Source organism: Gossypium hirsutum, chromosome A04, assembly GCF_007990345.1.
Source record: "Gossypium hirsutum isolate 1008001.06 chromosome A04, Gossypium_hirsutum_v2.1, whole genome shotgun sequence".
Taxonomy (NCBI): Eukaryota; Viridiplantae; Streptophyta; class Magnoliopsida; order Malvales; family Malvaceae; genus Gossypium; species Gossypium hirsutum.
Window position 1 is genome coordinate 86288265 of NC_053427.1, and position 120559 is coordinate 86408823.

A 120559-nucleotide genomic window follows, 5' to 3' on the forward strand; every position below is an offset into this window, starting at 1 on the left:
ACAGCGATCGTACTTGAGCAAGAAGAGGAAGTGAAATTGGTTATTGACATAAGCAAAAAGCTTTCGGTTCGACCGGTGATCGGACTTCGAGCTAAGCTAAGAACCAAACATTCGGGTCATTTCGGGTCAACGTCGGGTGAGAAAGGGAAATTCGGGTTAACAACGAACCATATTTTACAGGTCGTTAAAGACTTACTTGATTCGGACATGCTTGATTGTTTACAATTATTACACTTCCACATCGGTTCTCAAATCCCTTCCACGGCTTTACTTCAAGATGGTGTCTCTGAAGCTGCACAAATTTATTCGGAATTAACCCGACTCGGCGCTGACATGAAGGTTATCGATATCGGAGGCGGTCTCGGGATCGATTACGACGGTTCAAAATCTGGTAATTCAGATCTTTCCGTATCTTATGGTCTTGAGGAATACGCTTCGACTGTTGTGAATGCGATTCGGGTTGTTTGTGATCGTAAATCGGTCAAACATCCGATTATTTGTAGCGAAAGTGGGAGAGCTATTGTTTCCCATCATTCGGTTTTGATATTCGAGGCCATGTCTACAACTGATACGGCACCATCGATGAACCAAATTAACCTTCCTTTTATCGAGCTGTCCGAGGATGCTCGTAGTGACTATTGGAACATGAGTGATGCAGTAATGAGACATGACAATGAGACATGTTTGTTTTATGCTGATCAATTGAAACAAAGATGTGTAGAACAATTTAAAGAAGGGAGTTTGGGGATCGAACAGTTAGCTGCTGTCGACGGGTTATTCGATTTGGTTACGAAAATTATTGTCGGAACTGAACCTGTCAGGACATACCTCGTAAACCTTTCGATTTTCACTTCGATCCCGGATTTTTGGAGTATTGATCAAATTTTCCCTATCGTCCCCATTCATCGTTTGGATCAAAAGCCGGAAGTGAAGGCTATTTTGTCGGATTTAACTTGCGATAGTGATGGGAAGATCGATAAGTTCATTGGAGGTGAAGCCAACCTGCCTTTACACAAGCCAGGTAATGGCCAGTACTATTTAGGGATGTTCTTGGGCGGGGCTTATCAAGAAGCTCTCGGCGGTGTCCACAACCTATTCGGCAGTCCGAGTGTTGTTACTGTCTTGCAAAGTGACGGTCCACATAGCTTCGCAATAACACATGCAATGCCCGGCCCATCATGCGCGGACGTCCTTCGAGTCATGCAACACGAACCCAAACTCATGTTCGAAAACATTAAGCACCGTGCCGAAGAATTTTGCGGCATTGATGCTGGTAGTTGTTTAGCTAGCGCGGTTGCTCGTTCTTTCCACAACATGCCTTATCTCGAACCAGGATCTTCGTGTTCGTTGACCGCCATGAATAACGGTGGCTTTTATTATTGTAACGAGGAAGATTATTATGCGGGTTCAGAAACTGGGGCTAATGAGGACGAGCACTGGTCCTATTGCTTCGCTTGAGGCAACAGTAGTTTCACTAATTGCTTTGTTGTATGTGTTTTTAATGTCTTGTCATTTTTAATTATGTATTCCCATTTTGCAGTGCGTTTATTGTCTTTGTTTTATCGTTTCTTTGATGAAGACTTATCTCAGTCTTAGCTTAAGATTTTAGATGGTTTTCTTTTACTAATTTAATTTTGGGTTAAAATTCACTCCGTTAATTTTTCATCAAAATTATTTAAAACCAGCTGAAAAAAAAGGTATTAGGTCAAAAATTCGCCTAAAAATTAGTACAAACCAATTGAATCAGTTTTACATCCATAGAACAGAAAGAAATTTTACAATAAACCTAAAGTTTTTAAATAAAAAAAAGTAGAATCTAAAACTTCCACGAATAATTATTGTGTCTTAGTTGGATTAGTATTAATATTATTATCAGCGCGCTGAAACGTATTATGCTCTTATTTAAGAGTTGGAGAAGAGTTATGAGTAATTTTAAGCATTATATCAAAAAAATTCTACTAATAATATATCAAATAATTTTTTATATTTATTTATTCTAAAATTTTAATTTCAACATGTTTTTATCTATATATACATGCATATTCATACATAAATAAATATAGTGGTGATGAAATGACCAGAAAAAATTAGGTCATGTTTTTGCTTTCACATGCAATCATAGGCCACATGTAGGAATCTTCAATCTCTATCTTTTTTCACTATTTTAATTTTAAACTTTAAGGTTTGGATTTCTTTTATTCTTTGGTTCACCATTTCAACATTTTTTTAATATTATTTAAGTTTTGGAATTTAGAATTTGTTTTTATTTGATTTAGAGCTAATTACATCATACATCCTCAAACTACAATCTTCATTCTAAATTGATCTCAAACTTTAAAACATTTTAATTTCAATCCCAAACTTTCGAGGTTATATCAATAAAGTCCTATTACTAAAATTGTTAATTTAGCCGTTAAATGATATGTCAAATCTTATGTAGTATAGATGTAGGATAGTTTAAAATGAAATTTTTAAATAGTGAATATTGTAAAAATATTAGTTTTGAGAGGTTTTCAAAACTTTTACAGAATCTCTCTCTCTCTCTCTCTCTCTCTCTCTCTCTCTCTCTCTCTCTCTCTCTTATTTAAGGTTAAATTAACAATTTTAATAATATGACCTGATTGATTTAACATCGATAGTTTAGGATGTAATTAGAATGTTTTGAAAATTGAGGACCAATTTAAAATGAATGTCATAATTTAGAGATGTCTAGTACAATTAACCCCTTGACTTACTATTTTAACTAATATTTTTAGGGTTTCAAGGGTTTTTTTACTTTTAATTCACCATTTCATCATTATCATTTCAAGGCGTGATTTAAAATTTTTTTATAATTGGAGGAGGAGAATGTGACTACTTAAAATCGAACTCAGTTTTTCATGTCTACAGCATAATGCTTTAATCACGAGCCAAAAAAACTTTTTAAATTGTCAAAATTCATTTATTTCATTGTCCTCAACTTCATCCTTCCAAGAAACAATACAATTGTTTCATTCTAAAAAATCAAATAAACAAACAAATCAATAATATTTATATATGTATATATATAAGGACATGAGTTCAATGTTGTTCAAATTTTAAGAGATAGAGCCAAAAATTGAAAAGACAGGGACCAAATTAATCAATTTTACATTTTTGCCAAAAACAATGACATGAATCTTATCCCCTAAAAAAACCCAATGCCAAAGTATTTTTTTAATACAAATCACAATTTTCTAAAATATTCTGAGTTTTTGGATAAAAAATAAAATATTTATTTTAGATATATATTGAAAAAGTCAATTTAGCAATTACTCTCTTTTTTTAGTTAAATTTGTCTTTCAATCTTTTTAAAAGAGTCGAATTTAATCATCAACTTTTCAAAAAAAGAGTAAATCTATTTTTTTTAATAGAATTACTGATTAAAACGATAATTTTTCAAATAAAGCAGCTCACGTGGCAATCCTTGAGTACTTCATTTTTTTTAAATTTCTATGAACTTTTATATATTTTTCTATTTTTGAATTTTCATAATTTTTAAATATTTTTTGACGTGGAGTATAGAAAAATAGTATTATGTCAATATGAAGTACATGTGGATTGTCATATAGGTTATGTGGATTGTCATGTAGGTTATCATACTAAAATCATGAAAAAACAATTAATGTTTAGTTGACATTTTTATTAAAAATAAGTGATTTGACTTTTTTTAAGAGATTAATGATCAAAATTAGTTCAAAAAAAGAATAGTGATCAAATTGACAAAAAATATAAACATTGAGAGCTAAATTTATTATTATGCCTTTAAAAGCATGGTTTAGTTTATAAAACGGTCGGTTTACCATTGTTTTTTTTTTTTTGAACTCATGCCATAAGTCTTATGTACACTAACTTCTTAAGTGAAAAAATATATTGATTTTTTTTTTGTAACACGTTATTACATTTGTACTCTTTTAATAGTTATATATGTACTATGATAAAATGGTAATTTCATGTAATAGAGAGTAAGATAGATTAAAACAAGTAATTGCCATAATCACTCTACACTTACAGATCAAAAAGAAAAAAAAATCACTCACCCTCGGCACTTGTCAAAAGAAATCCACAAGTAGACAGATTTGATATCTTTTTGGAGAGGAGCATAGCTAGGGGCTGATAGGACCCGACTCCCCTAAAATAGAAATTTTTATTTAAACTCTTTAAAAATTTTAAAATTTTAAATTAGTAAAGATAAAATTACATTTTGGCTCCCCTAAAATTGATAAAACTTTAATTTAATCCTTTAAAAATTATAAAAATACATACTATTAAAATGATAAAATTATATTTTTACTATTATAAAAATCATAATTTAATTATCATCCCTATTTTTTTTTTAACTTCACCCCTGATTTTAGGGGTTTAGAACGCCAATTGTGAGACACTTCTGAAAGCCTCACCTCGTAGTAGCTATTTAATGTAAATTTGTGTTGCATATATACACACACGCGCGAAAGATATGAATTATTATTTTTTATAAAAAATAATAGTTATATATTTTACCATTATAAAATAAATATTAATAATTAATAATTTAATACTATTATATTATTTATTTTTAATTATTATTAATAAAATATATATTTCATCTTTATTTTTAATCTCATTATTATAGTAATTATTTTCCATCGCTACTATTATTTTTAAATTTATCGAAACTAATCCCAACGCGTATTCAAACGGAGCTCTAATAACTAAATAAAAGGTGACAAATCTGATTTACACGTGTCAAATTTTCTTACTGTAGCTACGTGGTGACCCTCCTATGGCATGTAATCTTATCGTGCCCCAATCCCCAGTTTTAACTGTTTTAAAAATGCAATAGTACGTAGACAGCTATTTTTTTAATGAAAAAAATGAAATAAAATTCCTTAGAAAAACAAATTAAATAGAGTAGATAGATTATAATATATAGGTTTAATACTAAATTTGACCATTAAAGTTTACATATTTTATCAAAATGGTCCTAATTATATTTTTAAGTCTTTTGTTGCTATCAACCTTAATTTTTTTTTTCAAATTGTATTTTCTAACAGATTTAATGAATAAATTTAAGGTTTTAATATTTCATACGTTTGTTTATTGAGAAATTTTTCTACTGAGTTAAATTTTTTAGATAATTACATTTATTTTATTTAAATTAAGAGTTATTTTTTTAATGTATTGTTTATTTGTTTTATTGTTTTTCACATGCAATAACCTTATTGGGTTATCAAAGTAATAAATATTTTAAATCATCATCGTTAACTTTTTTAACGGTACTTTTATTAGAGCCGTTAGAAAAAATAGATTAAAAAAAAACAAAAATTGATGATCAAAAATAGCTCAAAAATACAATTAGTACCATTTTGATAAAACTTACAAACGCTAATGGCCAAATTTATCATTAAGCCAATATATATTATAGTACAAGTATTTTGAGGTGGTCGCGGCGCCTTGACATTGGACTGTCAGAAATATTGGACCACCGATTAACGCTTCATACAAATTCCATAAAATTGGGACCCCCGCCTTTGACGATGACACCACTGTTTCTTTGTAAACCCTGTCTGGGGGATATAATTGTGTTCTTTTGTAGGTTTGTTACTGATTTTTTTCATCACTTTTTTGTTATTAATTTTTTTACAAAAATATTAAATGTAAAATTAAGTTTAAATTGTCGATTAAGTCTTAATTCGATAGACATCAAAATTGTTGTTAGACAAAAAGACGTGGGTTCGAGGGCGTTAAAGCGTATTATTCTTTTAATAAGAAATATTATTATACACTCATTTTAGTAACCTAACTTTAATAATTTTTCATTTTGGTCATTCAATATTTTTACTAGAATTGTTTTTCAAAAAAAAAGTCTAGTACTTTTGTGATTAAAATGAAAATTTATTGAAGCTGGGTAATTAAAATGAGTGTATGATAACATTATCTAAACCTAGACTAGCAACATGCGGGAGTGGTGGGACGGGACTAGCAAGGGCCCCAACAACTTAAAATGAAAATTTTTAATTTTGACTCTTTAAATTTTATAAAATTGGTATTTGTCCCTAAAGAATGATAAAATTTTGATTTAATCCTTTAAAAATTATAAAGATATAATTCATTAAAATGATGAAATTACATTTTAACTTTCATAAAAATAAATAACTAAACTCCAATCCCCACAAAAAAACTATGGCTTCACCCCTGACGACAGTTGACGAGTGACCAAAAACTGTTTGCAATGGCAATGCTTTTATTGCAATCCTTTTTATGCCCAAAATGAAATTTTAAAAAAATTGAGTGACCGAATATGTAATTTACCCTTTGTCCCCAAAACTACACCATTGTAAGCTAAACGAGATTTATTGACATACTAAGATTCCATTTGAATCTTAATTAAAATGACATTGCTTTAATTAGTCTAGGCCTTGTACTTTTGGGACTTTTTAAGTTTAACCTCTCTTCTTCTAATTCTAACAATTTAGTCCTTTTAATTGTCTGATTCATAAATTAAAGTCCAATTGATAACAATTAGGGGTATTAACAACATTACTTGTTAAGCAAACCAAAATTTATTATAGATAAAAGAACCGAACTAAAAAATTTTCGATTAATTCAATCATTGTTTAATCAATAAAAATTAACATCTTAATTTTTTAATACATAATTTTATATACCCAATTAAAATACCAAAACAAATCAATATTTAAAGGAAAAACATAATAAATACGTGAATAATTTTTAAATACCAAATTTAAACACACTAAAGTTAAAAAATAAGAACTTTAATTAAATAACACATTTAAATTTAAAAGAAATAGCTTAACAATGCTATCAATTAGACTTTTATTTTAGATAGCTCACTAAGAGTATAGCGAATAAATTTTAAAATACAAAGAGTTTAGGGACTGAGGATATAATTAGACCGAAAATATTTGGTCGTTCCATTTAAGGGTGAAATGAAATATTGTGCTTGAGTTGTGACATAGGCAACTGTCATTCTATTAATGTTGAAGATGAAATATTTGTTGTGTTGATGGAGTTTGTCCTTCACCGCCTACAAAGGGTATTTGTTATTCCCCTCCCCCGAATTGAATGGCCTCATTCATTGAATGAATTAATGAATTTCCTTTTAAAAAAATGTCAAAAAAAAGTATTTATATTAAAAATTTGAATAAAAGAATATTCGCCTTTTATTCTTTGAAAAAAAATCATTTTGGTAAATTATAATCAAGACACCCACCAACTCTCCAAGAGCTATAACTTGCAATAAATCCCACCGTTGAGAAATTAGCCCATCACTGCTTGAAATATAAGTAAAACACAATATATTTTAATTTTTATTTTAATTAATTTTTTATTATTTTAATTTTAATTTTAATATAATTATAATAGCATTATAAATATCGAAATAAATCAATATGAATAACCGCCGTAAATTTTTAACCTGTAAATTAAAATAGCATAAATATAATTTATTTGGACCGATTTTTTTATTTTTTTTCTCAGCCATACGATTGGATGGGCTGGCATTGAGAAAGATAAAGGTCAAATTAGTAATATCCAGATTTTTGTACGACCTTGTAAAATTCTTACTATAAAGAAAAAGTGGAATAAAAATTTAACTAATATATTGAAAATAATAAAAATTGGAGGGTTAAAATGCAATTTTATCATTATACTAATTTGTGATTTCATAAAATTGAAGGGACTATATAAAGAATTTTCCAAATAAATCAGGCTAGGTGCATCCAAAGGAGAGCCAAAATCCAAGGGCAACATGAAAATCTTCAAAATTTGTCATTAAGTCCTTTAAATTTTAGTTAGTTGTTTACTTAGTTATTCAATTTTGAAAATTTTTCATTAAGACTTTTAAATTTTTAAAATTTTATTTAGGCTCTCCAAAATTTTAAAAATTCTAATTAAGCCCTAAAAGAGTTTTAGAAATTTAACTAAAACATCTAAAATTTTCGAAAATTCTCATTAACATTTTAAAAATAAAAAACTAACTAGACCCTTATTTAAAAAAAATCTCATTAAAGCCCCAATTTTTTAAAAAATAGACCCTCTAAAATTTTTAAAAATTTTAATTTAACCATTCAAATTTAATACCACGTTCCACCACTGACTAATAATAATTTATTCTAATTTGAAATGTTGATATAAGTTGTACTAACTTAATTTTACATTTTAAAAAATATACGAAATAAACATAGCCACGTGCACGCAAAGGAGAGCAAAAATCCAAGAAAAAGTTTTCAAACATAAATGATTTTGGATAAATTACAATAGAGGTCATTCAATTATGATTTTTTTTTGTCATATAACTATGAAAAATTACAAATAGTTGTCCAACTATTCAATTTTGTTTGCTCAAATAGTCCGATTTTTCCTCCACGACAATAAGAGACTAAAAGGTCGACTACTTCAGTTCATATTTCAAAAATAGATAATTTTGTATCTAATTGTATGAAAGCGGGCACGGATTTATGAAGAGGGGATGTTGTGCGAGTATCTACAGAACCTAAATTATCAACGGGCTTCCGAAGCACGTTAAAAATTTATCCTAGGGTCACTCCGCCGACTGGAACACTTAGAGGAGCTCCCGTGTCAATCACTTCCATTCCTCTCATTAGACCATTTGTAGCGCTCATAGCTGCAGCTCTAACTCGATTATTTCCTAATAATTGTTGTACCTCACAAGTTACATTAATTTGTTTATTGGTGGCATCTCAACCCTTAACTACTAGGGCGTTGTAAATATTAGGCATCTTGTTTGGGGAAAAGGCTACATCTAGTACTGGATCGATGATTTGAGAAATTTATTCACTAACTGATTAACGTAAAAATGGAAATATCCAAATGTTCAAGATAGTTAGATGACCAAAAAAAGATAAATTGAATAGTTGAACAACCATTTTACAACTTTTCATAGTTAAATGACTGCTAGTGTAGTTTACCCAAATATTTTTTCTTTAGACAAAACACCAAATAAACCTGGCCGGGTGCACCCAAAGGAGAGCCAAAATCACAATGGAACTTTCCTTCACTGATTAAAGCCTGTCCCATTTCATTTTTTTTATTTTTAATATTAAATAAAATTTAAATATTTAATAATTTTATGTAAAAGTAGGATAATTATTTAATAAATAAGGAAAAAATGTGACAACTGTTTTATTTTTGTATTTTTAATTTTTAAATTTTTAAGGAAAAAATGAATCCTTTTACTATATTTTTTGGGACACATATTACGTCTTTAAAATTGGAGTCTAAATTAAGTGGGAAGGGCCTAAAATGGAAAATTTCTGCTTTAAACCCCAACATTCTTAAAATCATAGGTGGATTTATGGTAAAATTATAGTTTAACCCCTTAAAAATGTTAAAATTTTAATTTAATCCTTTTAAAAACCTTAAAAATAATAGCTAATGTAAAGGTGAAATTATATTTTCACTCTAATGAAATTATAGAATTTAATCTTGACCCACTTAAATTTATTTTTTCACTCTCAGTTATTTAATTACTAAAACACCCTCTCATATACAATTTAAATTATATTTTTATGAGAATATTTTTGTCTTTTTAATATAATAAATTAATAAAAGTTTAATCATAATAAGATTTGAACATGCATGATAAAATATAATAATTTTATCATTATAATCAAATCATCAAGCAATTTTTATGTAAATTTTTAATAAATTTATTTATTTCATAATTATATTTCACCCACTTCGTGAGTGTGACATACTATTATGTGTATTTTTATTCCTAACAATTAGATTCAAATCTCTTTTGGAAAATTGAAAATTATAACTTAAATAAAAATAAAATTCAATTCAATTCGAATAATTTAAAATTTTTAACTTTAAACTGCAAATCAGATCAAACAAAAAATTTTAAAGGTAAATTACACTCGAAGCCATTAAATTATTAATAAATTTATATTTTGATTTTGGTTCGTAGATTTATAACTTTCAATACTGTTTTATAAAAAGAAAACTAAATTGTACAAGAGAAAGGGAAAAAGAACTTTTGATTGCTCCAGGCGATACGAATAGAGAAAACTATACAACAACAATTTTGACAACTCAATGACTTAAATGAAAATTTTTAAATAATTCAATCACCGTTTTATAAATTATTAAAGTTGAGTCATCAAAACACCCTAATTTAAATACCAACTCAACCGAAACTGTATCATGTTTAATGAATCTATCTAAAACCAAACTCAACATTACAATTTTAAATCAATTTCCGATGATTTGCAATTTTTTAACTATATTTCGTACAACCGGTGATTGGCCTCCGAGCTAAGCTAAGAACCAAATACTCGGGTCATTTCGGGTCAACATCGGGCGAGAAAGGGAAATTCGGGTTAACAACGGACCAAATGTTATAGGTCGTTAAAGACTTACATGGTTCAGACATGCTTGATTGCTTACAATTATTACACTTTCATATCGGTTCTCAAATCCCTTCCATATCTTTACTTTGGTGTCTCCGAAGCCGCACAAATTTATTCGGAATTAACCCGACTTGGCACCAACATGAAGGTTATCAATATCGGAAGCAGTCTCAAGATCGATTAAGAAGGTTCAAAATCCGGTAACTCGGATCTTTCCATATCGTATGATCTCGAGGAATACGCTTCTAGTGTTGTGAATGCGATTCGAGTTGTTTGTGATCATAAATCGATCAAACATCCGATTATTTGTAGTGAAAGTGGGTGAGCCATTGTTTCTCATCATTTGTTTTTGATATTCAAGGCAAAGTCTACAACCGATACAACACCATTGATGAGCCAAATTAACCTTCCTTTTATCGAGCTGTCCGAGGATGATCGTACTGATTATTGCAACATGAGTGATGCAACAACGAGACATGTTTGTTTTATGCTAAACAGTTGAAACAAAGCTGTGTCGAACAGTTTAAAGAAAGGAGTTTGGGGATCAAACACTTGGCTGCTGTCGATGGATTATTCGACTTGGTTCCAAAAATGATTGTCGGATCCGAACCTGCTAGGACATATTTGGTGAACATTTGGATTTTCACTTCGATCTCGGATTTTTGGAGCGTTGCTCAGATTTTTTCCTGTTGTCCCCACTCATCGATTGGATCAAATGCCCGAAGTGAAGGCTATTTTGTCAGATTTCACTTGCGATAGTGATGGGAAAATCGATAAGTTCATTGGAGGTGAAACCAGCTTGCCTTTACACAAGCCGGGTAATGGCTAGTACTATTTAGGGAGGTGCTTGGGCGGGGCTTACGAGGACACTCTTGCTGGTGTCCACAACCTATTCGGCGGGCTAAGTGTTGTTGTAGTATTGCAAAGCAACAATCCACATAGCTTCGCAATAACACGTGCAATGCTCGGCCCATCATGCGCGTACGTCCTCTGAGTCATGCAACATGAACCCAAACTCATGTTCGAAACCCTCAAGCACCGTGATGTAGAATTTTGCAACATTGATGACGATACTTCTTTAGCTAACACCGACACTCTTTTTTCCACAACATGCCTAACCGAATTAATTAATTAAACTAATGTCAAAACCAATCAACCCGTCCCATCAAACTAAACCGAAAAATTAAATGGATCAATTTTTTCGATTAAAACCAAAAATCACACTCTCAATTAGAATAGTTTGGACAAATTCGAGAGACAAAATCGAAGCGGAGAATCCATTGGTAGGAGTAAAAGTTGAAAATTGAAAATTGAAATACCCTTCTTATTGAGTTTTGCCATTTTGATTCAATGGGCCTCTAAAGTAAGCCCAAAAGTAGTCTAATATTGAGATTTTGCTTTGGGCCTATTTGCAAAACATAATAATCTTTTATGGACTACGCTGTCCAAAGAAAATTTTCTTTTCTCAGTAATTGGCCCAAATTAGAAACGTGGCTGAATATTAATGGTAATATGTAAAAACCTTAAGATACACTGCATCATAGGCGATTCTATCCCCCATATTACGTGATCTTTTCATCTTCTCCACTCTTCTATTTTTGCTTCACCGATCAAATTTACCTCTTAAAGAAGTCGCTGATTCTCTCAGGTTTTTTTTTTTAAATCAATTAATTAATTTTCTTCCAATTATGCTTTTTTTATCTGTTTGAATGGTTTTTTTATTTAGATCTATTCAATTTTGCCCTATTTTTTTACGATCTTAAACCCTAAATTCGGACCCCTTTTTTTCCCTTTTCGTTTACGGACGGAATTTACTGATTAGCAACTGAAATAAGAAGAGGAAAAGTTTGAATCATTGTTAAAAAATTAGTTCGTTTCCATTCAGAGTTTCTTTCTTTCTTTTTTTTTTTTTTAAATGATGCACTTTTGATTCTAAAATAGAAGGAATTGTGGAAATTGTGCAAATTAGTAACTTTTTTTTTTACATTTTTTTAATTTTAGTGAATTAAGTTATATGTATATTAATTTGAATGATCGTATCTTTTTCTTGTAGGGAACTTGAACAATAAGTTACTTGGTTTGACCGTTTTACAAACAATACAAGATGGTGAGTTTTACATTCTCTTTCCCCCATTATTTGGATTATCTAGTTTTAATGAATGCTTATGGGCTGATTTCAATTGTTATTAAACTCAGCCTGTAACTTTGAAGTTTGCGTTACAATGGATATGAGATGACAGTACGTGGTAGTCATTTTTAATTCTCTATGTCGCTCAATTTCACAGTTTTTTGATGGGTACGGTTATCATGGGACATCGTTTGAGCAGAGTTACCGGTGTTACCCGGCATCTTTCATCGAGAAGGTTTGAAAATTTGGATTGTTATTTTTGTATGTTTCAATATCTCGATTTGTTACGAATGTGGTCAATGATTATGGCATGTGGTTGTGATCATTTATTCTTTTTTTGTTGTTTTACTGCAGCCGCAAATCGAAAGTGGTGATAAAAGTACGTTTTTAAGACCTATGGTTTATGGCAATATGTTCCCTTTTTATTTATGTGCAAGTTCCTAATATGTACTTCCTTTTCATTGTTGTTTCAGTTATAATGCCTCCGTCGGCCCTTGATCGCTTAGGTTTGTTGTTTTAGTCGTGGCATTAAATTTGTGTAATTTGTTGTTTCAGATTGTATTTTTCCCTTTGAGCAAATTAATCCCTATATCTTAAATCAAAGAACAAACTAGTCCTTTTTGTTAAAATTTTCATCCATTTCTACTTTAAAAATTGGTGTGGTTGACCAAATAACCAGACAGTTACACATGACACGTCATGTGTTCCTCGTTTTGATGTAGAGAGACCAGTTTTTGACAGTAGAAATGGATGATATTTTTAACAGGACTAGTTTGCTCATTTTTTTTAGTTGAGGGGCAAAATGCAATCCGACTCTTACTATAAGGGCCTCTATGGTTCTTTATCAATTAGTGTTGGTTCTTCCTAAGTCATATGGAATGCTAATGTGTTAATAAAATTATGCAGCATCTCTGCATATTGATTATCCAATGTTATTTGAGCTTCGGAATGATGCTGCCGAGCGTGTCTCTCATTGTGGAGTACTGGAGTTTATTGCAGAAGAAGGCATGATCTATATGCCATATTGGGTAGGCAATGCATCTTTCTGTGTATTTATGCTTCGAGTTAGGAGTATTTGCATATTGCTTTTGGTCTGCCTAGATCTAAGAAATCTACTTATCTGATTTGCACCGTTTTGTTTTTTAATGGTTTTCGTGTAGATGATGGAGAATTTGGTCCTACAAGAGGGAGATATCGTGAGGGTGAAAAATGTAACTCTTCCAAAGGGAACCTATGTTAAATTACAACCTCACACGAAGGACTTTTTGGATATCTCAAACCCAAAAGCTATGTGAGTGGGTTATTTTTTGAAAAACATTCACGCTTGATTCTTTGATGTTTGATGTTCAGCTAAGAAGTCAGTTTTCAAACTCGAGACATATGTTATCATCGATTCATATACCGTTCATAGATGTTGGCAATGTTTTGTGACTCAGCTTCTTGTGAGCCAAACAAATTTCTGTGTTCAGTGATGTAGATTCTTGAATCTTTTCCCCGGTTCATCCTTATAGATGATTTAGGAACATGGGTCCTTGAATCTGTTTCCGTTGATTTAAGTGTCTCACTTTTCATTTATTGTGCAGCTTGGAGACAACACTGAGGAATTATTCCTGTTTAACCACCGGGGATAGTATTATGGTGGCATATAATAATAAAAAGTATTACATAGATATCATTGAGACGAAGCCATCCAATGCAATAAGTATCATCGAGACAGACTGTGAGGTGGATTTTGCTCCTCCGCTGGATTACAAGGAGCCGGAACAGCCTGCTGCACCAACTTCTTCGAGCAGAGCGTCGTCTCAAGGTGAAATGAAGGCTAACAAATTGTGCTTAACCTTCATTAACCATGCTGTTTATCGTAGAGCCAATTTTTCTCCTGTTTTCTTATGCTCGTAATGTTCTTTGTTCGTTCAGTTGAAGAAGCTCCTGTTGAGACTGAACCAAAGTTCAGCGCCTTTACTGGTACAGGAAGACGCTTGGATGGGAAGCCTCTGAAGCTGCAGTCTCCAGCAGCTTCTTCGTCTGTGTCAAAAGACAAAGGACCTGCTATTTCTAATGGGAATAATACCCGACCTTATTCGGGATCTATTTCACAAGCTACTGCAGGCCAGGCTCAAGGGAAACTCGTTTTTGGATCACATGTCAACCGTTCTAAGGATACAAAACAGGTACTCATCATTTCCGCATGATCTTTCTTTTGGCAATTTGCTTTACCGTTACCCATCCTATCTTTACTGTTATTCATCTAATTTTGCAGGAATCGGGAAAAGAGACTAAATCGGAGCAGCCTGAAAAGAAGGAAGAGCCGAAGTTCCAGCCATTTACAGGGAAGAAATACTCTTTAAAGGGTTGATTATATTCATCCACAGTTCATTTACCGTGCGTTGTTTCGATACAGGAAAACACCGTAACCATACTTCGGACATTGTATTATCGAAAAACTAAACTGTAGGTTCCCGTGTCAAAACGAAGTGATTCCGTTGTGAATTTTAAAATATTTCAAAGAACAGAAAGAGAGGATTCTACACGCTATTATTTTGCATTTTCATTTGATAACTTTAGAACTTTTTATCTTCTATTATTTGATGATATAGGCTGTTGATTTCTGGAGCTCCATTATCTCACTTCTGTAGTGCATACAGTATACTCCTCCGAAGTGTTTTATACCCATGAACTAAATATGTATCGAAACAGATCGGGGGTAACACAGTTCAAACAACCCCACCCATTGTGGCATATGATATGGTACCACATGATTCGTGGCGAATTGCACTGGATATGTACACTACTAGAGCTGTTGGTCAGGTCGGCATGATATTGATATTGATATGCTTCAATTATGAGCTTAAATTGCAAATGGTTGATCCAAATTTCTGAGTTGGTTTTTTTTTTTTTGAAATTTTTTAAAATGTTTATATTATATTTAATTTAATATTTTTTATTTATTAAAATTTTGTAGATAGTCATTTAAAATTTTTTAATATTTTACATCAGGGTAAACCATCAAAATAGGTACTTTTATTTTATTTAGGTTACATTTTAGTCACTTACATGTAAAATGTTACGTTTTGGTTATTTGCGTTATCGTTTTATTACATTTTGATCATTGAGTTGTTAACTGATGTTAGTCGTGTAATGACAAATTGATGTGGCCGGTTATTTCATCATATTAAACTAAAATTTTATTTCAAATTGCACAGCTAGTCCTTGTACTTTTATTTTTTTAACCATTGTTTTTCTTTATTTTTCTTCTCTTCTTCTACCCTTCTCTCTTCTCATATTCTTCAATGCATAAGCATAATCTTTGCCCTACCAAATAAATCAAGTATTTCTTTCACATGATTTCTACATTAAATTTTACTCAAATCGAATATCAATCATTCTTAATCATATCTCAATTTGAATATAATATAATTTTTAAAAATAAAACTAAATTTAACTAATCAATATAAAAAAAACCATATCCTTAATCAAATCTAAACATAAATTGAATTCTTTACACTCAAAAGTAATTTTTTTACTTTTCCAAATTTTGACAGAATCGTGTAGATTATTCATTTCCTTTTCTTTTATTTTTTAACTAACAAAATTAAGTAAACAATAAAATTGATCTAAACCTTTTTGGATATTCCTAAGAAAGCTTGATTGGAAATCGAGCATGGAACCAAACTGGTTTCGGTAAAGTTGAGCGTAAGTTTTGTATGGTGGTCATTTTAGTCATTGAGAATGTTGAGCTCGTTTGACAAATTCGTGAAACAACATAGTCTCGAGAGGTCGTGAATGTTGTAGGTAAGGTAGATATAGTGGTCATGGGGGTTGGTTAGGAAGTTGAGGGAATGAGCTCAAGAAACTTTGTTGAGGGTGGACCGCCATAAGTCACGACTGACGAGGTCTTCAAGTGAGGTAAGCTTGTGGACTAGGTCATTGAGAGATCCGAAATGGTCCGTCAAAACGACAGTGGATGATGAGAGTTTATAACTGTAGGGTGAGAATGTGCAAGGTAAGTTTTATTTTGGTTCCTGCTTTTACCTTTTCTTGTTTCAGAAACATAAAAAAGTTATGTTAAACGAAAAGGAAAACATAGAAACGTTACGTCAAAAGAAATATAAAGAACAAAGGAAAACAGAGGGAGAAGCAAAAGAGAATAGAAAATAAAAAAAATTAAAAGAACATAAAAGAAAAAAATTTAAATTGCTCAAAACAAAAAAAGGGACCAATTGTATAATTTAACCTGATATTTTCGTTTGAAATGATTATTTAATGTGTCATGTCATGTAATAGCCCGATTTAGGCTTAGTCGGAACAGTGGTTTCGGGACCACAAATCCGACGAAAAAAAAAATGTAATGGCTTGAATTTTCAGAGGTGTCGGAACGGTGATTCGAGATCACTAAATTCGACAAATGGGTAGAAAATATTATTAATTTAGTAAGTATAAGTTAAATATGAAGTTAGGAAAATTTTTGAAATAGTGAATAGTGCACTAGAAATAAATATTAAAATAATTAGAATCGAAATGAGGTATCAAGACCTCGGGGATTTTAAACTGAGCCATAAATATTTTTATAAATATTTATGGAGTGTTAAAAAGTTAGTATTAAAGTTTTGTTAAGAAATTTTAAAGTTCCGATAATTAATTGAACTAAAAGGACTAAATTGTAACAAATGCAAAAATTTGGGAAATGATTAAATAGCTTAAATGATAAAAGGAATAGGGCTTAAAAGGCAAATAGACCCAAGGTCTATTTGGGCTGGACGGCAGAGGCATGAAATCAGCAAGAAAGTAAGGAGAATTAAGGGCAAAATTGGAAAATTGCAAAATTTGCTTAATAAAGTTAGGACCCAAGTGGAATTATCTAGATTTCTCTTCATTTTTCTGAATTCTCATAAGCTAAAACACCATGGAAGGGCTTCTTCAAGCTGGTTCTTCATATTTTTATTACAAGTAAGTTCAATTCTTGACTATCTCTTGAAATTTTTGTATTTTTATGACTTTTACAACTAGGCCCACTTGTTAAATCCATTAGTTTTTGATTTTATGAAAGAAGTTAAAAGTTGATATGAATATGTGCTGGAAGTATATGATGATTTAGCATGAAATTAGAGCTTTAAATTGTTCATATGCTGATTTTATTGAAAGAATTGAATAGAAAGTGAATGTTTGGGACCTAATAGTAAAAGAGTTTGAAGATAGAGTTATATGTGGAAATTCTGAATTTCAATAGTTGTGTAACAACTTATAATGTCTAGTAAAGTACTAATTGAGAAAATTAGATTAATTGAGGGGTTAATTGAGAAAGGACCGAATTGTATAAACTGTGAAATTTGGGGCAAAATGGAAATCAACATTTTGCACTAAAGCAGTTTTGGACAGCAGCAGTAGTGTAACTTTGAAAAATCACCAAAAATTGTATAGATTGAATTAGAGGATGAATAAAATATGAAACTAAAGCTTATTGAGTCTAGTTTCTTATAAAGAAATGATGTGAGCAATGGAATTGTAAATCATGAGATATAATAGATTTTGTGAGACAAGGTCAGAATGAATTCGGGTTCCCCTGTTCTGACTTTGGAAAATCATTAAAAATTGTACAAAAATGATTATGAGTTATAGTTTATATGGTTAGAATCCTTAATGAGTCTATTTTTAGAAGAAACAAGCTAAAACATCATCCGAATTCTGTACAATGAGATAATTAATTTTTAGTGAAGAGTGGTCGGAACTGTCAGACAGCGAAACAGGGGAAACTTTAAAGAATAAACTGTACTATTTGGCTGAACCAAAAATTATGAAAATTTTATGGTATGAAGATATGTGAGTCTAGTTTCAGGGAAAATTAACGGATCTTAATTTGGAGCTCTGTAGCTCCGGATAAAAATAATTTAGTGACTCTGACTCGGATAAACAGCTTTGAATATACATGTTAGTGAATATTGAAATTATGGTTAATGTTGTTTAAGTGTGTTATACACATTAAGGATGTGGAATGGAGAGGAGGAGGAGGAAAATTGGGAAATATATGAATGATTCGTGTATAAATGGTCATATGTTTGATTATAACTCATAAACGATGAAATATGAATGATGCTTATTTTTGTGCATTATTGATCATGGTTTAAGCTCATGTGTGAAAATAAAGTTTCATAGTATGTGTGTATGGTATATTCAGTATATGATTTGGCATGAAATAATACCATGAATGGTTTATGAATTAACACATGTTGGTAAGCCTGATATATGAATAAATGATCAAATTGAGTGGAACGCCGGATTTGAGTACTTCTGATCAAGTGACAAAGTGATAAGTGGTAGCTTTAGCTACACTTATCTGATCAAGTGACAAGTGGAAAGTGATAAGTAATAGCTTCGGCTATACTTATCTGATCAAGTGACAAAGTGATAAGTGATAGCTTCGGCTACACTTATCTGATCAAGTGACAAGTGAAAAGTGATAAGTGATAGCTTCGGCTATACTTATCTGATCAAGAGACAAAGTGATAAGTGATAGCTTTAGCTACACTTATCTGATCAAGGGACAAAGTGATAAGTGGCTACACTTATCTGATCAAGAAACAAAGTGATAAGTGGCTACACTTATCTGATCAAGAAACAAAGTGATAGGTGGCTACACTTATCTGATCAGGGACAAGTGATAATTGATCATACGTAAGACCATAGTTATACTATGGCAAAGTGAAAGTGAAGTACTCAATTTTCCGTGACCGTTCCCTAATTTGATTAAGGATGGTAAGTGACAAATGGGCCCAAAAGAATTAAAATAAATGGATAAGTGGTAGTGTATTTATATCAGGACGATGTTGTTATTCAAACTAAAGTGATATTTTCATTGCTAAATTGAGAATTTCATAAATGTGTTATTGAATGGTATAATCAATAAACATTGAGTTAAATGGTAAATACGTATTAGTTTTGAATTTGGTGTCATTGAATTGTACGTGAATTAAATGGAAATTGCTAGTGATATGATTTAAATTATGAGCATGAGAAATTGCGAATTGAATGAAATGGAAATGAAGCATTAAATTGCATGAGTATGTATCGGGTCTCGCAGGCCCTAATTATTATGATTATAATATTTTGAGGATATATTGTGAAAAGTTATAGAAACATGTTAATTATTTTGAAAGTTTTAATTTTGATGAAATTTTATAACTCGGTTAAATACGTTTATAAGTGTATGTGTTTTGGTAATGCCTCGTACCCTATTCCGGTGTTGGATACGGGTAAGGGGTGTTACATGTCAGCTTACTGTTTTACCTTTAATGACAATTAACGGTTTAGTGACCAAAATATAACAAAACGATAACGTAAGTGATTAAAACATAACATTTCAAACATAAGTGATCAAAATATAACCAAAGACAAACAAAAGTAACTATTTTAATAGTTTTCCCTTTACATTATAGGTTTAGTCTTTGTGGTATAAATTATATAATATATGAATAACAGTGAGTGTACTTGAAAGATTGCTCCATTATAGAAACTTGATTAAATTAGTCTTTCTACTATTAAATAGATCAATTTAGTCTTTGCACCATGAAAAACAATCAGATATGGTCAAAGAGAAAAAGTTAACATTTACTAATATTTTTAAAGTTTTTATGGTTTTATAAATAGAATCTTTTATATGGAATTAAACAACAACAGCAAAAAACAATTTTTAAAGATATTTTTATATCGTAAATGTTGATTTTATTATAATTTGAACTTATTTATTTCTTTTTAATAGTATAGGTAGTATAGGTGCTAAATTTATCTATTTAATAATAGAGAGACTAATTCAATCCGGTACTATAACTTAACATATTTTATTATAAACATAGAAGACGGGTTGGATTAGGTTGGGCCTTAAATGTTTAAGCTCAATCTTGGCTCGTATTTGAAATGGGTCTAATTTTTTGCCCTAATCCATTTTTCGGGCATTACATTTTTTTCTCGAATTTTCTCAAATTTCAAGCTAATTTTTAAACTTGTGCGGATAACCCGACTCATGATTTCAAGGACAGCCGAGGGATTGTGCGGTGGAGAAGCTTCAGGGCCTTTTCCTTGCATTCAGCACCAGGAGTAACCATGCTAGGCTTCGAGAGGATGACCTCGACATCACATTATTCTCAGCAAGGTAGAAGAAAACCTCGGGCCGTACCTTCTAGGCTACTTTGAAAGTCCTATCCATTCCAAGGTCACCATCAAGCAAGATTTCTAGTTCCACAATCGGCACCAACCCACTGTCCTGTAAAAGATTTATATTATGATTGCATGTGTTTATCACAATTACAAACATAATGAATGTTGTTGTGATTCTAGCATATAGTAATTAGGTTCGCTTTCGATATATGTATTTTCGTTTGTCCACTTTAGTCACTAAATTTGGATTTTGTCAAAATTTAATAACGTGACCAATGTTACTAGAACCAAATCAAGGAAAAATAAATTTTTTAATAGAAATTTACAATTTTTGTATCTTTTTCAAGAGGAACTAATTTACTCGTTTTCAAGATTGATAGTAACCCAAAAATTATTCATACCAATTTATTATTCGGCTTATTTAAACTATAAATTTTAACATCCTGAACTTGAAAATTTAATTAATTAATTTAAATTAATTTATATAAATAAATACTTCAACTCAATTAATTCGAAATTTATATTTGGGAATTCGGACATTCTTTAGCTTTGTTGTTTAGGCTTTTGGATAGAACACGACACAAGATACTTTACTTACATGCAAAATTCATATTTATGGATAATTAGGTGCTAATCATCTGTCCTTTTCACTAGATTTTCATTTTAGTTAATAGGGTTAACTACGCACAATGTCACTAAATTATTAATAAGTTTACGTTTTAGTTACTCAACTTAAAAAAGTTACAAAATAGTCATCAAACTATTCAAAAGTTTTTATTTAAGTCACTAGGCTGTTAAGTTTTTTTTTTTAAAGTCCGACAAGCGAGCTCTAAATGATGATACGATGGATCAGTACCCATCAACGAATATAACAACATACCTCAGATCTAAGTCAATCTGACAGTCAAAGTCGAATATTGAAGAAGAAAACTGTTTGGATTTTGGTCTGCAGATTCATGACATTCAAAACTGTTTCATAAAAAAAGATTAACTATAAAAGAGAAGGAGAAGAAGAGCACCGTACAACAACGATTTAACAACCCAATAACTTAAATAAAAAATTTAAAATAATTAAATGATCATTTTATAACTTTTTAAAATTGAACAACTAAAACATAAATTTATTAATAATTTAATGACACTGAAAATAATTTACCCTAATATTAATCTTTTTGACCTTTTGTTAGCTACATAAATCAATCAACCAAAAACATAAAAAGTTACAAGGCAGCTCATTTCCAATCCAGCCAAATCAAGCAATAGTCCAAATTTATGTCATAATTTCGTAGGGACAAAATGAGTGGAAAACGATTGTTCTGACCTGTGACCTTTATATATGAAAAAAATAAAAATTAAATGGAAATATCAAATGATGTGGCACACACATGTTAAAATGTGACAGATTACCTTTACACGTGGCCCACTATTGTTACTATAACTGTTAATGGGTTAAATATCCGAGAGGTCCTTATATTATAGAACCGAATTAAATTAATTTTTTTTATTATTAAATAGATTAATTTAATTTTTATAGTACTAAAAATAATTAAATAAGTTCAATTTATAATATGGTTTAATATTTATTATATAAAAAATACGTTGAAATTTATTTTTTTCAATTGCAGTGCAATTCCATCAAAAGATTTTACTTACATAATCATAAAAATTTTAAAAATATTAACTTTTTTTTAAGCAGTAAATGATTTTTTGTTAGAGATATAATGATAAATTTAGCCCTCAATGTTTATATTTTTTTTGGTCAATTTGGCCCTTAGTCTTTTCAAAAAAAAGTCAAATCGCCTTTTTTAACGGAAATACTGACTGAAACATTAATTTTTTAATTTTGTTGGTGTGGCTACTCACATAATAGTCCATATGCACATTATGCTAATAACACCAGTTGTTTTATATGTCACGTCAATAAATAATTCAAAATTATAAAAAAAATCAAAATCAAAATTAAAAAAATATAAAAAGGTCATAAAAAAAATTAGCATAGAGTACATGAGAATTGTCATGCAAGCTGCTATGTTTGAAATTTTAACATTTTAGTTAGCATTCTCGCTCAAAAAATCATTTCGACCCTTTTCCAAAAGGTTAGTGGTCAAACTTGATTCTTTTTAAAAGGCTGTGGTCCAAATTTAGCTAAAAAAAGGAATAATGGTAAGGGCTAAATTTGACATTATACCTTTTTTTAATAGTAAATGTTAATCCTATTCCAATTTGACCATATTTGATTTTCTTTTTAATAGTATAGAAATTAAATTGATCTATTTAACGGTAGATGAATTAATAGTATAAAAAAGGGACCTTTGAATATAAGGTTTTTTATTTTGAATTTATTGAAACTTAATATAACTAAAAAAATTATAAAAGGGAATAGCAATATTCCATTCCCAATCACCAATTCATTGCTTGAATAATAATTTTGCATATGAAAAGGGTGATTTTACCTTTAAAAGAAAAGAGTAGTTGAGACAAAAGAGATTGCTCAAGGCTTTGTTTTAAATTTCGACTTTTGAGAAATTTGCTGTTTTAGGAGCTGGAAATTGTCATATATTTTCAACATATAGTTGTTGGTTAGTTCAAACAAACCCATCTTTAGGTCACTGTTAATTTTGGACCCATGGTTACGTTTTTTTTTTCCCTATTAGTAAGCAATATATTGGTGTCATTTAAGTTCATTTTACAGTTTAATTTCAAGATTCGTAGGTCATAATTACTTCTTTTAATAATATCATTTCCCATTCAAATAGATATATGATTTTGCGTATCCAAGAATTATACAACCGTAAGTGGAGAGTGCTCATAAAGCAAGTACCTAGAGAGGTAAACTCTGCTACTGATACTTTAGCTGATTTGATGAAAGAGGTTTGATAGAAGTTTTTGGTTATCCAATCTTGATCTTACTGTTAGCTCGTAATTAATGCTATTTATATATTGTTACAAAAAAAATGTCGTTTTCAAAATTTGAACTTATATTTCCCTTAAAAATGTAACATGCCTTAGTAAGCATTTTTGTGTTCATTATTATGTAGAAAATTGGATAAAGGGAGGTATATGGGACATTTGATAGACATATAATAATGAAATTACTTAAATACATAATATATTCTATTTTAATGATTTTGGGAGTTACGAGTAGTTAAGTATCGGGATAGATATTAAATGCGTACACGAATTTTTATTTAATATGTAATTTAATATGTGAACTTTGATTTAGTGCAATTATATACATAAAACTTAAATTATGATTCATATATAAAATTTTAATTTTGATTCAATTGTACTCAATTAAAGAAATAAACACATAATTTTATTTTCATATTCGATTGATATAATTATTTGTGTAAGTAAAATATAAATGTAAAATTGTGTCGATTCAATAATATTGTTAGGAATTTGTGAAATTTAAATTAAATTAAAATTTTATGTATAAAATTATATAAAATCGAGATTCATGTATAGCATTCCACATTTAATTAAAATTAATATATTATTTTAATATTTATCTATTTAAGTATAGTATATAAGAGAATTTCTGTAGGATTATTCATTATATTATGATGAAAAAAAAGTTCATGAACACATAATCAAATGGTAGATCTCATGCAATCAACTTAAAATATAAGAAATGCATTCAGTTGATGGGTCAACGATGATGTTGAATTTTCTTTTGGTGGACGCGGTTGCAGTGGAACAATCACTTCCACATGCAAGCTTGCTGGATATTGAATGCACTAGGGCAGGTATGTTAGTTAACACATCCATCAACTTCAGTGCACCCTCACTCGATGGTGGCCCCACCGGCACTCTTTTCTGCTGACATAGAATTGACTTACGCTCCTCATCGTCCTCGCGTCACCAACCCGTTTTTCCTACGTGGCAGTGGCACCGAGTCACCCACGTGTTAGTTTAAAACATTAATTTTTTTTATTAAAAATATCAATATTTAATTATATAAACTTTTTATAAATATATTTTTATATATTCTTTCTACTAATATCAAGGAATTATAATCATATAATATTTATCTAATTAACATCATTAATATAAAATTGATAATTTCGGATTTTTTCTAATATAATATCTAAAATTTTCTTAAATAGGAGGATAATGCGTCGTAGTATTGTAACGCCCCAATTTTCGAGAATTCTGTGAATGTTGGCATAAGTTTAATTATGTTAGTGGGCCTCTAGAAGGCCCAAGCTTAAGATAGAACCCGACAATTTTAGTTAATTTTTGTTCTATAAGAAAAATGGGGTGAAATTATGAAATAAGACCTGTGTAAAAATGTTTGAGAATGCTATATGCTAAATTGAAGTGGCCAAACAAATAGGAGTGCAAAATAGGAGGATTTGCATGACAAACCTCCCATTTTACATGAAGTGGCCGACCATCATGTTGTTGAAGACAATATGTACACTTGATATCCATAATTTATGATACAAGTTGATAAAAATTGATAATGGTTTAGGTAAATGTTCCATGATGGGCATTTCATGTCTTTTGTATTAAAGAATTAAATGGATGAAATATGAAATTTTATTAAAAGAAAAAGGGGTGAAAAGAACAAAGTTTTGTCCATCTTTATTCATCATAGCCGAAAGTTAGAGAAGAGAAAGGAGAAGAGAAAGCTCTTGAATGTTCGGTCACTTGGGGAAGAAAATTGAAGGTAAGTTTATGGTAGTTTGCTTCTATCTTGATGTTCATGAGTTCTTATTGATTCTACCTTAACTCTTGAAGCATATTTTGGTTTTTAGTTGTGATGTGAGCATTTAGTCATGAATTAAAATGAAGGAAATGGTTGTTCTTTCATGTTCTTTTGATGAAAAATGGAAGATAGGTGAAGTTGAGCCAAACAAATGAGCATGCATGTGCCTTAGATGCTAAGGGGAAAAATCGGCTAATATGTTGTGTTTTAAAATGATGAAATGGAGATTATACTTAAGTAAAATCATAGATATGTGATGATTGATTGGTGATATACATGTTTAAATAACATGCATGCAAGTTAGGTGTGTGAAAGAGTGATTTGGTAATAAATCTGCTTGGAACAGCAGCAGTAACGTGACTTTGGAAAATCACCATAAATTGTGGGAGATGAATTAGAAGCTGAATAAATTATGTAATTAAAGCTTAATGAGTCTAGTTTCAAATGAAATAAATGAGAACATATTTTGAATTCTGTACAATGAGAAATCTGATTCGTAATGAAGAGTGGTCAGATTAGTCAAACAGTGAAACGTGGGAAACTTTGAGAAAAATATGGTATTGATTGGCTAAACCAAAAATTCTGAAAATTTTATGGATAGAAAATATATGAGTCTATTTTCAGGGAAAATTAACGGCACTTGATTTGGAGTTTCGTAGCTCCATTTATAAATGATTTAATGACTATTGCTTAGGAAGACAGCTTGTAGTGAAAATATGATTATGTGGTAAACATTGACAAAAATTTGTTAATGAGTTGCTTATTAATTTCTTATAAGCTTACTATGATCTGTAGGTGTGGTTGGCTGAATATTGTAAGGGTTTAATACGTAGTTCGTATTTGAATAGTTAGATTAACGTGTTAGTAATCCAATTGTAGGCAGTTCGTGTGTGCATATCGTCGCAAACAGGTGTGTAACTAACACCCACTTTCTTAGTCTAGATCAGCAAAAGTCGAAAAGCTGAAATGCCGAAAACCGGTATTTTGTAGATTTGCGAGTGTGCGAATGCTCATGAGGTAAATCGATTAATGTTTTTGGTAAGCTGCAATGTTTGGACTGCAAAGTGCATGATTTCTATGCCCTCGATATTTTTGGGCTTAATGGGCCAAAATTGGAATGATGGGCCAACTGGCCTAATTTGGTAAGAACCCTCGGTACGTGATTCTGTTAGTACGTGAAAGGTAGGAATATGCATGAAAAACCCTAAAATAGATAAATTACTGAAATACCTTTAAAAGTAGAAATTTTACAGTTTTACCCCTAGGAGATAAATTACCGAAATACTCCTAGGGTTAAATTGACGTAAATGCATGTTTGACTATTTTTATTTACTGCATGCCATGTTGTTATTATCTGATGCATGGGACTGGAATATTGACGGAGGAAGTACTGAAAGTGACTTGTCCACGTACTGGAGGCTTTGCCTCAATTTACTGTTAACTGAGCAGTAAGGATGCAACTGTGGAGTGTTGGGCTGGGTGGGTTGAGCTATTCCCCACATGGAGTGTATGGCTGGTACGGGTGGAGTGTAGTGGTTGGTGGGTTGAGTAGTCTCCCCAAATGGGCTTGCATATGTTATTGATGTTGCATGTATTTTGAAATGGGCCTATGGGCCATATTGTTATCTGAATAAGGGGCTAAGGCCCAGTTTATTGTAATCTAAAAAGGGCTCTGGCCCAGTACCACTGTTACTTGAATGGGCTTAAGCTGACTTGGGCTTTGAATGGGTTTTCCTTACACACTGAGTTTCCAAACTCACCCCTTCTTTAACCTTGCAGGTGAGCCTTGATGTGGGTGACTTGGAGCCGGAGGGGATTCAGAGTGGCCATGGTGAATACTTTTGGGTTTGAAAAAAAGACTGGTTTTCTTAAGTTATTTTTAATTACTATTTAATTTTTGGGTTGTAATAAGGCCATTTTAACTTTATTTTCTTCTTTGATTTTCTGGGATTATATTATTTTAAACAACTTTAAATTGATGGATAATAATTCAAATGGGCTAGACTTAGGGCGTGATTTCAAAACGATATTTGTTTTTTTTTTAAATAACACGACGTCACGAATACTCGATTTACCAAAGATAACCACTCAAAGAAATTTCAACTTGTTATAACCAAGTGTGGTAATGGATGTGGACATGTCTAGGATTGGATCCAATCGGAGAGCTTGGTACTTAAGCAGCCTTCATCGCTCACCTCCTCTGTTATGGATACCTACTTGGTGCCCAGCTTCCATTCATTTGGTTAGTTTAACAAAAGTCGGCTTTTAAAACACTAAAAAGGGAACACGGGTTTTTGACTTCAATGTGGCACGTCGGATTCAGCCTTAACATCTGGGCCGGGTTTGGGGGTGCTACAAGTATACTTAAATTCACGTCTTCAATACTATAACAATATCGATATCAACCGAATTAAAACTCAATCGATATAACATCTCAATTAATCACGTTCTTTCCTCGTGGAAGGATGATAATATTTGACTTGTTCTATTGTTATATTTCTAATGTCTCGATTAATCACACTTTCCTTGTAATGACATGGGAATATTTGACTTATTCTACAAATTATAATATTAAAGGATAAATATCAAAATTATACATCAATTTTGATACAAATTGCAATGTTATACATTAATTTCAATTTGATGTATTTACATACATTATGATTTTCTCTTAAATAAAATTAAAATATTTCTTCATTAAGCGACTAATTATCTTTTTCAATGTTTCTTTCATTGAAAAACTTCTATCAAGTGTTTTTTTTTTAATATTTGTTATAGAAAATTTCATTAAAAATTTTAATGGATTATCAAACTAAGGATAAGTTGGATCTCATTTTTAATATCATTTTGTATGAATTCGTTGTTAAAATTTATTATAATTTAAATATGTTAAAATTATTGTATAAAAAACTTTTGTAATAATAACTCTAATTTGCACTCAATTGAATATTTAAACTTTTTAAAATACATAAAAAAGATTGTCAAACTTTTTCAAAAGAAGCAATTAAGCCCCTTCTTCTTTTTTTGCACTCAATTGGGTATTTAAACTGTTAAAATATATAAAAAAGACCTTTAGACTTTTTCAAAAATAGTAATTAAGGCCCTGCTTTTTTTTATTGCACTTAATTGTCAAAATGCATTAAAAATGTGATTTGACCGTAAACTTTAACAGTTACTGTTAAAGTTAATTGACCGTAATTTTTTTTAGTTAAAGTCATCCCATGTCATAACCACGACATGACATGTAGCAAAAAATTATAAAAATTATTAAATTTTAATAAAAATATAAATAATATAGAATGTTGTAAAATAATATAAATTTTATAAAATTTTATAAAAAATCATAAAAATCATAAAAAAATTTATAAAATACATCAAAGGTTAACTTTAAAGTTGACCGTTAAAACTAACAACCCCCGTTGTTGTTTTTTCAGTTAAAGCAGTTGCGCAACACAGTGTGACATGTAGCGAAAAATAATAAAAAATAAAAATCAATAAAAGTTATAGAAAAATTATAAAATGTTTCTTTTGGTACAATAATTTTTATAATTATTTTATGACATTTATATTTCTCTACTTTTTTATCATTTTTTACGACTTTATAAAATTTTATATTTTTTATATTTTTTTATCGTTTTTATAAAATTTTATAATATTTTTCTAATTTTTAATAAAATTAAATGTTTCTTATATTTTTATTAAAATTTAATAATTTTTATAATTTTTATAAATTTTATTGATTTTTATTTTTATCATTTTTTGTCACATGTCATATCGTGGTTGTGACACGTAATGGTTTAACTGAAAAAAATTAGAAGCTGTTAGCTTTAACTGTCAAAAGGTCTTTTTGATGCATTTTGGTAATTGAGTCCAAAAAGAGAGAGAAAGAGAGAGAGAGAACGAGCTTAATTTATTTTTTGAAAAAGTTTGAAGGCTTTTTTGGATATATTTTAGCAGTTTAAATACCCAATTGAGTAAAAAAAAGTAGTGGCTTAATTGATTTTTCTAAAAAAAATATTTTTTTTATACATTTTAAAAATTCAATTACGTAATTAAGTGGAAAAGAAAAACTTAATTATTTTTTTGAAAAAGTTACATGAATGCAAATCCTAATTGTTGAAATGGATATGGTCCATGAGAATAGGAATCACAATGGTGAATTGGCGTAAAGGTAGTTACATAATTGGTTGACTCGTGAGGTTTTGCAATGTTATTAAATACAGCCAATAGCCACGTCCTCCCCACGACGCTCCTCCACCATTGGACCTCGCCTCCTCAATCTTTGCATATACATACCATGTTGATTTTTCCTACTTTTTTAATATACCAAACATTATTATAAATCATTTATTACAAAAAAATATACCAAATTAATTTTAGTAATAATTTTGGCCTTCCAAGCATTGTCCTATCTTGCCATCATCTTCCAACCTCAAAAAAAAAATGTAATATTTTCATTCACTTTAAATAAAAATAAATGTTTAATTCACGATTTGATTTTTAAAATATATTCACTTTCTCACTTTAGTGTTGTTGATACGAGTTACCAACAAAAATATTACGATGGAGGAAGTGAGGTAAGGCGGAGAGCTGATGGAGTAAGGGATAGAAGGAAGGAGATGTTATTTGAGGAGAAGGATTTAGGGAGTGAGAGGAAGAGGGAAAAAAGTGATGGTTGTGATGGAAAGAAGAATAACTCCCATGCCCTCATGCACCCAAGATTATATAACGGGTTGCCCTCTGTCTAGTAGTGTTGTGTGGAGGTCTATACGACGTCTTGCATGGTTGTGCAAGTTGGCTAGATGTCAATGCTATTACTGGTTGCATGGTTGTCTCGTCTATGGCATGGGTTACCTTGCTTTAAGACCTGTATCATTAAGGTTGTACGAAATGGTTAAGCCTAAGTGGTCCCATGAGGGGCGAGTTGTGGAGGGTAAGTTGTTGGCCATCCGTAGGCTAATTCACCAAAGGGTCCACCAATGGGCAACCCATGGATCATTCGACGATTTGCCATGTGTCCTTCATTGGTAATGGTATAACAAGTACCTTTTTGATTAAATTTGGTATATAAAATATTTACTCAATAGTTTTTGTCCAATTTTTAACATTGTTTAAAAAAAGATATAATGCTAAATTTAACCTCTAATGTTGATCTATTTTGTCACCTTAGCTCCATTTTTTTTATCACTTTCACTTCAACCTTCAACATTTAGTCAAATTACTTAGTTTTGGACGGAAAAGTTAACTGAACTATTAAAATTTTAATAACATTGACATGGTAGTTTGTACGACAGTTTGCTTGTACTTCATTACCGACATGGACAATTTTTTAAAAACCTTTTATGAATATTTTAAAATTTGTTAAACTTTTAAATAGTTATTATTATATTTTAAATTTATAAAGTACACATGAATTATCACGACAATTCCATTAAATTTTCAAGATCCAACTAATTTTGTATTCAGAAACACATTAACTAATTTTCAAAGGTTGTAGCCAAAGTGATTAAAAAATAAGAATTAGAACCAAGTGACAAATGTGTAAACACTAGGGGATAGATTTATCATTATGACTAAAAAATAGTGGTTGTTTTAAGTAGTTTAGCCATTGAATGCACGCCACGTAGCGTTTTTAGAATATATATTATCATATATAAAGTTAAAAAAACAGAAAAAATATTTAAATCCATAATAAAATATAAATAAAAAAATTACAAAATATATAATTTTTAAAAAACATAATATAGAAAAACAAATAAAAATTAAAAAATTTCCTCAAAAAATACAAATTTAAAAATTTTAAACATAGAAATAAATATATAAAAAACTAGTATATGTTAAAAAATAAAAATAATTTTCTTTCATCAAATATATAAAATTTTAAATTATAAAAATAAAAAAATTAAAAACCATAAAAGTATATGAAAATTCCAAATGTATATAAATTTTTATAAAATTATCAAATATATAAGTTTTAAAAAAAATAAAAAAATCATAAATATATATAAAAAATGTTGAAATTTTTAACAAATACGTAAATCTTAAAAAATTATAAAAAAATATAAGCATAAATATAAAAATCTAAAAGCATTTATAACTTTTTTAAAACAACATATATTTGACAAAAGATCGACGTCAACAGCGTTTTGACGATTGATAAGGGAGTCGGGTGAACAGTTGAGTGATCGTGCGACCTGGATTGCGTTGGAGGGACGTGCAAACAATCGGCATGTAACGATGCTGGGCAGATGGGGTGTGCCGATGAGATTATTTTTAAAAATTTTTTTTAGACATTTCTAAATTTCCAAATGAGACTAGGGAGTGTAAATTTTTTTTGAAACAAATTAAATATATATTTTCGATTTTTTTTAAATTTGAGAAATTTTCGATATTTTGAAATGAAGTGAGAGTAAGTAAAAAGGAATTTTAACAAAAAAAAATCCAATTTAATAATAATATTCTTTATTCCTTTTTAAATAAAAATAATATATATATATTCAATAGCACCATGAATTTCTTAATTTATATATTTATACATATTTTTATATATTTATTGCTATTCTATATTTTTTAAGATTTATATATATTTAATTAAAATCCATAATATATTTTATTAGTTAAAACAACCACCAGTTTTTTTAAACAGTGTTAAAAAATTGAAAAAAGAACAACAGAAAAAAGAATGGTACTAAAATAGAAAAACGGATATACATTAAGGACCAAATAGTAAATTAAGCCAAAAAAAATTTTAAAATGAATTTAATTATTATTCAAACTAAAGTCAATAGAAATTCTATAGTTGTGGTTTTTTCCTATTTTTTTCTCCACACACACACACGCTGTTATTCCCGCTTATTTGGCGGCATAATTTCACTGCGTTTAAACTCTCCTTTCCCACCTTCCACGTCACTCCACCGTAAAAAAGAAAGAAATTCAAATTTAATAAAAGGTCAAAATCTACCATAGATCCCTGTACTATTTATAAATTTAAAATTTAATCTCTATACTTTTATTTTTAAGAATTTAATTCCTCTACTTTCGGAATTCAAAATTTAGACTCAATTATTAGTATTATTAAAATTTTTGTTCAATTTTTTGGTTTTATGTTTTGAACTAAAAAACAAAAATACTTACTTAGTAACAATTGGATCTGAAGTTTAAAAACTAAAAAGTAGAGATTAAATTTGTAAAAATAAAAATATAGGGACTAAAATATAAATGCATGAAAAGTAGAGAGACTTATATCATATTTTAACCTTAATAAAATTCAAACTTAAAAATTACAAAAGACAGATCCATGTCCGCTTCTCCCACCAGTCATTATTTGGAATCCTTCATTTCAATTTCAAGCTTTTTGTGTGTGAAGCCATGTGAGCTTATTGATACAATTCTCTTCTTCTTCTTCTTGTTAATTTTGTCACGCATTCTCTTTGACCGGGTCACCAACTACAAACTCTCTCTCTCACACACGCGCACTCCGAAATGGCGTCTTCTTCTCGAGCAAGAAGCAGGTCGCCGTTTTCGCATCGGAAACCTCCAAGTCCGTTTTCATCTACTTCTTCTACTTCTTCGTTTGTACGCAACAAACTAATACCTCGCACGTGCTCGTCGTCGGCGTCTTCCTACTTAAACTCGGCAGGTGGATACGATTCTCGATCCAGGACGACGAGTCGGTCAAAGTCTGATTCGGTGTACTATGACTCGCGCGGTTACAATGCTAGTACACCAGTGGCTCACGCGCCGGAGGAGATAATAGGCGAACCGTTGGAAACGTCGAGATCGGGGGATAGTATTTCGGTTACGATTCGGTTTCGGCCGTTGAAGTGAGTGTAGATCTGAGAGGACCTGATTCGATCTAAGTTGTGGATTTTTTCGATTTGATTGTTGTAGGAGTTTTAATTTTCAGGTACTGCAATTTATTTGGTTTGTTTGCTCATTTTTATTTTCTCTGGCTATAGTGAAAGGGAATTCCAGAGAGGGGACGAGATTTCGTGGTACGCTGACGGGGATAAGACTGTGAGAAATGAGTATAATCCAGCGACAGCTTACGCATTTGGTACTTGCCTATTGATTTGACTTTTAGGAATGAAATTCATTGCTAATTTTCTTTCTACATTTTATTGTCAATATCTGGTCTTCATGAGTATATATCTTTGAGAACGATAGCAAATAAATGAAGAAATTTGTACAATTTTGTTGGGGATTTGGATGGTGTTAGGTAATCAGAGTATAGTTAATAAAGATTTGCTAAAATTTTTGGTCGAAATAGTTTGGCACAAATTTGACGTTTAAGCCTGGCAATGAGTGCGGATATAATATGATTATTGGATTTACTTTTTGACAGATAGAGTATTCGGACCTCATGCAACTTCTCAAGAGGTTTATGAAATAGCTGCTAGACCTGTAGTGCAAGCTGCAATGGAAGGTGTAAACGGTATGGGAATTAAATTACCGGAACTTATATTAATTTCATTGAGTTGAGTGTTAATTGAATTTAAACTGAAAAGTTCTAAGATTATTTGATTCAAAGTCATTTATTGTCATGTTGCAAGAAAATGTAGGTCAGTTTCAATTCTGAAATTATATGCTGTATCTAATGGAAGCTAATATTAGCTTGTATGAATTATAGGAACTGTTTTCGCTTATGGTGTTACTAGTAGTGGGAAGACGCACACTATGCATGTAAGTCTAGCTGCTTCCTCAAAGTACTTCTTTTAACTTCCCACTAATTTTTTTTGGATTATCATAGGAATTCTTAAAATTATTGTTGCTTATATTTCTGTCAAGTCGACCTATTAGTTGATTATAGTATCAATTTTGGTTGTATAACTATACATATAGACTTAACTATAAACAAAATTTCTTGGATATGTTGCATTTGATTGAATTTTCTTGTTAGGGCGGTTGAGGAAAGAACTTGTGAAATAAATAACGGTGGAGTTTCCTCAACAAATAGAAGCAATTATTTAGTTACAATTAGCATAGATTTTCAGATTAAACGCTTCTAATTAGATGAGTTCTTTTCATTGCTTTGTGTTTATGGTTGATAATTACTCTTGAGAACCTTAATCCCTACTCCTAAATCTGATAAAATTTTCCACCCAGAAAGAAATCACATATGTAGCACAAGCAATGTTTAAGGAAAGTATTTATTAATTACGAAAAAAATATTTACTTGTATAGAAGTAGCAACAAAATCAAACCATATCTTCATTGTTAGTTTCAAATTTCATACTCTCCACAACTCTTATAGACCACACAAAAAGCAAAAGAGAAAGAATAGTATTTGCATTCAGTTCAATGTATTACGGTATTACCAGTCAACTTTTATCTGGTATGTTTTGTTGCATTAGAACTTTATATTCATTTGACCTTCTTTATTGGAAAATGTATTTTAGTAATATGCTGTTGGGAATTTTTATTTATATTAATATTTCAATCACATGATGCATCCTGAGAATGATCAACTATTTTCCTTCCGTTCCTTTGTATTAATCTGTTGTGTATCCTGTCATATAACAATATTACTACTTCCTGTCATCTTACATTGACTTTTCTCTTTGATAATATGCACAGGGAGATCAAAATGCTCCTGGTATCATTCCGTTGGCAATAAAGGATGTGTTCAGCATCATCCAAGATGTAAGTATTCCGGCATTGTTGATTAGGACTAATTACAGAACTATCAGATTAATGCAATTTTCCATTCCTTTTCATTACGTTTTGTTCCTTATGCTACACCTGTTCCTGTTTGACTTCTACCACTTGGCTCCCTTCTGATAAAACCTCCCCATTTTCTCCTCAAATTATACTTCGCTACTTATAGACCTTCTGGTAACATGTTATGCTTTGAACCATTTCAGTGGGGACAACATTCCTATATTGAAGTTAGCCTCAGCACTTGACTAATAACTGTTCTTTAATTGTCGTTTATAACCCGAGGATTTATTTATTTGTTTGTATTTTATGTTTCAATCCAATCTGAAGTTTTATTTGTGCTTCATCTTGCTTTTGTAGCATAGTTTACTTGCTTTCAATTATTTACTCTCACAATTTTATGTGGATAAAGTTTGAATGACTAACTGTGCTTATAATTCAGACTCCAGGGCGGGAATTCTTACTCCGCGTGTCATATCTTGAAATCTACAATGAGGTGTGTTACTGATTTATACTTATAAGTTTATGGTTAAGTTGATCACATGGCAATTGAAGTTAGAATTTCTTTCTTCAGGTTTCATATCTACTGCTACTGTTTATTTTATGGTGGTACTTTAATGAGAACAGTTTTCTTTAGCTGTTAATTCTATAAACTGTGTGGTTCTATTTCTGGCCTTCAGCTCCTTTCCTTTTAAGCTATAATTTCTTTTAATATGATTTTGTTTTATTCTGCTTCGGACATCAGGTGATAAATGACTTACTTGATCCAACTGGTCAGAATTTGCGTGTTAGAGAAGATGCCCAGGTCTTTTGTTCAACTTATTTCAAATTCTTGCATTGTTTTTATATGGTTTATGACCTTGGTCTCATTCTCTGAAAAAAAGTCATGTGCACATAAACACACCATTATTCACATCTAATATCAACCTAATGAATCTTTTTTTATAATATATATTTTTTACTTTTGGGTGGGTTTTGGTTGAGATTGTAAGAAACGTTTCAATATAGTTTCTGTTGGAATGGCTTGCAATCAATGTGCATCAGTTTCTTACTCTTGCTCATATTAGCATTATCTTTCCAGGGAACTTACGTGGAGGGTATAAAGGAAGAAGTGGTTTTGTCTCCTGGTCATGTTCTTTCTTTCATTGCTGCAGGGGAAGGTGCTTTCTGGGGTTCATTTGCTCCTTTCCTGCCTTTTTCTTCCTTTATTTTCTTACCCATGCTATATGAAATGAATGATCTATCAGTGAGATATTTTCTACTAAGTTTCCTTCTGTATGTTTTTGAGCAGAGCATCGTCATGTTGGCTCAAATAACTTCAATCTGTTTAGTAGCCGAAGTCACACTATATTCACCCTGGTATACATTCTTGATGTAGGAATTTTCTCATTTCATTGGGCAAATCTTAAATTTGGTTGATTCCCTGTGTAGTTTATGTTGGAGTTTTTAGATGTCTGATTTTTTGGTGTTTCTGAATCAGAATGGATAACTCTATTGTACACACCCCTTCTTTCCTGACAAATTTGCAGATGATCGAGAGTAGCGCTCATGGTGACGAATACGATGGAGTGGTCTTCTCTCAACTTGTATGATATAGTCCATCTGTCATTTTTCAGGAAAAATATTTCTCTAGAATTCATGGCTTGACTTGGTACTGTCGATGTTCCCTTATCCAGAATTTGATTGATTTAGCTGGATCTGAGAGTTCAAAAACTGAGACAACTGGGCTAAGAAGGAAGGAAGGATCTTACATAAACAAAAGTCTTCTGACTCTTGGAACTGTAGGTTCCTTCTATTAACATTTTCCATTGATGAACATTTATTACTTTCCCATGTTGAACACCTTCAGTCTATTATAAGGGTAAAACATACAAAGCCTTGAGCATGTTCCTTCAACTAATCTGCAGGATTATAGTTTCTATAAAGTCGGTTGATAACAAAAATTGAATCACAAAGTTCTCTATTTTCTCCATCTGTCTTCATTAATTACTGATGGCAATAACAATTCTGGAGCGGATGGAATTGATTTCTGACTATTAATTTTCTAGTCTTATAATTAGATCATCTGGTTTTCGTTTGAAGGTTATAGGAAAGCTAAGTGAAGGAAAAGCATCCCATGTTCCGTATAGAGACTCCAAGCTTACCCGCCTTTTGCAATCTTCACTAAGTGGTCATGGACATGTTTCTGTGAGTTGATCAGTATATGTTATTTGTAACAGGCCATTATGTGCTAATGATTATAGGTTAACTGGATTTTAGTTCCTCCCAACTCTAAATTTTAATTTCCTTTATCTTTCAATTATTTCTCTAATCTCAAGTCATTTTTTGTTTGCAATTACTAATCCTTATCAATATCTGACAAAAGTTATTTATCTATTTTGCAATTATTTTCTTCAAAATTACAGCTTATTTGCACAGTTACACCTGCATCTAGTAATATGGAGGAAACTCATAATACCCTTAAGTTTGCAAGCAGGGCAAAGCGGGTGGAAATCTATGCCTCACGTAATAAGGTCTCTATAGCCTCATCTTTATTTCTCTTGGGTAGTTATAATATTTAAGACTCAACCTTATGCTACTTTCAAATCTAAATTTCGTTACAGATTATTGACGAAAAATCATTAATTAAGAAGTATCAGAGGGAAATTTCAGTCCTCAAAGAAGAACTTGATCATCTAAGGCAGGGAATGCTTATTGGTGTTAATCACGAAGAACTTATGACCTTAAGGCAAAAGGTCTGGCATTTTCCTTTCAGTCATTTTTCTATCTGGGGGCATAACTATTTACAGTATTCTTCATGCCATTTATTGTTTGTGAGACAGTTGGAGGAAGGTCAGGTGAAAATGCAATCAAGATTAGAGGAAGAAGAGGAAGCCAAAGCTGCTTTAATGAGCAGAATCCAGAGGCTTACCAAGCTTATACTTGTTTCTTCCAAAAACTCCATATCTGGTTTGAGTGATGTATCGAGTCACCAAAGGATTCATTCTGTTGGTGCGGATGATGTGAGTTTTTATCATAAATATGTGAAACAAAAACCATGATTCTTTTATACTGATGGTATCATAAGTAAGACTACTCAAATAGTCTATTAACACATATATATGTCTGTATGTATAAGTATATTACACAGCAAGGACCAGTTGGCCTATTCTATTCAAATGATGAAAAGATGAAACAAAATATGTTTTATAACCTGGAAATTTTGTGAGTTACACACTAGCTATGCATCTGTATCTCTTTTATCATATACCTCTGTTACTTGTATTATCCACGTCCACTTTTCTTTGGTTGGACCGTATTATCTGGTCATGTGAACTTTTTGGTAGGCCTTAGTTTTCAGTCTAGTAACATGATTATGATGTTAATATTTTGCACATTTTCTTCATTAGAAACTGGATGGGCAAGGAGCTGATACGTTGGTCATAGATAGTGAGAATCAAAAAGATCCTTTAACTTCAATTGCAGTGCTTGCTTCTGATCCGTCTTATGAGTTAAAGCACAGAAGATCCTCCAGCGGAAGGAATGATGAGCTCTCACCAACTAGCAGTACTGCCACTGAGTCAACTCAAGCGGCTGAACTTATTAGTGGGACCAAACTGCTGGCAGTATGTTTCACTTGTTTCATTTATTTCTAACCTCTTTCTCTCTCTCACACTTGTTTTTAATGTTTTCCCTAAAGGTTTCCTTGTATTGTCCTTTATTAATGTTTTCTCTTTTAACTTTATAGTTGTATGGGCTTAGACCTCGTAATTAGGACTAAAATTTCAGTTCTCTCCATCTTTTGATTTCATTTGTTTGTTATTTTATCAGGATGTATGGTTGTATGTCTATGTGGTTCTCCTTCGGTGTAGCTTACCAAAATATGTGTCTTTAGATTTTTATTTGGTTAAGAATTTATTGGGAATATGATATGTGAATGTGTTATAAACAGTTCTTAGGCGTATTCCTATGTTTTTTTTTTATCTTTTATACTCTTTTAGGCGTTTATTCTCTGGTAGAGGAGCATCGTTTCAGGTGGGGGCAGAGCTTGTTTGACTCTTGTATTTTTATTCTGCTTTGTTTCCTTTCTCCAGCTTAGATATCTGCAATTGATGTTTGACATTCCCTTGCACTGACAAACACAGTTGTGTGAAGATGTTCTTACACATCATAATATAATACTATATCTCCCCATCATTGCTTCAGTGAATCACATGTTAGCATCACCTTCATATTTCTAGTTTTCCACGATTGCTGTTGATAATTCAATGATAAAAGCAAATACTTCTATGGTTGTAGGGAGGAATGATATCAGATCAAATGGACCTTCTTGCTGAGCAAGTTAAGGTGCTTGCTGGAGAAATTGCATTTAGCTCCAGTACCCTGAAACGCCTGCTGGACCAGTCTGCAAATGATCCTGATAGCTCGAAATCTCAGGTGCTCTTTCTCTGTCTTACCTTTAGCACATTTTAATTGAGGTATCAACAATGGATGCTCCTGTGGCTGGAAGAATTGGAGGGTTTGTTTGTATTTTAAGGGTAGCTTACTTTTCTATGTCCAAGAGGAAAGGTTGAACTATTTTACTACTAATACTTATTCTCTAGTCAATTTATAAATTTAACATTATCTGTACATCCATGAGGTTATAAGATATCTGATTAATGTAAAGGGGAGTGCCATGTGGGCTAACCTTTCCGTTCTTCCTTGTATGCCAGCATCCATATACTCAATATTAAATTTGCATATTTTCTTTTCGGGTCCTAATGGGCTAATGTGGATATTTTCTGAAAACAGATTCAGAATTTGGAAAGAGAGATTCAAGAAAAAAGGAAGCAGATGAGGGATTTAGAGCAACACATAATTGAGAGTGGGGAAGCTTCAATTTCTAATGCATCGTTTGTCGAAATGCAGCAGGTAGTGTCATCATACTGTTAATGATAATGTTTGTTATTCTACTTGTATTTTTTATTTTATGTTAATTTTTTGTTAGGGTTTTATCCCATGGCTTTCAATTAATTTATTCTAAAATGATTTCTTGTTGCAACAGACAGTTATGAAATTGATGACACAGTGTAATGAAAAGAGTTTTGAGCTTGAGGTGAGTGATTTGGTTCCATTTTCTGATTTATGGAGTTGGACAATTGATGGGCACTGTTTTGTCATTGATTAAGGCTTGTTCAACATGATTCTTTTTGTTCATTGTGTAATGAAGTTGATCCTTCTTCGTTATACAGATAAAATCAGCAGATAATCGTATCCTGCAAGAACAACTGCAAAACAAGGTGAAAGCCTGGTTGATGTCATTTTTCCTCTATTCATAAAATGGCTGATTATCTGTCTAATATAAAATCTAGTGTAGCATTTGGCACTTCCTTAGGTGTTCGCACCTGCTGATAGTTTCTCCTCCATTTATAAATACAGAACTATTTCACTTATGGCTTTGCTTGTTGCAGTGTTCTGAGAATGAAGAATTGCAAGCAAAGGTAACTCTCCTGGAGCAGCAGTTGGCATCTCTCTCTGGCAATAAACTATCATCTTCTGCACATGGAATATCAGAAGAACATGCTGATGAGTTACGAAAAAAGATTCAATCTCAGGTAATCTACTTATTGCTGGGAATGTCTAACTATGAATGACTTTAGCTTTCCGTTGTCCCAAATTTTGGTCTTCATTTGGTTTATTTACACATAGTAGTTTTTCTCCGTAACTAACTTCTAAGATAGCTGCAAAAACAAATAATTTTAATCATGTGTTAATATTTGCTTGTCCTTTTTGTTTTTACTCTTTTTCTGTTCTTGAATATTTCATCAAAATTGCCTTCTCAGGTTGAGGGGAAAAGGTTTGATTCTCATTAGCATAGCCCTTTCTCATCAATCTAAGTTTTGTTTATCTATGCAGGAGATCGAGAATGAAAAACTAAAACTGGAACAGGTGCAACTTTCAGAGGAGAACAGTGGGTTATGTGTCCAAAATCAAAAACTGGCTGAAGAAGCTTCATATGCGAAAGAATTGGCATCTGCAGCTGCTGTGGAGTTAAAGAATTTAGCTGGTGAGGTGACCAGGCTTTCAGTGCAGAATGCAAAATTGGAGAAGGAATTATTGGCTGCAAGAGGATCTGCTAATCAAACTATAAATGGTGTTAACCGGAAGTATAGTGACAGCACAAGACCTGGGAGGAAAGGGCGGCACTCTGGCCACTCTAATGACTTTTCTGGAGCGGCTGGTGATGACTTTGAATTGTGGAATCTTGATCTAGATGATCTAAAGATGGAATTGCAGGCTAGGAAACAACGGGAGGCAGCTCTTGAAGCTGCACTAGCCGAGAAAGAATTCATAGAAGATGAATACAGGAAAAAAGTTGAAGAAGCAAAGAAGAGAGAAGAAGCTCTAGAGAATGATTTGGCTAACATGTGGGTGCTTGTTGCTAAGTTGAAAAAAGAGGGAGTTGCTACCCCCGAGAGTAATACAGATGAGCAGCATGGTAATAGTATTGATAATGCCGACAATCCAAAGGCAAACAGCATTGACAATAACAGACAAGTGTCAGATGTGTTATCAAAACCAGCTATTGAAATGCCTAAGGAAACCCTGGTTTTTCGCCTCAAGGTTTGTTTCTATACAGTCAGATACAAGTATGTTTAATTTTTTATAAGTTTGTTCATATATTTTGTGTAACCTTAGAAGGTCTTTATACCCTGTCTCAACAAAAATGGTATTAGTTCTGATAGTTAATGGTTTTAGATAGACCACTGCAACTTAAAAAAGTTTTAAATATTTACAGGCACGAATGCAAGAGATGAAGGAAAAAGAACTCAACTCCGTTGGAAATGGAGATGCCCATTCCCATTTATGTAAAGTATGTTTCGAATCACCAAATGCAGCAATTCTTCTCCCTTGTCGGCATTTTTGTTGTAAGTCACTTTCAAACCCCATACTATTATTTACTTTTGCAGTTCGTGCTTATCAACAGTATATTTCGAAATGCTTATGTTGTGCTCTTTTTCTTTTTTTTTTTGCAGTATGTAAATCATGTTCGCTTGCTTGTTCCGAGTGTCCAATTTGTCGCACAATGATTGCGGATAGGCTTTTTGCATTCACTTCCTGACACAGCTATTGATACCCTCCTAGTCAAGGTCATGCTAATAGATTTTTTTTTATTCCACTTACCTTTAGAGATGAACCCAAGTCATGCTTAAAGTAAACGAACCTAAGTGGAGTCAGGTTGGACTTTTAAGAAAATTTTGCTTATTGAGGTCTAATTCAAAATAGTTCTCATCAAAAGTCGGGTTATTCATTTAAAATTAAAAGTTGACTTGATGTTTGGAGGTTTTGAATAGAATTATCAGTCATAAAAAATGAGCTTTAGGTAGAAAAAAAAAACCGTTTAAACTAGTGGCTAGAATTGAGCTCCAATAGCCAAGGCCCGAGCTTGCTCCTAATGTTTTATTTATTTATTTATATTATATAATTTATGTCATACGAAAATTAATTAAGTCACGCTTTTAATGTAAATATGAAAAAAATATCTTAAGTCAACAAATTGTTTATGTTTTAAAAATTTTAATAAAAAAAATATAAGTGAATCTAAACGGATTTAATCGAGTTTGGGTCAATGTTGTACATAAAATCCGACTTGAACCTGCCTTGATCTGGTTCATTGACTTTTAGTTAAAAAATATGTTATCATTTAAAAATTTTAATACATTTTTATATTTTCTGTGATTAGATTAAATAAGTGTATATCGATTAAATAGTGACAGACTAGTCTGCAATATAAAATTCTATTTGAGGTAGCTCCATTCGTTGGCTGATTTTGACATTTTTATGTTTTATTTGCAGGGCTTCGTGATCGTCTTTGATATTTTCAGTGTGTACACCGGGGTAATTCTTTCATTAATTTGTAACTGTTTAAAAGGTATGTCAATAGTTTGTTCTCTACCTCACTCTGGGCTGTAAAAAAAAAAAAAAGAGATTTATTAAAGATTAAAAAGGTTTCTAAAGAAGGGGTAAAAATCACTAAATGCAGAAATTCAGATACAAAGCTGTTGCATAGTTTTAAATTTGCAGCAAAGGGAGTGTGATTATTAAACTTGGAAATTGTTTTGTACATAAATGATTTACGCCTCGTATGAAGTGGGTTTTCATACTTTATAAAATGTTCTTTTTTTGTTTGTTCATAATTCAGATCTCCTTTTTCGTGATAGAAAACTAAAATTTAAAAGTGATGAATTGATGATTGAATTTCTATCCTTGACGGTGCATAATATGTTTGTATGTAAACCCTTGATATTTTGCTTCTTTTCCTTTTTATTTAGTTCATTTGTTGATGTTTGATTCTTCTATTGTTGCTAATGGAGGTCTTAGGCGTGTTAGGATGGTTTTAATGGCTCGGGTTTAGTTTGTACCCCTCTTTATGATGTTAGGTTTCTTTTATTAATGGTATGATTTTTTTCCAACTTGATATTTTTTTAATTTAGTGCTTAATTTTTTTGGATTTAATTTGATATTTGAAATTGGCAATGTTATATTAAGTCTTTCCTAGAAAAATATTTACATTAAACTGAATTGTGATACATGAATGATAAAAATTATGTAATAATTTTATAAAAAAAATTAATGTGAAAATTAAATGTAGTTTTAATTGAAATGATAAAATTGAAGGAAGTAAAATTTTGACATCGTGAGTTTAAATTATTTTTTAAAAGTAGTACGTAAAATGATAAAAATACTTTTAAAATTATATTTATTGCTATAAAATCTTTTTTAGTAATTTCACATTTGTGTTCGGCATGATTGAAAATACCATTATTTCGCCTTGCTTCCATTTTTGATGAACTTAACTCCATCATTCTTTCGAATTGTAATTGCTCATTTTCCTTTTCCTCAATAGGGCTTACTATTATATTGCCAAGCACTTGTTGCATGGGACTTGTCCAGAGGATTGAAGAAATTATTTTATGAATCTATTTTATCACATCATTTATGATTTTTTTTAATTATTTAATGATAATTTAATAATTTTTTACATGTTATTGTCATATAATTTTAATAAATTTTTACCTAAAACTTAGAACTTAGAACTTTGAACCCGAATTTAGGGAATTCAAGATTTAGGATTCAATGTTTGGGGTTCATGTTAAATGTTTGAGGTTTAGGTAAAAAATTACCAAAATTATATGTTAATTACATGAAAAAAATTACCATTGAATGAGACTAAAGATGATCTAGTAAGAAAGATCTATATAATAATTTCTGAAAGAATTAGTTCTTCAACCTCTCTTTAGAGCTACAAAATTACTTGTAATTTCCGTTTTCGTAATAAAAATTGATTGATTTTTAAAAAGAAACACCGTCAATTCACTAAAAACTTTAAATTATAGTAGGTACAAATACATATTAATCTTTGCTGAATATATATAACAAAAAAAAAACCCGATGGAACAACGGGAAAATCGCTGAAAAACAAAAGGAAAAACCGAAAAAGAAAAATCCAAAATCCAAAGACAAACGGATCGAACAAACATTCCATATGGACATATCTGAAACTCCAACTCAAATGTTAGAAAACGTTCACCGTAATTACCGTTTCATCCATAGCCAAAATTCAAAACATTTGTCTCTTTGAACTTCTCTGACTCCATCGACCTTATCTTTTCGACCAATAAAAAAAGAGGAAACTGAAGATGACCAAACTTTGGCTTACCCAAATTGCTTCATATATTTAATGAAGAAAAAAAAAGTCATTATTCTCAAATTTCTTCCCTTCACCAGCTCAAAAATCTGCATGAAATTAAATTCCCATAAATGATTCATTAATTAGTATAAATGAAATATTAATACTTGCAAGCACATTATTTGAATTATACTATGAATTTTGTTGAAGAGAGGTTAATTTTTTTGAAGAAATCTTATAAGTATCGCTCGTTCAAAATTAACATATCCTTTAATAGGTTAGTATTACCTTTGGGTCGAGTTGTTTCTCAATTCTAGGATAAACTTAAGTTTATTGGGTCGAGTTATTTCTCAATTCTAGGATAAACTTAAGTTTCTTAAAAAAACCTATTTATGAAAACCTATTTATGACTCGAGTTTATTGAAAGGGAGCAGGAAGATTTTGCATGGTGCACGATCACCTACCATGCCTCTCCTCTACAGACCTATATTGTATAGGTTGGGTACTCAGTAATCACATCTTAAACAGCTTCTTCAAGCATTTGAGCTCCCCGCAAAGTTATGATACAAAAATCTCAACTCAACTTTGGAACAATAATAAAATTTCTTAAAAAAATCAACATCTACTCCACAATCAAAATAGCTTCACCAAAAGTCCTAAACTCACAAACCACCAAAAGCATGCATCTCTTCAAAAAAAAAATCTCTAAAACAGAGTTAAATTAAAGCTTACCGTAAGAGAAGGCATTAGCAGGTGAAGAAGGGTGAAGAAAATCATCAAGCAGCCAACCAGGAATTGTTTCCATAAAATACTCCGACATATTATTGGTGGTTGAAACCGATGTATTGTCACTGTTACTGTAATTATCTTCAACCCCCAATGGTTTCTCAATGGAAGCAGGGCTTAAGATTTCATTGTTAGAAATTGAACACTGCAAATTTTTACTCTCATCATCAACCCCATTAGAGCAGTATGAAATCGGGTTTAAAGAAGAGAGCTTCACACCGGTGAGAAGAAACCTGTTATGTTTCTGTGTAAATTCATTGGCTCTATGAATTGAAAGGTCACATTTCATACAAAGTACTGCTCTGTCTTCTTTACAAAATATAAACCCACGTCTCTCCTGCAATGTAAAATCGATTTCCATTTTAATTGATTTCTTAAACCCAATAAATTTATGCGGAAGTGAGACATTTTGTTGCTGCAGAATTAAATTATATATTTTTGTGATAATAAAAATATAATTTCGTTATTTTAATAATTTATATTAAATTAAAAAAAAATTCATTTTAGGATCTAAATCTGCCCCTGTTATAAATACAATCAGTTTGGATCTAAGGTATCAACAAAAGTTTCAACACTTATAATAATTATATACTTATTTACAATTTGATTAATTTATTTTAAAAGGTTATATGCTCAACCCTACTAGTTAAATTGTCTAATTTCATTTTTAACCCCTCTTAAATCTTAAAATTTTAATTTAATTTTTTTAGCCCCTTCGTTAAATAAAAAAAACTCAAAAAATTTGGCCCTTCCTAAAAATTAAGTATTCAATTTAAGCTATCTTGACCGCGCATTTTTTTTTAAACTTTGGACTCTCAAAATATTTTAATTTTATCCCAACCTTTTGGCTTTGATTTTTTGAAAACTCAATTAGAACGTTCCGTTTTTAAGTGGCTAAATACTCAAATTGGGGGAGGGGTAAATCTTTCAAAATGATAAAATAATGGTCAAACATCTTCGAAAATGTTCAAATAAGAGATTTTCAAAAAGTGCTCAAATCATAATTTTAACTTTTTTTTCAAATAATATCAAATTCAATTGTCATAAGTTTTATTCTAAACATCTTAGTGTTAACCTAATTTTTGCTACAAATTGGACTAAAGTGTAGCACCCACAAGAGGTCAAGCATCTAAGAAGCAGGTCGATATGCCTTTATCTGGACAGTTTGTTTAGACGTAGTGTATGCGTGTACAGTGCAAGTATATTTCTACTATGTAGGTGTGTATTAACCCTCTAATTATATAGGAAAAGACATAGGTTACAAACCTGACAGATGTCGCAAAGTGGGGAACCATTGCAGGAATTAGGGTTTAGAAGAGGGAAACGACAGTGTTTAGTAGCAAGCTTATTAGCATGGTGAACACCAACATCACATGCTTCACAAAGAACAGCTTCATCTGGATAGCAGAAAAGGGTGGCTTCTTCTTTGCTGCAAACATCACAACAAATCTTCATATCTGCATAAAAAAACTAAAAATTTAAACCCTGTCCATATTTTTATATATGTAAAATGATATATTATTGTTTCAATGCCGTTCGATATAATTCATTCATGTATATATATATACACAACACATATATGCAATACAATGGGGCTGGTGAGTGAGTGAGCGAGCAAGTGGAAACTGATAAAAGGAATAAAAATACAGACAAAAAGGTACAATGGGAGTATGGGCAAGCTCTACATGCAATGCTATGAGATAAACTGACATATATAAATATATATATGACTTTGAAGAAACCTCTGGATTATTGGATAGAATATTAGATGCCTACTACTTTTTCTATTTTAAATATTATTCTATATCTACATTGGATTTCGATTAAATTTCGAGTAGAGCTAACAACGATAAAGTTAGAATTCTTTTTAGCGAGTCAAAATTAAGTTATATATATTTTTACGAGAGTCAAAATGTAATTTCATCATTGTATTGAATTATATCTTTATGGCTTTCAGAAAGATTAAATTGAAATTCTAGCATTTTGAATTTCAAATTTTATAAATTTTGAAAGGATTAAAGCAACAATTTTTTATTTTAGGAGGACAAAGCCCCTACCTACTATTCTCTTCGCCTTGGGAGTTAGATCAAACTCTTCTTAAATAGGAGTAAGCTCTTCCAGCATTGATTTCTTCGTTCACAAGAAGACTCGAACTCAAAATATTATTTAAAAAATATCAAACTTTTTACCACTTAATCTAACTAATGTTATTTTAAGTTAGGTCAGACCATTAAATAAGAAGTAAAGCTTTTCCCACGTTGTTTTCTTCGTTTACAAAACACAAACTCAAAATCTTACTTAAAAGATATCAAACTCTTTACCACTTGATCTAACATATGCTATTTCAAGTTAGATCGATCATTAAATAAAAGTAAAACTCTCCCAATATTATTTTCTTAGACTCGAACTTTTACTTAAAACATATAAACTTTTTACTGGTAGTTCCAAATCACATTATTAGTCCCCTTTCTCTTTGTTTCCTTTTTAGTTTTTTTTTTCCTAATAATATATAATTTATGGAGTTTCAACTTGGTTGCCTCTCACTGTCATTCTGATATTGATGTGATTTTGCATTTACAAAATAAAAATTTATTTTTAAAATTCTTTTATTAATATTTATTATTTTTATAATTAAATTTAAATAACAGATAAATAATTCAATCTTTCAACAGATTTATTCTTATCTCTTTCAAATTAAATATTTATATTCTCAGATCATATAATTCATATTGGGCTAATATTTGGTAAATTTACGTATTTTTTTTTATTATTTCACAAGCAGTATTAAAAAATTATTATATCTCTTTTTTAAAAATATTTTATTATGTCTTTATAAAAAACTTGTCAACCTTTTAATTCTGTTTGTAGAATCTAAAAATTCCACTCGCAATATACTAAATATTTTTTTATTATTGTTTATTATTAAAAATGTTTTGTTTTATGTGGAATATGATTATGAAAATATAATTGTTTAAATATATGAACTAAATTTAAATTTTCAGTTTGTGAATTTTCCTTGAAATAAACTGTTTATAAAAGGTTGGTACTGGATGAGATCTCTACAATAAAAAACATTATTAGTCGAAAGCTTTTCTTTATCTTATTATTAATTAATATATATTAATTAATATATTTATAATTGAATTTAAAATTGTATTTAGGGCACCAAGTTATCCTGTATTATTTTCCAATTACTTAATGATATTTCAGCAAATTTTTTCATGTCATTAATACATAATTTTAATATTTTTTTTAGAGTTCAAGGTTTAAAGTTTTGGATTCTAAATTCGAGGTTTAGGATCGAGGGTCAATGTTCGGGTTTAGATACATAATTGTATCAATGATATGAAAAGAATTATTGAAATGTCATTAAATAATTGAAAAAAGGGATATAAAATGACCTAACGCCCCTAATTTATACAATCATTTCTCTTGATTTAAAATATATGATCATATTTCCTAACTTAATATAAGCACACTTTATGAGTAATTTTAATATCTTGCCTAAGCAATTAAAATTTGTACCTCCCCCAATTAAAGTTATTCACGGATGTGTCTCGAAGACCTCACACTCTGCTCTAATCAAAAGGATACACCGCATCCTATCTCAAGAAAGCAGTTGATTCCTACGCTACATTCCTAAGGAGCAAAATCAATGTGTTGATTTTATAGTTAAATTGACTTTTGAAGAAAAGGAAGAGCTACAACTAATTGAAACCCGAAGCAATCTCAACACTCATCAAAGCTGATAAATAGAAAAATCTTTGTATTCCATTTTCCAATCTTGTAACTTAGTTTTGTAAATTTCACTTTTCACTAAAAAAAGAAATTGTACCTCCCCTCTTTCTTTCTTACACTTTTCACTAAAAAAAGAAATTGTACCTCCCCTCTTTCTTTCTTAGTTGCCTAAAAAATTGTCTATGAATTAAATAATTATATATATTGAATATACTTTTGATTGAAATATTTAGATGTTGAATTTTTTTAATAAAATATGACATTAAATAATTTTTTTTTTGCACTTTTTAAGAGGATATTGTTCTCAAAGCAATAATTCGCAATGAAGAAGGTTCAAACTACATAAAGGGATAAATATCAAATTTATACATAAATTCTGGTCTAATATGTAATTTAATATATTAGTTTTGATCTGGTGTAATTATATATATGCAACTTAAATTATGATTCATATGTATACATGAAACTTTAATCTTGATTCAGTTGTACACATTTAAAAAATGAATACTGTAACACTCCTTACCTGTATTCGTCGCCGAAATAGGGTACGAGGCATCACCGGAATTTACCAATTAATTTTCCATTATTACAAATTAAATACTATTTATTTACCGAAATATGTCATAATGTCCTTTAGATGGGCCTCTAAAGCCCAAAACATACTTCGGGACCAAACCAGAATTAAACCAAAACCATAGGATTTTTTTATAAGCTCAATATAACCCATTTATAAATATCTAACATTCCCTACAAATTTAAAACTGAGACGAATCCAACCAACCAATTCATTTTAACCAATTTGATACCAAATTATACTTCTATTATAATTATACCATTTAACATATTCATCACTCTTTACTTTAATGTATATTCATTAAACAAGTCTTAGCATTTATATAATCATCAAACCTTATACATGCCATATAAATCAAAAAGGAAATTTACAAAAGCTACCGGAGGTAATCTGGATAGTGTGATCCTCTATGTTGATCTGATCCTCTGTATACTTCCACGTCAATCTACAAGAGACATTGAATACACTCAAGTAAGCTTATAGAAGCTTAGTAAGTTCATAGGCATAAAACATAAATCTTACCAAATATTCAGACACTTATACAATATACAGAATTATTAAGTTCACCTGTCAACCACAATCATTGATGAGTTCCCTTGTATAAACTCACTACCACTTATTCATTTCCTTTAATTCTTTTGGGCCCATTTGTCACATACCATTCTTAATCAAATTAAGGAACGGTTACGGAAAATTGGGTACTTCACTTTCACTTTGCCATAGTATAACTATGGTCTTGCGTATGATCACTTATCACTTTTCGAAATCATAGTCCTGTCACGGTCTTACACGGATCACATTTATCACTTGTCACTTGTCACTGATCGGATAAGTGTAGCTAAAGCTACCACTTATCGCTTGTCACTTGTCACTAATCAGATATGTGTAGCTGAGGCTACCGCTTTTGACTTGTCACTGATTAGAAATACTCAAATCCGACATTCCGCTCAATTTGATCATTTATTCAGTTTTTGCATTGTCATTTTATTCTCAATTAATTAATAAATATATCTCATCATACATTATATAATTCATAAAATTAATATTTAATCATTAAATTTCAGTCATATGAACTTACCTGGGTCGATTTCAAAAATTTGTGAAAATTCAGGGACTAATCAGCTACTTTCTCTTTTCCTCGATTTGCTTCGGGTTCTCGATTTGCAGTAAAAATATGAAAAAACAGCTTAAGGAAACCCTTCCATGGTGTTTTTGCTGATGAGAATGCAGAAAAATAAAGAGAAATCTAGATAATTCCACTTTAGTCCTAGCTTTATTAACTAAATTTTGCAATATTCCAATTTTACCTTTAATTCTCCTTATTTTCTTGTTGATTTTATGCCCTTGCCGTCCAGCCCAAATAAACCTTGGGTCTATTTGCCTTTTGAACCCTCTTTCTTTTATCATTTAAGCTATTTAATCATTTCTCAAAATTTTACATTTATTACAATTTAGTTCTTTTTATTCAATTAACTATCGAAACTTTAAAATTTCTTGATGAAACTTTAATACTAACTTATTAACACTCCGTAAATATTTATAAAAATATTTATGGCTCGGTTTAAAATTTTCAAAGTCTCGATACCTTGTTTTCGATTCTAATTATTTTAATATTTATTTTTAGTCCACTATTCGCTATTTCAAAAATTTTCTTAACTTCATATCTAACTTATATTCACTAAATTAATAATATTTTCTACTCATTTTTCGGATTTAGTGATTTCGAATCACTGTTCCGACACTGCTGAAAATTTAGGCTATTACAAATACATACATTTATTTTTATATCGGATTAGTATAATTGTTTGTGTATGTAATATACCAATGTAATATGGTGTTAATTTGATAATATTGTTAGTGATTTGTGAAAATTGAATCAAATTCAAATTTTCATGTATAAAATCGCATAAAATCAAAGTTTGTGTATGACATTGCATATTAGATCAAAGTTCATGTATAGTTTTGACGTTTATCCCTAGATAAAATTGCATAGAATTTCTTTTCTTAATTTTATTAGCAATTGTATTATTGATATATTTTTATGGACTAACATATTATATACAATGATTTGATTTTAAATTTTATTATTTATTTAGAATTTTTTTCACAAATATTATTAATAAATTTAATAATAATTAATATTTTAAAATTTAAAATTATGTGATTATAAATAGTGTAATTACATTTCATCAATTAAACCTATTTGAAAAACTAAAATTATTTATAATAATAAATATAATTAATAACTTAATAATTACACTCTAATCTAATTATTACATACAACGACAAATAACACTTTTTCAGAGTTGGATATGGGTGATCTTGTAAGAATATTAAAAGACAACTAAAATTATGGAGATTAAGCAACTTGTCACCATAAAATAAAATAAAATAACAAAAAAAAAACCATGAGAGATGAAAGAATGACAAGGCAGAGAAAAAGAGAACTTGCACTTTTGAATTATTATTATTATTATTATTTCAATGCTTCTCACATGCTAAAATTAAATAATTTTTTTTTAAAAACAATAAACTACACCTAAGATCACTAAATTATTAGTAAATTTACATATTAATCATTCAATTTCAAAATGTTACAAAATCATCACTGAACTATTCGAAAGTTTTCATTTGAGTTATTGGGTTGTCAAAATTGTTGTTGTATAGCCATTTTCTGTTCACACCGCCTGCACCAATAGAAAGATTTCCTCTCCCTTCTCTTTTACAATTCAGTTTTTTTTTCCACGAAACGAAGTTGATATCATGAATCTGCAAACCAAAATCTAAACAATTTTCTTATTTGATCTCAGATGTTGATTGTCAGATTGACTTGGATTTAAGATATGTTATTTTACAAGTCGATGGGCATTGATCCATCGTACTGATTGTCGAATCGTCACTTGGAACTCACTAACCAATCTCTTTTAGAAAAAACTTAATAATCCAGTTATTTAAATAAAAACTTTCGAATAGTTCAATTACCAATTTTTAACTTTCTAAAGTTAAGTGACCAAAACGTAAATATATTAATAATTTAGTAACCTTTGGTGGAGTTTACCCTAAAAAAATAATATTGAAACCAAACATGTGAACAGCTTTATCTAGGACCTATACCATTGATATTGAAGAAATTTTATTTTATTTTAAAAATTTCATAAAATATAATTTTTATTTTATTTTTTTATATATATTCATAATAAATTTCATTTTGGAAACTCAATTATTGGACAGGTTAAGAGGTATACTAAATTATTGCCTTATGTTTATCAATTTGAAAAAAAAAATAATAACAATCACAAAAGAAAAGCTAAAATAACAAAATTTTATAGTGTTAATTTATTCAAACAATTAAAGAAGTTAATAATCAAATATTAAAAGGTGCTTTATATGAAAATTACCCATAAATGGACTTTTATTAGTAGGGGCATTCAAACGGCCGGTTCAGTTATTAATTGAATCGAACTAGCATTAACCAAATTAAACAAATTATATAATCTTTTAATCGTTAACCGAATCGAAATTTTTTCAAAAAAAATTAACCGAATCAAAATTTATGTGTCTTTGCCTTTTGGTTAAAATAAGTATAAAACATATAAAAAAATACATTGATGATGTTCATTTGTCTTGAAAGTTAACTGAATTAACCGAAATTTTAAGTCTTGAAACACTACATAATTATTAAGTTTAGTTAATTGATTAATTAATTGATTTCTAACCGAATTAATCGATAACCAAAATTTTCAAAAATTATTAATTAATCTCTAACAAAACTAAATTCAACTACTGTCTGATTAACCGAATTAAATCGATTCGATTGATTAACACAATTTTAACTAAAATTTGAACATCCTATTAAAAAGGTGAAAGTCACAAATCATTTACCGCTCAAAGAAAAGATTGATTGCATTGGGAGATTTTAGAGTAACTTCCTTAAAAGAGTTAATGGTGAGCTATAACCACATAAAAGATTAATTTCTTAAAATTTTTAGGCATAATATGTAGATTAGCTCTTCAATTTAGGAATTTTTCTCAAATTAGTACTTTTTATTTAGATCACATTGGTATCTAAAGTTGACAAATATTGTACAAATTGATAAATATGAATGATATAATTTCTTTTATTTTTTTGAAAATGTTGGTGGCAAGAATAAAAGAGCAACATGTGGATAACTGTTGAATTATTCTAAAAATTCAAAAAAAAACATAAAAATTCAAAAAAAGAAGAAAAAATATTATTAAAATTCAAAAAGTGAATAAACATAATTCAAAAAAATATACAAAAAATTATCTTGCGCACCTAACCCCAGTTGAAATCACTAATAAATTTAACATTATTATCACTCAAGTTGTTTGAGTCAATTGTAATTGTTGATACAACTTGGGATGTAAAGGTCATATAATTGCTAAGATGCTTTTCATCATCATCTGATCCATTTACCAACAAGTGTTAGGTGCAATGGTAAGGGACATTGCACTCTTAAGGAAACCATAGAAATGGCATTGTTAGGAAGGGCAACCACAAACTCTAAAAAGGTTAATCTTCATAGACCATAAGGTGAACATGTAGGATACCTTGATTATTCCAAAAAAATCATTTGATCCACCAGAGGGATCTTCATCACTCTAGGTAATGCATTCAATGTATTGGTACATCCAACTTGAATATGACTAAAACCTTAAGCACTCGTGACAATGTATTCATTTGTTTCTCATTGGTTGCATCTTCATTGATCACTACTCATTTCCTTTGGCCTTGTTAGAGTTGTGATTTACATCAAACTTTCTGTTTCTCCTAGTTAGCTTCTTGAATGCTCTATTGAAGTTTTGATTGAGAAAGACTAGCTGCTCTTGTAGATATTCAATAGTAGTTTCATCGTTAGTTGCAATTGGGATTTTAGCTTGCAATGTAATATTCTTTTCTGCTTTTCCCTTGCTTTTTCTTATCTCTTCAAGATTTATCTTGAAGGTTTGTAGTGAACCAATGAGCTCATCAATCCTCATTATATCAATGGTCTTTGCCTTTTTTATAACAGTCACCTTGATCAAAAAAATTTTAGGCAAAGATCTAACCAGCTTTATGACTAGTTTAAAATTTGATACTTTTATTAAGGGAAAATGCCTAGTTTGTTATGTCATGTAACTTTGCATAGAATTTAGATATCTTGCATCTTCAAAGTCTCAAACCTTGTTCATAGCATATAAAGCTTAATGTAACACCCCTCACCCGTATCCAACGTCGGGACAGGGTTTGAGGCGTTACCGGACTTAAACATTCACAACATGTAAAACCGGGCCACAAAATTTCACCAAAAATTAAAACATCTCAAACACATGCATATCATCCTTTATATAGGTCTTCGAAACCTATAACATACATTGGGGTGGTTCGAGACTAAACCAAGAACTTTGAAAATCTTTGGGCAACTTAACTAATTTTCTTGCTTCGGAGAGTCACACGTCCGTGTGGATTAGGCCGTATGGTCAATTTCAAGGCTATGTTCCAAGCCAATTGTCACCCTTAATTACCTACATACACTTATACATTTTCATAGCAATTGACATGGCATATTTTAGTAATTATATATTCACAATCAAGACACAAGCATAGCATTCTTACAACAACACATAACATATTACCATCCATGCATGGCAAACAAGCATATGCATATCACCAATATCAGACGTAACATGAATAGCTAGATTTATAAGTCAGAATCATTAGCTCACTAACGACCAATATATTTGGCCAAATTATAATAACACATGTTATAAAACTAGGTCCCTATACATACCACTCACTTGATAATTCTAGCATATTTGTTTATACTGTCAAGGTGTTGGCTTGAAAGTGTGATGTTGCCTCCGACGATCTCTAACCCCGAGTTAACCTGACAACACTAAAAGAAATGGAAATGAGGGGGTAAGTTTTATGCTTAGTAAGATCGCATGAAAATAATAAGCAATTTACTAACATGCTTTCCATAGTAAAACTATCCCAATTGTACATTTACACATGTTCTGGTTACGTTGTTTCTTGAGTCATAGTCATTAAATCATTTATATCTGGAGGTATATCCACTTAGCACCACGTTACACATATAACCGTGGTGCTAAGTGGATATGCCACGGTTACATATATTGATTCATTAACATGGTGCTAAGTGGATATACCACGGTTAAACATGTAAGTGGTGCTAAGTGGATATGCCACGGTTATACATGTTAATTAGAAAAGTGGCGTTAAGTGCGTATGCCACAATTACATGTTAGCCCAATAGTGTGGAGCTATGTCCTAAAACCACCGGATATTGTTACTTTCCGAAGTGTTCACCGGGAGAAACAAGTTTGCTAAATGAAATTTAACGTGAAAAAAAAATGTGGGATAATACTGGAATATGAATATTTGAGTTTTGGTGGAACAGGGTCAGAGCGATTTCTAAATCCTCTATTCTGACTTTAGAAATTCACTAAAAATTGTACAAAAATAATTAGGAGTCATATTTTATATGTATAGATTCCTTATTGAGTCTAATTTTAATAGAAACAAACGACATAGTCATCTAAATTCTGTACAGAAAGAAAAGTGATTCGTAGTGAACAGACATCAGAGCAGTCGAACACTGAAATAGGGGAAATTTTAACTAATAAACTGTACTAATTGGCCCAACCAAAAATTCTGGAAAAAAATTAGTAAATAGATATATGAGTCTAGTTTCAGGGAAAATTTACGGATTTAAAGTTCGAGTTTCGTAACTCGATATATGATTTTTTTAGCGACTGTGATGTAGATGAGCAGTTTATTACGAAAGGTGAAATAAAGTGTTTGAAATTGTTTAAGTGATAAAGTCTGTTAACGCCTCAAGCCCGACTCCGGCGGTGGTCTCGGGTAAGGGGGTGTTACACTTAGACTGCTTGATAGTATTGGTTTCTTTATGAGCAGTCTCAAGTGTGGTCAAAACTTCTTTAGTAGTAGTGGACTTTGAGTTATACTTGAACTTTTGGGGGTCTATTGTTGGATCTGGTGCCCTAAGTGTAGTATATTTATTTGTAAACTTGTAATTTTTTTGAACAAATTGGTTAACAAAATAATTCATGGATTACATTAACATACTTTGTATAATTGTCCTCATGTAGTTTTTGTATGCAAAGCAAAATAGAAACAAATATTGGCTCACTGGTTGTTTAATGTTTAAACTAATACTAAGTGGTATTATGTGGTCGGATTGTAATACGGAAAGACAACTTATATTAGTAGGTGAACCTAAACATGTCATTAGCCTAATAAAAAATAAGCAAACCGATTGAAAGACTAATATCAGTCTTGGGCATCAGAGCAGATGGCTCTTAGAATATAGAGACATAAATGTAACTGACAGTACATCGAACTGGACTTAAGAAGAATAGATCCTGAATCCGTTTATGAAATTATTCACTTGTGATGCTCAAAGTGCAGCATACCTTAATCCTGAGTGGGCAACAAGTTATGTATGCACGACTCGTATACTTTGATGTAAGTAAAAACCTAAGTTCAAATAGATATATAAGGAATCCATAGTTGATGCGTTGAGTATACAACTTCTACAGTATGTAACGTCATTCGCAACAGTGGAATTCATTGCCTGAGATATTGGTAAATGATATCCTTTCAATTGGCATTACATGGTTGTTGAAAAGTAAATATGATCACAGGTTGTTCATCTTTGTGATAAATGACTTGATTACTATTGGATAATAATTGATTTTTCATGAAGGAAAATGTAATGGTTACCATGAGACAAAATAAGATCATATTGCAAAAATGAATTTATTCCAAAGAGATTAACGATATCCTATGAGGTAACACACTTATGACTAGATTCGAGTCTTGCCTTGTATAAACCATCTGTTGGTTCTTTGTTTATATTTAATTTAGTCTATATCTTACTATATGTGGACTCTTATATATATATTTATTTATTTATTTTGGTGTAAGTTTGAATTTATTTTGATTATTAGTCTAATTTTGCTTTATAATGATTAATTTAGTTTTAATTATTCGAATGCACTCTTTGTAATTGTAATTATGGCTGCATATGTAACATTTAAAAGAAAAACATTGATATTAACTAAATATTAAGTTATGTTTAATATTTGATTATATCAACAATTCATAATATCACTAAACTATTTTTATATTTAATTATTTTTTAATTTTAATTAAAAAATTGAATATAAAGATTAAAAATAACAAAATAATAATGCTTCACTAATAAAAGGTAAAGTTGTGCTTTTATTTAAAATTTATTTAATAAATAAACTTTAAGGGTTAGTGGATTTTTCATCAACCATTAACGATAGGTGAGTATTTGAAAAATAACACGAGCAAAGTGGATTTTTTAACAAAATGTGAAAGGGCTAACAAAATTATGTCTCTTTTACTAAAAAAATGGGTTAATTAATTCTTATAAATAAATTTTTCCTGTTAAAAATTTCATCTATTTTTACTATTACAAACTGACATGGCTGACAAAATAACCAAATAGTTAAACATAGTGTGACACATGTAACTTATACTAAAGTCGATGACTTTTTTAACAGAAGGATTTGCTCTTGATCTACCGTGCAAGAATCAAATTATCCATTTTTTAAATAGAAATGGTAAAATGTAATCTAACTTTTAATCAGGGATGGATCTAGGAGGTGCGAGGGCCGGTCGCCCCTTTGGCCAAATTGTATGATAGACTTTGAAAGACTAAACTTAGAGGTCTAATATGGACTTTAAAGCCAAATTCTAGAATTAATTGATTTGGCCTATACCCATACATATTAAGTTAGTAACTTTCTTGTATTTTGATTTGTATGTCTTGCTAAAAAATTATCTTCCTCTATTAAGATGCTGACATTGCTGAGAGAAAAAGAAAGGAGTTTGATGCCGCGATTAAGAGCACAGAGAAAAAAATACAAATTATCTTCCTCTAAGCTTATTGCGCAAAAGTCCTGTCGGTAAATATTTTTGCATAAATTATATCCTTTATTTATTTGACTTATTATTATTATTTTTTTCTTTTTCCTAATATGTTGTTGTTTAATATATTATTACAGTCTTCAGGTTTTTTTATTAAATTAAGGTAAAAAAAAGTAAGAATACAATGAAAAATTATCTCAGTCTTCAGAATTCCTTGCAAAATATTGAGAGGACTATTGAGAAACAAAATTCTGAACAAGTTGCAAGAAATCGACTATAGCTCAAGGTGTCAATAGATGCTGTCAATTGGCTTGTATTTTAAGGTTGTGCCTTTAGCGGACACAATGAAGCACAAGATTTAAGAAATTAAGGTAACTTTCTTGAACTTATAAAACTCTTGGCTTCTTATAATGAAGATGTGGGGGCAACTTTCTTAAAAGATGATGGTGAAAGTAATATGTGTGGCGAATGGAACGGTTTGTAAGCATTATTTGCTAAAAAATGCTGATTTGAATACTATGTTCATTGCCTCGCTCACTGTCTTCAATTAACTTTAATAGTTGCATCCAAAGATGTTATTCCTATTTATCAATTTTTTTCATACTTTACAGGTATAATCAATTTGGTTGCTTCTTCAAGCAAGCGGCATGATCAATTAAGAGACATGAGGCATCTCATATCGTGGAGTTGATTGACAGTAAAGATGATGGAATATATGATGCAATGACATCCATTGAATTTGTTTTCATCTTGCATTTCATGATTGAGATGCTTGGGATCGTTGATGATCTTTGTCAAGCATTGCAGTATAAATCGCATGATATACTAAACGCGATGCAACTGGTGTTATCAACTAAAACGCTTCTTCAGAAATTCGGAGAACATAGGTGGGATCCTTTGTTTGAGAATTTGAAGTTATTTTGTAAAGATCAAATGATAGAAATCCCCATTTAAGTGCTCTGTACAAAGTTGGTTGAGGTCGGTCTTGCATCTAGAGATATAGCCTCACAATTGAGCATCATTATCGGTTTAATATATTCATTGCTAACAAAAATAAATTCTTGCTTTAATGATGAGGCAATGGAATTATTTGTTCTTAGTTTGGATCCAGACAATAATTACAAAACTTTTTGAGTGGAAGATATCTGCAAGCTTATGAATGATTTTTATTCAAATGATTTTACGGAGCAAGAAAAGCTACACATGAAGATTCAATTGGAGCATTTTCAACTTGATGCTCATCAAAGCACAGAGTTGCAGAAAGCTTCTATAGTTGCCGAGTTGTATTAAGTGCTAGCTAAGACAAATAAGTCAAGTACTTATCCTCTTCTTAATAGAATTATTCGTCTTGTGCTAACTCTTCCTGTGTTTATTGCAACAACCGAACGAGCATTTTTAGCTATGAAAATTATGAAGACAAGGTTTTGTAATAGAATGAAGGATGATTTTTTTTTCAGCTTACTTGGTGGCATACATCGAAAAAGAGATAGCTCGAGAATTTTCAATAGATTTTATCATTGATGAGTTTGATCTTATGAAAAAGCGGAAAATGCAATTTAGAATGCCTAGTATCGAGAAGTAGGATTTACCAAGTCTTTTAAATTTAATTTTTAGAATTATAATGATATTTATAAAATTTTTAGTATAGTATTAGTTATTCTTTTTTGCATATTGAGTAGAATTAAAACTTTTTACATTAAAAAAAAGTTGTTCGGATTTAGTAGTTCCGTCCCCCGTAAAGTAAAATCCTAGATCCATCCCTGGGCATGGGCATTATTGTCAATGCAGGAGAACGTGAGAACGTGAGTTCAAGTGCATTGAAACTCATTATCCTCTTATTTATAGATTGGGGAGTGATTATCAGTAGACTTCTAAGTATCGTATAAAACAAATAATATGATTAGAACTTATAATAAGATTATTAAAAAAATTGACTGTTTATTTAAAAAGTAACTTTAATATTAAAAAAACCTTAATTTAAAAAGGATATTAAAAATATAATATTTTTCTAATTTTCTATTATCAATTATTTCAAATATTCAATCTTACATTTTTTTACAATATATTTTATCACTGCCTCGAACACTTTTTTAGTTGTAATCAAAGTTCTTTTAAAATAATTAATTGATGTAACATGATTTTAAAACTTCTTAATTAAAGCTAATAAAGAAAACAATCATATTTCTACCATCACGAAACGACGTCGTAGAAGCTATAAAATAGGAAAGGGAGAAGCTCTCCGCTTAGAGACCAACGCAAAGTACAAACAGTACCAAAGTTACCAAATACTAACAATAAAATTCAAAGCTCAAAGAGAGAATCGAACACTCTCTTTCTATTTTTCGTGTACAAACTGGAAAAATACCAAAGAGAGCTTCCAAATTTGTTCTTAATTTTAGCTGATTTGGACCAGATCTGAGGTAACTTCTTAATTCTTTTATGAACTTTAATCATATCTTTCATGTATTTGCTCAATTGCCGATTCAAAATTCATGATTTGGTTTGGATTTGTTTCTTCTTTTTATTTTTATTTTGCAGGGAAATTGACGGTTGAAGAGAGAGTAAAAAAGAGAAGATGTTGACGAAATTTGAGACGAAGAGCAATCGAGTGAAAGGACTGAGTTTCCACACTAAGAGGCCTTGGATCTTAGCCAGTCTACACAGTGGTGTGATCCAGTTATGGGACTATCGAATGGGGACTTTGATTGATCGATTCGACGAACATGATGGCCCTGTTCGCGGTGTCCATTTTCACATGTCTCAACCTTTGTTTGTCTCTGGAGGTTCGTATTTCGTCTCTTTGCGCTCGGTTTTGATCCTTGCTTCATAAATCTGGTCGATTATTTTAGTGATCTATGTTTTCTTGTTACTTTATGGAATTTGAGAAATCCAAGGCATATGATAATGCTGGATCGACAGTTACTATAGAACATGTAGTTGGACTTGATTTAGAACTTCTAGACCTTATGTTGCTGAGTGATGAATGTCAATTGAACCATAGATGGAATTATAGGAGAAATTCATATATGATATAGATTTATTCGGTAGTTTTATATATTTATGCTTTTTTATTTTTTATTTGGCCCCAAAAATAAGCTGAAAAAGCTGTTATTAGTGAGTAGTGACAACAAGAAGCAAACATTGAATTAGCTCTGAAAAGGATTATAACTAGCACCCGATCTCCTGTTTAGTGTGTCTATCAGCTGCACTGCTGCAGCTTTGAACCATAATTAAGTGTCCTTCAACAATTTGCTTGATAGCAGAAGCCTGAGATGATATTTTGCCTGACCATACATGTTGATTCCTAGGTTACAAAATATAGTAGATATCACATAACCAGAGTACCAAACAAGGAAGTAAAGAAACAAGTAAATTAGTTATGAAAGGAATTCGAGACTGCAAAGATAACAATATAATTCTGGCTGACAGGCTATCTAGTGAATAACTTGCTGTTCAACCTTGCACCTTAGATGCTAAGCTTCTGTGTGAATAGATTTATTGCTGAGAAGGGATGCTATTGAGTTCATAATTTTGAAAATTTCCGGGCCTGGTCAACTTGGGCAAGGAGGGTCTGGATTTGAAAACTTTTTGGCTCAAAAAAGTGTTATTTTTTGGTGCTATGGTTTTCTTTTTCAGAGCATAGGGATCTTGTGTGATAGAAGTGATACTAAAAATTGATGTTTTTGCTTTCAGGGGATGACTACAAGATAAAGGTCTGGAACTACAAGTTGCATAGATGTGTTTTTACCCTTCTTGGACATCTTGACTATATTCGAACTGTGCAGTTTCATCATGAGAATCCTTGGATTGTGAGTGCCAGTGATGATCAGACTATCCGCATATGGAACTGGCAGTCACGAACTTGTATCTCCGTGTTAACTGGTCATAATCATTATGTTATGTGTGCGTCATTCCATCCCAAAGAAGACCTTGTCGTGTCGGCCTCCCTTGATCAGACCGTTCGAGTTTGGGATATTGGTTCCTTGAATAAGAAAACTGCCTCTCCAGCAGATGATATTTTACGTTTCAGTCAGATGAACTCAGAACTTTTTGGTGGCGTTGATGCAGTTGTTAAATATGTGTTGGAAGGTCATGACAGAGGAGTAAATTGGGCTGCATTTCATCCCACCTTACCTTTGATAGTCTCTGGAGCAGATGATCGCCAAGTGAAATTATGGCGTATGAATGGTAATTATAGGAAAACCACACCTGCTTCTACATTTATATTTCATTTTCTAGATGTGTTGATTAATGCTTTTTGTAAACTCACATTGGCCAATTAAAATCTTCATATAAGTTTTACCTTTTTCCATTTAAAATTTATATATGCAGCATAGCCCTTGCTTTTATAGCCAAGCTACCTCAATTTCTCCATTATATATTCTGCACCTGAGTATTTAGACCCCTAAATTTATTGTGGGATCAAGTAAATTGTTTATTTCTTTGCAGAGACAAAGGCTTGGGAAGTGGATACCTTTAGAGGACACATGAATAACGTATCATGTGTTATGTTCCATTCCAAACTAGACATCATTGTATCTAATTCCGAGGATAAAAGTATTCGTGTGTGGGATGTAACAAAGAGGACTGGACTTCAAACTTTCCGTCGAGAACATGACAGGTTCTGGATTCTTGCTGTTCATCCTGAGATGAATGTTTTGGCAGCTGGACATGACAGTGGCATGATTGTATTTAAGCTAGAGAGAGAGCGTCCTGCTTTTGCAGTGAGTGGGGAATCTCTGTTTTATGCCAAGGATCGGTTTTTAAGGTGTTATGACTTTTCGACTCAAAGGGAGGCACAAGTTATTCCAATTCGACGGCCTGGTTCCGCAAGTCTGAATCAAAGTGCAAGAACTCTTTCCTACAGTCCTACTGAAAATGCTGTTCTTATCTGCTCAGATGTGGATGGAGGATCTTATGAATTGTATGTGATACCAAAAGATAGCTTTGGCAGGGGAGAGATGCAGGAGGCAAAGAAAGGTCTTGGTAGTTCTGCTATATTTGTAGCTCGTAACCGGTTTGCTGTTCTTGACAAAGGCAACAATCAAGTCTTGATCAAGAATTTAAAGAATGAGGTGGTTAAAAAGAGTGGCCTTCCAGTGCCTACGGATGCAATATTTTATGCTGGAACAGGTAACTTGTTGTGTCGATCAGAGGATAGAGTAGTTATATTTGATCTCCAGCAGAGGCTTGTTCTTGGTGATCTTCAAACCCCTTTGGTGAAATATGTTGTTTGGTCTAATGACATGGAGAATGTTGCTTTACTTAGCAAGCATACGATTGTCATAACTAACAAGAAGCTTGTTCACCGGTGCACTCTTCATGAGACAATACGTGTAAAGAGTGGAGCCTGGGATGACAATGGTGTTTTTATCTACTCCACCCTCAACCACATAAAATACTGCCTTCCCAATGGAGATTGTGGAATAATTCGAACGCTTGAGGTTCCCATATACATAACAAAGGTTTCAGGAAATACTATATTTTGCTTGGATCGTGATGGGAAGAATAAGGCTATTGTCATTGATGCTACTGAATACATTTTCAAGCTCTCTCTGCTTCAGAAGAGATATGATCAGGTTATGAGTATGATAAGGAACTCTCAGCTTTGTGGTGAAGCCATGATTGCTTATCTGCAACAGAAAGGGTTTCCTGAGGTGGCTCTCCATTTTGTGAAAGATGAGAAAACACGCTTTAATTTGGCTCTCGAGAGTGGGAACATTCAAATTGCTGTTGCATCGGCTAAGGAGATCGATGACAAAGATCATTGGTATAGATTGGGTGTGGAGGCCCTTCGCCAAGGCAATGCAGGTATAGTGGAATATGCCTACCAGAGGACAAAGAACTTTGAGAGGCTGTCTTTTCTTTATCTCATAAATGGTAACCTAGATAAGCTGTCCAAGATGCTGAAAATTGCAGAAGTTAAGAATGATGTTATGGGTCAATTTCACAATGCTTTGTATCTTGGCGATATAAAGGAACGTGTTAAGATCTTGGAGAATGCTGGTCACTTGCCTCTTGCTTATGTTACAGCATCAGTCCATGGGCTACAGGATGTGGCTGATAGGTTAGCAGCTGAGTTGGGAGATGATGTCCTTCCTTTGCCAACAGGGAAGGAACCATCCTTATTGATGCCTCCAACCCCCGTTGTGTCTGGTGGTGATTGGCCTCTTTTGAGAGTTATGAAAGGCATATTCGAAGGTGGATTGGATAGTATTGGCAGGGGTGGTGTGGATGAAGAGGAGGAGGGTGCAGAAGGTGATTGGGGTGAGGATCTTGATGTGGTCGATGTTGATGGCTTGCAAAATGGGGATGTTGCTGCAATTTTGGAAGATGGGGAAGTGGCTGAAGAAAACGAAGAGGAGGGTGGATGGGACCTTGAAGACTTGGAACTCCCCCCTGAGGTTGAGACACCAAGGGTTTCTAACAATGCTCGTTCATCTGTTTTTGTGGCACCAACTCCCGGTATGCCTGTGAGTCAAATTTGGACTCAAAGATCATCTCTTGCTGCTGATCATGCAGCAGCAGGCAATTTTGATACAGCAATGCGTTTGCTGAGCAGGCAACTTGGAATAAGAAATTTTGCTCCTTTGAAATCCATGTTTCTTGATCTTCATTCTGGCAGCCATAGCTATCTTCGTGCACTTTCATCTGCTCCTGTGGTGTCATTGGCAATTGAGAGGGGGTGGAGTGAGTCTGGTAGTCCTAATGTGAGGTCTCCACCGGCCCTTGTGTTCAATTTTTCTCAGTTGGATGAAAAGCTGAAGGCTGGTTACAAGGCAACAACGGCTGGAAAATTCACCGAGGCTCTTCGGCTCTTTCTCAGCATTCTTCATACGATTCCATTTATTGTTGTGGAATCAAGGAGGGAAGTTGATGAAGTCAAGGAGTTAATTATTATCGCTAAGGAGTACGTTCTTGGTATGCAGATGGAGCTTAAGCGAAGAGAAATGAAAGACAATCCAGTCCGCCAACAGGAACTTGCTGCCTACTTCACCCACTGCAACCTTCAATTGCCTCACCTCAGACTTGCTCTGTTAAATGCAATGACCGTCTGCTACAAGGCAAAGAACCTGGCTACAGCAGCTAACTTTGCCAGACGTCTACTAGAAACAAACCCGACAAATGAGAATCAAGCTAAGACCGCGAGGCAAGTGCTACAAGCTGCTGAGAGGAATATGACCGATGCCTCTCAACTAAACTATGATTTCAGAAACCCATTCGTGACATGTGGGGCAACTTATGTGCCAATTTACAGAGGACAGAAGGATGTATCATGCCCATATTGCACCGCTCGCTTTGTACCTACCCAGGGTGGACAATTGTGTACGGTGTGTGATCTTGCAGTGGTCGGGGCAGATGCTTCAGGGTTGCTTTGTTCGCCTTCACAGGTACGATAAAAAGCTTCCAAATTTTAATATACTTTTGAACTGTATTCTGCTGATCCTTATGTCTGCAAAAACGTTCACGTTGATCGATTCATATCTTCTATTTCGTTTTCTTCTTTTTTGTCTTTATTCCCTTAATAGAGTTCCTTAGGATTTCATATGCAAGAACGTAACTGGAATTATAGAATTTTCAGTCTATTCTGGTATAATTGTTCAGCTGTTTCATATTTCATAGACAAGAATGGCATAGTTGTGGAGGCCTTGATAATGGATTATATGTGACATGTAGAACTTGAACACATAAGGTTTGATGTTGCGATTTAAGTGATATTCATTCTTCTGAGTTTTGATTGGTTGGCACCTCGATCTCATTGGAAAGGTCGGATTATGGTTTTAGTATGCTGAAATTTAGGATTTAACCCCTTGGTCCCCGTACTACTTTTGCAAATTTGGGAACTTTTATTTCAAGGAGTTACATTCTACTTTTCAGATTTAAAACTACAGCACAAGTCCAATTGTTTTGTTCTATTAAATTTAGGTTCATTACAATCATTTTTTTTACATAGTTATTAAGTGAGGATTTCTGTTATTTTAAATTGTCACACCAACAAAATTAAAAAAAAAGAAGATTTTAGAGGTGTTAACAATTATACTTGAATTTTGAAATCTACAAAGTCAGAATAAATTCTTGAAAATAATGTACAAAGAATATAGGGACTTGAAGTATATTTTAATCTAATTTAGTTTTTGTTTCTTTGTTTTTCATATTATTATTAACGTTATTAATTACTGTGGTTAAAGGGGTGATGTAGCTTTTTTGTATATGTTGTTCACTTATAAGTGTATGTTGGAGATGGATAAATCTAACATTTTTTAAAAAATCATATAATTTAAGGAATAATATTTTTATGTGATATCCAAATATGTATGGAGGACATTAATATTTTAGAAAAAGTAAGAGTATGCTTTTAGCCTTTTATGCTTTAGTTAGGTTACTTCGACATGAATCTTCTTTAGTGGAAACGTGGGAAAAGCTTTTCCAATTGCTTACTTTTACTGCCACTCTCTTTTAGGACACTATCTATATGAAATAATTTATAGAATGTGAATATTGATATATTAAGTAGTTTCTCAAAAGAAATTAAAAATTTATATAAATCCTAAACATGATTATCATGCATTTTTTAAAGAAAAAAAGTTTTTGTACAATAAATTTGATTTTCTTTGAGGTTTTTCATAATTCTTTTTATTAAAAAAAAAACCAGAAAAGGCAGATGTAACATTAGTAAGGACATTTTGTTAGGCCCAGTTTTAAGAATCCTTTGCCGACTTTGCCTTTTGCACGTGCATTGGAATCTCTCCCAAAGCGGACCAAATCCGATAGTAATGACCCAAATCCATGGGAAAAAAGGACCAAAGTTTCCCCTTCTCTTTATGTATTTTTATTAGTTACAAAACAAAATTAATAATAATTGCTAATGAAGCATTCCCACAGTTCGCAAAGGCTCGGGTTCAAATTTTATTTATGTAATTGTAATATATGGGTCTTGTTTTATTTTTGTGTGAGTTTTTTTCAATTTTTTTCGGATTTGATTTGATTTTTGGCGTGCATCCTTGATTTCTTTTAAAACAAGCATGTGTTAATTAATTTTTTTAATAACGCTAAATACAAGTTCACGTTTCGTCAACTGGACTGATGTAAGAATATGATTGACACAACGCTTAATTTTGAAGATTCAAATTTGAAGTTTAATAAATCAATTTTAAAATCTGACTCATCATTTGAGCACTTTTTAGTGAATTAACCCAACCAAAGAGGTCAGGAAGTTAATTGGGAGTCTCTTTGACACGTGGCTTACAATTATTGGTGGGAAAGACGTGGACCTATTTACAACTTCTAACTTGTGATCCTCAACCATTTCTTAAAGGAAACTCAAATCACTCGAAAACCAAACACCTACCATTAAGAGAGAGAAAGAGAGAGAGGAGAAAATGGAGAAGCAAAGCAAATCTTATGGTGTTGTTTTACCTACAATGGATGAAGATCATGAAGAATTTGTTTTCATTGATGAAGATTATGATGTTGATGATGATCTTTCCCATTGGGAATTCATTGATTCCTCTGTTACCGATTCTGATGATGCCGATGATGATGTCTCGTTTCATCGTGGTGAATTATTGAGAAGAAACGTAGAGTCGTTTATCCCTTTAACTTTCCCCTTTCCCCCTATAACGGAGGTGAAAAAGTCCATCCCGATTCCTGCTCCGATTCAAGATACTGATGATCGTGATCCATCACTTGATGGATCTGATGATCAAGATGATGATGTTGATGCATCATTTCATCGTGACGAATTATCGAGAAGAAGAAACTTAGCGTTCGGTATGCCTTTCCCTTTCCCCCATTTAACGGTGGTGAAAAGGCTTAACCTGATGCATGATCATGATAATGATGATCATGATCCATCACATGACGATGCATCGTTTCATCGTGATGAAGTATCGAGAAGAAACTTAGTGTACGGTATGCCTTTCCCTTTTCCTCCTCTAACGGAGGTGAAAAAGTTCATCCCGTTCCCTGCTCCAATTCAAGATAATGATGATCATGATCCATCACATGATGGATCTGATGATCAAGACGATGTTGATGATGATTATGGATGTGATTTGGATGATGAATTGGTTCCAAAGGCATTGAGTGGGAAATTTGGAAGGCAAAGGATGAGGAAATTAGGGAAAAGGGCATTCGCGAAGATGAACACTTCAAAGAAATCGCCGTATCTGTATGTGAAGCCTGGATGCGTTCATGGGAAGCATGGGCTTGGATTAAAGCACAGTTTCTAGGTAAATCAACAATATTTTAGATCTTTTAATTGGGTTAATCTTCATTTGAATTTTTTTAAAGTTGTAATTATTAGGGTTTTTAATTTAATTTGACATTGGCTTACTTAGATTTGGTTACTTGTTAATAATAACCTTATTATTATTAATTAGGCTTCTTCCATGTTCTATATATATATTTAATAGATCTGATTTGTAGCCTCTCTTTTATTTTGCTTCATATTTTGATTGCTTCAACGTTCATAATCTGATGGACTTTTTGAAGTTAAAACAATTCCTAAATATTATTTGTGAAGGAATTAATTTGAAAATATTCTTTTAAAATAATGTCAACTGATCTATTATAATTATATTGAAGTGAATTGTGATTTAGTATCCTATCAACAAAATCAAAATTTTAAATTAGTATTAGACAAATTTTAATTCAGTTAGTATTGATATTTTTTTAAAATAAAAAGTATAATTTATAGAGGATATTGATAATTTTAAGAATTGTATTAAAAAAAATTCTGTCTGACAATGTTCCTCTTATTTATTTTTTTTAGAATTTTAGTAAAAAATTCTAAAATGTCACATGTGGGATCTTGGGGAAATTTGGGGTTGTTTTATGTGTGTTTGAAAAGTTTTGACAATGAAAATGATATCCAAAGTTAAATCATTTTATCAATTCCTTTGATTTGTGCCTAATAAAACTATAAAAATGGACTAATTTAATTTTAGATAAACTATAAAAATAGTTATTTTTATTTGTTTAGATTATATTTTAGTCATTTATAGTGGTCACTTACGTTATTATTTTGTTACGAAAATTGTTACGAAGATTGTCACTCTACCGTTAAAGCTTCATTACTTCCCTAACGACGGTCTTACGTGGTAGTCCAAATGGGTTTTAAATGCTAACTTGGATGTCCTACGTCGTAGTTTAAATTAAATTTATTTAATTAAAAACATATTTTCATCCGAGCAATTGGACATGCAAATTGGCATTTAAGATTGTCATTAAGGAAGTAATGGAATTTAACGGTACTGACCACTTCGTAACAAAACAATAACGTAAGTGACTAAAACATAACATTTCAAACATAAGTGAATAAAATGAATATGAGACAAACAAAAGTGATTATTTTTATAGTTTACCGTTTAATTTTTATTTTTCAATTATTTTAAAAGTAAGTAATTAAATATGAGGGACTCAATCTTCAACATTTTTTTTTGGTGTGTAATTTATCTTACCATCACATTCAATCACTTGTTGCTCTGCCTTTAATATTTCTATAATGATGTTGCTCGATTTCTTGTTTAAGAGTAAGAATTTTCCAATTCTTGTTCATAAAAGACTTTATGTACAATCGAATTTGTGCGAACTAAAAATAATAATAAACTTCACATCTTAGACTATTAATACAATTATAAGGTTTTAACATAACAAATGACGCAACGAATTCCCAAAAATTTCACAATCTGTTTTCTTCGGAAATCTAAAGATTGAGATATCTATTTTAAGAGAAAATTAATCATTGTTATTGATGGTCGATATCTTAATTATGAAAAATTACAAAATGGTTTCTGAATCAGGGGTGAAACCAAAAATTTTTTTTAATGAAAGTCAAAATTAAATTGTATTTTTAAAGGATTAAATCAAATTTTTATATTTTTAAAGAGGCTAAAGTGTAATTTTATTTTTACTAATTTAAATTTTTAAAGGGTATAAATGAATAAAACTTCATTTTAGGGGGGCCGGGGGCCTTGTCAACCCTCTAGTTTCGCCCTTGCTCTGAACTATTGACTTTTTTTTTGTCACCTCCAGTTAAATTACCAATGGGAAGATAATTTGACAGTTTTTAAAATTGGCATAATAATAATTTTAATCCTCAATATTTATATAATGTTTCAATTTAGTCTTGATTTAAAAAAAATTCTTAACATTTACACATTGATATAATTTGGTCTTTTTTATAATTTTTTTAAACATTAAAAGATAATTTTAAAAGAATAAAAAAATACAAAAATTGTTATATTAAACTTTTTGATGTTTCCGTTACATCTCCGATCCTTCAAAAACAATGAATGATGTTAAAAGGTTTCATTCTAACACAAATAAATGAATATTATAACTTTTTGGTACATATACCATAATTCTTTTTAAATGTTTATTGGTACAAATATAATATAATTTTTGGTTAAATTTTGTTATTAGTCACTTTACTTTATGAAAGTTGTAGATTTAATTCATGCATTTTAATTTGATCATTTTTATATTATATACTTTTCAAATTTTAAAATTTCAGTTCTCACCAAATGATAATTGATAAATTCATTAAGTTATGCTATTTTTAAAATCTGAAGTGTCAAACATATTATCATATGTGTAATGTTATGTCAGCTTGTTATTTTCACAAATTACTCACTAAAAAAAATCCAATTAATGATTTGCATACAGATTGAAATTTCAAAATTCAGAAAATATAAGGACCTAGAATGATCCTATTAGAGAATATAAACCAAATCTACAAATGTACACATAAAACAGGACTAGTAATTGAATTTAGCTATTACTCTTTTAAGTCAGGATTAAAATTTACCAATTAAAAAAGTACAGGGACTAAATCTACAACTTAAAAAAAGTAAAAGGACTAAAATTAATCAAATTAAGGGACTAAATACACAACTTTCACAAAAGTATAGGGACTAATAGCAGAATTTTAGGATTTTATTTTATACGTTGTCTTTACGTTTTGAAGTAATTTAGGCAGTATAAGAACCTCCAAAATCTAATTTCGTATAAAATCATGACCGGTAGTCAGCCATTTGAGGCCTGTCCTTAAAAAAGACCAGAGAAGGGATCCATTTTTGGCGGGTCTATAAAAGCCGAACAAGTAAAAAATTAAAATTAAAAAAATAAAAATAATTCTTTGTTCTCCATTTCATTTTGATTCGAGAATTGAGATCCAATTCCAAATTCGAAAACGTAGTTTTTCAACGTCTTTGTTATTGGATTCTACTTTCTAAATTCACATCTACCGGTTGTTTTCTACGATCGACGTGACGCCGTTGATTTTCCGGTGAACGGTCTCTGATGAAGCAGCCACAGCAAGTTTAATACAATGGCGGAAGGTGAAATCACTAATAACAGCTCGAAGGAAGGAGTCAACGAAAACAAAAACAACAAGAGTTGTATCAATGGCACCGATAAAACCAGTGAAAAGAAAGCAAGTATGAAGGATCCGGAAACTTTTTGTTGCTTGCTTCAACCAGGGAATGCCGATTCCAGTCCCGATTATATCGGCATTCGTCGATTTCTTCTCGCTCGTAAAGCGGAGTCCAGTTCTTATCGCCGACTTGTAAGCTCTATTTTTATTTTTATTTTGTTTTTTTGTTTATGTGCACGTTTTAGTTATGGATCTGTGTTCTAGTTGTTTGAGAGCTTGATTTTGAGCTAGTTATGGAACGAGTTATGTGTTGAAATGAAACCTTTTAGCATCATTCATTGTTTTGAAGGATTGGAGATGTAATGGAAAAGGTTATGTGGCGTACCGGAATTACATGAGGAGGCCAAGAAAATGGGAAAAATTACAAACACCAAGCCGTCCTAGCACTCCTGGAAACAGGTACTGGAATTTATCCAAACAATTTTCCCCTTTCTTAATTTTCATTTATTTATTTGCTTTACAAATTGAAGCTATCGATTGCAGCCTCATTAGTTTGATTGAATGCACGGTAGCGGATGAATTTTGTAGTCGCTAAGGGGTTAAAGGATTATTTATGTAAAAACAATTAATTTTAAAATTGAGTAAATTAATAGCTTTGAAAAAAATTGAAACAATTTAATTCTAGCAATTTCGAAAGTGAACAAGGACAATTAAGCATAAGATTAATGTGTTTCATTAATTGTAAATAATTTTTGTTGATATAGTGACAGATTTAACTTTTGATGTTTACAACTTTATATATTTTGTCACTTCGACCTTAATTTTAATAAGTTCAACACATTCAATCACAACATTTACGTATTTAAACAAATATTGCCTAATAAATTTATTAAATTAAGATTAAATTGTAAACTTTGAAAGCTAAATTTATTATTATATCAATCAAATTCATGTCAATTGATGGAAAATATTAGGGTAAACTATAAAAATAGTCACTTTTATTTGTTTCAGGTTACATTTTAGTCACTTATGTTTGAAATGTTACGTTTTAGTCACTTATGTTATTATTTTTTATGAAGTGATCACTCTTCCGTTAAGTTCTGTTATCTCATTAACGGTAATCCTACGTGGCAGTCTCACTAGATTTTAAGTGCCAACTTGGATTTCCTAATGGGATGAGAATAGATTTTTTTATTAAATAAATTTAATTAATTAAAAATTTTAAACCCTAAATCTTAGTTAAAAAACCCATCTCCCCCTTTTTTTATTTTTCTTTTTCAATTGACTAAAAAAGTTATTATCATCAAAATTTTGTATGTACAAAAACAAAAGAGGATTCAATGGAGAGTCCAGGTATGTCTTCTTCACCGACAAATTTATGTTCTAAAACTTAAAATGAAGTGCTGTTGACAAATAAGAAGATGGTAATCGTTTTTGTTCCAAATCATTGTATTTTTCAATTCTTCACGTTTTTGAATAATTAGTTTCTCAATCAGATTTTTTCTGATTTGAATCGCTTTGTTTGTTCACATCCCTTTGTGGGTATTCCTTTTTTTTTATCTGAAATTCTTTTAGTTGTTAATATTCATATCAAGAATTTTAATTTAGGGTTTTCATTAAATAATAAAAAATCTAATCTTTTATTTTTCAGTATTGAATAAAAGAGATAGAGGAATGCAAAGAAACATACCTCCATCTTTATGAAGCAGTCAATTTGATTTCAACTATTTTGATCTTAATAATAATTTTTCCAGTCAAATAAAAAAATCATTGAAAAAAAGAAGAGACTGAAGAAAAATTAAAAAGAGGAGATGAACAGTTTTTTTAGTTAAGATTTAGGTTTAAAATTTTTAATTAATTAAATTTTTTAATTAAAAATCTATTTTCATCACGATTAAAAATTCAAGTTGACATCTAAAATCTAGTTGGACTACTACGTAGGATTACCGTTACAGAGATAACGGAACTTAACGGTAGAGTGATCACTTCGTAACAAAATAGTAACATAAGTGACTAAAACGTAACATTTCAAACATAAGTGACAAAAATGTAACCTGAGACAAACAAAAGTGACTATTTTTATAGATTACCCAAAATATTAACTTCGTGATAAATCGTCTTTAATTGCTCAATTTTAAAATTGATTGGGATTAAATTGTTTTGATTTTTTTAGAGGGATCAATTTGTTCAATTTCAAAATTGAGAGAGACTGCACAAGTCCGTTTACCAATGTTTTATGAACAATGATCTGCTAATTTTTGTGGTATTGTTTAAAAAATCTGACATCAAGGTAATTTACTGGTTGATGCAGTGGGCCTTGGAATTCAAGGTCAGGTTCATTCTCACATTTGTTTGACGCGGAAAGCTGGAACTCTAGCAAAGTACGTATTAGCTACAAACTTTTATTATGTAATTTTTGTTCTCCGTCAGTTATTGACTTGTGGTTATATTGTTCATTTGCATCAAGTGCCTTAAATCATCATGTTCTTGATGATGAAAATGAAAGAACAGAGGATCTTATTTCCTTGTCCATTCAAAAGGAACTTATTGCATGTCAAGATCTTGAAAACCATTTTTTAAGTAGGCCTTTAAAAGAATTGAGAAGAGTTGCATGCTTCTCCATGCTTGCAGGATCAACGAAGTGGCTCTGTTGCTTCTACTAATAGAAGCTCTAGCCTTAGTGACAGTGATCGCCCACGTCAACGAGGAGTTGAACCTGCATATTCTTTTGTAGGAATGCACTGCATATTTGATCAGTGCAAAGCAGCTGGTAACTTTTTATGGTTTTTGAATGCAATCTTGATTTCTTTCATCTTTGTCATACTATTTTAAGCAGTTCATTTCACCGTTTCTGAAACGAAGCAATATGATTGGTTTTATAAGCGGTTACAGTTTTGAAGTTTGGGCACATGAGTTCTGATCTACTCGCATATGGGGCATCGGATGGGACATTGGTAGTTTGCTCTGTCTCCGACCCACCTTCAGTTCTCAAGCAATTAAATGGACATTCAAAAGATGTCACAGGTTGGATTACCTGGTATTGTTTCAGTTGTCTTTCTTATATCTTAGACTAAAGTACTTGTAGCCATGCTATCTGCTATATACTTTCATTTACGGAGACCACGACCTTGTTCATTTATGATTGTTTGTTCCATTCCTGCTTCGTTATTTTTCTTTTTGGATTTTAGTGGAATTGGACTAAATTGAGAAGGTGCCTACTTCTACTTCATATTGTAAAGGATCTTTCACAGTTAAAACCTGAATCAGTGAGATACCGAGATTTGTGGTATCTTTGACACTGTTTGTGAAGGTCAGCACAGAAGAATAACTAGATTGTGAAATTGATGTGAAAGTGAGCAAAATATTTCTTGGTAAGAATATGAACTAAGAAATACATCATGTTGGAGCCCTTTTAGATCTTATTTTTCAGAAAAATAATGAGACAAAGTTGGTTCAGAACTGCAGGTCATTTTGTATTAGCTAGGAACCATTTTTCACATGGGAGAAAAAAATGGTCTAAGTGGTGTATCCTTGAATCACCCATAAACCGATACCCCGAGATGGCACCTAAAATGCTTATGTGAATGATCCACCTGACCAAATCATTATTGAATTAGATTTAGGCATGCATGTCCACTGATACAAAGTGGATGCTAATTACCTATTATACATATTGATAGTCTCATTAAATTTCTAGTATCTGTAATTAAGGTTGAATTTTATTTTTATAACTATGATTCATTGAATCAACCGTTTATTAACCATGTTTATGATTTGCCACTGCATTATCAGATTTCGATTTCTCATCAAACAATCAATATATTGCATCATCATCAAAGGACAAAACTGTGCGAGTATGGGAGCTATCAAAGGGCCTTTGCATTAGAATTATATATGGAGTCTCTCCACAACTGTGTATTCGATTTCATCCTGTAAGTAACCAGTGTTTATGATACATACCCTTCAAGTCAGGCAATCTTTTTAAGATTATTTATTCTTTTGTTTATTATCTGCAGGTAAATAACAACTTTCTTTCAGTTGGAAGTGCAAATAAAGAGATCACAGTAAGCACCCCTCCATGCCTTTAATCATCTCTGGTCAATCTTAATGGTCATAGTTCAGTTGACGTGATATGCTAAATCGGATTCTGGATAATCGAACGAAATGCGTGCTTTCTTTGTCTCGTAAAAAAAATTCTGTCTGTATAAATATCCGGTTGGCTAGTTCCATATGTTTAATCCTTCACCGACTCTTTATATAGGCGTGCATTTGTGAGTTTGAATTTTCGGAATCTAAAGCTGTGTTGCTCGATCTCTGCGTCAAAACTTGCTTGTATGATTTTGTTCACTTTTTTCTCTGCACCAGGTATTCAATTTCAGCACTGGCAGGATTATTACCAAATCGAACTTTGACAGCGAGGTTACCTCAATGGACCATGATCATACCGGTCAGCTAATTTTCTGTGGAGATGCACAGGTCTCTCTTATACCGTCCTCGCCATAATCATCATAATCAAAGATATCTGTTTGGTCTTTTAGAATGTTCCTTATGGGACGATAATTTCGCAGGGATGCATATACACCGCAAGTATGGAATCCCGCACAGGTGCATTATCCCGTTCTCATCGATATAAAAGTGGCAACAAACTGAAATGTCCAGTCGCGACCGTACAGTACCGAAGTTTCTCTTTGATGACAAAGGGTCCTGTGTTATTGTCGTGCACTCAAGATGGAAGCCTTTCGTTCTTTAGGTTCGTTCACAACATCGTATCTTCTACCTTCATTATTACAAGTAACTGATTAGTGGTAGGTTCGCATTTCAGTATCAATTTGGAATCACAAGGTTATCTAACCCTACGTTGTTCGCTCAAGTTAACTTCACGGATTCACACCATTCGAGCTTCCTTCTGCCCTCTGCTTTCCCTTGATAAGGGCGAATATATAGGTTTGTATTCCGTCCCGACACCGACCAAACAGAACTAGTGTACTTTCATATGCCTTTGCTGACATTGTGGTTTCTTTGCGCTGTGAAGTTGCTGGAAGCGAAGATACACACGTCAACTTCTACGACTTAACTCGGCCAAAGCATACATGTGTAAACAAGCTTCAGGTTCGACTCCCTCGCTTCCCGAACTACTCCAGTAGTCAAACTATGTAACTGGTTAAAATCATTTGTTGTATGCACAGGGTCATGGTTTTCCAGTTATAGGAGTAGCATGGAACCATGGGGAGAACTTATTGGCTTCATCAGACCTTTATGGCGTTGTTATAGTATGGAAAAGAGCCAAAACAAAATAGAGAGAGCCAAACACTATCATACAGAGATATAAGAAGGTAAATGACTTCAAAACCGATGAATCAGCTTAGAGACGGGACGATCAAATTAATCACTTGTTAAAAAAATAAAAATAAAAAAGATAAATTAAAATAGAATAAATATTATTGTTAAAAAAACCAAGAAAAAATTAAAATAGAATTAATACTTCAATGCAATTTTAATTTTTTAAAAATATTTTTTATTAAAAACCGTAAAATGTCAATTATATTACAATATTTTCTTTATTTCATTTATTTATTTTAAAAAAAAAAGCCTAGATGTTATGACTGTTACAAACCAGTCTAAAGATTCAGTCACCCTTTGAGTTGAACTCACACATTCACCAAAATTGTAGAATATTACTTTGTTATGAACTGTTTCCCTGTAATTTGTCTGTAGATTTTGATGTTGGCAATTTGCCATTACTCAATTTATACATCCATTTATTTTTCTCTTATATATAGTTTATACATTTAAATTTTATAATTTAGAATTAGAAAGTTAGATTGAAGTTCAATTATTGATAAACAAATAATATTTATTTTGTATTCTCAAAAAAATATTTATTGTATTAATTATAACATATAAATTATGAAAAAAGAAATTGTGATTGTTAATTTTTTTTTCCTTTTATGGATATATAAAAGCAGAAAAGGAAAAAGATCTAGACAATTCATTATACATTCATTTACTTAAGGTCAAATAACTAAAAAAAAAAAAAACAAAATACTAATATTACACATTTCACAAACGTAGCACACTTCAAAGTTCAAAAATAAAAGACATAGAATTCACAAATACAACATCACGGTAGAAAGTAAATAATTCACACAACTACAAACTTTCAGTGGTTAATGAGCATGATGACCAGGTAGTTTTTCCTTTATCTTCTCTATCACACTCTTCTTCTCGTGGTGCTGGCCAGGCGGGGGATCAGTCGTGGTGGTTGTGGTTGACGCGGTGGTTTTGACAGCCGAAGTTTTGGTCTGAGATTGATCCTCCTTCTTTCCACTTGTTAGCTTCTCCTTTACTTTCTCTTTCAGCCCTTTCTTCCTTCTACCGCCCATCCCATCATCCTCCGACTAAATCCAAATCCATAAATAAATAATTTTAAAAATTTATTCAAGACATTTTTTTTTAAAACTTCATTAACAAAGAAATTTTCTTTAAGTAACTTTAAAAATTATAAATATAACATAAAATTTTAAACATATAAATATGTAATTATTAATAGCAAAAACACTTCAAACCAACTTTTGATTTTGATAATAAAAAAAAATTTAAAATATGTTCTTCACAAATTTAATATTTAATTTCTATACTATTATTTTTAAAATTTTAATTACATCACTTTCTGTTAAATTTTATTTTTTAAAATTTTGTTTATTTGACTTTTAAAATAGGAAAAATACTTGCTAATAAACTTGAATTTGACAAAATAATTTTAATAATATTTTAAAAATTAAAATCTCTAGAAAATAAAGAGACTAAATTTCTAAAAATAAAAATATAAAAATTAAATTTCAAATGAAAATTACAAAAACTTATGCACATTTTAAGTAAAAAAACACAATCTTCCATCATAAAAGCACTTTAAAAACACCATTTGCAAAACATTTTTGGAGAAGCAAAAAAGCAATACTAAAACAAATACTGCATAGATGCCCATGGCGGGGGTTTTTTTTTTTTTAATTTTCATTACCGAGCTAGAGCTGGAGCTGGAGCTGGAGCTGCTGGAGCGTTGAATCTTTTCCTTGCCGGAAACCTCGTAATGCAGCGGCTGTGTTTGCTGCGGAGGCGGTGGCTGCAGCTGCTGTTGTGACTGATCAGTGGCGACGGCGGAACCGGTGCCATATCCCATTAAACCCGACAGTGACGTTGTCGTCGTGGGATGCTTGGTGGCAATACCGGTGACATAAATGGGGTTACCGTGTTCGTCAGTGAGTTGAACCGGGTTGCCGTGTTCGTCGGTGAGTTGAATAGGGTTGCCGTGTTCGTCTCTCAAATCAGCCATTTTTCGTATACGTAAAAAGGGGAGATGTGTTTTACAGTAAAGCAAACAATTATTCATGAGGTGTTTAATATAAAGGGAACGGGCTGGTGTTTTTTTTTTTTGCATGCAAACTTAGGTGTTTAATATTTTTACACGTGGCAAACGTCATGCAGGATATTGCCACGTTAGAGAAGGTGGAGGACACGTGTAGCTTAACTAGGCAAGTGATAAATGTAGGGGTGAAAATTCGAATATTCCACCATATCTGATTTGCTTTGTTTTCAGATTGAGATAACATTAAGATACAGATGTTGAAGAGGATTGAATCTTATGTATATTAACATTGTTATTAACGTAGAAATTTGTGGATTTGAATGTGTTAAAATGTATTAATTTTTTATTTAAGGTTGAAGTAGAATTTGAATAATTTTATGTATTATATTAATATTAAAAATATACAAATGTTAAAATTATTATTTATTATGAAATTAGAGCGAATATAGATAAATATTTAAAATATTTATTTGAATAATATATGAATCCATTTTATGATTTTAATTTTATATATAAATAAAAGGAATTTTAGTTGATTTAAATTTAAATTTTGTAGATTTGGATAACTTAAAATAATTGAAATGTTTGAAATTGGTCATTTAAGTCACTAGGTTTATAAAATCGGTGTTGTATGCTTTCTTTGTTTGCACTGCCTACACCAATTAAAACATCATGGAACAATTTTAAATGACATGAATCTGCAAATCAAAATTCAAAAACCTTTCTTCTCCGATATCCAACACCAACCATCAAGCCCGACTTAGATCTAAAGCATGTTATTTTACTTGTTGATGGATTTGATCCACCGCATTGATCGCAGAATCGTCGCTTAGAACTCACTAATCAGACACTGAAAAGAAAAAACATAACACTTGAGTGACTTAAATAAGAACTTTCAAATAATTCAGTGACATAAATGGAAACTTTCTATTAATTTAGTAATCATTTTGAATCTTTTACAGTTGAGTGACCAAAATGTATACTTTTTAATAATTTAGTGACCTTAAGGATAGTTTACCCTAATAGTTAATTCAAATTTAGATAATAATACTCAGAATAATTTGAGATAATAAATAAACTTGAATTTTTAGATAAATTAATAAATTTAAATAAAATTGTCAGTGAAAAATTGTGAAATAAATATAATTAAATGAAAAAATTATATATACTTTGACACTAAACAATAGAATCTTCGAAATTGCTTCTCCACCACCATTCCTTTTTCACATTCTTCAAGCTCATCCCCTTTCCTTCAATTATGCTACGGAACTGAGACCACTTGTGATGAACATATGTTCAAAAGTCCGACACAGAAAAGAAAACATTGACTAACCCAACGTGAACATCCATCAGAGTACTGAGATGGCTAAGAACCGGCAGTTTCCGTTTCGACATTTACACGGCGCAGACTGTTTTCTCTACTATAAGCAGATTTTGCTCCCTGAGAAATCCGAAATGGAAAGATCAACAACAATAGATGAAAGTTACATGTAACATATTCATGGCATCCATTGACATATGTCATTCAAAACAAAACTTGAAGCAAGATGAATTACGGTAAAAATACCATGGAATCCTATGTACTAGGAGTTAGATTACCTTTGACCCTTTACTCCAAAAATGAACAAGTTACCCCTGATTCTTTTTGCTAAATATCATCCAGACATTTGCGTAGCTGTATACTTTATTCTAACATAAAGGGAGCAAAATACAGTCTGGCTCTTAGTACAAGAATTTCCATGACAATTTTACCATGAATTACAGGGAAAGTCATTGTTACTGATATTGTTTACTTAGACCTCGGTGTGAGTACTAGATTCAAGTACGGTCTAATTTTCTAAGTTTTAACCTTGAAGGTAGTAGTGCAACAATAATGAAGAGTCGTAGCAACATAGATACTTACTTGAAAAATGGCTCCGAGTTTCTTCATTCCTTTCGCTCGCAAGACTAGAACTTCTTCCGAAACACTAGCGTCTCTAAGTACCTGGATAACAAAATAGGTTTTAATTATTTGCGTCAAAATACAACCTAGTTTAACTGATCTAATATCATTTAGGATCCCCAACATGAAACTGCTATGAAATCCATGAAAGTGCGATCGGGTTGGTGACAACTATCGGTACTTGGTTAACAATCCACACAGACCAACGTGCACACATGCCACAAGGGCACTGGTCTTGAAATGAACCGCATCGATAAATTTAAGGAAATGTGTAAACTCACTTCTAAACAGACATTAGATAAAGTTGACTCGATGTCGACCACGTTGATCTGCCAAAGGGATTGAAGCATGGCATCCTTCTTTTCTTCAAGGGCTTTCAGTATGTTCTCTTCTCTGTCTGCTCCTTGGTTCAGTCTCCTCAGCTCGTCTTGTATTTGAATTAAACTAACAGCACCTACAAGAAGATGCGTATACTCTACTCAAAGATTGCCACCGAATAACTTGGAAAAAAATTTTACCATAAAAGTTGTTAGCTGTCTTATACATAAAGAAATGTGATTGATGAGGTGAAAACTGCATGAAAGTAAGTTCCATTTATAACTGATGAATATCATGTGTTGGTTGAATGTTTTGGTGCAATATGCAATAATGCAGCAAGATCTAGTTTGCTACAGAAGAATTGGCTTAGTTGTTGTCCAGTCCTTTCATTAAGTCCATGGTTACGTTTTAACTTCGAAGTTCAACCAAAACAGAAAGGCCTTATTAAACTTCAACTGCAGAATATTGTACCTTTAGCAGCCTTTACTTGTGATTTTATACGGTGTCCTTTATCTCGCACCCATTCTGCTAAAAATGGTACTTGCATACAAGACCCGTCTTTACCAAGTTCCCTGGCGGCTTTCCTCGTGTAAATGTATCCAATGGTATGTAACATAGCCTCACCAAAAGCTGGCAAAAGTTATATTTAAGAGCAAACCGAAGGTAGCAGCTATCTAACATATTACTCAAGGTCTAAAAGTCCTTAATTGCTGATACTTAACAATAAAACCACTTTCATTCACATTTAGCTTAGATAGAAAGCTTACCAGCTTTTGAAAGATCTCGTGCTTCTGAATTCGCCCATTGAATGAATTCATTGGTTTGACCTTCAACAAATGGCTGCAAGCGATTTTTCAGTATTTCAATGAGTTTGTCTTCCCTTTGTTTCTGAAATGCCTGCATATTTTCCTCGAGTTTCTTCCTATGAGCTTCCTCATCTAATAAGGAATCACTTTCAACTTCAATGGCTGATAAAGTAGCCATTGCTAGCTGGCCAACATAATCTTCAAAGAAATCACTTCCAAAAAGCATCCCAAACACAGCCGTAGGATCCAACATGGTGTCCCTAAGAAAACAGTAATTGACCACTAAGCAGCCATTGCTAGTTTCATGGATGAATTGCCTTCAGCATCTAATAATATATTTCAGTCTTCCATTTTTATCCCTATAAAGCTTTTGGTGTTGTGCAAGGTTTTAGCTTAACCAGACTTAATGTTGGCTGCATTACAGACCATTTTAAGCTATGTTGAATAATATGCTTGAACCAAATAATTATTCCCATTCATTTTTTTCATTTCACATTCCACAACTTATGCTACCATGTAAAATTAACAATACTGCATATCACACTTATAACATATAACCAAAAAATGACTTGTCATTTTATGCATTTCAAAACAGTATGCGAGATAATGAACATCACACTTATAGCATATAAACTTACGGTATCACTCCAGTCTTCCCTCTCTTGTCATATGCTTCACGCTTTTCGGGATCAGTTAGAACCTGATAAGCCTCACCAAGGTCCTTAACGTATATCAAACAACGAGGAAAATAAGAGCCAAATACATAATTGAGAAATGCAGATGATGGAACAAATTTTCATTACTATAATGAAAGGATCAACTCGATGCAAATACCAATTTAAAGTAGTCTTGAGGGGAAGCTAGTCTTGGACCCTTAGTGGAAGGTATTGTCCTTGTGTTGGGGTTTTGTCTCCTGTACTTTGAGAAAGTCCAAAGTGGTTTACAAATTTTAGGGAATGCGTGAGTTGTTAGAGATACTAATTGCATACTCACAAGAGAGGTATCAGTATTGTGCGTAAGATTAATTATGCATCCTATACCTCGGTGGGTTCGAAGTACCATTGTTACAAAGATAAGGCCTATATGCCTTGGTAGTTTGAACACCCCCAGGCGCAATATGCATAATTAATATTATACACAATACCGACACCTCCTCCCTGCAAGTAGGTGGTATCTCCGCCAACCGAGGCTCTCCTTTAACTCCGTGAAGCCCTTTAGTCTCTGCTCAAAGTATGGGAGGCAAAACACCAACACGAGGATAATATTTTCCGTTGAGGGTCGAACCTCCCTTCAACAAGTAGTTAAAAACCAGTACTAAAGCTAAAGGGGTCTTCTTTTAGGACATTTTTCAAACAATTGATCAACTAAAAGCATAGTTAAAAGGTGGTAGCTTACGTGAAATTTGTCAGCAGCTTTCGGATCATCTAGATTTTTATCGGGGTGAACTCGCCTTGCCTGAAAAATACAATGCAGAAGAAACCTAAACTAATAATGCAGAACAAATTTCATCACCCAAATCTCTAATGCCTATTGCATAATTCAACATGGAAACAAAAAATTCATCCAAATTTTCTCACAAATCCCAGAAGAAGAAACATGGTTCAATCATGCATCAAGGCATTGCTTTCAAATGTTCATAAATCAAAATCATGAAAATCATACAAATGTAGAAAAGCTTACGTTGAGGTAATAAGCCTTCTTGATTTCAGGTATAGATGCATCAACACTGACACCCAATATATCATAATATGAAGTGTCTTTTTCCATTGATCTTCTCTTGCCACACTGCTTTTAACATTAGAAATTAATCAACAAAAAAGAAAAAGATAAATCAATGAAAAAAATTTCTCAATAAACAGAACAAGCTCATAGTACATGAATCTACAAGCGATGTGAATTAAGAAGAAATAAGAACATTGTTTTGCATTTTGGATTCAAATTTAATGTAAATAAGAATCAATGGTATAAGAATCAATAAATCAGATCTCCAAATTTAATGTAAATAAGCAAATTCCATGGAGAAAAAAAGGCATTATATATTCAAATTAATGAGAAAATAAAACAAAACAAAAACAAGAATTTGTGAATTTACATGTTATGAAAATGTGAGATTAAATGGTTAAGAAAATGATTGAAGATTTTTTTTTTTCAGTGTTGAGGATTTTAGTATTAAAATGAAAAATAGACAAGATGATTACGTGGCCATGAAATGGTCTGGGATCATAATACGTGTACAAATGGGTATTTTTAATTTTCTTTGTAGTCCTAACATAGTTTAAAAATGGGATAAAGCAATATATAGTCCCTTAATTTTACAAAAAAATTCAATTTAATCCTTAAATATTTTTGCACATTAATCATTGAAATTGACAATTTTTCATAGTTTCAATTCATGTGATGATGTAGCAATCTAAAATTGTGCCACATCATCATATTTTTTTAAAAATTTTATTTTTAAAATGATAATTAGATATAATATTAAAGTATCGCATCATCATATAGGTTAAAATTTTTAAAAAAATTGTCAAAGAACTAAATGTTGATTTACCGATATAATAATAATAATAATAAGGGATTAAAGCATTTTTATAACTCTTTGAAAAATGAAAACAATTTAAAGTTTATATTTGTTATGATTTAAAATTTTCAATATATTTTATAATATAAAATATAAATCAAATGATAGAAATTTTTTTATATAAATAGGTTTGGAAAATATAAATTATCACTTTAATATTTTTAATTATTTTTATTTTTATTTTATTTATTTAAAAATTATATTATTTTTTAAAAAATTTATATCTAAAATTTGACTTTATGAAATATTTTTAAAATGATAAAAATATAAAATTTTCATAATTTAAAATTAATATTATATTCTATATTTAATTTTAAGTATAATATTCAATACTTAATTTTTGAGTACTTAATTTTACAGTTTATCAAATAATATCTAAAATTAATTTAATTATAATATAATAAATACAAAAAAAACAGACTTTATATAGAATTTGTCCTTTTTTATAAGTTTAAATTGTTAGAAATTAAATTGTCTTAATTTTAAATCCAATGAGTTCGACTATTTTTTAAATTTATTTTTTATTTAAATTATTAAAAAATAAAAATAATTTCATTATTATATTTATTATATTATAAAAAGTATAAAATATAATTTTAAATAAATTAACTTAAAAAAAAGCTTAAATATAATAAAAACAGCTATCCCCATTAAAAAGCCCACTATAAGCAAGTGGGTTTAGCATTGTTATACAAACTGGGCCATCCACAAATTTCCTCAAATATCATTTTGGTAAATATTTTAATGTTAAAATATATCATAAATTTCTTTTTACCTTTCGTGAATTTGATAAATTCCAAAATTTAGGTCTAACTGTTAATATTATTAAAAATATTTTGTTAAATTTAGATTTTTTTATTATTATTTCAAAATGTCACATCAACAGATTTAACATTGTTAACAATTAGATCTGAATTTTCAAATCTAAAAAGTAGGACTAAATTTTTAAAAATAAAAATATAAAAATTAAATTCTAAATTTGCGAAGAGTATAAAAACCTGTAACGTATTTTAATTATATTTTAATAATTTCCTCTAATTTTTATTTAAAAAAATTAAAATTAATAAAATAGTTGAGTGTGGAGCATGATGATCAGCATATTCTTTTTTCAGTTTTATGTCTACATCAAAATTTATGACTTTACATTTGTATTGGATGCATGTTAGATGAAAGAATTCAAAATTGGTAGGGCTGATATATCAAATTGGGGCCTAACTATTTGAAAGAGAAGAGAATATTATCCATGTCAAGCAATTCCTTATCTTTATTTATGCTTGATTGAAATTCGATTTCCCACTAAATCCACTAACATGTTCTTATTCCCTAATGCTAATTATAGAAATTCCAAAACCATATTTTATTGAAACTACTATAGATTAAAAATCATTAGAGTATATCGCGCTGATTACGTGAAGATATTGTCTTTCTTTAGGTGGTGTTGAAGAGTCGATACACTTTTAATGTTTTGCCCTTCTACTACTTTGAAGAGAGCTCGAGGATGCTTTTTGAAGCCGTTGTAGAGTAAACAGGGGGTTGGCAGCGGCATTGACTTCCCGAAAATGAAAATTTATTTATATAATCCTTTCAAATTTTATGAACTTACATTTTTGGCTTTGCCCTTTGGATAAAGTTCAAACCCATGAGCTCTTAGAAACTATTCATAAGCAATTGTGGCAAAACTCTATTCGAGTTAGGAAACACAATTTTAAAAACGAGTTAGTTATTTAGTAGCACCTAAAAAAGGCGATGCTTTTATGTTATCAATATGATATGCTCTGACAAATAAATTTTTGTAAGAATTCGTAATTTTTTAAAAAAAACCAATAAATTATTCCGATTAAGTATCGAGTTTATTTTTTGGGTATAATTTGGGCATTCTCTATACCCATTTTACAATTCATAAAGACTCTTTTGAGGTTCATTGTTATCCTTTTCAACAATATTATCTTTAGAGTTCAAAACTGAATTTCTTCCGAAAATATAACACATCTTATTATTACACCCAATCCCGGATTTAATGATAGTATGTGGGATTTTAGTCAAATTGTGATTCACATTTTACACCAACCGTTCATGCTCAACTAATAAGACATCGTTATCAATTAAGACCTTTTTGTTTTTGTCTTTAAATTAAGATTAGGTCGACAGACAAAGCTTTAGAATATCACTCTCACTGCCTACCCAATTTCATCCCTCCATTACCAAAACTTTATATATATATACACACATATATATATACACATTACTTTTTAAGGTTAGCCAATATGTTTTTCATAATAATATTATTAAATCAAATATGGTTATTGATTTTTTCTTTTCATTTTAATGTATTATATATAAATATTATTATATACTATCTAAAAAGTATTTTTTAAAACAAAATTCATATATATAGGTAGAAATATCATGGAGACTTTTGTATTAAGAATCCGATTGCATTTTATCTTTTTTATTCAGAAAAAGGATAAAATGGTTCTCGTATGTTAGATCAAGAACAAATTGGTCTTTCTGTTAAAAATGTCATCCATTTTTTCTATTGAAAATTGATCCTATACTTCAGCATAAGGTATATATGGCACACTATGTGTAATTGTTTGGTTATTTTATCATCCATGACAATTTTTAATACTAAAAATGGATGAAATTTTCAACAGAAAAGACTTATTTACTCTTTAATTGAACGTATAAAAAATTAATTTTATGAAATGTGTCTTGCATTTTCGGACACTTTTAGGCTCGTATCACAGCCCGTATCGTGACATCTCCAATAGACGGCAACGCGACGAATTCCAACTTGAAGCAGTTACATAATTAAACTCCCAATAGGGTTACTTTATACCAGAAATATTTTAGTATGATTAGAACTTTAATCTTAGTATAAAAGAGGCCATTGTATCCTTGTTTTGTGAGGTCAATTAAGATGTAGTAGCAAGATAAGTTTTAGAGAGAGTTTCGTGATAGTTATGAAGAGAACTTTGTATCGGAGTTAAGACTTTGTATTCAGTGTTTGGGTTTTGTACATTTCAGTACATTTAAGTTTATTTTCTCTATATCGTACTCTTATTTGTTTACTCATTTAAAGAAAATCTGAAACCTCCTTTACATGTAATTTTTTATCCTCTTAACTTAAGATTTTCCACGTAATATTTGTGTCTTATCTTCTTTACTTTTCTTATTCATCGTCTATACGAATTAATCCCAACAGATTTACCTATTTGAGTAAAAGAGACGACAATTTGTGTAATACTTGAAACAAAACCAAAGATTACATACACCCTTTTTTCCATGGCTCATGTGAGCCCCACAAGAACATGGTTGGCCACATGCTCTTCAGAATCTTAACTTATAATATATGTATGTGTCTTTTATTATATATATATATATATATATCTATATATATCTTTTGGTACGTTCGGTTCATATTAATTTTTTCGTATTTAATGTTGTTTTTATTCTTTTCATAAACATGCAATTAAATACAAAAAGGAAAAAGGTAAAGGCAAGACAAAGCAATGGATCTCCTTTAATATGCAAGTACAAATTTTTAATAAAAAAACATTTAAAAAATCATCATTTTCTTTTAGGGTTTGAAAATAGAAGAGAAAAGGAACCAACCACCATACTAAATACACCGATTTTTTTTCTCTCTTTTAAAGTTTTAATTATTATTATTTTTTGGTACTTGTTATACTTTTTTTATTGGTCAAGCAATTAGTGGAATATAGCAGTGAAATGAAATAATAAAAAATCATCTTTTTTTCATCTCACTTGTTGAGAGACCATTGGTGGAAGAAATTAAGATAAATATTTAAGGGTGGGTTTGGATGGGCTTAGTGTAAAAATAGTGGTGGCGGTAAAATTAAATATTATAACGATACTGTAACGTAAGATAAAAAGTAAGCTAAACGCATTGTACCGCACCTAATCGTCCATCCAAACCCACTGTAAGTAAATGATTTAATCTCTTTTTAATTACCCAATTTTTATAATTTATAAAAAAATATTTTATTTTTAAATCTCTAAAAATACCTAAAAGTATAGTAGAGAAAAGATCAGAAATGATTGTATGAAACTGTGGTTCTACGTCATCCCTATCCCTTTCCAATAGGAGAATGATAAATCAAATTTTTCCTCTTAATATTCAGCTTTTTCTTCCTGAAAAAATTTAAATCTAACTAAAAATGTTGAATATCAGGAGAAAAAAAATCTAAGTTGGAAAGGAATAAGGATGACGTAGAATTACAATTTCATACCGTCCTTTCTCGAGAAAAGATACACGTTTTTCAAAATTAAAAAAAATTAATGAACAGAACCGAACTGTTTCATTTTGAATTAATAAGATTTCTTCTAGGAAAATAAAAAAATGGTTAGAAGGATGTATTTGATAAATTTTTAAATTTAGTTCATATATTTAAATATTAATAATTAAATTTTTTATTTTTTAATTTAAAATTTTTATTTCAATTATTTACTTTACGTGGCATATGATTGATGAGGAATAAACATGAGAGGTTGAATTTGACAAAAAATGTCAATAGTATTAATGATTGACTGCGATTTTAATCAAAATTAAAAAAAAAGACAGCAAATTTTAACTAGAGATTAGATTTATATAGATATACACTTAAACGCACTTGAACCCATGTCTTTCTGATTGTTACAATAGCAATGGTGCCAACTAAAAACTAGATTTACCAAAGCATACAAATTGAATTATAAAATATGTTTAATAAGTTACTCAAAATTAAATATTGAATATAATTATACTATTTGATAAATGTAAATTTTAAATTATGAAAAATATATATTTTACTTTTTCATCCATGCTTTTAAATATTTTTATTTATTTAAAATTACCTTAAATTCTAAATTTATATTTGAAATATTTGAAAATAAATTTATGTTTAAATTTGAATGTTGATGCTTTGTAATGAATCGAAAGTTACGTTATCGGAAATTGAGTCTTGAGTACTGTTTCCGTGAAATTTATTCATGAATATTTATTAGAAATATTTATGAATTATAGTTGAATGGTTATTTAGTGTTTAATTAAGTGAAGTAGCTTGAATTTGGTTTAAAGGATTAAATTGCATAAGGAATAAAAGTTTAATTATAGATTAAAGAAGTAAAAGGGACTAATCTAGCAATTAGACCCTAAGTGCCATGTGTGTGAATGTATGATATAACATGTGTAATAGTTGGTATATATGTGTAATAGCTATAAGATATTTTATGTTATAGCTATTACACATGTTAATTTTATATTTATTATAGGTTAATAATAATATAATATAGTATAATGAATAAAGAATAATGAGTAAAGAAACATAGAAAGAGTTACAGAGAGCAAACGTGAGAAAGAAAGAAAGAAATAGAAAAGGGAAATTTGAGGATTAATGCCCTAAAGCTTGATTGGTAAGTTGTTTTAGCTCATTTTCTTATGATTTTTATGTTTATGGATGCCTAATTCAAAGTTCTACATGTATGAGGTTAAAATGAAGAAAAATAGAAAATTTTTAGATATTGATTTAGTTGAATAAATTGAGGTTTTATGGGTTAAATTGATAGGAATTGAAGTTAGAAGAGAAAATTGAGTGATTTATTAAAAGAATTCTAAGTTAGATTTAAATAGGGATTAAGTTGAATAGAGCTCAAAATTTATGTTTTATAATGAATTTTATGAGTTAGAAATTGTTAATGAGTTGATTAAAAGAGAATATGAAGCTTAAGTTAAAGAAAAAAAGATTAGTAATGGAAAAAGGATGAAATTGGGATTTTTGTAAAAGTTTGATAGAAAGTGAAAATGTGTTTTATGAATTAGTATATTGATGATTTTTAATTGTATGATTGTTAGTAGCAAACGTAGCACCGGATACGTCATCAAAGAAGGGAAAAGAGAAAGTGAACGAAGATATCGATTAAATTCGATAAATAGTGGTTTGTATTTCTATAAACCGAGCTTAATCGTTATTGCTATATTTGATATTTATATTGTATGAAAATGTGAATGAGGTAAGTATTTTTACCATATTGAAATGAATGTGATTTTGAATACCCTATTAACAGTGTCGGGCTAGTCAGATATAGTTGACATGTCATAGGAATTGGAAGTATTGGGATATTCCGACATTGAGTCGATGAGACACTATGTGTCGACTACTGTTAAAGTTCCGGATTTGTTCCGATGAAGTACTTTGTGTACTATAATGTTAAAGTTCCGGATTTATTCCGATGAAGCACTATGTACTTATCCCGGAGTGTGGGTTGGATCCGTGTATCCGTCAATACCCGGGTTATGTTAATAAGGGTAAATAAAGTAAAGATTATTAAAGTACTGATTGATATTGAATAATAGCAATAATGTGTTTGAATTACCATGTTTTAAAGTTGATTAAGCTATTGTTTATAGAAATACCACTGAGAGTATTCTTAGCGTACGGTTTGTTTCTGTGCGCAGGCTAGGTACGAAAGTATAAGGACTCAGCATACAAGCCGATCCCCAAACTCAAATTGGTGAAGTTTCTATCTTTTTAGAAAATGGCATTGTACCTAGGATGTCTTTTGGTTATTTTGAAAGTATCTAAGTTGTTAAGTGATATTTTGGTATGTTTTGTAAATGTTACCAAAACCTTAAGTATGGTATGTTTTGATATGTTAGTGAAGAGTAATAAGAGGAATTGTTGGTAAATGTTGTAGAGAGAAGAAATGAAGATGTTATAAACTTAGTTATCAACATTTTATACTAAAACAGATTTGGACAGTAACAGTAGTCCAACTTTGAAAATATACCAAAAATAGTATAAAGTGAATTAGATGATGAATAAAATATGTAATTGAAGCTTAATGAATCTATTTTTATATGGAAGAAACAAAATAGGTAAAAGAGTTGTGTTTTATGAGATATTTACGTTTTGGTGAAACAGGGTTAGAACAATTTCTGGATTCCCTGTTCTGACTTTAGAAATTCACCATAAATTGTGTATTAAGAATTAGGACTCAAACTTTATTTGTATGGATTCCTTATTAAGTCTATTTTTAATTTAAACAAATGGCATAGTCATTGGATCTCTGTACAGGAAGAAATTTGATTCGTAGTGCACAAGGGTCAGAGTAGCCGAACCCTGAAACAGGGGAGACTTCTTCTAATAAACTGTACTAATTGGCCTGACCAAAAATTCTAGAAAAAAATTAGTAAGTAGATATATGAGTCTAGTTTCAGGGAAAATTTACAGGATTGGATTTCGCGTTTCGTAACTCGAGATATGATTTTTTTACCGACCGTGACGCAGATGGATAGTTTACTACGAAAACTGTTTAAGTGCTAAGATAAGTTTTGTAATGTCTCCTGCTTGACTCCGGCAACGGTCTCGGGTAGGGAGACGTTACATGCTTAGGGAAAGTTTTGTCCTAAAAAAATGTAATCTGAAAATTTGTACTCAAGAAAAAAGAGAAAAAAGAGTAGTTAAGTAGCAAAGGAAATAACATAGTCTTAAAAGAAAAGCAAATTAATAAAATAAATTCAACCTATTATTTATTATGATAAGTAATTTTTATCTATTTATTATTTTAATATATTTTTATTAAAAAATTTATTAAAAAAATTTTATTATAAAATATCAAATATATTCATTAAAAATATTAATTTAAAATTTTCTACTACTAATCAAATAGCACTTAATATTACCATACATTATGGTGGTCAATAAGTGATTAATATATCTCCTACCTTAATTAGTGATTTGAGGGTTCGATCCTCGCCTTGGGTATGGAGTAGTTTTAAAACTTGTTGTCAGCATTTACCCTTTTAATAAGCTTACAAAATATGAAAGATTAATTACTGAGTTCATTTCCGATAAATACATTAAAAAATAAAAAAATATATATAAATGATTAAAATAATAAATTATTTTACTTTAACTTTGTTAGAAAAATTGTCTTCTTTCTTAACTTGCTTTTTACTTTAAAATTTATCTTTCCATCAATTACCTTTGATAGCTTTAACTTTGTTTTGTCATATTTAATCAATATTTTAAAATTTTAATTATATTTTCCTTCATTTTATCACTTTTTTATTGAAACTTTTATCAGTTCCAATATGATGGGATGTCAACTCTTCCAACACTGTGATTTCACAAGAAAACATAATGAAAATAAATAATTAAAAAAAATTGCACTCAATATCATTAAATTATTAAATTATTTATGTTTTACTCACTCAACTTTAAAAAATTATTAAATGATTACTAAATTATTCGAAAATTTTCATTTAAGTCACTGGATTGTTAAAATCGTTATTGTATGACCTTTTATATTCACACCATCTGCACCAATTGAAAGCTCTTATTTTTCTTCTCTTCCACAATTTTTTTTCATAAAATAATTTTGAACGTCACGAATCTACGAATTAAAATTTAAATAACTTTCTTCTTCGATCTTTAACACTAACCGTTAAGTCAACTTGGATCTAAGGTATGTTCTTCTAGTCATTGATGGAAATTGATCCATCATACTAATCGTCGAATCGTCGCTTGGAACTTGTTTACTAGACTTTCTTTTATATAAAATAAAAAAAAAACTTAGCAACTCATTAACTTAAATAAAAAATCTTAAATAATTCAGTGACTTAAATAAAATTTTTTGAATAGTTTAATGACCATTTTGTAACTTTTTAAAGTTTATTGACCAAAACGTAGAGTTACTAATAGTTTAGTGACCTTAGGTATGGTTTACCCGAATAATTACTAGTGGTTATCGAAATCAGATTAAATATAGGTTGGTTGAACTAGGAATCAATTGCTACATTAATTTGGAACAAAAGAAAGAATCTATTAATATGTGAATCGATATAAACCGATATAAAAAATGAATTGAATTTAGGAGTTAAATTGGATTTTATAAAAAAATTTATTACTTTTTTAAAAAAAATCATAAATGCTTAACAATTTAATATAAATGAACAAAAAATTATTGACCTAACCAGTTTGATCACTACTCCAATTTCAAAAACACTTGTGCAAAAATGATACAAGAGTAAAAATTTGTATGAAACATAATTTAGGGTTGAACCACTAAATTTGTCCAATTTAGGGTTCTCCGTTATTTAAAAAAATACTTTTAGGTTAAAAATGTTTTTCCATCGTAAAAGTAACGAAGAACATTTAGCTTTTACCGTTAAAAGTGCGGTTAAAAAGATTTTTTCCACCCAAACTTGAAAAAACACTTTTGGATTAAAAGTGTTTTTCTATCGTAAAAGTAATGAAGAACATTTAGCTTTTGCCGTTAAAAGTGCGGTTAAAACGTTTTTTTTCCACCCAAACTCAAAAGCTAAGATTTAAGTGCTTTTGACTTTGGAGTTTTCGTCTTTAGAGGTGAGGATTATCAAAATATCTTTATATATATTAACTATTTAATAGTTATATAAAAGGTTTTTCATTATATTAAATTTTGTAAATCTTATTTATTATAAAATTTAATTTTTTTTAAATATTTTATATATCATTAATTTTACAAATAATTTATATTAATTACTTAAGAGTTATTTAAAATTTATATTTTAGGTATTATTATATTAAATTTACTACCATGTTTAAAAAGAATATTTTAACTTTTAATCGTAATTTTTAATAAATTTATTAATTTATTTTTAACATTTACTTAATAATTAAAATTCAAAATTTTAAATTCAAGTTCGGAAATTGAGCATTATATGTTCTTTCATATTATTCATCGGTCAAAAACAACTGTTATCAACAACCTTTGGAAACACCACAAAGCTGAAAAAAATCTACCATTAACCATACCATAGCTTTATGATTTTCACATATTTTATTTCATACTACTGCTTGTACAACTATATATATATATATATATATAAACTGAGATTAAAAATCCCATTAAAATTATGGCATTATAGAAAATTAATACTGAAACGTGTTATCAGCAGAGGCCATGATAGGTTGATTCAAGAAAGCCAAATGGAAAGGATTAAGGAAGGCAGTATCAGCTACAGCAGGCTGAGTGAAGTCAATGCTTGTTTTATCATCATCGTCGTCGTCATCGCCATGATCATCATTCAAGAAGCTGATGATTTCATTCAAGGACTGTAACCTATGAGTGAGTTCATTGAGTTGAGCTCTAAGCACCGAGTTCTCTGACTCAACATTCAAGAGGTGTTGTGTGGTGAAGTTTATGTTTGTGATGATCTCATGGTTTTGTTTCTGCAACTGAGTCAACTGAGTCATTAGATCATCTAAATGCTTTTGTTTCCTCATCCTTGATCTCCTTGCTGATTCCCTGTTCGATATCATTCGTTTCCTTTTCCTTTCGTCCATTAATGCTTCTTCTGAGCCTGAGTTGATTTGTGTTGCTGATGAACCCGAGGATGTAGCCATTATAGGAGTTTTGTTTATAATATATAATAGCAGGACCCAAATAAAATTAAAAAAAAAAAAACCTTAGTAGTAAAGATAAATAAGTTAAAAAAAGATGATTATTTCTTTATGAAACGTAATATAACCAGTAGAGGAAAACAACAGAGAAAGATTGAACAAGATGGGTCCTGCGTATGAATGTGGAATTTATCATAAACCCAGAAAAGAAGATTTCACTGAGAATTGGAAACATGAATCTCAAACATTAACACAAAAAGGTTGAGCATCAAGATATTTGATTTGTTTTATAAAAACAAAACAAAAGACCCTAATAAATCCAATATGGGTAATGGATTTTGAAGTTAAAGAAACTAAACCCAGAACTTGGATTGAATCAAATGAGAAGATAATATGAAGAGAATTGTGGTAAAAGAAAATGTGGGTAAAGGATTTATAAAGGAAGTGGAGAGGAAGTAGAGGATTTAATCAAGTGAATGGAGAGTGATTTTATAGTAAGGAAAAAGGACATTCAAGTTGATGAAAGATAATCAAAATTTTGTAAAAAAAAAAATAGCAGAAAAAAGAAAATGGAATATGGAGTGAGAGAGAGAGAGAAAAAGGTGATGGGAACATGTGGGGTGAGGGAGAGAGTGAAAGGAGCCCACAACTGGGCAGATACAGCTGGGAACCATCTTTGTTTACATCATTGGTGGGCATATAGCTTAAGTTAAATTTGTTTCTTTCTCCTGAATATTATATATTGATATATACATATATTCGTATCTGAATATGACAATTAGATTAATTTTAGTTTGTAATTTGGATTGGTTAATCGGACCGGATAAATAGAGAATCAATCAATATATTAATTCGAATAAAAGGGTTAGATCGATTAAATAAAAATTTGTTTGAAATTGTTAAAATTCAAAAACGGGAACAAACATCAGTAGTTGAACTAGTTTAATTTTTTATGAATATTATTTATTTATTTGATTATTGTTGGTCTAATAGTTGAACCGATTAAATTGGTTGAATATGGAAATTTATGGTCTAATCGGTTCAATCTATCAATTCAGTTATTAGAACATTGGATATGATATTTGTACTATGCCATCATCTAAAACTTTATATAATTTTTTAATTTTCAAGTGACGATGTGGCACGGTTTCAGAATGTCACGTTTCAGATACTAAAATGAATTAGATGTGAAATTCAAAGACAAAAAATGATATTATCCCTTATTTGAAACCAAAGTATCTATCACTGATGGGAATGATTAAACCCATCACAAGGACTCTTCCAAAATGATTTATTTAAGTATAATAAAAATGAAAGCTTATCTAATAAAATGCCAAAATTCTTGATTTTCTTTTTAACTTTAGTTTTAAAATATGCATAAAAATTTTATTTGTGAAAATGTAATGCTTAAGGACAATGTTGAACTTCATCCTGATTTTTTTTTGGGGGTTCAATGAATTTGGAACTTGATCTTGGTTTAGTACTTATTTTGTATTAAAATAATTGGTTAATATTTATATTTTTTGTCAAATTGATTCTTATTTTTCAGATAAATTTGATCCTTTACCTTAAAAAAGAAGAAGAATTATTTGACAATTAACCTTTTAAAAAATTAAATCTTTTTTTTACAAAAATATTATCTAAAATGTTAAATTTTTAAAAATGACCGTTCTTATGGCAATCCTTTATGAATTTTTCATTTTTACGATTTTTTAAAATTTTTTAAAATTTTTTATAAATTTTAAATTATTTGTTGATATGATATGTAAGCATGAAGTACACGTGGACTGTTACGTTAGTTGCCATGCTAATATCGTTAAAAAATTAAAGTTTTAGTTAACATTTCCGTAAAAAAATAAAATGGTGATTTGACTCTTTTTAAAAGGTTTATAATTAAATTTAGTTTAAAAATGAATAAAGTTGACAAAAAAAATGCAATCATTGAGATTTAGAAACTAAATTTATCATTATGCCAAAAAATTTAATGAATAGAACTCTTCTAATGAACCATTAATAATGAATTTGAAAAAAAAAAGTGATTTGTTAACGCAACTTTGTTACTATCAACGAAGATCGAGGGGTTTAGATGTTTTAGTATCTAAATTCGAGTTTTATTATGAACAGTCATCATATATGGGTATTCAATCTTACAATGCGTTGTTATTACATGTCAGTTTTAGCTTGATTAGTTGGTTTTAATTTAGATTATTCCAGTTCTTAATTTATCTATTTTTATAAGGTAAACTACATTAACTATACTTTTTTTTTATTATTCAACTATTCAATTTTATCTTTTTCTGGCCACCCAATTATTTTGAAATTTTGGGTGTTTCTGTTATTACGTTAGCCAACTCATGACCAAAAATTTGTAACTTTTTATAATGAAGTGACCAAAAAAAGAGAAAAAAAAACGTAATTAAATTACTACTGATGTCTTATTTTATATTAATTTAAATTTTATTTAAATATGTATATGTAATTATACTCTGTTTACATTTATAAACTCGGAGAAAAAAAATTAATGAGATATTTAATGAAATTTCCTAAAGAATCCGAATCAATGCATTTGGCCTACAAATTGATCTAGATGAAGACCATCTATCTATAAATCTAAATTTTGAAGCACTAAGTGCCAAGTTGATGAAGATTAAATATTTTTAAAATATATTTAAAAAAACTAAATTATTGATATAATGAATTTATCTAAATTGCAAACAATCATATTACCAAGGTTTTATTATACCTCTAGTCTCTGAATTTTTTAGATTTTTTAAATTTAATCCCCAAAGTACTACTTATTCTAGAGGCTTATATAACCCATTTTCGGAATGCCATGTCACGTTTTAATATTCGAATGTCTGATTAAAAAATTAAAATCTAATTGATAATACATTTATATTTAACAATATTATCAATTAGATTTTAATTTTTTAAATCGGATAAGTAAAGGAGCTAAATTCTTAGAACTAAAAGTAGAAGGATTAAATTGCAAAAGCCCAAAGAAAATAGGTACTGGGGATAGAGTTAGACCCCTTACTAAATACTCGCCTTTCCGAAATGCTTTCTTCACCGATGATATTTTGACACGACACACTTGGGTAAGAGTACGTTTGGTAATTATTTATTTTTAGTACTGGTATCGAATTTGTCTAAACTACCCTTTGGTTTAGCATAATATGTTCAGTATTTACAGGGCAAATCTGTCTTTTCAAACCTGTAGGCCCTGAGGTTCCCAAATCTTATAATTAGCTGCCAAAGCAGTACAGTTAGATATGAAAACATGTTACATTTAATCACTTGATCCCCCCCACCTCCACCCCCACCCTCTTTCATTGCTGAGACTTCGTCATGAAGGAAAATATTGGTCAAATTTGGCTATTAGACCTTGTACTATGTAAAAGTTATGGATTTATTCCTTATACTTTAATTTAGTCAATTTTAACCTTGTACTTTTCAAATTGAATTTTACTAAGCTTTGCATTATGTGTAAAGATGTGGATTTAGTCCATGTTCAATCTCTATGCTTTCTGAATTCCGAAATTCTAGTCTTAATGTAAGATGACATGTCATTACATATATGCAAAGGCGAATCTAGCGGGCCTGGCAAGGGTCCCGACCCCTTTAAAATATAAAGTTGTTATTTAGGCCCTTAAAAATTTTAAAAATTTAAATTAGTAAAGGTAAAATTGTACTTTATCCCCCTCTAAGTTTATAATAATTTGATTTAATTCTTTAAAAATTGTAAAGATATAGACTATAAAAAATTAAAATTTTATTCGACCCCTTAAAAAATTGCCCTGGCTTCGCCCCTGCATATATGATAATAAGTTTGCAACATGAGATTTTGGAAATAACGAAAGTTAACTTAGAACTTAATACTTTCATTTGGTCAGGATTGGAATTTTAACATTCAAAAAGTACAAAAATTAAAAACGACCAAATAAAAAACATAGGGGCTAAATTCAGCACTAACATATAATACAAGGACTAATAATAAAATTTAGCGGCCGGCCCAAATATGTAATCGAAAGCAACCCGTCTTTAATTTCATATAGAATAATCAATTCGCATCTAAAATTATCAAATTTATTCGAGATTTTTCGAGTCGGATTCAGATAATTTCAAGTCAAAATTAAACCTTACTTACCAAGTATAATTCAAAGAATATGTGTAAGATTTATTAAAGATGTTAAACTCCATAGTTTACAAGGTCTTGGAATTTAATATTGTACAAGGCAAAACAGTATATGTATTGATCTGTGGGGCTGAATTATCTCTCCAACGCCACCAACATCAAGTTTCCATATTACGGCTTCTGCAAATCATAATAAATCTATGCAAAAATGAAACATGAAGATCAAGCTTTTCAATATAAATATATATTTTGCGTGTTTCCTTTTAGCATTTGAAGCAGTAAAAACTTTGGTGACTTGCAGCTTTCTTCATCTCTGACTTGGCGATGAATGTTTGAAGCACCCTCTGTTTATTAAGGGCTTCCTCAAGTGCCTGCATATGGAAGAAAGCAAACAATGAATGCATGCATGCATGTGTGAATGAATGTATGTATGTATGTATGTATGTATGTATGTACCCTTTTAGCTTCAGATAGTTCTTTTTCCAGAATGCAGACTCTTCTTAAAGCTGCATTCAACATCTCTTCTTTTTCAGGAGGCATGACGGCCGGTTTCGCGCTAAGAACGACCACTTTTTCTTCAAGTTCGGCCATGCGTTTCTCCATGGTGATGAATTCTGCGCTAGTGATCGGTGCTGGCAACTGAGAGGCAGGGACTGTGATGTGTTTAGGATAGTAAACTTGACCACCGCTGTACACGGTTGCTTCACTTTGTTTCTTTGGCGCGGTACGGGACATTCGAACCATGGTTACGATTCCCATTACAAACGCCATGATTCCTCCGAAAATGCTGCTGCCAATTCTGTCACTTTCCTGTCTGCCATTCTTCACCTGGTAACAATCTGCAGTTGAAATATTATAATCTTTAAAGGTGGTATCCAACCGGATCCGGACTTTGAATCCTAACATTTGCAACCTTTCAAGGACTTAACCTTTAGAGATGGCTAACATTTCATTTTCCACTGGTTTAGGCCAAGAAGCATCCACACCCTTTTCAACTATAGGAATAAGTTCGTCATAGGTAAAGGAATCCTGGCATTTTTTCTTGATCGGAGTCTGCAATACGCAAAAAAACATGTTATCTCGGGAAAGAGTTGCAGATGCTAAATCTCGAACCCCCGTACTGACAACGGGATCACTTTACAGACTTACTTCAGGAACAGGAGACAATAATGGAGCCTCTGCACGGCATTCAGCATTGTCCATAGAAACTTCTGTGTCAAAGGAATTAAGCTTCATGGTCCAAAACATCAAAACAAAATGTTAGGCAATGAACTTGTAGAAACCAGATAGTAAGGCATGTGTTGCACATAGCCTTGGCTATAAGTGATCAACTTACCACTCGGCATGCTTTCTCATCGAACAGAGTTCTCCAAGTGCACTTGGCCTCACCATTTTCAACTCTCTGCTCATCGATGTGAAAGTTGTTAGTTTTCATTATTCCAAGAGCAATGTAAAATTATATATTATCCCAAAAATCAATCTATCATATCTTAGGTGAATACCTTTAATATCTCTGGATCATTCCATGGACCCTTATCAGAAACCATGCAACCTCCTTTGTCTGCACAATTGCAACTACCGCCAAAAAACTCAGGCAGTTCACTGTTAAAAAAACATGTTTAACCATGGAACCTTTTAAATACTAAGAGAAACTCTTATCCTCCACGAACTGAGGAAGAATCATATCCCTATATGACTATATCCATGTTTAGAGATATGCATTAGACGTAGGTATTGTACACGTATACTTTAAGAAAAAATGAAGTATTGGAATGACATTCCAATCGGTTGAGATGAGACTTACCTAGCATCAATAATTTCAAGCAACTTACTGTGGTATTTATTACCCAAAACCTGGTGAATATAACATAAAAAGTTGTTTAGCAACATTAAAGCATCAAAAGCAAATCTAGTTTCGAGTGAATTGGTGATTTATACTTACATGGATTTTCGCAGTGGTCTTTGGGTCAAGAAATGATTTAACTGTGCTCCATAACAGCTTAAATCCAGAACCAGCATTGATGATAAACATGCGGTTCAGAGTCTGCAATATGTATATGAAGCATTCAATTAGCTACATCTTGACTGAATCAAAAACATGTGTAAGTGTATGACTAATTCAATAACGAAAGTTTCATAAGGGAACTGGAGCAGGCTATCACGAGACAATAGATTTTTCCCTGGATTTTTCCTTGTCAACAAAACAATTCGAAGTGCCTAGATTTATTAGAACAGGTTAGGGAGTCAGGGTCAAATAGCAATTATTCGAAGCAGTTCTTCTTACACTATTTCGGAACCAAGGACTCGAATCGTATGGATATGTAAAATATAGGAGGATATAGACAACGAGTCTCAGTGCAGATTAAACATAGAGCTTACAGATTAACGACTTACCTCAGGATAATTGTCACCATCAATCTTCTGAAGACGTTGAAGGAGCTCCCTTGCAGACTTGTTGAAGCTTTTAAGCCCCTGAACGCTCATATATATAATGTAAATATTAAAAGTGCAATGAATCAAAAATTTGGAGAAATGAACAACAAGAATTCGCCTTCAACATACCACTCCTTCAACATCCAATATAGTTGTGTTCTGAGTAATGTGCCTTTTTGCTGCAATTGATGCAGCAGGGAACTTAACATTCAAGGTCTTTTCAAAGTCCTTTACATGGTACCTCAAATAGCGGTCTATTGTTGTTACTTGAGTTAGCTTGTTTACATCGACTTGACCAAGTCTTTCGATATAAACTGGTCGTCCACCTTTATCGACTCCATGATATCCTTGTGGATAGTATTTAATCACTTCATCATATTCCTTGAAATCGAAGTCCTAGGTAAACGAATCCGACACAAGAAATTTCAGACACAATCCACAAAGATGAAATACATAGTCAATACATACACACACACACACACACACACACACACACACATAAATATACCTCCCTGATTGTGTCAGCTCCAAAATCTTTCCGCCATTGAAGCATATCAGCCCACATTTGCTTTGCTTTATCTTGATCAAATTTCCTGGCCTTAAGAAATCTGTACTTATACCAAGTAGTGATGTTAATGACCCTAGGCCTTCATAGTTTTCATCCTAACCTAATGCATCAAAGCCCCGACAACGATGTCCAATTACGTTATCGTACATACGTAATGTAAGAAAAATGAAGAGACCGAACAACATAGCATTAAGAAGAAAGGATGAAAAAGATTGTGACCTTCGCATCATATGACGATCATCATGTTTAGTAGGTAATAGATCATCAACAAAAAGGGCTTGGCGAAATGCGGTCACCGATTGTAACTCTTTTGCATCAAGTTCATCCTCAATACAATCAGCAGACATAACTCTGCTATGTCTCCTTATCTTCTTAAGAGAATGTCTGAATTTGGTGGATGAACTTACTGCTTTTTTCTTAAGACCCCCAAGCCTTGTCTTCTTCTCATCCTCAGAACTCTCTACATCCGATTTTTCAACACCTGTAAAACTCGAAAAAATCCACACACAAAAAAACACCCCCAGTTTGTCATTTTTAATGTAATTGGTATGATTGATTCAAAAAAAAGAAAGGGTCTGCAAGACTGCAACATGTTTGTAAAATGACTCACCCATTCGAGCTTGTCGATCAACAAGTAAAGACGAAGTTTCAGCCATGATTATAACCTTGAAATGTCGTTCAACACCTGGTTAAAAATGGGTTAGCCTTAGATTTCCATGTTTGCATACGCAAAGATCAAACACATGACATCAATACACAATGTTCATCATCACCAACCCAACCCAAAACATATATATGTAATAAGTACAAGGAGATTGATGTTAAAAAACCAAATGTCTATGGAGGATAAGATTGATGTTAAAAAACCAAATGTCTATGGAGGATAAAAAAGATGAAAAGTTTGAAGCATAAAAGAAGATACAATGACAGAAAATTAAGTGAAAAAATAAAAATAAAAAATTGAAGAACAAAGGAAAAGAAGAGATGTTTACCAGCATGTGAGAGGACAAGGTTGAGGGGCTAATAGAGAAAGGAGACCCGAATAAATCTCTTGAATAGATGGCTATTGAAGACAATTTGTCTATAAATTCCAAATGGCCATTGATTGAACTTTTTTTTTTTTTACAGATTTAGTTCTTTCGAAAAAAAAAATTAATTTCGAGATTCTTTTTACGTTTACTAATCTTGACGAAGCTCTAAAAAAAACCCAAACATTTTTTTTGTTGAAAAAATTAAAACTTTTTTTTTATTTTTCTGTTAAAAATGGTGAATTAGAGTTTGGTGCGATTTGCATGGGACTCCATTGAAAAACCTTCTCCTTTTTTTTTTTCATTTTTTTTTGTCTCTTAACTAACTTTGTCAACTGAATCCAACCTTTTCCCGGAAGATTTTGCTGGCTGCTATTATTATTTTTGGTTAAAATATGAAATAAGTCCTTGTAGTTTTATTTTAATAATTTAAATACTTTTTCTATTTCAAAATTCATGTCCAACTGTTAACGATGTTAAAATCATTTTTTAAATTTCGGATTTTTTACCCTGTCATTTTTCTGTTACATAGCTACCGAATATTTTTTTTATTTCAGAATACCACACTAATAAATTGAACAAAAAAATAATAGCGTTAACAGTTAGATCTAAATTTGAAATCTAAAAAGTAAATAGACTAAATTTTAAATTTGTAAAGAGTACAGGGACTTGTGAAAAAATTTAACCTTGTTTTTTCTAATTTTTTTAACTTTTATTTTATTGTATGATTATTGTGTTTAATAAATTTTATATTTTTATAAATTTAATATATATTAATAAATTTTATCACATAAATTTTGAAAACTACAACCCACCTATATATAATAAGATTTAAATTAGAATAAAAAACCTCTTTGAATATGGTAGGTCGAAATTTTAAAAGATTTCATTTTATCGGTAAGTAACAATGTTAATTGAATTAAAACTTAATTAATTTATATTTAATATGATTAGGTCTAAATGAAGATATTACTAATAATATTTGAATATTTTTATTTTAAATATTGTTCAACAAAATTAAAATATTATTTGAAATTCAATTCAATTTTTAATTTTTAAAACAGGCTCCAATTGTATTTATAATTGAACGAATTTGAACAAAATTTCATCATTTGAATTGATTGGATTTATTAACTTTGTTATAATAACTATAGTTATATACAGCGTTTAAGGATATAATAGGGTGGTTCCCAGTGAATGAGGTGTAGAGAGCCATTAGAATGAAGGTAGTTTATACTATATAGTGTGCGAATGACCACTAGACTAATGATTTGAGAGAATTTTTGGTTGAGTTTTTACAATGTGTGGATTATATAGATCTCTCGTGCTTTTACTTTGATGTTGAGGGGTATTTATAGAGGAAGAATGGCTAGGCGTGGGTTATAGCCATTGTGTTCCTTACTCCATGGGAGTCATTACAGGATGATGGATGTCAGGTTAGAACACTTTTGGCGTCAGCCTGAAGGGGTTGGACGAGGCGCTTTCCAAGCTTAGATGTGATAGATTGAGAATGTCATCGGGAATTCTTTCCATTATATCTTATATGGGCATAAGCTTGATTGGTGTGATATAATGTTTAAGTGAGGTGTGTTGCTTTCCTAGCAAGGCCATGCGGTCGAGCTTTTCTATATGTATGAGGCTACACCTTACTAGGTTTCTATAGTTGGCAACGAGGTCTAGTGCAAGGGTAAAATTTTTAGAATGCTAGCATTTTAGAATTTGTAGATTCAAAATACTAGGATTTGGAACTCTTTTGTTTGGATAAATAATTTATTTAAAAATATTAGGTTAATGAAATTTTACAAATTAAAAAATAATTATAAAAAGAATAATTATATTAAAAATAAATAATATAAAAAATTTCAATATGGATATTGTTTTATTTTTTTTGAAAAAATATAAATAGTTTTAATAAAATAGAATTTAAAATATATATTATAATTAAATAAGTTTTTTGAAGTTTAAGTTTTTGAAAATCGAGAAATTTGAGTTATTAAAATTTCCTCCTGAAATCACCCAAAAATTTTGAAATTCTCCAACATATTTACCCAAATAAGTAATTTCATTTTTAAAATTTTAAAAACATTGATACAAATTCTTCACTCAAACACACTCTTACGGTAGACTATTCTTGCACTAGCAAGGCTTATTGAGCATTCTCTTAATAGATCTTTCCGCATAGGATTAATTTCATCTCCTTAAGACAAAGAGAGTTACATTAGTTGAGGTTTGGACTCATAATAATTTCTAGAAAATCTGTTTTAAATAATCTTAAGCATTCAACACATGCAAATTTATTATCGGTATGAAAATACTTAATTGGATTTTTAGGTAGTCCTAATGTCGTGGTCTAAAAAAAACTATGTAACAACAATTAATTGTATTACTAGATTCAAACATTAAAAAATAAAGGACGAAATTATGACATATTAAACTAGAGTTAAACTCTAATATTCAGACTGATTGAATTTTAGTTTAATTAGTTTAGGCATTGTTATCAATGCACGAGGATGTGGGTTCGAATGTGCAAATGTTCGCACACATAACTGAACACAAAGTTAGTAGATTCCCTCTCCTCGACTAGCATTAGCTTGTCAAAAATTCTTGCCGCCACATCAAATGAGACGGCAAAGGAGCATCGACCCCAAGAAAATTAAGAACTTCAACCATTTACTCTGAGAGTGCATCATTAGTCACCCTGAATTTTAATCCCTCAACTTTTATCTCAAAAATTTAGTCATTCTTCTATTTGAAGTCTAAATGGGGGTGAGCATTCGGTCGAATTGAGTCGAATCGAGTAAAAAATTTCGAGTTGGCGAGTCTTATTTTATCATCCTAACTCGATTTGAAATTTTTTCAAACCGAATTGAGTGAAATGAAATTAGAATCGAGTTGACTCGAGTGAAATTGTTCAAGTTAAATTAAAAAAATTAAACATGCCAAATTAAAATCTTGTTATAGTATAACTAATTCTTCGTTAGAGCATATAAATTTGGAACTATGTATATTTGAAAACTATTTCAAAGCAAAATAAAAAAAGAAGAAAATATTTTTAGTACGATAAACTTGAATCATTAATTAACTTATTTAGATCCCAAAATTATTATTTTAGAATTTTTTTAAATTTAAACTTTCTTTATATATTTTTTAGATTTTTTATTTTTTAAAAAAAATATAAAATTGAGAATTTTTATAAATATTTTGAATTTATGAAAATTATTTTGAATACTTTTTTGTAATTTTTATTGAGAGAGAAAAAAATTTATTCATTTTCAAAATTGACAGGGCGAAAGGAATAATGTGACACTTTGATCCTTATGATAATGTGACACTTTGATCACCTAAAGTTTTTATTAATAAAAATATATAATTTTTTAGATAATGACATGTCACAATACCATAGTGCCACATCACTGCATGGACAAAAAAAAATTAAGTTGAGCAAAGTTTCCAAATTCATAGACGCAACAATGCTTTATTCCAAAATAAAAGGACTAAGTTTAAAATTTATAAGAAGTACAAGGACTGAAATAAAAATTAGATTAACAAGCAACCAAACCCTAGGGTTTAGAACTTAAAAAGAAAGCTCTCACGTTTCCACCCCCACTTCTCGTCGCATCTGCAAAAACTGCGCCTCCTCCTTAACCAGCAGATACCATGGTATGTTCATCTCCCTGCACTATCAATCCTTTTATACCAAAAAAAAAAAAGGAAATCCCAAATCAATTTTGGTTTTTTAATTGTAAAGCAACATAGTTTTGGTTCTATTTTTGGATTTGCTTTTGCAGGCCCCAAAGAAAGACAAAGCTCCTCCTCCTTCCTCTAAGCCCGCAAAATCTGGAGGTGGCAAACAAAAGAAGAAGGTCATCTTTCTTTTTCTTTCTTTTTTTTTTTGAATTTTTCTGCTTTTTTGGAGTTAGATAAGAAATGGGTTTTTATTTATTTATTGGTTTTGTTTTTATTTTGTTGTGGTAAATAGAAGTGGAGCAAGGGAAAGCAAAAGGAGAAGGTGAACAACATGGTGCTATTTGATCAAGCTACCTATGACAAGCTTCTCTCTGAAGCTCCTAAATACAAGCTCATCACCCCCTCTATTCTTTCTGATCGTATGAGGGTACTTTTCTCTCTCTTTTTTCTCGTTACTAGTCCCCACTTTTTTTGTGTTTGCTTGTTTTTGATGGATGATATTTTGCATTGCTTTTTACAATCCGTATGTTATTAGGTTTTAGTTTGATTCATGTTTGTCTCTTGCTTGGATGTTGGAGATTTAGGCGATGTTACTCGGATTTAGGTGTGTGTTCGATGCTGAAATGTGACATGTTCAAATTTCTTTTCAAGTATTTTGAAATGTTCTCGGAGAAGAGTCGGAGCAGCATAGGATCTAAATTTCTTGGAATTTGATTAATTGTATGTAGTTGCTGTACAAAACATAGTAATTTCATTCAAAGTGGTGTTCTTGCTACACTTGTAAGAAAGAGTAGATGCAGCAAAGTTTTCATGGGGCCTCTACACTAAGTGTCAGATTGCATTTTATCCCATTTATTAAAAAAAAGGGCAAGTTAGTTCCTATACTTTAGATTAAAGAGAAACTGGCATGACTAACAAAATTACCAGACAATCACACGTGCCATGGATACTTCATGTTGATGAACAATGATCAGTTTTCTCCTTGACTAATGTACAGAGACTAATTTGTTCATTTTTTGAGTAGACGGGACAAAATGCAATCCAACTCTTAGTACACGGGCCTTTTGGTTTTCTTATCTGATACCTATATTAAAAATCTTGGAGAAATTTGAACATGCTCATAAGTCACATATCTGTGCCCTGGCACTCATAACAGAGTCCTAGTAAGATCGGTTGCTGTTCTTATGCATGTGTGAGCTCTATATGAGAACTATAATCTGCTATTAAATTTTGGTTTTTGCATGAACACTCACAGATCAATGGATCACTTGCAAGGAAGGCTATAAGGGAATTGATGGCAAGGGGGTCGATTAGATTGGTGTCTGCTCATTCTAGCCAGCAGATTTACACTAGGGCTACCAACACTTAGGATCATTTTTCCCCTTAATTTAGTTATTATTTAGAATTATATTTGCTGAGTTTATCATCATTGAATGCTTTCTTTTGTTATTTATTTAAGACTTCCCTGTAGTCACTTTTTTTCCCTCTACAATGTTTAAGCAACAGGTTCTTGATATTGTTATGGTTTAAAGGATGTACTTTTCAGATTTTGTTCCCAAGTGAGCCGTGGTTCCCAAATTTCTTGAAATTGAGGGTTGCTTGGTTATATGAACTCTGGGTTCTTGAGGTACTTATTATATAAATAATCCAATAACATAAACCAATAAACAATTTTGGAATTTAGTACTTTTATTTTTCGGATTTCAAAATTTAGGTCTAATTGTATTACATTGTTAAAATTTATTATTACATTTATTGTCGTGATATTTTAGAATGGACTTGAATTTAACAAAATAATTTTAATAGTGTTAATAGATGAATTTAATTTTTGAAATCTTAAAAATAGAGGGATTAATTTTTTATAAATTAAAGTACATGGATTAAATTTTAAATTTGTGGAGAATATAGGATGTTATGCTGCATTTCATAATTATATATATATTCATAATGATTTATTTGTACCTTCTAATTTTACAAAAAAAAATTGTTTTAGTATATCATTTAACTTTTTGTCTTTTTAATCTTTAAATTTATATTTTTTTGTCAAATTATTTTTAAAATAAATAAAAAAAATTAATGTTTTTTTAATTTACTAATGTTACATACACGTGGATGATATGTTAACACTTAACTATTTCTTTTAAAATTTTTAAAAATATTAAAAAATTATAAAAATATTTTTAAAAATTAAAAATTATAAAAAGAATACAAAATATATTTTTTAATATTTTTAAAATTTTAAAAAATTAATTAAAGGCTGACATGACATCCATACAACAATCACGTGTAAGTTGCATCAAAAGAGTTAACAATCGTTAATTTTTTTATCCATTTTAAGTTGATTTGATAAAAAAAATGTAAGTTCAATTACTAAAAGAGACAAAAAAATTAAATGAATTAATTTTTTTTTTGTAATGTTGAAGAGCTAAAAAGAAATTATTATGTATTATATATATATATATAGTGTTTTTAAAGTTTTAAATTCAAACATAATTATTTGCTCTGAAATAATTAAGTACTTAAATAGTTGAATTCAAAAGAAAAATTATAAAAAATAAATCAAGATTTATATGCTTATCAACAAATGTAATCTCACACCTCTTCGAAGTTGCATCAACATTCAATTTGAACCATCCAATTAAGGACATACTCCATTTAATGGATTCATCATGTGCGGATTCGAAAATTTTAAATTTTTAAGTTGATCGAATCTTAATTCAATTAACACAATTGCTATTATAACAATTAAAAAAAGCGTATTTATATGCAATTACGTGTATACTATCTTTTAAGTTAAGGGTTTTAAAGAATTATAAGTAGTACTAAAAATTGTTAAAAATATATAAGTTTCAAAAGTAAAATACAGAAAGAATTGGACAAAACTAGATCAATTCAAAAAGAATCGAGTTCATAAATCGCAATTATGAATAATAGGATTCAAACTTAAGTACTTATAGACCTAAAATTTTATTGGTGAATCGATTCAAACATTAAATAGAAAAATGATGATTATTAATACAAAATCAAAGGGTGATGGTATTGTGTCAACCCTTTAATTTCGTTGAGCTTTTTTCTTAAAGCGACATGGTAGATGTAACCTAATGCTTGGTCATCGGCACTGAAATAATGGGATTTGGTTGGAACATCAAAAAACATTGCAACAAACTCGTGTCTACAAATCTATGGTTTTTGGACACGACACACACAATGTTCAAACATCAACCTTGTAACTGTTGTGCCTTGGCGGCGACCAACCATAATTCAGACAAAATGGAGACGGTAATGGAAGATGAAGAATACACTTATAGAGATGTGTTCTTGCCGACATTGATCCCTAGAATTCCAGCACCGGCTTTAGAGAGAGGGACGGTGGAGAGAAGGAGAGGGAGAGATATAGTGATAGCCATTGATCATGGTCCTAATAGCAAACATGCCTTTGATTGGGCTCTTATTCATCTTGTTAGGCTTGCTGATACACTCTATCTCGTTCATGCTGTTTCCAGTTATCATTTTCTCACTTGCTTTTTTTCTTTTTCAAGGGTCGGATGCCGACATATCAGGTATTGTCGCGTGTTTCGTCTCCTGATCTTGGCGAGAGCCTTAATGTTTGATGAGGCGGCGAATTAGAGTTTAACCATGAGTAACCTGCACGGTTTGTCTTCTTAAGCACTTGAAGAGGCGTTCTTGTTCTATGAACCCAACTCAACGCCACGGGTGTAGCCAAAAGGGGTGAATAGGGGCCTTTTGGCTAAATAGGTAAATTACTTTGTAGACCCTCCCACAATTAAAATATTCAATTTAGATTTTTTTAAAATTTTGATTAAATGGAAAATTTATAATTTTAGCTCTTTGGAAAAATTGATAATCTAGTTTAAGCATTTTTAAAGTAAGATTTTTAGTTTTGACCCCTCAATTTTATAATCTTGACTCAATCTTCACTAAACAATTTTTTTAGTTCGTCTCTACTCACCGTCTCATCAAATTCTTAATAAGATCGGGAAGCAAAATCGTCACTGAAGGCAATATCGAACGTGTTGAGGACCTATTCCTATATATCCAACCCTTTAACACTTCTTTTCTTGGTTCTTTTTTGTTAATATTTCTCAAATTCCCTTTTATAATAGGTGTAAGAAGTGAGATTGTTTATGAAGCCAGTCAAGCACTTATGGAGAAGCTAAGTGTGGAGGCTTTTCAGATTGCGATGGTTAGTTCTTATTGGGTTTATTTTGAATTTCAACCCTATATTTTATGAAAATTAATAAATTAGTCCTTTTATTAACTTGATCCTCGTATTTTGTGAAAATTGAGAAGTTAGTATTGTTGAGTTTTGCTAATTTATATATATCTTTTCTCAACCATAAAATTTATTGATATAATAATAGAATATTACAGTCAACAGTAATCACATGTCATATAATGGTAAGGCATATTATACGCGAAAGAACATAGGTTTAAATCTTGAAAACAATATTATTGGAAAGGACAGGCACAAACTCCTAATATAGGCTGTAAAACAGACATGCATAATATCAAACTTCCTTGCTCAAAATTCAAACAGCCTATTCTTTCCTCACGGTTATGCACCACGTTGGCTGTTATCTTTCAGGATTTCCTTCTAAAGCTTTGTTTACTTCCCTAGTAAACATGGAGCATAGACATTTGCAACAGCATAACCAAAATCATCCCTAAACCAATGACCTTCAACGACTATAAAATTCCTCCTAACCCACAAAAATTTTCATTTGGAACACAGACTTAACTCATACCATTATTGCAACCCCTCCCCCCCCCCCCCCAAAATAATAATAATAATAATAATAATCTGCTTGTAGTACTTGAAAAAGCAAAACCAATGTCATCGTCTGACCATAAACTATGAATTACCAGGTTAGAGACTTCAGCCATTTTGGACTCCTGGTAGTCTCATGAACCAGCTTAATTGCCACTTGCTTCGATTTAGAATCCACTCCACGAATGTTTCAAGATAATATCATCATTTTGCATACACTTCAATCTCCCAACACAGCAACCAGAAACAACCCTAAGTCGATTGCTTTCCATCGATGCTAATTCATCTATAATCTCCTCATTCCCACCCACTGATTTTAAACCCAGTCTTTTTCCCAGCTAAAAAGTTTCCTCTGCCTCCTTTAAGATAGCTAGTCTTCGATTCAAAGAGATAGATTAGCAATTTTGTCGTCAGGGGTTCTTGCTTTGCACTTCAATAGTTGCTTCGCCTTCTTCCCTCTGGTGCTCTTTTTTACAGATTTTTGATTCAAAATATCTCTCATCACCACTCTGAACAGTAATAAATTCATTAATCTCTTGTAATTGACTTGTCATTAGCTAAAATCTTGCATTTTTAGAGTATCTCCACCAATTGAAACAAAATCACCTCATAGTCTGGCAATTTTTTTAGACATTGCATAAGACCATACATGTAAAGGCAATCCAAACACTGCTACCCAGGTTTCTCTACACCTCTTACATGACTGCTTGGTCCAAGGCTCAATCTCAGAGAACCAAGTCCTCAACCACGACCTTAATCTCACATCTCTTCGTCTTCAAAAGAAATTAAAAATTGATTCCCACCTATCTTCTTGACATCAATGTCAAACACACCTTCTATTCTAAAATTTTCTCTTGGAGATGGAGAATCAAAAAAGCACCTTGCTGTCCCTAAAGATGAACCCTCACCATTTTCACTTCCCTGCTTAAACCCTTTTCTAATATTGCCAAATCAATGGAGATTGTGTGCCTTGTGTAGGAATATTTAAACATACACTAAACTTTGATGCATTCATCTCTTGTCTATTGTTTCAATAGATTGACTTGTGATAGGCAAATTAGTTCCCTGTTTTATTAAGAAAGAAAATGGCAACAATTTTTATGAACACAAATTGATTCATAATGCAAAATATATAGGTTGGTTAGTTTCATTCTTGAACTAAAAGAAACATCGATTCTTTAGCATCTTTCTTTTCTTCAAACAGAGAAAGAATCAAACCGATTTCCTAAGTGCCTTTCTAGATATTCTTCAATGCCTCGGCTATTCATAAAACTGTGAGAAGCGGATGAATAATCATTTGCTGCAGGAAGAAATCGAAGAATTTCTTGGTAATTTTACAAGATCCATTCCTTCTTTTTTCTTCGATAGATAGTTAAAATTTCATCTAGATTCGAATCCTATTAAAAGGTCCACTAGAGATCAAAAATTGCTGAAAAAAGAACAATATATTTCTGTTGTCCCTTCCATACTATTGAAAAATAAAGAAATAGTTAATATATTCAAGGTAATTACATATTTACACTTTCTCATACACACATTAACAATTGTGGATTGAAATCGAAGGTAAGAACGATGGCTCGAATCGTGTCGGGGGATGCAGGCAAAGTGATTTGCAAGGAAGCAGAAAGGGTGAAGCCTGCAGCTGTTGTTATGGGAACCCGTGGTAGAAGCTTAATACAAAGGTTTGCTTTTTCCCTTATACCTTCAAGTATTCATGTTTGATGGTTATGAGAAATGATGATTAAAGAATCCTCCAAATAAATAAATAAAGATAAAAATGAATATACTCGTTTTATATATATACTTGTATTCATTGTTTATACTTAACATTAACACTTAATTAAAAGTTACATATTTAAAAGTCAATACTTGACATGGGTGGCGTTAGGAAGAGTTGGTAAGGCTCTCGGTCTCTCTAAAACGAGAAATCTCATGTTTTTCCCTTTAAAATTTCATAAATTTTAAATTAGTATATCGTAAAATTACACTTGATAAAATTTTGATTCAATCATTTTAACTCTCATAAAAATATATAATTTAATTTTTACAACTAAAATAAACTTTTGAGCTTCCCCCTATGCTTTTGATTTTGTTACTTTGCCATTCCACGAGAATATATGGAAAATTACCCTCTCTTTTCTTTGCTTTTCTCTCTTACGTGTTAGGTTGATTTAGAAGTGCTCATGGGTGGGGTCGGACTCAAGCATGATATTAATATATTTTATGCTTACCTAAACCCGGCTCAAAATCTAGGTTTAAAATTTTGTCCAAACTTACTCATATTTGTAAAAGACTAATACAAGCTCAATTTAGGCATACTCATTGTATTTTTAAATTTTTTTAAAAAAATATTTATATTATATTAATTTAATATTAATAATTTAATAATTTTTTATTTATTGAAATTTTTTATATAGTCATCTTAACACTATTTTAATATTTACATTAGAATAATATTATATATTTAGTATAAGTTTATTTTTTTTAATGTGTTCTAAATTACATAATGTATAAAAATAACATAATATAAAGTATTATAAACTTAAAACGGGTCAGGCCGAGCTCAGGCCTTGAATGTTCAAGCTCAAGCCCGACCCATATTTTAAACGGGACTTTTTTTCCCAAGTCCATTTTTTGGGCCTAATATTTTTCTCAAACCCTTCCAAATTTCGGGAGAACCTTCGAGCCTAAGCGGGTAACACGACTCATGAACAAGCCTAGGTCCACTCTTCATTTTTTCCCTAGCCTCCTTGGTTGATGGTATAATTGCAACCTTAGTTCCTTTTAAGTATTAATAATTCAATTTAATTTCCTCTTGATTCTTTATTAAATTAATGAAAAAAAAAGTATTTTTTTTACTTCTTTCAAAAGTAAAAAGTTGAATTTAAGCCATTTGATTACAATTGTTTTTGTTTTGGCCCTTTGATTTCTTTTTAATTTGATCTCGATCTTCCATCACACAGTTTCTAGTTTCACCCGTGGACACAAATATGAAAACAAGACGTTCATATACACAAATTTCTTTAAAAGAAAATCAAACATATCCGTATCAAACACATACTGAACTCAAGATTTTTCATAATCAAACATATCCGTATCAAACACATACTGAACTCAAGATTTTTCATACTTTTTTGCAGTGTTTTTCAAGGAAGTGTTAGTGATTATTGCGTCCACAATTGCAAATCTGCTCCTGTAATAATCGTACCCGGGAAAGGTACTGTTTTTGTTATTCGCCAAATTTTACGGTGCACTCCCCCCCCCAAAAAAAAAAAAGAGAAAGCACATACTAAAATTTCTACCAATTACCAATCTAATAAAGCATTAGAAACTTTGGTATTGATATACCGTATACCTGTTTATGGTTCAGGTTATTTATTTAGACTTGAAAGTCCGTCTGAAATTTGTGAGGGTTTAAACAAAAATATTAGGTCTAAAAAATGAATTTAGGCAAAAAATTAGATATGTTTAAAATATAGGCCGAGCTTGGGCTTTAAATGTTCAAACTTAAACTTAGATCGAATTATTTTAAATTCATAATACTTTATTTTATATTTTTTTATATACTACTACTCTAATGTAAATATTAAAATAATGTTAAAATGACTAAAAAATTTTAATAAATAAAAATTGTATAAAATTATTAAACATTAAATAATATAATATAAATATTGTTTAAAAATTTTAAAAAAAAAATGATATGGATAGACTTAAAATGAGTTTGGGTTAGTCTTTTGTAAATATGGACGAGTTTGGATAAAATTTTGGGTCGAACCGAGCTTAAGTAAGTATAAAATATGTTAATATCATGCTTAGACCCGACCCGAACCCGGCCTAACCTAGCCTATGAACCCCTCTAATATAGCATTAGAAATTTTAGTATGTAATTTCTTTTTCGTGAGCATATAGTAGAATCGCTCGTTATTCATGGAATCTCTAATTACATTTATTTTCTTTTTTACTTATAATCTATTGGAAATTTGGAATTTTTCACTAATTTCTTACCCTTTTTTTTTTCTTTTCATATAACTTGCTTTGAAGATGCTGGAGATGGCTCACTAACTTGGAATTGATTGTTTCAATCTTGATTAGCTGAAACCCTAATCTAGGTGAATGGTTCTTTTCTATTTTTTGAGAATGTTTACATGATTTGATTCCAAGTGAATTCAATGTATGTTGTGATTATGGTTAGTCATTTCAATTTTTATGGATTGGGTTAAGATAAATGTTGAAAATTTAAAATTTAATCAACATAAAAATATTTTTGATCGTTATTGAAATGATGTAGCTATTAACAATTGTCAACTCAATCGTTATTATGCTAACATGCTAGTTTGTGTGTAATTAATTGTTGACATCAACAATGCAAAACTTGTAACAGGATAGAGAATTATTATATCGTACGTTGTTTGTGGAGTAGTTGGCCTATGATGATGTTATTTGTTTTTAGAGAATAATGAAATAATAAAAAAAATGAAACTTGACATCATCCTAAATTTGCTTGTATAGAATTTTTATTCAATTAGCGATGAACAAAAATATTTCTCAAAAGAAAGTAGCCAAATTGTTGCTTGCATAGGTCCTTGATGAGTTTTACTATGGTAAGTCCTTTGTTTTTTGCATCATGATTCTTAACCAACTTCACTACTACACTATTATTATTGTCGACTGGTAATTTTCCCAATCCCATCTCCTAAGTGATTTTAAGTCTATTATTGATGACCCAACAATTTTCTTGATGAGTTCTTGTTCAGTTGATACTTTTGAGAAGAACGTGAGTTAAGTGTTTCTCTTTCGATTTAAGAGTTGAGATGAGATTATAGGTAAAAGAAAACATTGTAAAAAAAAATCACACACATACCTATGCTCCTATTATAGCCAATTAGTCACTTCCCATTCTCACCACATATCCACAACTAGTCATTCGATTCTTGAGCTCCATTAATATTGAGTTTCACTCACTCTTGTGGTGGCTTACACCAACCCACTTGCTTAATCTTCCATCAATTTTTTATTCATTAATTTTTTGTACACTAATTATCAATATTCAAATTCGTAAAACTCATTCATAAATATCATACTGGCGAATAATAATTAGAGAATCAAACCCCTAAACTCTTGTTTAAGCCATTTTTGAAAGATTCAAACATTCGGGATTATTTACATAATATGTATGTGTATATATATATGTGGCTATAGTTTGAGGGGACTTTGATCTTGTTCCAAATGATTAAAAAAACATCAAACCAAGTCAAGTTGTCAAGTTGTGTAATAAAAGAAAAAAAAATTCATTCACTTCTCCACGATTCCCATTGGTTGGTACCCAATACTCGTACGTTTTTTTGCTTATCCTCTCAAACCCAAAGCACTTTTTCTTCTGTTTCAAAGAAAAATCTCCCTCTTGCTCGAAATAGATTCGTGTTCATGTTTGGGTATTCTTTATTTCTTGTCGTGATTATGCACTCTAGTTGATTGCATGGACCAGATGCCAGTGGTTGGAGCTTTTGAGCTGTTTGAACCGTCACCGTTTTGTGGGCCAAGTGGGGACTTGAAAAAGATAAAAAAGAGCTTGGTACACTCAAACCAAAGCCACCATAATTCATTCTTCTACGTAGACGCCTATTATTCACACACACACACACACACACACCCACTCTCACTAAAGCCTATGAACTTTTAGGCTTAAAATATGCTCTCACTTCAGTTTAAGGATAATATTTTAGGCTTAAAAGCAGGTAGTGTTCGTTGGAAGTGGCATTGCAATAAGAACACAGAAAAAAAAGCACCATTCGTAGTTCGGTTTCTTTACGCCTACGAAGTTTATTTCATTGAGATAATCTACTTACTAACTTTCAATCTTATGTAACAACTGATTTAAGTTCTAATGCATTCTAATGTAGCAACCTCATTTTTGTACTATTTAGTTCTTTCACCTAAAAGTTTTTTTATAAACTTCAACTATAAACCAAGTAACACACTTGTTTACTCTATTAAAGCTCACAAAAACAGATTCATCAACGGATAAGTGTCAACGCTAATTCTCTAACATACTAGATCTATACAAGTCTCCTCAAATATATAAGGTTTCGAGACTTACATATTAGATAAATTACAATCAATTCCCCTCTTAAACCGCAACTAAAATAATATACACAATATATTAATAAAGTCTAAGATATTCAGAAGATATTTACATATCATTCTTCAATGCAATCACGATTCGATTTCCTTATTTTAAAGGATCCACTTGCTTGATCCAATCCAATTTAATTTTTAAGATATGTTGCTTTAAATGTATTGTTCTTCATATATGAACTATAATAGCAAGATTCACAACCCAAAACTTTTCTTACGAAATATTTGAACTTCAAATATGACAAATTATTTTGTTCGTCGCAATGTCAAACGCAATAACCACTACCCGTAATTGCCTCAACACAAATCATTATCAACTTCCTATGTATATATGATAGTAAAAAATCAATATACAACTTTTAAAACATAAAAGTAAGAATATGTAATTGTTTTAACTTTTTAATTACAAAAACTGGTATTATATTTTGAGAGACTTTTATCATGGTTCCTTCCATCTTGTTAGGGCAGGATCATAAATTGTAAGAGAAAAGGTGTTGCTCTAATGTTTGTTTTTAATTTTTGCAAGTATCCATACATTGGGTATGAGCATATGGTCCTCTAAGAATTCCTTTTCACTTTCTCATAAATTTTTATTGGTTCTTCACTATATCTAAAATCGAGCCACATCGAATTTTTATACAATGTAATATCTCTTAACTTTATTTTTTTATTTACAAAACTCGAAACAATTAACTTGCTTAATTAGATTTATTTTAATACTTGATTTTTTTTATTCATTATGGTATTTGAATTTAACAACTAGATTCAAGTTTAGCCCCCTAAACTTAAAAAATATAAAAATTTGATGATGTGGTACGTTGATATTATACCATATCATCACTTGAAAATTAAAAAAAAAATTTATATAATTTTCCAGGTGATGTCGTGTTACAATTGTTCTAATAAATCGAACTGATCAAACCACTAATTTCAATTCATCAAGTTTAATCAGCTCTTCTGCTAGACCCATAATAATTAAATAATTAATTAAAAATTCATAAAAAAATTTAAGAAATAAAAAATTATTAAACTAGTTCAACCTATTCAACTTATAACTTTCTATTTTTATCAATTTTAAGTAGTTTCTAATTCAATCTGTTTAATTATTTTGTCTGAACTAAGATACCAGCCAATTTTTAATCTAATCGATCTGAACAATTAATCCAATCAGATTTCAAAAACCTTGATCATGCCGTTAAATCTTAACTTAATCCAAATTCAAACTTTAAAATGAATTTAATTACTGCCAAAATAAATTTAATTACCAAATTCATTATAAACTCAAAAGTCAAATCATAGAAACAGTAGGAAAGATCAGATTGTGCTGGAAATTAATAATTGGGATTTTTTATTTCTGAAAAATCACTATCATATAATCAGTAATTTACTGGTTCGGACCAGTATATCTTTGTCCTTTGGTTCTCAAGGCAATGACCCAATAATCATTTTATGGTCCAAAATGAACAACATTTCCAATGTCTTTTTTCAGCATATGTCCACATCAATGATCAAATTTAACATCAAAATCATAATTTTATTTTTGAAAAAGAAATAAATTTATTTAATATTATTTTATAATTAAAATATAAATAAAATAAAATGCATAAATAAATAATAACAAGAATATAATTATTTTTTATTTTTAAATTTATTTAATAAATAGCTTTCAAGGGTTTTATGATATTTTCTTCCAACTTGAAAGATAGATAGATATTCCTAAAATCATAAGGGTAAGTGTATTCCTTTTACCTTTTTTTTATTCTTTCATGGAAACTCGAATTATTAATAATAAAAATTTATATTTTGATAAATAATTTTAATGATGTGATATTAGTAAATAATATTTTAATTTATTATATTTAGAAAAAAAATATCAACAAGAGAATCAATGGTAAAAGTATATATGGAGGTTCTTATAGTAAGAGTCAGATTGGAGTTTATTTTTTCTACTAAAAATAGAAAAATTAATCTATATGTGTTAGACCAAAGATAAAACCGATCTTTCTATTAAAAATTTTATCCATTTTGTAATGTTAAAGACTGGCCTCTATACGTCAGCATGAGGTATATGTGTCTGGTTATTTCATCAGCAAAAAATAGATGAATTTTTATTAGAAATAATCAATTTACTTATTAATCTAACATATAAAGACTAATTTTCTCTGAATAAATAGGATAAAATGTAATCTAAGACCTAATACAATAACCTTCAAAATACTTTTATCCAAAATCAATTTTCCTGTTACGAAATTCATTGAACAAAAGGCAATGTA

The 120559-nt window shown here is 30.7% G+C and overlaps 13 protein-coding genes, 1 long non-coding RNA gene and 1 pseudogene across 24 annotated transcripts in view; 10 read left to right on the top strand and 5 right to left on the bottom strand.

Moving 5' to 3' along the window:
* The window catches only part of LOC107949089 (arginine decarboxylase), a 2755-nt gene extending 1147 nt beyond the window's left edge, over positions 1 to 1608 (top strand). Inside the window, exon 1 of the mRNA XM_016883805.2 lies at positions 1 to 1608. This exon is cut by the window's left edge and continues 1147 nt beyond it. Within this exon, the coding sequence (XP_016739294.1) occupies positions 1 to 1458 (1458 nt within the window). The 3' untranslated portion in view covers positions 1459 to 1608.
* A 6720-nt stretch (positions 1609 to 8328) lies between these two features.
* Positions 8329 to 11532, top strand: LOC107948090 (arginine decarboxylase-like; annotated as a pseudogene).
* Positions 11533 to 11929: 397 nt separating this feature from the next.
* LOC107949091 (ubiquitin fusion degradation protein 1 homolog) lies at positions 11930 to 15060 on the top strand. 3 transcript variants are annotated; one of them, XM_041111650.1, is made up of 10 exons: positions 11930 to 12045; positions 12451 to 12504; positions 12683 to 12760; positions 12880 to 12904; positions 12999 to 13031; positions 13432 to 13553; positions 13686 to 13816; positions 14109 to 14332; positions 14443 to 14696; positions 14786 to 15060. In XM_041111650.1, the coding sequence occupies exons 2-10, from the start codon at positions 12502 to 12504 to the stop codon at positions 14879 to 14881; spliced, it is 966 nt and encodes a 321-aa protein (XP_040967584.1). In that variant the 5' UTR covers positions 11930 to 12045; positions 12451 to 12501; the 3' UTR covers positions 14882 to 15060. The 3 variants fall into 3 exon arrangements, with proteins under 3 accessions (XP_040967584.1, XP_040967586.1, XP_040967585.1); XM_041111652.1 differs by having other exon boundaries at positions 11943 to 12045; positions 12594 to 12760; XM_041111651.1 differs by lacking the exon at positions 11930 to 12045 and adding an exon at positions 12244 to 12266.
* A 2325-nt stretch (positions 15061 to 17385) lies between these two features.
* Positions 17386 to 21009, top strand: LOC107949393 (uncharacterized). Its single transcript, XR_001697732.2, has 2 exons — positions 17386 to 17472; positions 20556 to 21009. It is a non-coding gene; the product is annotated as an uncharacterized lncRNA (long non-coding RNA).
* Positions 21010 to 32695: 11686 nt separating this feature from the next.
* On the top strand, positions 32696 to 43203 carry LOC107949092 (kinesin-like protein KIN-7D, mitochondrial). The gene is made up of 25 exons (XM_016883806.2): positions 32696 to 33210; positions 33346 to 33443; positions 33732 to 33821; positions 34017 to 34069; positions 34964 to 35029; positions 35487 to 35540; positions 35790 to 35849; positions 36126 to 36204; positions 36336 to 36403; positions 36574 to 36630; positions 36721 to 36825; positions 37127 to 37231; positions 37450 to 37557; positions 37648 to 37779; positions 37867 to 38046; positions 38434 to 38649; positions 39323 to 39460; positions 39818 to 39937; positions 40071 to 40121; positions 40258 to 40305; positions 40477 to 40620; positions 40922 to 41629; positions 41805 to 41934; positions 42043 to 42156; positions 42863 to 43203. The coding sequence occupies exons 1-24, from the start codon at positions 32870 to 32872 to the stop codon at positions 42126 to 42128; spliced, it is 3237 nt and encodes a 1078-aa protein (XP_016739295.2). The 5' UTR covers positions 32696 to 32869; the 3' UTR covers positions 42129 to 42156; positions 42863 to 43203.
* A 1176-nt stretch (positions 43204 to 44379) lies between these two features.
* On the bottom strand, positions 44380 to 47129 carry LOC107949093 (B-box zinc finger protein 21). Its single transcript, XM_016883807.2, has 3 exons — positions 46749 to 47129; positions 45429 to 45819; positions 44380 to 44803 (listed from the first exon to the last, which is right to left on the bottom strand). The coding sequence occupies exons 1-3, from the start codon at positions 46935 to 46937 to the stop codon at positions 44796 to 44798; spliced, it is 588 nt and encodes a 195-aa protein (XP_016739296.1). The 5' UTR covers positions 46938 to 47129; the 3' UTR covers positions 44380 to 44795.
* A 13859-nt stretch (positions 47130 to 60988) lies between these two features.
* On the top strand, positions 60989 to 66454 carry LOC107949095 (coatomer subunit alpha-1). The gene is made up of 4 exons (XM_016883809.2): positions 60989 to 61158; positions 61277 to 61521; positions 62432 to 62926; positions 63188 to 66454. Exons 2-4 carry the CDS (start codon positions 61314 to 61316, stop codon positions 66136 to 66138), a joined length of 3654 nt encoding a protein of 1217 aa, XP_016739298.2. The 5' UTR covers positions 60989 to 61158; positions 61277 to 61313; the 3' UTR covers positions 66139 to 66454.
* A 771-nt stretch (positions 66455 to 67225) lies between these two features.
* LOC107949096 (uncharacterized) lies at positions 67226 to 69116 on the top strand. Its single transcript, XM_016883810.2, has one exon. It carries the CDS (start codon positions 68119 to 68121, stop codon positions 68968 to 68970), a length of 852 nt encoding a protein of 283 aa, XP_016739299.1. The 5' UTR covers positions 67226 to 68118; the 3' UTR covers positions 68971 to 69116.
* Positions 69117 to 71842: 2726 nt separating this feature from the next.
* LOC107949394 (WD repeat-containing protein 13) lies at positions 71843 to 78183 on the top strand. Of its 2 annotated transcripts, none has more exons than XM_041111654.1 (12): positions 71843 to 72308; positions 72466 to 72575; positions 74428 to 74497; positions 74748 to 74886; positions 75000 to 75140; positions 75909 to 76048; positions 76133 to 76180; positions 76482 to 76592; positions 76685 to 76866; positions 76939 to 77060; positions 77149 to 77225; positions 77303 to 78183. In XM_041111654.1, the coding sequence occupies exons 1-12, from the start codon at positions 72072 to 72074 to the stop codon at positions 77411 to 77413; spliced, it is 1488 nt and encodes a 495-aa protein (XP_040967588.1). In that variant the 5' UTR covers positions 71843 to 72071; the 3' UTR covers positions 77414 to 78183. The 2 variants fall into 2 exon arrangements, with proteins under 2 accessions (XP_040967588.1, XP_040967589.1); XM_041111655.1 differs by having other exon boundaries at positions 75009 to 75140.
* Positions 78098 to 79502, bottom strand: LOC107949097 (late embryogenesis abundant protein). Its single transcript, XM_016883811.2, has 2 exons — positions 79135 to 79502; positions 78098 to 78514 (listed from the first exon to the last, which is right to left on the bottom strand). Exons 1-2 carry the CDS (start codon positions 79444 to 79446, stop codon positions 78284 to 78286), a joined length of 543 nt encoding a protein of 180 aa, XP_016739300.1. The 5' UTR covers positions 79447 to 79502; the 3' UTR covers positions 78098 to 78283.
* A 561-nt stretch (positions 79503 to 80063) lies between these two features.
* LOC107949098 (chaperone protein dnaJ 10) lies at positions 80064 to 84738 on the bottom strand. Of its 6 annotated transcripts, none has more exons than XR_005925812.1 (9): positions 84226 to 84608; positions 83941 to 84000; positions 83184 to 83266; positions 82507 to 82805; positions 82211 to 82369; positions 81703 to 81875; positions 81383 to 81463; positions 80649 to 80920; positions 80064 to 80329 (listed from the first exon to the last, which is right to left on the bottom strand). XR_005925812.1 is itself a non-coding variant. In XM_041111656.1 (9 exons), exons 1-8 carry the CDS (start codon positions 84310 to 84312, stop codon positions 80846 to 80848), a joined length of 1017 nt encoding a protein of 338 aa, XP_040967590.1. In that variant the 5' UTR covers positions 84313 to 84608; the 3' UTR covers positions 80064 to 80329; positions 80813 to 80845. The 6 variants fall into 6 exon arrangements, 5 of the variants coding, with proteins under 5 accessions (XP_040967590.1, XP_016739302.2, XP_016739304.2 ...); XM_041111656.1 differs by having other exon boundaries at positions 80813 to 80920; XM_016883813.2 differs by lacking the exon at positions 80064 to 80329 and adding an exon at positions 84638 to 84738 and having other exon boundaries at positions 80554 to 80920; positions 84226 to 84330.
* A 10159-nt stretch (positions 84739 to 94897) lies between these two features.
* On the bottom strand, positions 94898 to 96076 carry LOC107949100 (bZIP transcription factor 11). The gene has a single exon (XM_016883817.2). It carries the CDS (start codon positions 95512 to 95514, stop codon positions 95041 to 95043), a length of 474 nt encoding a protein of 157 aa, XP_016739306.1. The 5' UTR covers positions 95515 to 96076; the 3' UTR covers positions 94898 to 95040.
* Positions 96077 to 99667: 3591 nt separating this feature from the next.
* On the bottom strand, positions 99668 to 103932 carry LOC107949102 (phosphatidylinositol/phosphatidylcholine transfer protein SFH1). 3 transcript variants are annotated; one of them, XM_016883819.2, is made up of 14 exons: positions 103640 to 103932; positions 103258 to 103332; positions 102867 to 103128; positions 102588 to 102687; positions 102209 to 102475; positions 102041 to 102118; positions 101589 to 101690; positions 101451 to 101500; positions 101149 to 101248; positions 100983 to 101048; positions 100796 to 100876; positions 100576 to 100699; positions 100103 to 100485; positions 99668 to 100017 (listed from the first exon to the last, which is right to left on the bottom strand). In XM_016883819.2, exons 2-14 carry the CDS (start codon positions 103301 to 103303, stop codon positions 99910 to 99912), a joined length of 1767 nt encoding a protein of 588 aa, XP_016739308.2. In that variant the 5' UTR covers positions 103304 to 103332; positions 103640 to 103932; the 3' UTR covers positions 99668 to 99909. The 3 variants fall into 3 exon arrangements, with proteins under 3 accessions (XP_016739308.2, XP_040967593.1, XP_040967592.1); XM_041111659.1 differs by having other exon boundaries at positions 103055 to 103128; positions 103640 to 103931; XM_041111658.1 differs by having other exon boundaries at positions 103258 to 103643.
* A 3260-nt stretch (positions 103933 to 107192) lies between these two features.
* LOC107949103 (40S ribosomal protein S25-4) lies at positions 107193 to 108907 on the top strand. Its single transcript, XM_016883820.2, has 4 exons — positions 107193 to 107335; positions 107464 to 107538; positions 107655 to 107789; positions 108618 to 108907. Exons 1-4 carry the CDS (start codon positions 107333 to 107335, stop codon positions 108729 to 108731), a joined length of 327 nt encoding a protein of 108 aa, XP_016739309.1. The 5' UTR covers positions 107193 to 107332; the 3' UTR covers positions 108732 to 108907.
* A 1581-nt stretch (positions 108908 to 110488) lies between these two features.
* On the top strand, positions 110489 to 116430 carry LOC107948091 (universal stress protein PHOS32). The gene is made up of 5 exons (XM_041111660.1): positions 110489 to 110864; positions 111487 to 111566; positions 113715 to 113833; positions 115292 to 115368; positions 116193 to 116430. Exons 1-5 carry the CDS (start codon positions 110489 to 110491, stop codon positions 116222 to 116224), a joined length of 684 nt encoding a protein of 227 aa, XP_040967594.1. The 3' UTR covers positions 116225 to 116430.
* The last annotated feature ends 4129 nt before the right edge of the window (positions 116431 to 120559 follow it).

Coding starts and splice junctions, on each gene's coding strand:
- LOC107948091 (XM_041111660.1), top strand. CDS start 110,489: ATGGGATTTGGTTGGAACATCAAAAAACATTGCAACAAACTCGTGTCT. Junction 110,865..111,486: donor TCTCGTTCATGCTGTTTCCA/GTTATCATTTTC, acceptor CTTTTATAATAG/GTGTAAGAAGTGAGATTGTT. Junction 111,567..113,714: donor AGGCTTTTCAGATTGCGATG/GTTAGTTCTTAT, acceptor TTGAAATCGAAG/GTAAGAACGATGGCTCGAAT.
- LOC107949097 (XM_016883811.2), bottom strand. CDS start 79,446: ATGGCTGATTTGAGAGACGAACACGGCAACCCTATTCAACTCACCGAC. Junction 78,515..79,134: donor CCAGCTCCAGCTCTAGCTCG/GTAATGAAAATT, acceptor ATTTGGATTTAG/TCGGAGGATGATGGGATGGG.
- LOC107949098 (XM_041111656.1), bottom strand. CDS start 84,312: ATGGAAAAAGACACTTCATATTATGATATATTGGGTGTCAGTGTTGAT. Junction 84,001..84,225: donor AGAAGGCTTATTACCTCAAC/GTAAGCTTTTCT, acceptor TGTATTTTTCAG/GCAAGGCGAGTTCACCCCGA. Junction 82,370..82,506: donor ACGAGATCTTTCAAAAGCTG/GTAAGCTTTCTA, acceptor AACTTTTGCCAG/CTTTTGGTGAGGCTATGTTA.
- LOC107949394 (XM_041111654.1), top strand. CDS start 72,072: ATGGCGGAAGGTGAAATCACTAATAACAGCTCGAAGGAAGGAGTCAAC. Junction 74,887..74,999: donor TGATCAGTGCAAAGCAGCTG/GTAACTTTTTAT, acceptor TGGTTTTATAAG/CGGTTACAGTTTTGAAGTTT. Junction 77,061..77,148: donor TGATAAGGGCGAATATATAG/GTTTGTATTCCG, acceptor TGCGCTGTGAAG/TTGCTGGAAGCGAAGATACA.
- LOC107949092 (XM_016883806.2), top strand. CDS start 32,870: ATGGCGTCTTCTTCTCGAGCAAGAAGCAGGTCGCCGTTTTCGCATCGG. Junction 39,461..39,817: donor CTGATAGCTCGAAATCTCAG/GTGCTCTTTCTC, acceptor TTCTGAAAACAG/ATTCAGAATTTGGAAAGAGA. Junction 39,938..40,070: donor CGTTTGTCGAAATGCAGCAG/GTAGTGTCATCA, acceptor TTGTTGCAACAG/ACAGTTATGAAATTGATGAC.
- LOC107949102 (XM_016883819.2), bottom strand. CDS start 103,303: ATGGCTGAAACTTCGTCTTTACTTGTTGATCGACAAGCTCGAATGG. Junction 102,688..102,866: donor GATCGTCATATGATGCGAAG/GTCACAATCTTT, acceptor GTATAAGTACAG/ATTTCTTAAGGCCAGGAAAT. Junction 100,486..100,575: donor AATGTTAGCCATCTCTAAAG/GTTAAGTCCTTG, acceptor TTTCAACTGCAG/ATTGTTACCAGGTGAAGAAT.
- LOC107949093 (XM_016883807.2), bottom strand. CDS start 46,937: ATGAAGATTTGTTGTGATGTTTGCAGCAAAGAAGAAGCCACCCTTTTC. Junction 45,820..46,748: donor CACTTTGCGACATCTGTCAG/GTTTGTAACCTA, acceptor TTTACATTGCAG/GAGAGACGTGGGTTTATATT.
- LOC107949100 (XM_016883817.2), bottom strand. CDS start 95,514: ATGGCTACATCCTCGGGTTCATCAGCAACACAAATCAACTCAGGCTCA.
- LOC107949103 (XM_016883820.2), top strand. Junction 107,539..107,654: donor GTGGCAAACAAAAGAAGAAG/GTCATCTTTCTT, acceptor TGTGGTAAATAG/AAGTGGAGCAAGGGAAAGCA. Junction 107,790..108,617: donor TTCTTTCTGATCGTATGAGG/GTACTTTTCTCT, acceptor GAACACTCACAG/ATCAATGGATCACTTGCAAG.
- LOC107949095 (XM_016883809.2), top strand. CDS start 61,314: ATGTTGACGAAATTTGAGACGAAGAGCAATCGAGTGAAAGGACTGAGT. Junction 61,522..62,431: donor ACCTTTGTTTGTCTCTGGAG/GTTCGTATTTCG, acceptor TTTTGCTTTCAG/GGGATGACTACAAGATAAAG. Junction 62,927..63,187: donor GAAATTATGGCGTATGAATG/GTAATTATAGGA, acceptor ATTTCTTTGCAG/AGACAAAGGCTTGGGAAGTG.
- LOC107949096 (XM_016883810.2), top strand. CDS start 68,119: ATGGAGAAGCAAAGCAAATCTTATGGTGTTGTTTTACCTACAATGGAT.
- LOC107949091 (XM_041111650.1), top strand. Junction 12,905..12,998: donor AATCGAAAGTGGTGATAAAA/GTACGTTTTTAA, acceptor TTGTTGTTTCAG/TTATAATGCCTCCGTCGGCC. Junction 14,333..14,442: donor GAGCAGAGCGTCGTCTCAAG/GTGAAATGAAGG, acceptor TTGTTCGTTCAG/TTGAAGAAGCTCCTGTTGAG.